Raw genomic sequence first — 144,179 nt, forward strand, 5'->3', positions numbered from 1 at the left:
AGCTAGTGTCTTACTGAATGGGAGAGACATGGAATTTAAGCTGTCCCAATGGGCATCTCGTACTGGGGAAGACTGGAAGCCCAGAGCTCCACCAGCATGCTTCTAAAAACATAAACTGTTCTGCCTGACAAGCTGAACCTGGTGGTGGTGGCTGAGCCTTAAGGAGGAGGCCTAGTTCATTGCCATTGTCAATGCCATTGTGAAAAATTCCAGATTGCCACATCAAATGAGCCACAGAAGTATCAAAGACATAAGCACATTTGAGCTCCCTGGCATTCCAACATGGTGGGTTCTGCAGATGTTTGGACAGAGGACAGAGAACATGAGTCAGGATCTGTGTGTGAGTGAAGCGGTCAAGGTGTAAAGTTGAATAGTATAAAGGGAACAAGAACAGAAGTACCCAATCTACGCTTGATGTTGGTGAGGCCAGAACTAATTTATGCACATAAATGTGGAAGTCACTTTTGACAACGTGTTCATCAGCAAGCGAACAGTAGCAGCTTCTCTATGCATTTTAAATAAACACCTGGAATTAGTGGTGGCTTGGAATACAGTTTGAAAAGCTGTCTTTGAGGATCAATCACTACAGATGGTCTGGAAAATACATAGGGTAACATGGGAAGCTAAGTATAGACACAGGCCAATGATGGGGATTGTTCTTGATAAGTGAACAGACTTATTAAATAGCCCTTCTGTCTTCTCCTTGGATAAAGGGGAGGAGTCTCCTCAGGTACCAACCTACCCTGGTATCTCCAGTCTCTGCAGGACTAGGTGACTCTTCTCCCACTGAGGCCAGAAGGCATTCATTCAAACAAGTGAATTTAAGATAATTCTGTTTTCATTCTTGATTGCTTGGTTAATTTTGTGTTGTTGTTAATCAAATAAATACTTAAAGATGGGCAAGTAAAATGAGGGATGTGAAGTGTTAGAAAGAGCAAGAGGCCTTTAAGAACACATACTCTGTCTGGACAGGGCTGGTGACTTAGCAGTTAAGAGTTCCTCCAGAGGACCCGAGTTTAGTTCCAGTGCCTATACTCACTCGCAAGCAAACTTCAGACTAATAAACTTAAGAATGAAACACAGAGACAAAATGTGGAGCAGAGACTGAAAGGTCCTCCAGAGACTGTCCCACCTTGGGGTCCATCCCATATACAGTCACCAAAACCAGACAATATTGTGGATGCCAAGAGGTTTATGTTGACAGGAGCCTGATAAAGCTGTCACCTGAGATGTTCTGCTGGAGACTGACAAATACAGAGGTGACAAATACTAGCAGCCCATCACTGGACTGAGAATGGGGTCCCCAATGAAGGAGTTAGAGAAAGGACTGGAGGAGATGAAGGGATTTGCAACCCCAGAGGAAGAACAACAATATCAACCAACCAGACCCGCCCCCACCTCAGAGCTCCGAAAGACTAAATTACCAACAAAAGAGTACACATGGAGGGACCTATGGCTCCAGCCGCACATGTAGCAGAGGATGGCCTTACCTAGCATCAATGTTAGGGGAGTCCCTTTGTCCTGTGAAGGCTCTTTTCTCCAGTGTAGGGGAATGGCAGTGCGGGGAGGCAGGAGGGAAGGGATGGATGGGTGGTTGAGCACCCTCATAGAAGCAGGATAAGGGAGGATGGAATAGGGGGTTGCCAGAGGGGAAACTGGGAAAGGGGATAACATTTGAAATGTAAATAAAGAAAATACCAATAAAAGAAAAAAGAAAATAAAAATAAACTTTAAAAAAACTACTTAAAATTAACAAATTAGACAGCTATAACCATTTGCAAAATCCACTGGCCATCTGTTGGATGCCTTTCCAACCCTGATTTTGTATGCACAAGCATGTTCTTCTGAAGGTTTAAATAATTAAATTTCTCCAATTAAATTAGCTCCTCCTAACATGCTAATAGGATAGTGCATTCTCACTCTTCTAGACTGAAATCTTGAATTTATGAACACCCTTTCTCTACACTTAAAAGATGTTCATTATTTAAATGTTATCAGTATAAATGTAATTTTTATTACTTTTGAGAGAGCACAAATTTATTTCCAGTATGACTATTATCATAAATTTCTTTTATTAAGCAGACATTTATATGAAATTTGTTTTTAATATGCAGAGAGCAATGGTGGGTAAATTTTAGAGAATTTTTATTTTATTTACTTCTAAATTGTCTTGAAAGTTGAGATTTTGTGGGCCTTTGTGGCAGAGGATGGCCTTATCTGGCATCAATAGGAGGGCCCTTGGCACAGTGAAGGCTTGATGCCTCAATATAGGGTAAGGCTAGAGAAGTGAGACAGGAATGGGTGGGTGGGTGGAGGAGCACCCTCTTAGAGGCAAAAGGGAGGAGGGATGGGTTGGAGAGTTTGTAGAGGAGAGACCAGGAAGGGGGACTACATTTAAAATGTAAATAAATAAAAAAAACAAGGTAAGGGGCTACAAAGATGGCTCAGTGGTTAAGAACACTGACTGGTTTCTCAAAAGGCATGGTTTTCATTTCTGTTATCTATATGGAAGTTCACAACTGTCTCTAATTTCAGTTCCCATATTTGATACCCTCTTCCAGCCTCCATGGGTACCAGACATTCACATACATTTAGGCATGGTTGGCATATACGTAGTAAAAAAAAAGCCTTCACATATAAATAAATAAATAAATAAATAAATAAATAAATAAATAAATGAATGTTACAAAATAATATATAAACAACCTGAATTGTTTTTCTAGAAAATTTCATCTAAATAATGTAATTTTAAAAAGCATATACAATAGCCAAATTTAAATATCTCTTAATTTTTCTCTTCTGATTTCTCATTTTGACCTGCTGAAAATCAGTTCTGATCAATGCAAATATAAACCATGTTCATATTAGTGTAAAAATGTTATTTGACTTATTCTCATCCAATATGAATTTATTAAATGCTTTCTCATGGTCATCTCAGTGTTGAGTCATTAAAAGATAATTTAGTCAGTCCCAACCCGATCAGAACTGAACAACCTACAGAAATACACTCTGTGACACAGAAGAGAGATCTGGGAACAGATCTGTTCTGAGCTTTGGCTATAAGCTGAGGACTCTCCCTAGTTCTGCTTGTTAATTTTAGCTATTGATTCCTTCATTAACCATTGACAGTTACCACTAGTCAAGCCTGTTCTTGGAACTTGCTTATAAAATAGTTTTGTGATGAATTGTTTTAATGGGAATGACATGTAAACAAACTAATTAAGCTTAAATGTCTTGGGGGGATCTATAATATGTCATTTTAAAATTTTGGGAAAAGTCACAGAGATCTAGCTTCATTCAGTAGGATTTTTCTCAATAAAGTCCTAGTATCTAAGCCAAGTTTTGAAGAATAAACAGCTAACCAGTCAGGCAGTGGGGAGAGAGGGATAACCTGTGCAAAAGAACAGAAATTAAGTGAGTTGTCCATGGTCGGGATGTGGAGGCAAGCCAGTGTGGACGCAGTATAAAACTGAGAAGGGAAAGTGGTAAAAGCTGAGTTCTATGGTAAGTATGGCTAGGTCCAAAAGGAGCGTATTCCGAGCATAGGTGAAAGTGCTTGGTTGCAAGCATAAAAGACCTCGAATCCCAGGGAAGAGCCTCAAATAGGACGAGTGGAAATGTCTGAAAAATGATGCTGATGGAATGAGCAGACTAGGACCGCTGGGGCTGAGACGGATTTGCCAGCGGCTACAGCTCTGACTGATGGTTCTATGCCACCATGCTCTTCTGAAGGTGGTCCGCACATCAACACGGTCCAGGAGCTTGTTAGAAGGACCGGATTCCCAGCTCCTGAAGATTTATCAAGCCAGACACTTGGGAACAGGACCCGATAGCCCATGAGTTTTGAAGACTTAAGAAATTCTTAAGAATTATGGAATTCTGCTCTAGACTAACATTTGAGAAGCATAAACCTGGAACTTATGAAGGTTTGTTTGCTTGCATGTTTTTATTTGTTTGCTTTTCGGTTTGGTTTGGTTTGGTTTCTTGCTTGACTGACAGGTAGCATGTGATAGCATCCATCTGTCTGCCCTCTATAGTCCTGGAATCTAGGCACTTGTGAGACCACTTCCATTTCCTACATCGGTTTCGTGATATAAGTTCAGATTCTCTTGGGTGTTCAGCAAGAGCTCTGACCACTGAAGTCTCTTCCCATCCCCTGTGATAATTTTCCATAGCAAACTTGTTTCCCTGTTCTGTATTTTCTGTTATTTTGAGTTTTAACTTCAAAATGTTTTGTAAAAATATATCTGCAATTTATTTGAAAGATAAAGGATTAACGTGTCTGTAGTTGATATATTCTCCTCCCCTCAAAGCTAGTTCACAAACTACACGTCATGACTTTCTGGATGCTAATACCTCGATCATCTACTATTATAAACACTGCCTGCCCTTTACCGTAGTACATAGCCAATTGATATATTTTCCTCTATTCATTTGCATGTGTGTATATTATGGCAAGCATATTGTGTGTGTGTATGAGTATGTGTGTGTGTGTGTGTGTGTGTGTGTGTGTGTGTGTGTGTGTGTGTGTGTGTGTACACATCTAGGTGCATCTAGAGGTCTGAGGGAAAACAAAATAGACATCAGAGGTGGCCAGAGGATGGAGGGAGGGACCTGAATGGGAGATGGGTGAGAAGGGGAACAGGGATGGAGATGAGGTGTGGGGAGGTCGGGTGGGAAAGGGTTGGGAAAGACAATCGAAATCAGTTGGGGACATCTCTGGGACTAGCCTGAGACCAACTACAAAGGATCCGGGAAGTCTTTGGAGGTAACCCTACTTGAGACTCCAGAGTAGCTGGGGATATAAAGATTGAAGTGTCCACATCCTGTAGTCAAGCAGGCCTCCCAGTGAAGCAAGGAGAGAGCATCAACACACTCAGAAAACCTTCGAGTGCAAATGTGTCCTGTCTACAAGATGCGCAGGGATAAAGATGGAGCAGAGACAGAGGGAATTGAACCCATCCCATGGGAGACAGCTAACGCCTGACACTATTCGTGATATTCTGCTATGCTTTCACACAGGAACTGAGTAGAACTGTCTCCTGAGATGCTCCATCCAGTCGCAGATGGAAACAGACGCAGAGACACACAGCCAATCATCAGAGGGACTTATAGCTCCGGAGTTTGGTAGAAGCTCCAGAGTGAGTTGTAGAGGTCACAGACCACACACGAATTACAGAGTCAATGAACTCTGTCCTGTCGGGGTTCACAGAGACTAAACCACTAACCAAAGTGCATACAGGTGCTGGACTTAACCCCCTCAGCATTTGTAGCAGAAGCACAGATCGGTCTTTCTTGGGTCCCCTAACAATTGGAGTAGGGGATGTCTCTGACTCCGTTGCCTGCCTGTGGACCCTTTTCCTCTAGCTGAACTGCTTGGTCAGGCCTGTGTGGGAGAGAACGCAGTTATTTGCTGCTACTTGATGTTCCAAGGAGAGGTGGTACCCAACGGGGGTTTCCCCTTCTCTAAGGAGAAGGGAAGGATTTGTAAGAGTAGGATTTAAAGAAGAGGGGGCAGGCTGTGATCCATATGTAAAGCGAATAAATAAATTAATTAATAGAAAAGTGAATTAAGATCAGTTCAATAGAAAAAAAAGAAAAGAAAGGTCAATAGTAAAACTAAAAAACTGGGCTACAAGAGAAGTGTAAAACATCATGAAAAGATCTAAGGTTTAAATTTTAGGCAGACACTATTAGGAAAACACTATTGCAAAAGCATAGAAAATTCTTTCAATAAATTTATATACAAAAGGTGCTCTACAAAGGATGCTGGAGAAAATATTTCAGACTAAAGAGGATAAACATCTCCAAGGCAGACAAACATGATAAATATACAACACCAGCACAGTTCCAATAGGTCTAAGAAAATTGACAAAACAACAGGAATAATGATATAACTTTCAATAATAACCAAAGAATGGTTTCAATTTCCTTATGATAAAGAAGAGCAGATTTTATTAAAAATAGGATATTTCTTTTTGCTAACCTCAGGAAACACACCTCACTATTTTTAATGCACAACGCACTAGAAGAAATGGGTAAAAAGAGGTGTTCTAAGCAAATAGAATTAGGAAAAAGAAGACATAGCTGTTTACTATCTGACAAAGCAGAGTACAAACTATAACTTCTCAGAAGAAATCAAGCATTCTTAAATGCTTAAATTAAGCTTAAATAAAGGTCATGCCATACTCACTAAAGAAACAATCCACTTAAAAGATATTTCAGTTCTAAACTGATAGGCAAAACAAGTAGATCAAGTTTCATTTAAAAAAAAACGAAACACACATACAAAAAAGCCCATCTTATTATTCTATATGAAACCGCATAATAACAGAGAGAGAGTGATTCACTTCAGTTCTCGTCACTACTACAAAAGTCATCTGGACAGAAACTAACCAGGGAAATATCTGAATTAAATGACACCATAAATCTAATAGACCTAACAGAATAGCTTCATAACATGTCACCCAAACACTAAAAAATATACGTGATTTTCATCAAATTATGGGATTTTCTCTAAAATGGACCATGTATTAGAATAAAAAGCAAACCCCTTTCAAAAAATATAGAAAAATTGAAATAATGGCCTATATTCTCTGTGGTCACAGTGGAGTAGAACAGCTATAGCGGACAGAAAACATGCAAATCTCTAGTGACTATACAACATACTTTTCAAAGATAGTTGAGTCACTAAAGAAATAAAGGCGATATTTTCAAATCCTAGACTAGAATAAAACAGAAATATAACACACCAATACCTTAGGAAGGAAATGTACTAAGTCCCAATAGAAATTTTTATGGCACTTTGCTCCCACATCAAAAGAATTGAAAAAAAAATTCACATTAAGAATTCAACAATACATCTAAATATTTTGGCAAAATAAGAACAAATGGAAACCCAATGAAGTAGAGAGAAAGAAATAACCAAGACCAGGGTAGAAATTAACAGAATATTAGATAAATTCCAAATATAGTCTAAAATAGAGACAGTATACAATATGTAAACTTAATTTCAGAGTATATTCAATATCCACTTCAAGTCAATGATTCTCAAAACAGTGGCCTAAACCTCATCCATGCTGCCATAAGAAATCTGGACTCTTGCTGTCTATATTAGATCTTTAGGTAATTTTATTATTCACTAAAGTTTGGGACTACTGCTTGAAATGCTGTAAAATTGGGTTAATTTTGAGTTAAACTTATTTTGTAATTGGGTAATAAAGTTTGGCCTTCAGTGACCTCCATATATGCCATATTCTTTCCTAACTTTATGTATAAACAAACTGTTAACCAAGCATACACCCTTCTTCCCAAGCACCTGAATCCTAGCGAATCACAGCTGCTAACCCTGCCAAAATGGGACACGGGGTGCAAACTGTACCAAGAGATAATCTCTGCACATCACCTCTGTTTTCTGATTATAAACGTAGTTTACCATACTGGAGGTGGATATTGTGAGGCATCTACATTTTGAAATGCTTTATCATTTGAGACCCGTTTTTGCTCAAGTAAACTGTGTTAAATTTAACTAGCCTAGGGTTTCTTTTTCTCGATAGTGCTTCCAGATTTCAATTTATTTTAGTTCCTATAAACTCCTCCATGCAGTGGGCCCGGCAGGACCAGCATTCAGATGATTTAGAACCTATACATACACAGAAACATCATGTGTATCTTAGTTGTTGGGGACATAATAAAAGACATGATGATTTGGACTCAATTATCTACTGTACGCATAAAGTCGTTCTCTTCATGTTAATAACATCCCTAAGTTATGCTAATGATTTCCTACTATGAAATAACAAGCAATCAGATTCCAAAAAATTTAATAAGTGGCTTTCATTTACTTCTTGTGATTATGTTTTATAAAATAAATAATGTTCTGTTTGAAAACTTTGTAAAATTAAAATTGTTTTAGAGGCAGATTTGAAACTCTGTCCACACTGATACTGTACCTCAGTAGATTTCTATCAAATGTGTGCTTATTGCCAATATTTATTGTAAAATATGCACAAGATGTTTGATTTAAATGCATATTTATTTGCTAAATACTAGCATTTTCTTTGCATCTTTCAAAATTCTATGGGAGAATTATCAGTTGCTGTAAGTGGGCATTGGTTTGTCTTTGCGTGTACATGTAAGTATATGCTTATGTGTGAATATGTAAGTGTGCATGTGTTTATGTGTGTATATATATTTATATTTGAGGGGCGAATATATGTAATGTGTGCATACATGTGTGTATATGTTTATGTGTATGTATGTATGCATATATATTTGTGTGGGAGATAAAGCCGCAAATCTCCCATGTACTATTTAGCCACTCTACATTGCTAGCCCTGCAGAGAACTTTTAAACCACACATATTTGAAGGGAAAAATTAACTCATCTGTTTCTGATTTCTTTCCACAAACCTAATAAAAGTACCATTTTAAAGAGCCATTTAATAACCTCTGAAATCCTTTGAGAATTTTTAAATGAGAAAGTTAAAAAGACCTTTGAACCGAATATTGATGGTAAATAAAACATAAATATTAGGTTCTGTACTTTGGATCTTTAGAAACCAGGGTATCACGAACATCTAAGCACAAGCCAGGGACTTTAGTGGGGCTGGGGATGGAAAACACTTTTTGTCCAACTTCCAGAGAACGTCTAGGTATTGCCTCATCATTGTGTATGGCATCCACAGAAGATATTTTAAAACAAAGTTCACCACAGCATCGAGTTTATCATTGGTTTTCAATGGAAGCATTATTCTTCTTTTCTGACTTTTCTGGAAAAAATTCACAATAAGATCTCTGCAAAGTCACTCACTCACACACACACACACACACACACACACACGCACGCACGCACACACACACATACACACACACACACACACACACACACACACACACACACACACACACACACCCCTACGGTGTTTCTATTTTGAAACTTACGACAAAGAGATGGATATAAAAGGGTTGGGCTACTAGTATATGAAAGGCATATCTAAAATTCTTGAATTTAAAATGTTTTGGAGAATGTGGATTGAAAGGCAGATTAATACCTCGTGTTTCTGAAGTACTGCAGATGACTTTTGACATTAGAATGACTGGGATGATAACTAGGGATGTGACTTAATTGGGAGAGTGCTAAACCTGTCATTGAAGGATGTGCTGTTTCTTGACATGTCACCATAGTATTACATATTCAAGTTGCACAAGTAGCCCTGACACCTATCACCATGAACATCCACCTATCAGAATGAACATCCACCATGCCTTCAATAGCTCAGCCATGTTAGATGTTCATCTCCTTCACGGAAGCATCTCAGAAATCTGGGCAGTTTCATGGTGATGTTGGGCTGAAAGCATGGAATTAACTCATGGATCCCGGACTTAAGAAAGCCATTCTACAGTTGTATTCTTGCACTTTGTTTTTCTTAAGAAGTGAAAAGGAAGAAAATGGTTCTGCTTGTCCCCAGCATGAGTAGTGTGGTGCCAGCTTCTAGAGGGAGGATGGTGTGCAGACTCAACACACACTGTGGTGGAGAAGGTCTGATCAGAACTGGTACGTAGAGCACAAGAACTGTCACCACAACCAGGGCTACCAACGTGGGCATCCAGGGCTACCAACGTGGGCATCCAGGACCAGGGTTTCTTCCTCTACCAGAATGGACCGAAACACACAAGCAGCAGGAAAAGCAGAAATAGGCTGATGAAAATAGCTGGGGCAGGTTGCAATATGGCAGGATTATTTCCTTCCTCTCACAGCAGCTTGTCTATTGAGAGGATATAAAGTTGAGAATTTATTCAGTTTTACATATAATTTTTATTTTTATTAACTTGAGTATTTCTTACATATAATTTTTAAATTAGTGCACCAAACTATTTATACCACAAATTTATAGATATTTTACTCTGAATTCTAATTTTTCTGATTTGATAACTATTTAAACCAAACAGCCAATACATACTTGGGAAGAGTGGCCCTGTGTGCTCAGTGCCTATCAGCTTGAAAACACACACACACACACACACACACACACACACACACACACACACACACACTTACATATTTCCATCATTTTTACTTGTTATAAAACCACTGAGCTATTGGAAACAAGACTTAATTATTTGTGTGGATTTTTTTTAAAGAAAAATACATATGGAAAATATTCTCTTATAATGAAAATTTGGGGAATTCATACATGTTTGTTCAGCATTACTGTAACTTGAAGATGTGAAAAACATCAGCTTTGAAAACGTTTCATGAGAGTTTGTATTTTCTTGAGCAAACTGAAATATTACTGGGAGCAAAAACATTGCATAATTTCAGTGCAATCAACCAAACTGTTGAGTGAATTGGAATGTAACTTACTAAACCTCATGTATTTAAGAAATGTTTTCTTTGAAAGCCAAGTTCCCATTTTATATACAGCAGTTTATAAAGCATAATTTTTCCTGTTATCTGTTCCTCCAAGCATGTTTCACTGAAGGAAGAATTATATCTATCTAGATAAGCTTTTATCGGCTTAATTTGGTTTCAATGTAGAGCTAACTCACATTCACGGTGAACTGACGTGCCCAGCTAACAGGTTTCTTGGTTGGGTATGCAAATGGTTATTTCCTCTTTGTTGTTAATTGGACCAGCCTGTCAATTAGTAGCACTATTCCCAAGACTGGTGGTGTTCCATGAACAGTGTCACACCTAAGCAGAGCTTGACATCGTGCATTTAAACACAGAGGTTAAAGTTTAGCTGTGGTTTTGTGCGGCACCACAGTGATGTCAGTATCCTAAAGTATTCCATAGTTACATTTTCTTCAGTCCGTGAAGACTGGAAGGGAACGTCAGTGAATTGGTTTGAATGGTGTATGAGAATAGTCAGATCTCGCCAGATATCGAGAAAGGAGTTTAGGATATAATTTGCCTCTTGATGTTTGGCAGTCATTGTTTTTACTTTAAAAGTTGCATTTAAAGCCATTTGGGATTGTTGCCAGGAGAATCACGATATTTATGGAGGAATTAGCCACAAATGACTTGTAGAAAATGCTGTCGTATAGTCCTCTGTTTCAGGAAGCCACTCCGCCACAAAATGCTAAAATGCCAGTGGCACCCAGCACCTCTTGTATATAGTTATTGAAATGCCTAACTTCAAAATTACCTTTTTTAAAGTAAGTAAGTAGTTGTTTGAAATCTATTTTGCAAAGATGAAATGTACTGTAGAATTTCTGAAGTACAGATTAAACTCTTTGCACTAACACACATGATGTGCTTGATTTAATAAATTTAATAACCCTTTGCAAAAAGAAAAAGAAAGTCATTCTACATCAAGTCATCATTGTTGAATCAAAAGATCAGATTTTATTCAATTGAAAGAACATTTCATGGATGATGTGTACTGTTTTATTTTTAATTAGTTAGTTAATTAATTTTTAAAACTTTTATTGAAAATAAAACCTTCTTACATACCATACATTCTGACTGCAGTATCTACACCCTCCACTGCCTTCTCAACTCCCTTTCCCCAGGACTCACTCCCTTTCTGTTTTCTCTTCAGAGAAAGCAGGCCTCCATGAGATAACAGCCAAACATGACAAAATAACATACAGGAAGGCAAGGTAAAAGCCATCCTATCAAGGATGGACAAGGCAACCCAAGAAGAGGAAAAGGGTCTCAAGATTAGGCAAAAGAGTCAGAGAAACACCCGCACCCAGTCAGCAGTCCTACAAGCTAATAGCCATAACATAAACGCAGATGACTTGGTGTAGACCCATGCAGACCCTGTGCTTGCCACTTAAGGCTCTGTGAACCCATGTGTGCGCTACTTACTTGATTCAGCAGCCATGTGTCCTGGCTTACTCCATTCAACTCTGACTCCTATAATGTTTCTTCCCACCCTTCCATAGGGTTTCCTGATCTTCAACGATTGGCACCCGATGGAGACCTCCTCCAGTTTAGAGTCTTTATCTGCAAAATGTCTGGCTGTGGATCTCTGCACCCACTCCTGTAGGCTGCGGGAGGAAGCCTCTCTAATGACTACTAGACAAAGGCATCAATCATGAGAATGGCAAAATATCATTAAATCATCTCAATTCATTCAGTGATTATTTTTATACCAGCCGTGTTTTGTTCTGATTGGTACAATTTTAAACTGGACATCTGTTGACATCTATACATAAATTATACAGTGTATTAGAAAGTATCAATTCATATTTTATTTTTGAGAAAAATTTTGAGTTGTGCTCTGATGTGCTTTTAGTAAATTTGCTTTTTAGATCAAAATTCTTTCTTGGAGCTCTAATAATGGTCAACTCTCTAAAGCTCAGGGTGACTGTATTCACTATAGTCATTATCTTATTCTAAATGTTGCTTTGTGAATAAAATGTTTTGGTTGAAAGGGGTCATTGAAAATACTATCACTCTCTCATCATTATTCATTATATCTCATTACCAGAAAGACTACAACCACAAAATGACATATACACACAACTGAGTCACTGCTGAATCCAAGATATAAATCGGCCACTATAGCTGATGCATTATAATTTCTGGAAGTGTTTGATGGATTGACACATTCACCTCATAGTTTTCATTTGAGAATAAAGAATAATCTGAGAATGATTAATTCCTTTTTAATTAAAAAAATCTCCAGAAGCCTTTATTAGTAGTAGTTAGTGATTAACAAAGACACACAATTAGTTGTGGTACAGAGAATAAGAGATTGGGGAAGGCTCAGCCCTAAATGAAACATCTATTTCATATGTGCTCCTTTCAAGGTTCAGAAAGCACTGTGGAAGAGGAGGCATAAAGAGTGCAGTGCGAAGGCCAGAGGACGTGAATACCCACAAGGCATCAGTGGTTTTTGTACATTGAGGACTTCTGTACGTATGAATTGTCAACAGCTATGACAGCACACACAAGACCTGTGCAACTCAAGCCAGACAAAATTTCATCATGCAGAAAAAGGTGGGCATGGAGTGCCACTCCACCTTGGGGAAGTATTGGCAATGGACAGCTGCTACGGGAAGTAGAATCAATTTTCTCTAAGAAGGTAACCCTTGATATATGTTGACCAAGCTCCAGTAGAAAGGCACATGTCAACGAATGTCTGGGTAGCACAAATCGGACTTAATGGATCCAAAAAGGACACAGATATGGTTGGTTAGGGAAAGAGAAGGGGATATAATCAAAACACATGGAATTCTCAAAGGACTAATCAAAATTTACAAAATCACAATGATGAATTCAATCAAAATGAATGAAAGTGAGGGGCAAAGTTGCTGTCTCCATCCTGAAATTTGACATTTCCATAGAGTGATGATTGACTACCTAGCTTTCTAGTTTTTCCAACAGGAATATGAAATAGTCAAATCCAAACTTGAAATAATAAGCAACCTCCATGTCACGTCATGCAGCCAGCAGTGATCCCTAGTTCAAAGTTCTGTCTCAGTGTGACAGGCCTTTGGGTATTGGGGATATAGAACACACTGCAGGATGTTGAAGGTGTTGATGAAATACACAGCTGTGGCTATGAATTTAGTCGTTCAAGCCTGTCCTACAGTTTCTGTTATAGAATAAAGGAAGTAGTCATGATAGTAGGAGATTTTCTCTTCCTTTAAAGATCACAAATCTACTTCAAAAATAAAGTAAGACTATCCACTTTGAACTATATTTAAAATATTCAGACATTTATATCATTATGATATTAAAGTGGATGGTAACATTTTATTATTTACTTTTATGCTAGTACTTCTGTACCAGTTGTCAGTTACATGAATTTAAAGCATGCTGGTATTGTCTAAAATTTACAACTTCCTTTGTAAAATTATGTTTTGATTAAGGTTTTAATCACTTTGCCATTATAAATTTAGATGAAGATTATGCTGGAAGGGAAGTTTGATCTTTCAAAAACAGATGACATGAAAAGTCTAGTCCCTTATAAATAAGATTGTATGGGAAAATTGATAATTTAAATTTAAGATTGTGTGTGTGTGTGTGTGTGTGTGTGTGTTTGTGTGTGTGCGTGCATGTGCGCACCCATGCACACATGTGCCAAGATCCCACAGAGGTCAGAAGAGGCTTTTGATCTCCTGGAACTGGATGACAAGGGTTGCAAACCACTGTGTGGGTGGTGGGAACACAAACCCAGACTTCTGCAATGATTGTGAACTCCTTAAGCTCTAAGCCATGCTTGATAATTTGATTGAATGATTATATGTTCAACAATTATTTGAGCCAAAAAGCATTAACTTTAACCATACATGAGAAATGAATTCAATCAGTGTTGATTGGGTACCAAATACATGAGAAGTACAGTTCTGAATACAACACTTCTAAACAAACATCATTGAACTCCCCTGGTTGTAGTCCAAAAGGAGAGAAAGAGGAGACAGGACAAATAAGATAAGTACAGAAGATAAAACCTAGATGAGAAAAATTAGGTAGGCAGGGGCAATAGGTCCTTTGGAAGACAGACTATAATTTTAGATAGTGTGGTTGAGGAGAAGACTCAGAGAACACAGAGTGAGGAAGGTAGAGAGAAAACCTGTTCATATAGAAGCAAAAGCAACAAGGAAGGAGGTGGGGTGGGGGATGCAGGTCACGGTCGACCTGCGAGGACTTTGACTCTTACTCTGAGTGAATAAAACAACTTTTGGAAGAGTTTTAAAAGAAAGCTACTATTTTATTATTGATGATTTTAAGCAATTACTATAACTGCAGTGTTGAAATTGGACTGCAGGTAGATAGGAACAATAGAAATCAAAAGAGTTATGAAGCAACTGCCATTGACACTAATAGAAAGGAAAGTGGATGAGACTAGAAAAAAGGACCGGTCAAGGTTTCAATAGCAAATACGATGCTCATTAAAATTTTTGAGAACTGAAGGTTTTTTTTAATACAAAGTTAATTTCAAAGTGTGGGTGGAGTGGAGAGGAAGCTCAAGGAATGTTGGAGTAATCCGGGGTGAGTAACACTTGCTTACTTTCCTAAGAGTCAAAGGATTAGAGAAAACTATAGTTCCAGAACTTGACCGAAGGACAAAGTTATGTAGAGACATTCCCTTGATATTAGCAGGGACACAGCCATCTCAGATGACTTCACAGAGTGATCCCAAACACTTGACACTATGACTTCAGCAATTTCCTCCTCCCATCCTAACTCCCATCACAGTCAGACTCCCCACTGCCCAAACCCAACCAAGAGCCTAAAGCAAAAGAATCACAATTACCTCCTTTTCCTCCCCTTTATCCACTTCCTTTCGTCTGAGTGAAAACCTTGTATCTTCCACACCGGTACTTCAAGCACACTTCAGGGCAGGCTCCATGATCAAATACACTCCATGATTTTTACTGTAATTTCGTTTGTTTGTTTCGTGTTCTTTATGTTTTAAAGAAACTATTGGTTCTTTGTTTTAATTTTGTGTTTTTTTTTTGACAGAAAGAGATAATAGAAAGCTGGGTAGATAGGGAGATAGGAAGGGTATGGGAGGAGTTGGAGGAGGGGAAAACAAAATATTTCAATCAAACAGGAAAGGTATAGCTGTAAATACAGACCTGCGTCATACGGCACAGATACAGAAGTCTCCGCTTCTGTTTCTAATCGTGTACTGAGATCTATAACCAGAATTGCCTCTGCTTATTTCCCATACACTTGGCTAACACGGTAAGTTAGTGTTCTTTATGAAATAGAATGATACTAAACCTTATTTGTGATAGATGTGGACCTCAAATGGTTTTGTTTTCTGAAGGTTGTCACAGTTTTACACTGGTGAATGATGTTAGGTCAGAGATATATTAGCATGTACTCCAGTAGATACATTATTCTTAAGGCAATCCTATTATGTCCATTATATAGTAACATCTTATTTCCTTCCAGGCGATTAGGTATAGTTGATTACCCTGGATACTGCAGGGCTTCCCTTCTCTGCTTATTGGCTCACTGATGTAAACACTCAACTGACCAGGGCACAATTTCAGTTTGTAATTCATTGTATCCTTGATCCTGTCTTTCTTGGATGCACTGTCTAAACATCAGGACTTCTAAACATACTGAGCCTTAGGATGTTAGGAACGAGAAGAAAACTCTTCCAACTGAGTGTGTGTGTGTGTGTGTGTGTGTGTGTGTGTGTGTGTGTCAGATACACACACACACATATATATAATGTATATACATATACATATTAGAACTAAGTTTAAATAAAATGCAAAATGTTTTGTCCAAATGCCCAAGACATACTTCAACTATCAAGTTATCGATTTCAACTGATTTTGAAAAATTATAATTCTTTCAGCTGGCCAGCTCCTACTTTCATAAAGCCAGCTACCTCTGTGTGACAGGCCATATGTTGATTTCATGGAAGTGAATACATTTTCTTATTATCTTTGCTGCAAGATGAATGCCTCGTTGAAGGCAGTGTTTTTCACAGTGTCATGGATCAGATATGTCCCATAGCAATTCTGCAAATGCTAAGGGTTACAGTTCTGGAAGGCAGACAAAGCAAGTCAGCATCCCGAATATGTGTCCATTCCTTTGAGGTTGTATTTCTTGTGGCAGATACCAATGGAGCATGGTGGGTCGTTAGACTCTTAGCATCTGGTTTTGCTGTTGACCATGCTTATGGCAGTATACAGGTATGCTTTGGTGAGAGCATTTGGTGGTCTTCCAAATGTACTTATCTATAATCTAACAACATGTAAGTAGATGTTGATATCAGAAAAAGAATGCTTATCTCTACCCCAATACGCTTAGACTCAGCAACCCTTCCACAGACAAATCCATTTTTTTGCTGGAACATAGCCTCAGGTAGGAAAGAAGCTTTTCCAAAGCCTTAATTATTTTCATAATTTTTCTTGTGCTTTGAGTCCATCCATAATTGACTATATGAGTAAATGATATAGTGCAGCACGTTTAAATGTTCTATATTTTACCTCCAAAAGCCTAAGAAATGCCCCAATATTGTTTGTCTCATTGAAGTGAGTAGCCATCATTTGAAAAAAAATGGCCCTCATTTCAAAGTTTTCTTAGCCTTGGGACAAAGATTCCAACTTTGGTAGGAAAGGGAAGGAAATATTTACCTTGTTAAAACAATGTATCAGATACTAAATATCATGTCAAATGACTGCAATGGATACCCTATATTTAATGGTCTGATATTTTACATTGACACCCATTTGTTGCTATTATGACAATCCAGATATGAATCAAGCATTCATATTGGAATGCATCTCTGTATTTCATATAGTTTGATAGTTGCACACTTTTGTAGCATTTTCAGAAATGTTACAGATATTTTTGTTTACTCAGTTGCCTTTTTTGGTATGAAATTTGAATGGAATTAGGAATATCAATAGTCTTAGCCTTATCTATATCTAAAAAAAAATATCCTCACACTGTGCCTTAGGATTTTAATTCAATATTGTCCTTGTCTTAGCATAGATGACTTTGTTGGGTTAAACATTTACATGGCAAGGAAACACTTCAATCTTCATAACCTCAGCCACATCTGCTTTGTGACCAAGTAAGATAAGGAACTCCTTCATATCTACATAAGAGTGTTCAGATGCTTATGTGTTCTAGTTATATTTCGAACATAATTTATGTTTAAAAACAATCTTTTGAAAACAGAATTTTAAATCTATAATTATTACTTATAGCTAACATCACTGAGGTTGTCAATCAGCACACAGGTAACATATTCAGAGCAGAACAACTAAAGAAAGGGCCATATCCAAAGCAACTGTTTATAAAAGCGGAGATGGGAAATAGGAAAACTCTAAATGGCGGTTTAAAAAAAAAACCTATCCTATTTTATAGCCTATTGTTAAAATCAGCAGATTCATTTTCTAGGACTGAAGGACAGAGATTAAGATTTTTCTAGAATCTATAAAATATAATTTTTATAGATTCTGAAGTAAATGCTTTATAGGTGTTTGTCTGAACTGTGAGACAAACGTGCTACACTAGCTTAAGGAGACTGCATGGTGGGTATACATTAGACAACGGGACTGAAAGACTATTTGCACGCCTGCTGTGTTATATAATAATAGGACTGGAAAGGCAAAAGATATGTTTTCTTCACTTTAGTTTTATAATAATTGTAGGACAATTTTAAGCAGTCATTCTTTACCAAGTTACTGAAGAATTATATCTAATAAAAGGAACACAGTTCTGTCCCTTCTATTTTAGGCTATTAGATTTGCATGTTAGTGTTTATTACACAAAACTCAAAAGTTTCAGTTGAATATCACTCAAATGCAAAGGACGAAAAGATTTACATTTCCCCTAGTTTGCTTTTAGGAGTATCAAATCAGCTCTCTTACTAAGACACCTTCCAAATAGTTAAGTTTTCTGCCATTCTTCAGTATGTAGAACTGAGGCAGAACCTCCCAGAAGACACTAAATTTCGCATCTTTTACTCATAGGGGACAACCCACACCCTTTGGTCCTTGTCATTACTCTCTCCTGCTTTATTTTATATTAATATGAAAACATTTATCTTGAATCTCTGGCACATGAGTTTTGATTAAACAAAACCAACCAAACAAATAGAAACCGAAATGAACTTGCTTCCCACAGAAGGCTATGTTGAGATCTGTTTCCCAGAAGACATGGTTGTCTATGTTTCAGCTCTTACTCAAGAAAAAGTTTCCATGTAAAGACATGTGTGGGCAAGCAAAAGATGCTACCTATTGGCTTTCTATCTAAGAGCTGCTGTAGCTCTAGTGTCTGGTCTAAGGTAGTTTTCTAGAAGATATATTTTTTCCCTACCAAAATAGCTAATAAATAGTTCATTTTTTGCTTGCTGCATTGAGGCAGTAGGTGGCATTTCTGCATTTATTCTGGTTTTGGTTTTGATTTTTTTTTTAAAATCTTACAATCTCATTTGAAGTAAATGCTTTTAGATGAGGAAACCAAGTTCTAGAAAGTTTAAATAACTTACGGAAATCCATAAAACTAGTGAACCATCTAGACCTAAATTTAGAAAGTCATTCCCCTGACTATCACAAGGTTCATGAAAATAGTCATTTTCTTTATATCTTTGTGTTATTTTGAAGTACCTTGTACAGTTTATTCCATTAAAATGCATTTACTGCCCACGAATAAACTGAAGTTAAGAGAATTTCATTGCTGGGCTTCTGTGATTTGCCTGAGAAATACAAATGGAAACGGACCATTAAGATGCTTCACACAGTAAGACGCACCAGTGTTAACTAAGAACAAACTAAAACTCCATCATGTTTCCCTTCAGTGAGTCTGATGGCTTAGTCTAAATGCTTTCCTTCTGCCATCACACAGACTCCTTTCTTATCTCTTCTCCCCGTGCACGTTTTTCAGTTGTGTGGTCTTAAGAAGCATGCAGGTATGTTTCCACTGGTGACATCTTTGAAGAAAATTCTCTCCGTAAATTCCTTAATCTTTGTATTCTTCGAGGCAGCCATGTGAAAACTAGGGCCGTCCTAAGCAACATGAGGCATCTGGCTGCATTCTGATAAATATTTCCACTGTGAGAAATTCCAGCTGATGTGCCAACAACTGGAAACATCAGTTCAGGGTGGGAAAAGACTTTGTGGGTGAGAATATCTTTATTTAAGAATGTAAAGCAAGAAATGTTTGGTAGTTAAGTGTCAGGAGCATGGATCTGAAATACAATCATCTTTGCTGCAGAACTGACTAAAGACACTTTTGATAAATGGCTCTCTCCTTTTAATTTCTGCTCAATTCAAAGGGTTCTTTTTTTTTTAATCTATGGAAGGAAATTCATGCAGGAAAGAGGGTGGGGATGGAAAAAAAAGGTTCAGGCTTAACTCCCAGTCTATGGATAAGAAGGAATTTGAATATTAATTTGCAACCTTGAGAATGAACGGCTCTGACCAGCAACCTTAAGAGTTGGCAGCTGGCTGGGGACTGATAAGGAATGCTGGGGGGTGGGGGAGAGGTCCTGGGAGGGACTGTTCCCAGGCAGGCCTCTCATCTCTGGCTGGCATTAGAAAGAATTACAAAGCATGATTCAGAATCTAATTCTGTCAGCTGGTGATTGGCTCCCACGAGGCTCTGGCCTCACAATGTTCTATTAAGTAATGGGAATTGGGTTGTGTTCTCTTTCTCTGCTGCGCGGTTGCCACCCTGTTTTCCTTCTGCTCATGTCACCAGCATGCACATAGGTGTGTTGCTGCTGCTTACACTTGCATTCCAAAAGGCATCCGTAAATATCTCAGCAACGTCTGGATGCGGAGCGCCTGGGGTAATGACGTCACTATGATTTTCACACTTTTTTTTTTTTTTAATCTTAATTGTCTGACTCTGTTGTGTTGAGCATAACCTTACCTTATCAGGACTGGCAAATGCCAAATGGGATAAAGGAACATTTAAATTAAACCCATCCACTTACTTACTGTAAGGGATTTGATGGGCTTTCACACGCAGGCTTTTATCATGGGTAAACTTCTATATAGAGAGGCCAAGTAAATACAACGAGTGAGAAATCATTTGGTTTATGTTAACGTCCCAGAAAGAGGACTGAATAAAAATTGACTGTGTAACACACTTTGCTTGTGTGTCTGAAGGAAGGCCTGAAACCTGTCAAAACATCTGTTTATCCTGCATAAAATGATGGATGTCATCAGTGAGGAAACCTATTTGTTTAAAGGTAGTAATTTGCACACCTACAAAAGGTGGTGTTATGTGTTCAGAGGACCTAAAATATGGGTTTCATTATCCTATTACACAACTCAACAGGAGTTAATTTCTCAGAGAGTTATGAAACAGGACCATTTCCCCCCCTATTTTAAGACTTTTGGAAGTTTGTTATTCTCTCTGGACTCCAGAATGTACAAAAACTATAATTAATGAGCATAGGTGATGTGTTCACTGGGCAGACTTTTAGGCTAAAAATAAAACATTTCTAAGAATCTATATTTTTCTGTCAAAATTAAATCACAAGATTCATTTCTGTCCACTTAAACAATTTCCCTGAGAGAATTTTTGCAGACTCCCCAATAAAAACCTTTCTAATCTTATCTTTTAGCCTTTCTTTCCTGGTCTCCAAATGCTTCCTGTTTCAGGTAGGAAATACCAGGCTTTTGTTGAAGAAAATATCTCATATCGGCATCAGAAGACACTACTCTATTTCTGCTTTGGCGTGGATTAAGAAAGTTAATACAGAATGACTCTCTGGATCTCATTGTATACATGAGAGGACTGGGTGGTTCAGAAGGCAGGAAGCTTCCAGTGATGGTTCAAGTTGGACTTAGAGGTTCTTTGAGCTTATATTTGATTTATTTAAGATTTCCAAACTTTCTACAGTACCCAGCACTCTAGTTTTCTCTGAGTGTGCATGTGTGTGTGTATGTGCATGTGTATGTACACTTGCATATCAGTTCACATGAGAAATCAAATTAAATTTTATGCTTAATTGACTTAAATATAGGCCTAGTGAATATGAGATTAGCTCAACATAGTAAGGCCAGTAATTTGATGAACATAGTTGGACACACCTATTGATCTTGCTTGGGCTCACTTAGTTGTGGTCAACTGCCATTTAGTAAGGTAGCTGTATTTCCAGACCTGGACATCTGTCACCTAGGGCAACAGACATTTCTAAGCAAATAACGTTATCATCCTGTGAAAACCCCTGGCCTCTGTGCTACTGCTGTGATAATTGAGCTGTACTACTTTTGTTATATTCTCTTACCCAAGGCAACTGACAAAGATGAACTGAGAGTCAACATGTGGAAAGAGACTCCAAGTCAGGAAGGGACAATTAAATAATATTTTTAATTATTTCAATCTACTACCATCTCCTCATAAGTATTTATTCTTGAAGTCTTTTCCTATGTGACTTTAAATTCATTCCCAGATTTTTGAAAGGGAATCCAAGCCTACACAGAATAAACACATGGACACTTCTATACCAGGAGTGTGACTATGGAGCTTAGCAATGTGTCTCAATATATAATCCTTTTAAAGAAATACTGGCAAGCGAATGTCATACTGACCACAGTTCCCCAGACGTCTGGACACTTCTGCCCTCAGTGACTGAATCCTTGACCAATCAACATCTAGAATCTTCCAAATATAAATGATTTTCTTGTTATATGATGACCATTTTATGCAATGGTGGTCAGCATGAGGATGGGGATGTTGACCCATACAATGTAAGCCTACATGTTCTTACATGGCCCCAAAGACAAAACAAATCCCGAACCATTTTCAAAGTTTGAAAGTCATTTCTAGACTTCTTGGCTTTTTTTCTAACTGCTCATAGTCTGAAGTGATGATTCGGGAAAATTCCCTTTGGAAGGAAAGTTGACTGTTTTCTTTTTGCGCATATGTTAGTCCGAAGAAGCCATAGATGTTATGTGGGAAATAAACTCAGAAAAAATAAAGACTATGTAGTAAAATAAAGTAGAAAAAGAATGTGTGAAGAGACCCACAAATACCTGGAATGTTACTAGTAGCAGTTAACACCATTCAAATGAAAGCAACTGATAATTTTTCCCTCCTCCACTACCCACAATGAAAATTACATTATCACTGAATGGAGTTGAGCACATTAGAGCCTTCTAGAGATGAGATCGAGGAAGGCGTGTTTTAACATCCTCTCCGAGGTGTGAGGACATCATCCAAATGAGGACTTCTGCTTACTCAGAGGTCTGGGAGTTATTTCAAAGTTTTGTAAAAAGAGCTGACAAACAAAATGAAAAGGAGAATTTTATTTAAAATAGTATTACAGTATCTATGGCTTTGGGCTCTGTGGATTGCACACATAGGAAGGGAAATTACAGAGTAGAGGTAAGTGGCCAAGGGCCTTTATTGCAAGTTTGACCTAAACATAAAAAGTCCAAATAGAAGCCGAGCAGAATTTTTGAAAGAATACATTTATTACTGCAAACACTGATTTAAAATACCACCCGATTTTACCCTAAAGGGAAGTTCAATAATTATTTTCTGAGGAAAAAAATAAAGACAGACCAAGGTATGCAGAAATCTGTCAATATGATCCATTTCAGAAAAGGATTAATGAGAGCTGTGGCCTTTGTATACTTGAAAGTGGGAGAAGGAACATAGAAATACTATAGGAAATGTATCCAATTTGGAAGAGTGGTTAACATAGAAAACAAAAGTAAAATAAAATAATAAAAGAGAAGCTAAACAGAGGGGACTATGGGAGGAATCGTCGAAGGCTAAGTGTAGCAGTGAAGAGTTAATCCACTTTGAGCTCCTTCCTGATGGATGACCAAGCCTCTAGCCAACCACCCGGGCTGGCTGGATTCATGAATGAAAGGCACACATACGTCAACTTAATTTTTAATATGCATACCTAGCTCAAAGTTTGGGCACTTCCAAACCTCCCTGCAGCTAGCAAGCACTCTCCTCTGGTATTCCTGAATTAATATTTGCTAACTCTACATTTTCTCTCTGCTGCCAGACCCAGTCAGGGGAGTGGCCCCTGTGGCCACCTACTCTGATTCTTACACATTGTTGGGCCTTTTAGTTTGATTTTCTTTTTCCCCATCTTGGCGATTTTGTCTGTTCTTCCCCCTGGGTCCTTGGCCATGCATTCTGAAAGCCTGCCTTCATCTCCCTGCCCAGCCATGGATGTACGGCTATTCCTTATTACCAATCAACCAAAGCCAGCTCGAGGCAGGGACCCTCAGCATCTGGAAGTGTGGCTTTTGGGAGCTGAATTATGACAAAGCATTAGAGCCAATTCCCAACAGTTACATTGCCATAAAACGACAGAATTCTAGTGCAAAGACAATTTTTTTCACATCAAATTCATCTGTGTCTCCCTGATGTTACATGATTTCTTAATCCCATGTGATATCTTGGATGAGTGTGAATCCTCATCATGTTTTAAATGTGTTCCTATCACCTTATATTCCATAGTCGCTCATGAAACATGTCTGTTTGAAGAACAGAGAGGCCAAATGAGTGTAGGGCTGGGTCTACTCCTTTTATTTATAGCTAGGAAATCTTCAAAGTATTCATTCTGCTACTTCATTCAAATTCAAGTATCTCTGTGCAACTCTGAAAACTCCCAGATATTATTACAGCAGTAATCCGTGTGGACTCCCTCTTGTGTTTAGGGTTTCAGTCAGTCCAGCCAGTCCTGGGCTCACGAAGCATCTTTTTCAATGACCCCTTCATGTGTTTCATTAGAAGCTCCTCTCTCGTCTCCTCTTTGATCCTGCCTAGTCTTCAAACCTTGGTTTCATTTATTTTCTTCCCTCAACACTTTACTCTAAGCAACTGTAGTTCATGTTGCACTTGTATCTAGACTATCAAATGCTGCTGAGAAGCTCTAACCTCCTTTGTCCACTCCACAAAACCTTTTCTGATACTTTACACATAGCAGGAGTCTTTTATATGCTTGTCTGTGATTCAAGTTTTTGTTCTGTGTAAACAGGAATATTTACTACTTGTCATGTCAGCCTGCATGTTGCATGTTTTGATAGCATCTGAAGACCAGATGTTCTGAATGGAATTAATTAAATTCTCTCCATGATTCCATTTCTCCTGCTATATTTTCTGCCCTAGTAACTGACAATAATATTAATTTATGTCTAAATCCAAAATCTACTGAATATGATTCCCTATTATTTTTACCTCCAACATTTAATTGGCTACTTGAAGTTTAATTGATGCTTCCATAGCTACGCACAGCCAATGTCTGCATCCTATTCATCCTTTTTCACTGCCAAGATCATGCTTCTCATCCTTGTGCTCTGGGCCTTCCTACCGGCACTTCTTTTGTCTTACTCTCGGGGCACTCTTTCCTCCAAACAGTCTCCAGAGTTGACCTTAAGAAGTGTTGTTTCTTTATGTTTCTTTTTATCCTAAAACAATTGATAACAAGAATGCCCTTTGATAGCTGTTAAATCCATTTGCTTTTTTTCATTCCCAGACTTCCAAACACTCAGTTATGGACTTGCAAGTATTCTCCTATTATTCCGTGCTTTGCTTCAGTTTAAAATTCTTTTCCTTTATCACTCTTGTGATATCTGCTGATCTAAACGGTTTGTATCAGATATGATACATGACAACCTATTGTCACCATCATTGCTGTTAAAGGCTAAGATCAAATAGTATCTCTCTGCAACTCTGTCTTGATCTCCCTGTGGAAGATAACGAATAACTTCTCTATGTTTAATTTTGCTTCAAAATCACCTTTAAATAAATCTTAATGTTTTATATTACAGTTATCTGTCTACTTCTCTTTCTTTTGAATACATCGTCATATGTCACATGAAGCCCACACATGCTTTGCATGTCATCTACATAGTCTACATACAGGTAGACACATTTTTAAAAGATCAATAAAGATAAATATTTGTTTTGATGCCCTTGAGCAACATTGCCATTTTCAAATCCTTGAACTGATTATAATTCTCAAGTCCCACATTTTGAAATTTTATATATATATATATATATATACATACATATATATACATACATACATATATATAATATATATATATACATACATATATATCATATATATATAGGCATCTTTGCTGCCTAGAGGAGAAATAGTGTGAAGCAAGCAGAAGTTATGTATGTCCCAGGCATGTTCATTTAGTCAAAAGAAAGCAGTGAAAGGTTTGAAGATACTCTCAGAGATTCTTATCCAACATTGGCCAGGAGTGTGTAAAAAGAGATGGACCAAAGAAACCCAAAGCCGAAGGAGTCTAGTTCTAGGTGGTTCACCCTAAGAAAGAAGCATATACCTTTTAGGATTAAAACGCAGAGCCAGGTAATGCTTCCTATTATTAACAATGTTGCTGTCATCAGCAGCAGCATTATTGTGTCTGCACTATGTAGGTACAGCCTCGGTGTGACTCACAGTGAGATCAGTAGTGTGGGGCAGGGGGTGCTGGCAAAGACAAAGACTGAAGCCAGTCAGTTAAGTGCCAAGGTAAGTTGGCTTTTGAGTCAACTCTAATCTCTACAGGATCTGAACTGGGGAAAGGCCAGTCTGCATACGCTAAACAAGTCAAATATTAATGAACTTAAAAGCTTTTTAAAAATAAAAGCATTTCATCTGACATGTCTTTGTCTACTACTCTGAGCTGCTGAGCTGAAGAGAGGCAGACATTACTCAGAATGAGAGAGGAGACTGTTTCTAGCAACACATCTTTATTTCAAGTGTCTTTTTTGCCCCCAATTTTAAAATAATGATATAATTAAAAAAATAATCTTAAGGTATTCATCAGCGTACTACAAAGGTCTCACCCATCCAGAGAGAGATTTTTGAGTCCCTTTTGTTCTTATAAGAAGGACATGGGCTAGAAGGAGTCTCACAGCCCTGAAGGTGGCAAACAGTTGCCTAAATTTCTAACGCTTAGAGTTGAATATCTTCCTTTTAGGATTAAAACATATAAACTGCTTCAGATTATTGTTTACTATACAGATCTCATAAACAAAGCACTATCATTCTATGTCGGTTCATTTTATACAAAACACAACCAATGACAAGCTATTTTATTTCATATTTTAGTACTTGCAGTAATGCTTATGTTAGGTGATAATTCTGTAGTTAGCTAAAATAAATCAAATCCAGTTAATGTTAAATCACTCCCCGCACGTTTACATGGAAAAGAATAAAATACTCTGATGGGAAACTGCAGGCAAATTGTTACTTGCACCTGGAGTCTTACATGAATCATAGAAAATATTAATTTCACTCATTTATAAGGATTTCCTCTCCATTGAGTGGAAAATTACTTCTCTATACACTTCTCAATCCCGTTACTCTTGAGATCGATAGTTTATTTTTCCCTCTTGTCTTTCTCCAAATGAAGTTTTAAAGTGTATTCTGATATCGGGTATGATGTAATATGGAGGGTTGAAGCATGAATCAGGAAGCCAGTGTCCCTGATTTCGCTTGGACATGGATTTGCTATGTGGTGTTCATTCTAATCACATAATCTTCGTAGGCATCAGAATCTGCATCTAGAGGACTCTACAGGGAATTGACTATGGTGATGAATAACGCTCTCTTTGTCATGAACATTGGATAAAAGCCTTTAGTCCCTTTTGGTATGCATTTTACCTTGTCCGTCAGACATTTCTATGGGATTCATTTCAGAATAGTATGCATAAGAAAAGACTGCACGTTGCTTTCTCTTTCTCTAAGTAATCTGTTTTCAGATTCACTTGTAGTTGTAAAGGAAGAACTTACTCTACAGGAGAATATGTTTTCTGTTTGGAAAACCATGTATAGGACTATAAGGCCATCATTTAAATCAAGCCAATTCACCTTGCTTTGAATTTGACAGCACTGTAAACAAAACAATACCTCCCAACTATTCCAACTGACAGAATGAGCGGCCATCCTTGATATGCTAGTGTATGAATCTCTTTTTCTTTCTTCTTTTATTGGAAGTGACAAGTAGTATTTCTGCATTAAATTAAATCTGGCCCACAAGGAGCTCTTTTGCCCAGAAAATGCGAGAACATGGGTTGTTGGCAAATGTAAGGTAAATATAAAACCTCTGATGGTACTTGGGCGCTATGAAGCTTATTCAAAAGCCACAGACCAGCACTGACTACATCATTCACAAGTGGCAAGGCTATGATGGAGTAGTGCAAGCCATCCAAAAGACGTGGTATTGAAATTTATGCTAATCCTTCTATTGCCAATTTTATTCGTGTTCATGTATCTAATTGTGTTTTATGGACATTTCACATCTTTCCATTTCTCTTTTTTGGTTACTATGGAAAGAGCTGGCTCATGAGTCTGGGTGGAGAAAGAAATAATGGCAGTCAATCTTGAATTAAAAATGCATGTTGGCTCTGAAAAAAATCAGGGTTTGAAAGAATTCTCAACAGTTTAAATAAAACTATAGTAACCTATCTCATAAACTGGCAGACTATGAACTTCAAGATCAGTTAGCTCTTTGTGGGACAATATTATTATTACTCCTGGCAGGGAAAATGTGATCAGTTTTGTTTTGTTCAAGATTTGGTAAAATCTGTAATGATATTACATGTTGAAGCATAATTAAATTTTAGATTTATTGTTTTAAGTTCGCGCTGGCTGTCTTCAAGGCTGCTCAACTTAATGTTTTCTGCTCACTGATCGATGAGATTTACCCAGCAAGAAGTCAAGGCTCACTATGTGTTCAATACTTTGCCAGATCTTGGTAATATAAATTCAGCTCAAAGTTGATTGAAATTCTAGGAGATTGGTAAAGCAATGTGGTTTTATCAATATGTCAGTTTCCAGGGAATAATTGCAATTTCAATTCACAATGAAATCCAAGCCTGGATTTTAGGCGTTTCCTTGATCTAGGCTCTGCTTGCTATTCAACCTTAACTCATATGCAGCATATATTTTTTCTTTTAAATTTTTCTTCCTTTTGTTTGTTGGCTTTATTTTATTTCTTTCCGTGCTAAAGGGTGGACCTTGTGCTAACTGAAAACCCTGCCACCTAGCCTTAGACTTGTATTTGGGGCAGAATCTTCTTAATTTCCCAAGTAGGTTTCACACTTCTTATCATACTACCTTAGCCTTGGGAGTAGATGAGATTGCAAGCTTGTGCCACCAGTCCTGACCCTTTGTTGTTATTACTTTCTTTGTGTGCTTGTTTGCTTTGTTTTAGAGACAAGATCTTGCCCTGTAGCAAGGATTTAAACATTCTATGCTCTGGCTTTAACGTCACAGATGCTGGGATTGCAGGTACACACTTATTTGCTCCACTCTCCACCACCATGGCCATTTTAACTTTCTTAAATATGATTTCTTTCTTAATATTTTTTAAAGTAGATCCTCCTCACACATGACACATCAGAATATGTCTCTAGAAGCCATTCTTCTTTCTGCTCTTTTCTCCTGAGCCGAGTCATTTTTGCTTTTCTGGTAGTCACCTAAATAAGGCATTAATCAAGTTTTTCACATTGTGTTCTATTAATATCACAGCATAGGAATACAGAAGAAAAGTGAGAGAAATTAGTAGGCAGGCAGTACTTTGGGATGGGTAGGAGATGTACTGAAAGCAGCCCTGAATACAGTCCTGATTGTGCTGTGGGAGTGGCCAATACCTAACAAAGTGACAAATCATCTTGAGAGAGGGATGGTACAGTTAAGTTGTTAAGACACTAGGGAGGAGACAAGTGTTGAAATTTGACCTATAAATGGGGATAAGGAAGAGCAGCATGATAGAGGCACAGGCTAAAGTAGATTAGGTGTTAGTACGTGGGGTGGCCTTAAGGTTAGAATGAATGCTTGGATTCGTAAGGTCATCTTAGAGCCTGCTCTGTGATCCAGGTATGAGATGACCTGGTCTAGACTAGGGTGATGACAACCAGGACCCTGAAGGTGTGAGTTTCAGAGGCAGCTGGTCAGAAATCAGTGACAACAGGGTATAAAGGATTCAAAGGACAAATGAGTCAAGCATGTCCCTGAAGTATTATTCCTCAAACACTGGTAGGTGGGGAAGGGTAGACTCCAGACCTCTGCCACATTTACCTGTTGGCTTGTAAGGAGAAGCAACTTGGATCAGAGTAGAATTCACTGTAAGAAGTGGAAAATGGGGCAATTTGGACTTTAAAGATGATGCTGGAAATGTTATGATTGGTGCCACTATCCTGAGAGCTGAGAACTCCCCTGACCCTCCTCCCAACTCAACATGGAGACAGACCAAAACCACAATGTCTGGCCTTAGAATGTGTACCATGAAGACCAGCAGGCTCACAATGCTCATATATTTTTCTACTTCCTTTTTCTGTGAAAAGATAGCAAACCTTTTGCTGACCAGGAGAGAGATAAAGAGAGGTCACATTTTAGAATTGGTTTGTTACAGGTTTTTTTTTTCCTTAAACATATTGGGCTTATAAAACCCTAAGTGTGTTTTTTTCCCCAAGTACTTTTCTTGTGTTTTAAACTCATATGTATTTTGAAGTCAATTTAACCCATATGTTTCTGATTAATTTATGCTTAGCTCATCAAAATGTTGTTTTAAGAAGAAAAGCTTATAATAAAAACAGAGTCATGCTTCAGCAGCCACTGATGAAATCAACTCCAGAAGACTGCAGCTTAGTCAGAAACTCGGCTGGACTAAGGGCACCATGGTTTCCCAAGTCAGGACCTCACTCCGGTTGTTCTTTTAAAACTTAATGTGCTCAGTTCCACGAGAGAAACCCATTTCGGTTCTTTTATGTGTGTTATTTGCTTTCTGGAGGCGTTGGCTCGTTATTTTAGTCAACTGTCATCAGTTTATGTAGTCCTTTAGTTGTTCACTTAGCTTCCGGGGTTTTCATAGATCTAACTGGGAAAGAGACACCATCATGGCAGAGAAGGATGACTGTGTGTGGACAAGAGGCATGTGTAGTTAAATCTTTGCAGAAGAGAGTATGAGAATTTGAATTGGGTCCATATGTATCCATTGCTCTATGGTGATAGAAATAAGGAATAGATACGTATCACAAATATAAAAGTGTGGTGTCCATGTCTGTTATTGCAGTCAAGAATTAGAAACAAAATAATCTTTTAGAAAGACATGGTTAGAGGAAGGTAAAATAGCAATAAGGATGTTGAAAAAGACAAGGAATCCTACAGTTAAATGTTTTTTCTTAAAACCCTATAAAACACATAATTCTCCTCATTCAGATATACATAAATGTACATACATGTATAGCTTAAGATTCAGATATATATACCTATCTCTATCTATCTATCTATCTATCTATCTATCTATCTATCTATCTATCTATCTATCTATCTATCTATCTATCTATTTTTTAAGGAAAATCTTCTCATCTGAGATACAATGCTACCCCCAAGTGCTAAAGACCACTTAACAAAAACCCTGGAACCAGACTTGAGAGGCTTTTCTGAGTTGTTTGTCAGGGTTGCCTAAGAGACTCCTTAAATATACAGCTGATTGCTATTGGCTTTGGCTTCTTTTGAGAGGTGGAAAGCAAGTCTCTATTGCTGCCCCTTAACTGGAACTCACCTCCTGAATTCATCCTTCCTGAAGACCAGCTTTCATGGTACCAGAAGGCACCACGCAAACACCCAAGTGTCCTAATCAGCTCTGGTATCTAAGAACCACTACAATAACTAATATGGCACAGCAACTCTAAGGGTACAATCATGGCACACATTCCTTGGCAGAGTCCTACAGGTCTCTAGTTGGATGCAAAATCTCCTCAACAAGAGGAAAGCCATGCCTGTTACTGGAAACCTAGCCTACTACTCAGAACTAATGAAGTTGGGGATCTTGGAGGAGAACCCACAACCATCACTTTACCAGAACAGCAAAATTCCTAACAACAATCCACACTTTTGTCCCTATGCCCACAGATAAGGCCAGTCTTTACTCTTCATCAAGTGAGCTTCTCTTTGAAAAAGATAGATGTCATATAGAGAACTATGGCCAATCAAAATGTCAAGTTCTAGAGCTCCAGTTTCAATAGATATATCTATTAAACCTCTTCACATCTCAGACTTAGGAATCATCGTAGAAGAAAGAGTAGAAAGACTATGAGAGCTGGGGGATTCGGGAGTTTGCTGTGAGACTGTTATTTGTCTCCTAGTAATGTGGGAAGCTACACACACAACATTTCACCAATATGGCTGCCTAAGCATGAGCTGAACAAGTACATTAGCAAGAAATATGCCAATGTGAACAGGGGAAAGCTTATGAGGTCCCAACACTACACAAAGAACTATTGGCAACTTGGGAATTCTGAGAGTGAGAGAAATAGTCTTTTCCAGGGAAAAGCACACCAACTACTTATCTAAGACCAAATAATCAATCCTGAAGACATACAAGCAACGTTATTCAGATAAAGCAAGTTTTTCACCCATATATGCACATTTATGTATTTATATAAAATTCATAATATATTATACAAATACTATATATTTATATATACATATATAAACAAAGAAGCTGTGGATTTTAAAAAAGAGTGAGGAGGGTTATAAGAGAAACATAAAATAATGTAATTATATTTTAATATCACAAAATTTTAAAAAGTGGGAAATTGTATACACCAGTACATTACATACACAGCATATAGATCTACTTATAAGGCTAATTTTATAAAGCTAACATTTTAAAAGAGTAACATATTTTCTTCTTTAAAAAGGCAGTAAGATTATTTTCATCAAAAACTTCAGGAAAATCCTAAGAGATAGGAAATACTTTCTGAATCTCACAGACAGAATTTAGATAGTGGTTTCTTTTCAGTGTCACAACAGCTGCCTGGGAACTGAAACTCACTTTGATTATTATGTAATTTTATCTATCTCATTTGAGCAGCTCTATAATATCATCAATAAATTACCATCACTAATAATACATCTATGTGCATTTCTTCTTTCTAGACTTTATAATTTCTTCTTTCTGCTCCCTAAATGTTGACTTTGACTTCATGTTTATATTTAATTCTGTACAAGTTTGGATAGCATCCTGTCCATATTTCAAACCTTGCATTCAAATACTTTAAATGTTCAATGTATTTTAAAATACATTGTATTTTGTCATAATACAATGTATTATGCCAAAGAGAATGTGACTTCATTTTTTACTTTCTCCTATATCTTTCTCTTCTCTGCCCCTTAGTATTTCTGGACCTATTGGAACCTTCATCTACCTGATGTCTCAAGCTTAAGCACGTACTGTCAGCCAAGATTCTTCATTCTGCTTATAACCTACATCTAACTAGGCATAATACTTTCAATGCTGCCTCAAATGATTTCATGTCCTTCCTAATTTCTTTACTTCGGGAAGGCATGAGTTTTCCAAGTACTGTGATCTCATAATTTTGATTCTACCACATGAAATGTTATTGCTGCCACTGTTACCCTGAAAAATACAAAGATTTCCAGTTTGCTCAGCTGCTTAAAACTGTGACTATCTACTGCTACTTTCAGGATGAAGCTGAATGATTATACACTGTTCAGTATTGCTGACCATCATGGTACTTCGTGGACAGTTACTGCCCAAAGCCCATATTCTTCCTCTTTCATTCTTTGCCATTTCAAGGTGAATGTCTTCAAAGTCTCTCCTTTTTTACTGCCTTCCTGCTTTTATACATACAGATCATTTTGTCTGAGCACTCATTCTTTACTGCTTGTGGAAATCACATCTCCCTCACCCTGGACTTCGGTTTGGATATAACTTCTTCCCTGAGGATAGACTTACTCTCATACCCTGGGGAATCTTTTCTATTTTTCACGGTATCCAGAATATTTTACTTAATTTCAATTTCTTATTTAGTCACAGGCCTACCCTGCACAGAGAGAGAGAGAGAGAGAGAGAGAGAGAGAGAGAGAGAGAGAGAGAGAGAGAGACTTTTCAGAGGGAAGTTTATTCTCTTCCCTACTTACTTTTGAATTCCCAACTCAGAACACTAGGACTTGGGCACACAGAAATAGGCAATTAGTCTTTGTTGAACTAATTAATTTATAGGTTTTCACATCTCTGTTTCCATACACGCTATGCCTTCAATCTTGAAGTGCCTTTATAGTTTTCTTTGCTCTGATAACCTGACTCCTCAACATCTAACAGCTAATATCTGTGATGAGTGTCTCAGAAATGCTGGCCTAGTGCAGTTCTTTGCACAAGTGAACGGTAACCACAGAAATTGTTATTGAGGGTTAGACAGCTGACTATCATGGATAACGAGAGCGATGTTGCTCTAATACTCTAGCTATTTATAATGAACACCATCTAACCATTTTGCACTTGATTTCACTTGTAAAGTAAGAGGCTTGTCAGTTTTTCTGTGACTGAAAGTCATTTCTCCATTTCCTATATACTAACAAAGACACGTCTTGTTTGTCAGCTTTAGACTCACCAAAAGAAAAAGGAGATAGTGGAGGGTGAGAGCTCATATGCCATTTATAATGGGAGATGAGAACATTAACAAAAGGATGACGTGGGCCGTGCTGTCTGAGTACATTTTTTCCACAGTAATAAAATGATCTTGGGCTGCACATCATCAGAGTTCGGCCTTTCTTTGGGAATTCTGTGTTTATTTTAACCAACACTTAAAAAAATAGGTTGCTCCTCCCTAACAATGTAAAATCTCCCCATTTATTAAATTGTCTTGGCTGTGTTGAGTACTGTAGCATCCACATTCTCACATGTAAAATATTTCCTAATCATACTAAACATTTCACATCTGCTCTGAATAAATGGCTGGAATCCAAGAAATTGAAGCATTCTTAGAGGATCGTTGTTGGTCCTCAGCCAGCCCTGACACTGGAGAGGACTACAGGGAAAGGGCCTTCCTTCCCATCCTCCTTTTTTCCCAAGTTGTTTTATTATTATTATTATTATTATTATTATTATTATTATTATTATTATTGGAACTTGATGACACCCCTCTACCCTGCTTACACACCCCTCTATTTTAATAATTAGGAACTGGTCCAGAGTTCCAGTTGTGTTTTTAGTTCTGTCTTTTCTTTCCACATCCACTGGAAAGCCAAAAACAGCCCTGTGCGACTTCCAACTGCTCCTTGGCTACCCTAGACTCACTTTTACCACATGGAAATTCTTTGCACATTATAATCAAACTTAACTCCAACACTTAGTAAACACTCAAGGAGTGATTTGCAGAGATCCAGAAAATATTAATTTATTGTTCTACTCATGGATTGGAATTATTTTCTCTCGTAGTCTCAACCACAGAGTCTTTTTCTGTTGTGCCTTGGCTCACCCATCAGAGCAAATGAGAAGAGACTCTCGTCTGTCTCCAGAGTGAAGAGAAATGGAGTTGTCCCAGAGATTATTATTCACATTGGAAATGATTTTCATTGTGTTTTGATTGTGAGCCAACTCTCTGTACTTGTTGGAAGCTCAAATTCAAATAGCAGTGAATCCCTCGGGGTATAAACCGTTCTCATTACTATCACCTGGTTTCCAGGCAGACTTTTAAGCAACAGAGTGAGAACACTCTTGATAAAGACTGGCTGGAGGAATGCCTTGGCACAGAGCGAGAGCTTCTAAAACAGGATGAAGTTGGTGGCAAATGACAGGATATCTAGAGTGGGCAAATTGTGTAATTCAAAACGTTAAGTCAAGAAAGAGGATGTACCAGTTTAGAACTTAAAGGATCTAAGGAAGTTTGGCTCCAGGCATGGCTAGAGCTGAAGTCTGAAGCCAAGGCAGCAGGGTTCAGTCTCCCCCTGGCGCTTCAGTTGTCTTCCCTGGTGGTTCCATTCTCTCAAAGATTGGACTCTAGCACCCCTGCTTCTGCTATTTCATGCTTTAATCAAGATCATAGAGTACTTCCCTCACACCTCAGAAATTCTCAACAAAACAAGTGAGACTCACTTTAGTGCAACTGACCTCAGCCACATCTTCCTGAGCTAGTTAAGGGTGCTTTGTATGGAAGATGCTAGTTGTCCAGACATAAGACAATTTCTTCTCCAAGCTTTGCGGAGTAAGATAAGGACTGAGATTATTTTATAGAAAATTCTCAAAATTCTATTTCCTTAAATCAATAAGGAAAGCCGAGCCTGTTGGTAGAAGCCTGTGATTCTCAGGTGAATGAGACTGAGGAAGGAGAGTCACTAGTTCAAGGCAGCCTGGGAAACTTGATGATGCCTTGTCTTGAAATCAATAAAACAAATAAAAACAAGGTATTGGTTATATCTTGGTGAAGGAGAGCTTGTCTAGTGTACACTATGTCCTAGTTTCAATCCCCAGTACTATATAATGTGGGGACTATATACTTTACAGAAAAAAGAAATAATTATTATTCATTGAGGTCTTATAATTCTGTTGATACACACACACACACACACACACACATATAATTTAAAAACCTACAGGCCTTATTTTGAAAAAGGACATGAATAAGGGTGTTTTAAGGAAAAGACTAATAGTCTGTTTATATTACTGTTATTCGTCTCTGAAAATATGATAAGTCAGTCTCTGAATATAGTAAGACAGTGGGAATACTAGAGACATTTGATAGGGGTGCCTCAAGAAAGCAGTAATGGTTGACCCTGCTCACAGATTGGTTTGAGGGAGTTGGGCTGTATGTGTGGTCTGAGGTAGAGTTTGGTATAACCTGTGACAACAAAGCAAAACAATGACATTATTTATCATGAAATAAAATCATCTTGATTTCCTCTTTATATTTTTAGTTTTGCAAAAGGCATACCTGGGGATTTCCAGCGGGATTTGGTGTGAGCCAAGAGACTGTTAATGTGCTTCCTGAGACTCGGTGGAAATAGAACACGTGACATGCTTCTACCCAGGGCATCCGGAAATTGCATGCTGGCAACAGGAGGCTACTTTTAGGAGATACCTCGGAAGAGAGGAAGCTTAGTCATGAAATATATTTCACTTCCTTTTAACTCTCTCAATTTTGTATTAGTGGATGACATGAATAATACAGATTAGAAATTTAGAGTGGTATGATCTACAAAGGCCATATCTAACTTGAGTGAAAATGTCTTTAGATCATATTACAAATCATGTTGGTTGAGATTACAATGGTGCTCTAGAACTTGAAGCAGGTGATGAACTTAGTGTGTCTATGAATCCCAGGGCCTTTAGCTACAATCACAAAGTCAGCTTTTTCTTTGCTTCCTTGTTCACTTACAGCTTGTTCAGGGAGCTTTGGACAATTTTGCCATTTCTTTCCCCAAGCGCAAACTCATATCCAGGCAGCTAGAAGGTACTTCCTTCCTCAGTAAATTGAGTTTTGGAAAAGATCACCATAAGTAGTCTAATAGTAGCCCAGTCTGAATGGGCTGAAGAGGAATCTATAATCAGCGTTGGAAGTGCTCACTGCTAGGTGTAGCATAGTGTATAGGAAGACCCTTAATACCAAAAGTTTTATGAAGAAATGAGGGTGTTCCTTCATGCATTATGTCTTCGGATAATGTGAGGAACTACTGAGTTTCACCAAGGGGCCTTTTTTTTTCCTTGCTGTCTTTTTGGCTATGTCCAGGCTTGTCCCCAACTGCTTCCTTCATTACTTTTGCTTTTGTTATTTTGCTTTCTCCTTGGTTCTCTGAGTCAAGGACATGCTGCTATTTGCTGCTAAGGTATAGACTCTTTTGCTAGCCCATTCTAGGTAGTTAATCCTAGAAGACCTTCAGCTTCCTTTCATGTGGTATTGGGTACAGGCACAAATTGTTGGGTAGGGGCTTGTATATATGGTCATGCCAGTGAAAAGCAGAAAGGACAGCCTCCAGTATTGTTCTTTATGACACCATGCATCTCTGCATTTGAAACAGAGTTTCCTCCTAGGTTAGACCAACTGACAGGGAGCAAATCCCCAGGAATCTGATTGTCTCTTCTTTCCTAGGTCTGATAGCAAGGCGAAGGCATTAATATCTCTCTTCTCGCTGTCTCTTGCTGTCTCTCTTTCTCACTTCTCTCTCTCTCTCTCTCTCTCTCTCTCTCTCTCTCTTCATGTTTGAGAAGTTTTTACTAAATGTTTTGATTCTCACCCTCTCCTCATCTCCTCCCAGATATAGCCCTCCTTCTATATCCACCTAACTGTGTATCCCATTTTGTTTTCTTTTAAACGCAATAAAGTATATATATTTTGTGCTTCCCATATATTGATAGATGGGTAGTTTGACCAATTAGGAGTGTGGTTGACTTATTGAGGCCTACAGTCTTAAAGAAAACTGACTCTTCCTGTCTAGTTCCTTCTGTCAACAGCTATCAGTTGCCAATATTTCCTCAACTAGATGTGATATTTTGTGCCCATCTCCCATTCATGATGATTTTGTCTATCTTGATCTTGCAATTGTTTTGCTCATACTGTTAAAACCAAAAATAGTTCATATGTGTAACTGCACTGATGTATGCAGAAGACCCTTTACATTAGCTATCCACCACCTTTAGCTTTCACAACAATTCAACATCCTTTCCTGCTATGATAGCTGATCATTGGGAGAAGAGGATTTGCTTGAAAGAATCCATTTAGGACTAAGAATTTTTAAATCCCTTTGGCCAATTCTGGATCTCCATGTTAATTATTACACACTGTATACAGACATTTCTCTGATGGAATTTGAGAAATGTACTAATCTATTCGGTTTAAAAAGAGTTCATTCAGAATCCATTTAATACAATGATTATAGCAGTTTCTCTGCTAAGATCTATGACACATATAGCCATTGGTTCCTGATTTAATAATAATGCCAGGTTTGGGATTCATCCTGTAGAGTGGGCCTCACATATAATAAAAAGAGTTGTTTGCTACTCTAATGATGTTTAACCACTACTAAACCAATGTGAGAGTGTCCTGTCACATCAATTCTTAACTGTATCTGATAGGGTTCACAGCTGGGTGAGATTTTTGATGATTCCTTTTCCTCTCCACAGTCTACATAGCAAAATTTCAACACTATGACAATTAGTCAGTAAGAATGAATCTTCCAGATAGCACTAGCTTGACTTCCCAATGTCCTGTAACTCTAGTGTGTTGTGTCTTTAGCAATATGATTTTGCTGTCAGGTTTAGGGGGTAACCAATAGCATTAGCAATAAAGGTTCTAATGTTTGTCTGTTTATTATACCTCACTCATCAAATGAGGTAACCCACTGCTAGTACTTTTATGTCTAGTGTCAGCATTTTTGCCTCATTATAAGATAACTCAATATTAATACATTATTTATCATCTATCTATCTATCTATCTATCTATCTATCTATCTATCTATCTATCTATCTATCTATCTATCTATCCATCCATCCACCTGTCTGTCTGTCTATCTCTCTATCTGTCAGTCTGTCTATCTGACTGTCTGTCTGTCTGTCTATCTGTCTATCTGTTTATCTGTCTATCTTTTGTCTATCATTTATAGTACTTTTATACTACTTTTATAGTATTAGGTTTCCATATAAATTTTCTTAACATATTTTTAAATTTATTCTTTGGGAACTTTTCAATTGCACTCATTTCCCAGTCCCTTCATATTTTCTCTCTACCCTCTAATCTCCCCACAAAAGAAAACAAAACATTTAAAAGAAAAAAAATATGTCACTGGCTCCTCTGGGCAAAAACTTGCTCCTCTATCCATCTTAACTTTCTCTTGTGCCAGTCATAGCTGTTGTCTTGCCGTACTTGTACCAATCCACATGTGGGTCTGTCCTGCTTCTACATCATATACTCATTTGCCATAGTGGCATTGAGAGCCACAAAGTATCACACAGTATGCCCCTTTGACCAAATAGCTGTACTTGCAAATGTTCATTGCAATGAGTCAATGTCTGGTTGAAGGCCTCTGGCTTCATCTACACCATCCCATACTATACCCTCAAAAAGACTCCTCTTGGATATCCTGCTGTTGCTATGAGTCATGGAGATCCTGTGGTCAGGGCTCCATATGACTTAAAAACAAAACAAAACAAAAACTTGAGTGTTATAGTGTTATTTTTTCCCTTCTAATAATCCCTGCTCTGCCTGGCCTTCACACCCAATTTAAGCCTTCCTGCCCCATTATACCCATTTAACTTTTATAATTCCGTGTGTCTCTCCCCTCCCTTGATTGCCCCCTTTACCATTGCCATAATTCCTTACTAATCTTGTGATCTCTGGGAACAATCCAAACAGAACACATATCTGAATATTCAAAGCTAATATCCACAAATGAGAGAAAACACATGGCAATTTTCTTTCTGGATCTGGGTTGCATCACTCAGAATGATTTATTTTTTTAACTCCATTCATATCCTTGTGAACTTTATAATACTGTTTTTATAGCTGAGTAATATTCAGTTGTTTAAATATATTACATTTTCGTTATCTATCAGTTGATGGACATCTAGGCAGTTCCTCTTTCTTGAATATTCTAGAGAGAGCAGAATGGGGGTTAACATTAATATGCAGGTATCTCTATCATAGGTTTTACAATTCTTTGGGTCTGTGCCCAACGGTGGAATAACTGGATAATGTGAATGATTTGTATCTAACTTGTTGAGAAACCTTCACACAGATTTGCATAGTGGTTATACTCTTACTACAAGTGAATAATTCTTCCTGTTCCCTTATATCCATGCCACCATTTTTTTAAATTTTAAAAATATCAGCTCTTGAAAATCTGCTCTTACAGTGTGCTCAGAGATCCAAGGAGGGGATGTGAGGTTGGAGACAATGTAAAGCAGGCATGCAATCACACGTGGATGAAGCAAGCTCAAACAACTTCATACATATGCATACTTACATACATACATACATACATACATATGTATATACATAAATACATATGTACAACATGTATTCATACATTGGGTGGATGGGTAAGGCTCCAATCAGTTTACATACATGCACATATGTGCATCTGGTGGATGGGGCAAAGCTGTAATGAGCAAGTTCTGATGATTTTATTTTTTTCCTCCCACAGCTTATATATCCCACCAAAATCTTTCAAGCCATACAAAAATTGTAATGTGATTACATTATATTTTTCTTTAAATGAATGAACACAATGAATATACATTAGAAAAACATGTTCTTCAATACTCTCACATGATCAAATGCTTTAATTATAAATCAGAAAATTATTCCCAAAAACTCACATGCATTTGTAACTAAGCAACTTGTTATAGATTAAGAAAGTGTAAGCACACAAGGTAGATTTCTCAGCCAGTTTCTCTTACAGGCAGGCTGAAATTTGTGGTTACCAAAGAGTATCAATTATTTTATGATTTGTCTTTAAAAATCTTAAAAGAATCACTAATCTAAATTTTACATAAAAATAATGAGTCATTTCTACTATAAATCCTTGGTATATATATCTACTCATTAAAGGTTTTTATTAGGTCATATCAGAAATCACCAGTTCAACTTCAGCAAGAGAGGCACATGAGCTTGTGTTGGTGAGGCTACCAATGTTCTTGTTCCCTGACCTCAAAATAATCCCTAGCTCAAGTATTAAGAATGTGCCTTTCTGAACCTTAAATTGTTCCCTAAGATTTCCTATGTCATAGCTACTAGCAAAAATATCCTAGTCTAACTTTACTAACCATCTACATCTCCAAACTCTTTGTAAGGCTGGTGATCAGTACTAACAACGTACATCTCTAAGTCCTTTCCGAGGTTGGTGCATAAATCATTAATCTGATCCAGGAGGTAGGCATGAAAAAGATCAAGTACTATTATTGTGAGTGCCAATGATACTGTTCATTGGGGTGCTGGAGACCCCTAAAGAGTTTTCACAAAGCACATAGATTAGGAAGGACATGAGGACTGCAAGGAGAACAAGTAGACTGATGCTCCCTAAAAGCATGAAGCCCTCAGGCACTGCCTCTCCAAGGCACGACCAATGTGGTTGTGCTAACCGGTGGGCCGCATTCCATGAGTTCTAAAGCCATTTGCTGTTTCTCTTACACGGGCCTCAAAATTTAGCCATTCTGACAGATGTAACTTGAACTCTCAGAGGAATTTTAATTTGCATTTCCTTGATGACTAAGGATGTTGAAAAATTTTCCAAGCACTTCTAAGCCATTTGTATTTCATCTTTTGAGAAATTTCTATTTAATTCCATGCCCCGTTTCTAATGGGATTGTTTTCTTGATGTTTATGGATTTTACATTTTTGAGTTTTGCGTGTATTCCAGATATTGATCTTGTGCCAAATGTATAGCTACTCAATCTTTATCCAATCCTTTTGGCTGCCTCCTTACGTGAGCTGGGTTATCCTATGCTGTACCAAAATGTTTTGTTTCTTTTGTTAATTGTTCATCCCAATGTCTGTGCAACAGGGTGCTGCTCACAAAGTTATTTCCTATGTCAATGAGTTTAAATGTATTCTCCAATTTTTATTTATCATCTTTAAGCATTAGGTCTTATGTTAAAGTGCCTAACTCCTTTGGAGTTGAGGTTTGTTCAGAATGCGACATAGACACATTTCCTTCTTCTTTACACTCTTATCCAGTTTGACTAGTGTCTTTTGTTGAAGAGGTTCTTTTTTATCCAATATATGTTTTGAGCCTCTTTGTTGAAAATCAGGTGGCTCTAGGAGCTTATATGTGGCTCTTCAATTCTACTTCAAGGATACTGGCTGTTATGCTATTATCGCGCTATTTTATTACTGTAGCTCTGAAGTATAGTTCAACACTGAATGGCAATACCTCTAGCATGCTTTTATTCATTAGCGTTGTTTTTGGCTGTCCTAAACCTCCTGTGTTTCCATTTAAAATTTAAGATCTTTGTTCATGTTTCATGAGGAATTGATTTAGAGTTCACGGGGATTTCATTGCATCTGTAGATTGCTTTGGATGACCATTTTCAGGCTATTATTTCTACTAGTCCATGAGCACAGGAATCTTTCCATTTTGTTGTATCTTATTTAATTTAGTTTCTTTTATCAGTTTCTTAAAGTTTGCATTGTATTAGTCTTTCCCTTCCTTAGTGTTACACATACACACACACACACACACATATATATATCCTCTCTCATGTACATGTATGTGTATGTGTATATGTATAATATGTGTAGCAAGATGTTGGCTATGGGCTTGTATGTTTTACTTACTATGTTGGGATGTGTTTTCCATATTTCTAGATTCTTTGGAATTTTCACAATGACATAAACATGAAGTTTCTGTCCTTGAATATAAGTTACATTTATTGATATTTTATATTCTGCATTTCTTGGATATAGTCAAATTGATCGTGGTAAATAACATTTTTGATGTCTTCTTGAATTGTGTTTGCAGGTATTTTATTGAAAAATTTTCAGTCCGTGTTCATCAAAAGATAGGGCATATCTTATTTGACATCAAGTTAGTACAAAATTCACAAAAGGAATTTGGAAATGTAGCTTAGGTTTCTATTTTCAGAACAATTTGAGGAGTATTAGTATAATTTCTTATTTTAGAATTGAAAAACTATGTTGAAGGCTTAGCTCAGTGGATAAGGATATGAAAATTAAGTGTATTGTATTTTTGGCAGTATTCTTTAACCTGCAAGAAGGAGTATTCTAGGCGTTGGGGGTTTAGCTCAGTGGTAGAGCACTTGCCTAGCAAGTGCAAGGCCCTGGGTTCGGTCCCCAGCTCCGAAAAAAAGAAAAGAAAAAAAAAAAAGAAGGAGTACTCTAGGAAAACTAGTAAACCCTTTGTTTGTAGTATTTCATAACATTTTCCAGAACAATGAGCATGATCAGTGCCCAGCAATGATTATTAGTGGATTTGAAGGTTGATATCTTTTCTTTTTTTAATTTTCTTTTTTGTGGATATTTTATGTATTTATATCTCAAGTGTTATACCCTTTCCCTTCTCTCTCATATCCCCTACCCCTGTCCCCCTGCTTCTGTGAGGATGCTCCCACTCCCACTCACTCACTCCCACCTCAATACCCTGGCATTCCCTTACACTGGGGAGACAAACCTTCACAGGACCAAGGGCTTTTCCTCCTATTGATGCTGGACAATGCCCTCCTCTGCTACATATGTGGCTGGTGTCATGGGTCCCTCATTGGTTGATGGTTTTGTCCCTGGGAGCTCTGATGGGGTCTGGTTGGTTGATACTCTTGTTCTTCCTATGGTGTTGCAATGACTCAGCCATTAAAGGTTGATTTCTTTTATCTACAAAGTAATGAATTATGCATGCCGTACATTAGCTACTGTTAGGAGTGTCTGGACTTCAATGTAAACTGGACAATTCAATTGGTGCCGCCTCTGCCACTGTCAAACATTTACAAGTCATCTATAAAATGGATCAGCAAATAGCAGCAAAAGGTAAATATGAAATGACAATAAAAATATAAGAAATTCTATACTGGCAACATCATTTACAATTTTTCACAATCTAAAAGTCCATGAAGAATGAAAGAACCTAAGGAACACTACTGCTTTGCTGACATATGAGATGAGTAAAGGCTTAATGTAGTTCTGTGTTGTCCAAAATCAAATGTTCACAAAGGAAGGCAAAGAGAAAAAAGTACGTTAATCCAGACAGCCAAAGAATTCTAATTTATACAGTTGTCCCTTGACAGATAACTTTGGGACCTTTGAAAAGGATAATGATGCCACAGTGGAATTATTGGAGATAATGGAATCATTCCCACCTCTGTATGATTTTTATTATCTTTGTATTGGAAGTTGGACCTGAGAGACAATGAGTATGGATATGTTTTCTGGTTGAATAAGTGATCTGATTTGAAAAAATAGAAACCACAGTAAGAAAATGAAGATAGAAGAGGAGACAATGGTAGAAAGAAGGTAGGAAAAGGAAGGAATGGGTTATTATTAATAAAGAAATACCATTTTGTATTTTGGTGTTCTTCGATACAATTTTCAGAATTCTTGATTTTTTTTAAAAAATGTGATGAATTCCATTTTTTAAAATGACTTTAGTTCTTTGGCAATATTATATATGCATAAAAAGCATCCTAGTTACTCTTTCCATAAGCTCTTTAACTTCCTACTTCTTGGACTCTGCCTCCTCCCTACGAGTCTATTTTCCATATTGATGAATTTTTTTTTTTTTGGTTTAGTTGTGTGAACCTACTTAACAGGACCAACTGCTTGAATGTTGAATAGTACTACCCACTGAAATCTGATAAAGTTACCAGGGCACAAAACTTAAGCCAGTGACAGCTCCCCTTTTCCAACTTTTCCTGGTCACAAAACGTAGATCAGCAGTAAAGGGTAAGGGTCCACAACTCCTTCTTCCGTCCTTACCTGAACGTCAGTGGGTTTATTTGGGCACAGCCAGTACAGTTATCCAGTTGTTGTGGGTTGATTTTTACAGTGGCTGTGTATTGCCCAGAAAAAAAAATGACATTTTCTGGCCCTCCTCCATCATTTCCACTTGTTAAAATCTTGTCATTACCTCTTGTGTGTTGTTCTATAAGCTTTAGAGATATCTCATAGCTGAACACTCCACTACCACCTATTCTCAAAATTGTGAACAACCATAACTGTCTGCCATTATTATTTATTTTTATTTATTTTGTTATCTTTATTAACTTAAGTATTTCTTATTTACATTTCGATTGTTATTCCCTTTCCCGGTTTCTGGGCCAAGATCCCCCTAACCCCTCCCGCTCCCCTTCTATATGGGTGTTCCCCTCCCATCCTCCCCCCATTACCGCCCTCCCCCCAACAATCATGTTCACTGGGGGTTCAGTCTTGGCAGGACCAAGGGCTTCCCCTTCCACTGGTGCTCTTACTAGGCTATTCATTGCTACCTATGAGGTTGGAGCCCAGGGTCAGTCTATATTGTTGACAAAAAGATTCTCTGATTAAGGCTGAGACTGGTAATTAACTATGGGTATAAATATATATTTAGAAGGAAGGTTAATATTATTTCAGTTTATCAAACAACAGAAGTAAGTTTCCCTGAAGAGACTGTGACTCGTCCCACTATGGGATTTTGAATTGGTTAACTTTACCGAGGTCTTGGTTTCCTCCCTGTGGACCTCAAAGTAATCATAGAGAAGTTGGATACTCCCCCTCAAAGTCACACTGCACTGAAGAAGTAGACTTATCATCCCAGCAGCTTAGTAGCATAATTTGTAAGATTTTTATTGCTGGATAAAACCACAAATACCTTTTTTTCTCTTTCAGATGCCTGTGTCACAGCTTCCACCATAATGCGAGATGGCAGATGAGAAGGAGCCTTCCAGTTCAGTTCCAGATAATTTCTCTATATCATGCAATGACGTTTTGTGGTGTCTTGAGCAGCAGCTCTTATCATTTACTTCTGCTACCAAGAAGAATGCCAAGAGTCTGGGTTGGGGATTTAGCTCAGTGGTAGAGCAGTTGCCTAGCAAGTGCAAGGCCCTGGGTTTGGTCCCCAGCTCCGAAAAAAAGAAAAAAAAATGCCAAGAGTCTACATTATTTACAGTCTTCCAGTACTCCTGATTAACAGTTCATTAGAGGGGTACCCATATTGGACGCTAGAGTTTTAGTTTAATAAACTATGGTTTCAAGAAGAAATTTTTCCAGTCATATAAAGCAGCTCCCTCCCAACTTAAAACAAATTTTTTTACATGATTGGTGCTTGCCATGGGGTTTCTCCATGTCATCATCATGTTGGTTAACCCTCCCAGAATCTTTTCACCTTTCTCTCCTATTTCCCCTACTTAAACTTCCTCCTACAGTGTCCATTCTTTCTATGTTCAAATTACCTGAGATCTCTTCACCCTCCTAATGGCTGGTTCCTAGATTTATAAACTCCATAGAGACTCTAAGCTGAACACACAATATTAAAAGCCACATAAGAAGGACGACATTTGATACAAGTTTTTTTTTTTTTTGTGCCTGCAAAACCTCACTCCATACAATGTTTTCAAGTTACATTCATTTTCCTATAAACTTTATGTTTCTTTAGAGCTCAATAAATTCCATTGTTGAATAACATTCATGCTGAGACTATTTCTTAATTATTGTGGATATAGTACAAATAAACATGAATAGGCAAATGTCTTTGAGTGAGATAGAGTGATTCCCAGGAAGTGGAATAGCTTGAACATACAAAATTCTAGTTTGACCTTTTGGGGAAGCTTCACACTGATTTCCATAATAACTATACCATTTTTCACTCCATCAGCAGAAACTAGGGGTTCACCTACCCCCACGTTCATGTTCGCATTTTTGTCATTTGAGCTCTTGGCAGTGTGGACTTTAAAAATACTTTTATTGTCCATTTATATTTCTTCGTTTTAGAACTATTCATATCAGTAGCCCTTTTTGTATTAATTTTCTGTTTTATTTTTATGTTTGAGGGTGTTTTGTTTTGTCCCTTCCATAATCTAGATATTAATCTTTTGGATGTATACTTGTAAAATACTTTTTCTATTATTTAGATTACCTTTTTATGTATTGAATGGTTCTTCTGCTAGACAGAAACTTTTTAGTTTCATAAATGCACATTTGTCAATTATTTGTTTTGTTTCCTGCGCTACCAGAATCCACTTAATAAACTGCTTAGTTGTGGTTATATATTATAGCATATTTCCTCCCTTCCCTTATAGCAGTTTCAGCATCCCATGTTTTATATTGAGGCCTGGTCTCTTTCCTAATATGCAGAAGTAAAAGGTAAAGTAAGTGACAGGACTAGAGGAACATCCCTATGTGTTTCCCAAAAGATTATTCTACTGATCCTATTAAATGAATAAGTAATTACACTGGTAAGTGACAGTCACACTCAATCTATTGTAATTTTATATATGCAATACCTCTATGCCTAGTTTTCATGGGGGAAAACTAGGAACTTTCATTGTAGAAACAATACACTTAGGTCTTATCAATAGAGCTAAGTTTCTCTCTTTGTATCAATGCCTTAAGTTCAACAGCTAATATCATTATATTTGTCCTCCTAACATTGAAAACTCTTCCATGGGATGTTACTAATGTTTGTCCAGTCAGAAGCATCAACGATGAGGATCACAGTAGGAAATTTACCTACCTTCTCTTTCTCAACTGATACAAAGGACATCTTGACAAAAAAATAAGTCATTCCCAATGACATATTGGCTTTTGCAGTATTATCTAAAGGTATTGATTGTCACTTCTGAAATGAGTTGTAATCATATTCCTTTGAATTACTGAGCAATGTCAGGCTACATACAAGAATATAGTTTCAAAAAGATGCAAGCATCTTCAAACTATTCATCTTCTTTGTTGAATGTGGTTCCTGCTAGTACTCCTGAATGTGTTGGAAAGAAGGAGCTTTAAACTGTCCTTTGAATACTGATTCAGTGTGATCTGCCCAGAATCTTAAAGTGCCCTGTGATAGAAGATACTATAACTCTTTCCTGTGGTGAGCAGATGCTGTCATTCAATGAGAAGATGTTTTATTTCCTGTCATCTCACATAAGTTGTATAAAATATCTTGAAAATTGTATAATATTTGTGACTATTGTGAAGGGTGTTGTTTCCCCAATTTCTTTCTCAGCCTGTTTATCCTTTGAGTAGAGGAAGGCTACAGATTTTTTTTAGTTAATTTTATATCCAGTCACTTTGTTGAAGTTGCCCAGATGTCCTTCAACAGAGGAATGGATACAGAAAATGTTTTACATTTACACAATGGAGTACTACTCAGCTATTAAAAACGATGAACTCTTCGGCAAATGGATGGAACTAGAAAATATCATCCTGAGTGAGCTAAAAACCACTCACAAAAGAACACACATGCTATGGACGCACTGATAAGTGGACATTAGTTCCAAAGCTCAGAATACCCAAGATATAATTCACAGAGCACATGAAGCTCAAGAAGAAGGAAGACCAAAGTGGGGATGCTTCAGTCCTTCTTAGGGGGAACAAAATACTCAAAGGAGGAAATATGGAGACAAAGTGTAGAGCAGAGACTGAAGGAAAGGCCATCCAGAGACTGCCCCACCTGGGGATCCATCACATATATAGTCATCAAACCCAGAAACTATAGAGGAGGCCAAGAAGTGTACGCTGACAGGAGCCTGATATAGCTGTCTCCTGAAAGGCTCTGACAGAACCTGACAAATACAGAGGCAAATGGTCACAGCCAGCCATTGGACAGAGCATGGTGTTCCCAACTGAGGAGTTAGAGAGAGGACTGAAGGAGCTGAAAGGGTTTACAACCACATAGGAAGAACAACAATATCAACCAAAAAGACCCCAGAGCTCCCAGGGACTAAGCCACCAACCAAAGAGTACACATGGAACAACTCATGACTCCAGCCACATATGTAGCAGAGGATGGCCTTGTCAGGCATGACAATGGCAAGAGAGGCCCTTGGTCCTGTGAAGGCTTAATTCCCCAGTGTAGGCTAATGCCAGCATGAGGAGGCAGGAGGGAGTGGGTGAGTGGGGTTGCATTGTCATAGAAGCAGGAGAAAGGGGGATGAGATAAGGGGTTTCTGGAGGGGAAATCAGCAAAGGGGATAACATTTGAAATGTAAATTAAAAGGCAATAATAAAAAAGAAAAGTAAAGATTAGAGTTGAAAAATGCCTTAAAATGCTCAAGTTTATAAATTCTAAGATATAAAGTTACACAAGTTGAGTTAAATCGTAGTTATGTCAGCACACTACCTTTTCATCACCATTTAAACTACTAGCACTTTTATGTCTTAATCCCCTCTCAGCAAAACAGAGAAAGTAGTATTTTCTTGGCAAAAATTGTTAAAGCTTCAACTCCACTATGTCCTTGGAAGCCTAGTGGTGTATTTGCAGTGTTGAGACAGTCTCAGGAAAAAGCCAAGGAAAACCTTCTTAGATATTTTTCTGATGATGCAGTCTATTGTCCCCAAACTTACGTATGTTTTTATAGTGGCATTGGTGACAAGTCATGGATGTTAGTCATCAGATTAAGCTCGAGTTCACAAGTATCTATTAACACTTCCAGTGTTGTCCATCATTCTGACAGATGGAGAGAGGTTTCAGGTATTAAATAAATAGGAGTTCTTCTCCACTACTTAAAATTTTCAAACTTTAAGTAGTATAGAGCCAGGAAGGGAAGGACTAAGAGATGTTGCAATTTTCTTTTTTTTCTTTCTTTCTTTCTTCCTTCCTTTCTTTCTTTCTTTCCTTCTTTCTGTTTTTTACGTTTTTAGTTTAGTTTTTTTTTGTTTTTGTTTTTGAATAACAGGCATGGCATATTCACATTCCAGCAGCAGATAAGTCATCTGCTACTAGAACGCAGAAGGGGACACATGTTCACTGTGATCCAGTCTACTGGCATTAGTAGTTGCCAAGAGTGGAAGCTTTTAAGCCAACACAGGCAATATGACTATCACTCAGTTTTGCAAGAGTGACAATACTAGTTTTAAATATCTTGAAACAATTTTGCTCACTGCTTTTTATTTCCATTAACATATTTTCTAGGGAATTTTGGCCCATGAATCATGTATCTCACTTTGTTCTAGGAGATGAAAACTTGTGTTATTTAAAAGAAAAATTTTGTCAGATAATAAAAATCTTTTAGTCCAAAAACTAACATAAAAGAATTAGCCAACATTCTAGGTGTAGATGGCCATCAAATTTCTTGGCCAATGTTTGCAGCCTCGTACAATCGACTATCATCTGTTTGATATATCCACTAGTCTACATGGGATACAGTCTTGGTGGTTAAGTATTTTCAGATAAGTTCAAAATAGATTCATATTTAGTTGGCTGACTGATGTGCTTTCTGCTCTCATATAAAAAGGGATTTTTTTCAAATTCTTTAAAGTCATCTTCTCATATTTACTAAATAGTAAAGTCAAAGGTCATTGTGGATAGATGCTTGTAGATTATTGCATGACTAAGGAGACCAAACACAGCTTTGGGATCCAAATTCCTCAGGAAGGGTCACACTCATTTCCACTTCAGGAATAAGCAACTCTCTTTTACACATAGTTCCCCTTGGACGGTCTGAGATCAGTCAGTTTTCATGCTTCTTTCCTTTATTCCTTCGTTCCTTTGCTTCTTCCTTTGTTCCTTCCTTCTTTCCTTCTTTCCTTCTTTCCTTCTTTCCTTCCTTCCTTCCTTCCTTCCTTCCTTCCTTCCTTCCTTCCTTTCTTTCTTTCTTCTTTCTTTTCTCTCTTTTGCTCAATGTATAAAAGTCCTTGAGATTAAAGAGTCTCCTCCACCTCATTGTTTGGAATGTTCTCTAAGACCCACTAAACACCCCATACTTTCAAATTTGGATGGGAGGAACAGAGGGCTCCTTCAAGGGCAATGGTCTTCTGTGTAAACCATTTCTTTGAGGATCAGTGTGTTTTCTTAGATGGGGTTAAGAATTCAAGAAGCTAAGTGTCTCACCACTAAAGCAGACCTGGACTGAGAAGTCCTTTGGACATAACTTTGAACCTGAGTCTCTGATTTTGAAATATTGTATTACCCTATTAATTCAGTTTCCCACCTGTGAAATGGGTAGTAAGAGGCCTGGTCCAGTGTTTCCTAGAGGAATCCACTTGAATGATACAAACATTCAGTCAGGTCTGACACACAGTAGACCGCTGTATCTCTTAAGGGAGGGCTCCTTTCAGAAATATTAAATGAATTCTGTGATGTTTGCCTTGTGTGAACACAAAATGAAAAACAGAAAAGATTTCTTCTCGCCCTGTGGGTGGGGTGTTGCTCCTCTATATTCAAATTCTTTTTTATAACAGAAGGGTGTGTTGAATGTGGTGGGAAAGGCCAGCCCACATGGCAGAAAGTCATGGAGCACAAGATACGCTTTATTACATGGCTTGTTTCTGCACCACAGATGTGCACACAGATGTGGTCATCACCAGAGATAACTTAGTTTACAAGCCCTCCCTGGAAACTGCTCAGAGTTCTTAGGAGAAAAGTAATTTTTCAGCCAACTCCAGCAATGAGGCTCAGCCCATGATTAAAACATTTCCAACTGTTCCACACTGAAAAAAGTTAGAAAGGAAAAATGACCAGCCAGTGTGCAGAACTAGAGGTCACCTAGAAGGCTAAATCCTATTAAAACCAAAATCTATTGTGACCTTTTTGTTCTGACTCCCCCTGCCCCATTATGATTCTTTCATACTCCCTCCTAATTCTTCTTCCTGTTTCTCCTTCCTCTTATTGTTTCCCTCTATTTATTTAATCTCAATAGAAAACTGCACTTTATGTTAAGAACACACTGTAGCAAATCTTCTTTATAACTGATTTATTATCATGACCAGTGACATGTGTTGAAGGTATTATGCAAATGAGCAACTTTCTTTGGCCCAATGGGAGAAATTTGCCCATTAGTTCATATTTTTACCCTACTCCAGGCAGATTACTGTCAAGGACTGATCAGAAAAATATAAAATTTATGGAACCATTTCCAAGGTAAGGAAGTAGTTTTGGATAGTATTCTACAGGTAAAAGTAATTTAAATAAAAACCATAGGTTTAATTCAACTCTCTGCTACTTATAATTTTATGGCTTTCCCAAATGGGGTAGTTCTTTCTATTAATGATATATACTGTGTGTGTTTGTGTGTGTGTGTTTCTAAAACATATAGTACTTGGCCCTAGGAGTCGGGCCTGACAAAGAGATCCATGTGAATGAGATTTATGGGGATTGAGATCTCAAGAAACATAAGAGTGAAGCAAATAGAGGGAGCAGGGTATGGCTAGGATGCTCCCTTTCTGTGGAAGTAATTTTGCTCAATCCCATGAAAAGATCTAGAGAGTGAGTTACACTCCAGAGTTATTCTTACCCTGAGATGGATACTTCTCTATATTCTACCAACCAGTCCTTCACAGTCATCTGCCTTGGAGTAGAGTGAGACTATTTCTTACTAGGCAAATATACTCCATTGATCCAATGAATGCTCTCCGGAGAAGGAAGCATTCTTTTCTGTTCCTTTGTATGGCAGAAACATCTTTCCCAACTCTGATGGAATTGTACCATTATACTTATTTTCTCTTTAGCATACCTATGATGTAGCTATCCCATTCTTTATGCTGCTACTTAGATCGGAATATGTACTCTGTGAATTAACACCACAGGGTTCCCTTTGCTGAAGATTATCTTTCATGGAACCAGAAGCAATCATTCAAGGTTCTTAAGAAGGAGGAGACAGTCTTCCCTAGCTATGACACCTGTGAACCACATCAATGACCAACATGATATAATAACTGTTAGGGTTCAGTAGCAGGACATGTACCTTGGTGGTAACCAACAGCTTCTAATTAGGCTTAAGATGTACTCAACAAGAGGGAGAAAACCATGGTGCTGGAAACCTGGCTAACTACTTAATGCTGGTGAAATCATGGTTATTGGAGGAGAATCTATAACCAGTAATTTACTAAACCAGCATAATTTCTAACAACAATCTTTAAAAATGTAAACTCTTATACTTACACCCACAAATAAGTATAGTTTTTATCCCTTATAAAGGAAACTTTCCTTTGAAACAGATGGAGACCATTATAGAAATCCGCAGCCAATCAAAACACTGAGCTGTGGAGCCGTTTCCCAGTGGATAATCTACAAAACATTCCCACATATAAGGATTGGAGAATACTGTGGAAGAAGGGGTATAAAAAGTTTTAAGAGCCAGGGAATAGGGAATCAGGGAGTTTGCTGTGATACTGTGTATCCTGGTAATTCCGGAAGTTACAACCATAACATTTCACCAACTTGACTGCCCAAAGGTGAGATGAGCATGGAGGACAGCAGTGAACATGAAAAACTGGATGGGGAAAAGCCCACAAGGCCTCAACTCTCTCCAAGGTGTTATAGGCTTTCGAGGAAATTTGAGAACAGGAAAAGAGACCTACTGCAGGGAAGAACATTCCAATTTGTTTCCCAGTACAAAATGGTCAACCTTAAAAACATGCACACACATAACATTATATGGAGGAAACCGATTATATTTGAGAACACATATGCATACATTGGCAATTAATTTTTTAAAAGGCCATGAATTTGATGAAGGGACAGACAAGGTATGTGGGAGAGTTTGGAGGAAGGAAAAGAAAGAGAAAAATGCCATCATTAAAACATAACCTCAAAAATAAATAGATTAAAATGAAAACTATACCATGTGAATCTCATTAATATTTATTTGTACAAGTTTAGAGGGATACATTTTTTATCTTGTGGAAAGCCATGGTGGTTGTGTGGGTAATTAACACTTAATATTGTGATTAATTATTGTTCTTCATCCCAGTTAATTCTGGTATGCCTTTTTCATTTGTAAATAGTGTATCTTCTTTTTTCTAGGTGATAGGTGATAGTTGAGCCTTAAAATTACCAAAATGTTAGGTTAAAGAATGGTTTGATTTGGCTTAGTATATACATGTATGCACAGAAAAGATAAGTTTGATAACTCATCAAATAATACTTTGATTCAGAATTACGTTGGCAACGTGGTCATTGTCTTCTGGACATTGGTTAGTTGCAATGCTAGTTTTTATATTGTTGTTATTCCTGAACAAGAGACACCCTTAACTATCTCTGCCTTGTTCTTACATAAGTGAAATGAGTTAATGCTAAAGCAATGTTCAAGAAATCAAAATGATGACAAAGCCAAGAGCACGAAATGACTAAGGCTTTGTTGCTTGTGGCTTGAGGGGGTGGGAGGTGCCGCCCTCTGAGGTGTCTGAGTGGGTCACCCAACAGACTTGCCAAGGGCTGGGAGGGAGGGAAAAAAATAAGTTGGATAACTTTCCTCTTGGGATGAAGCCCAGAGTTACATGGTCTGGAGTGATGAGAACTGGGTGGGCATACAATTAACAGGAAAAAGATGGATTGAAGTAGAAAAGACATAGAGGAGATCTAAGCTAAATGTGATGGCTCTTTGATGGCCCCAGCAATGCACACTCCTCACTTTTATAGAGATGGCAAATTTCCTTTTCAATTTGACTTCCCTATAAGATGCCTATACCGTAGCAAGAAGTAAATACAGAATAATATCTATGTTAATTTTTATGTATAAACATATTCTTAGAAAGAAAGTTGAATAATAATTCCCTTTGAAGATGAATTTCTCTCAACACTTAGATATTTCTCTCTCCTTCTTGCTCTCTACTCTGAATATTATAAGATACAGGGAATGGGGAGGGCACATGTTTCTAAATTAGACAAGAGCTAATCTTATTTTGGGTCTTTCCTACAGTATTACTTGATTCTAACATGCACCATAGTATCAATGAGACAAAAGTGACATCCTCAACCCCATGGAGCAAACTGCGGCTGGAGAATCAACAGAGCCAGGTTTTGATTCTTGACAATGCATGTGAGCTACTGCATTCATTGGTATTGTCCTGACCCTTCGACGAGCCAATAGGTTTCTTTCTCTTCATTCTTTATTCTTTCAGTATTTTCTCCAGCTTTGAGCCAAAACACTTTATCCATAGTCAAAGGCTAATTTATGTCTTTTACCTACTTAAAAATCATTGGCTACTCTTATGATTGAACTATGTTTCCCAAATTCCTATGTTAAAATACTTTATCCTCAGCAACTTACTTCGCAATTAGGTCATTGCAGATAAGTTTAATGAGAGGAGATCATTAATACAGGCCTTAATCCAATAGGATTGATCTAATAAAAAGAAAGTTTCAAACACAGAGACACATTTAAGGAGATTGCCATGTGAAAATAAAGAAGGCAAGCCTTCTTTACTCTCCTAAGAGTAACATATCATTCTTTCCTGTCTCTTAGAAGCAATGAGTCTTACAAGTACCTTGATTTCAGACTTCTGGTCCCTAAATTATGACACAATTTCTGTTGCTTAAACTACTCAAATATGTTACCTTTTATTGAAGCAAACTAACAAATTAATACAAATTATTTTCTTATTAGGATGATGTTGTACACTTCCTATATTCTGGAAAAGGGGTAGAATATGAAAGAAGGAAGACATATAACCTAATCTAAACACAAGACTTTGGAATTGTGAATGAGCTTAGAAACAACTATTGAGTAACTATTGTCATCTTACATGTTGGGAATTGTTGCATTTGCACAATACAGGAAGGAATCTTACCAGGTGCCAGGAATTGCTGAGTATTTAGAAGGGAATGAAATTGACATAGTGCCTGTTCTCAGGGAGCTTACACTGAAGCAGGACTAATTATCCAAGCAATTAACTACAGTAGAAGCTAAGAATGTGAGTTGATGTCTTAAATAGGAAGCAAGAGAGTTTATTCTTTAGTTTGAGGGACAAAAACCATCATGGAAATCTTCCTTGAGAAAATTACACTAAGCTTCCTTCTAAAAGATGAGACAATAATAAAGCGAGGCATGTACTAGGAAGAGGTAGCGTTGATGTAAAATAGATAGAAGATATTAAGATCCTAAGGCTGAAGGATTATGACACTTTCCAGAACCAGTAAGAGCGAAGCACAGGCAGAGTTGAGAAAGTCAGTCAGAGTCGTGTTGATGACGTAGAAGCCAAGAAGAGACGAGTGTTGCAGGAGGTGATATCCTTAGAGTTCATTGTAAATAATGGAGAAAACTCATATAAGGAGATCATATGGGAAAATGGGGACAATGGAAAGGAATCTCGGCTTAAAAAATAGTCTATTGTTGGGACACAATTGATAAAATTCAATTAAGATAGTGAGTAAGGAGCTGGGAGATAAGGATATGATGTCAAGGTTGACCACAGCTTTTTAGTGTGTCTGAATGGAATGTGATATTTTTAATAGAGATATGAAACATTAAGTCACTTTTAATTCTATGAGAATAAATTCATATTTAGCTCTATTGTGTGATAACCGGTGTCACATGAGCCATCAACCTCACTTGTTAAGAGTTCTGGGCCATTGGAGACGCAAGTTTGTACATGGTTTGATATAGTTAGAAAGTAACTTGAGCTGTAACAACAGATGAGCTCATCTAGCAAGGGCTCTGTACAATGGAGGATTCAAACTTTCTGAGGTTGGCTTCAGGAAGATGCACCAGCACAATGATAAGGAGTGGCAAGCAGAAAAAGGAGTAGGCCCAAAGGATTTATTGCCATCAAAGTCTGTGAGAGAAGAGTTCATGTAGGAGGCAAGTCATGGCTAATAGCCGTCAAACAATCAAAGTAAGGCAATTTCTGGAGAAGAGTAAATGTTGGCCGTATCAGTGCCCAGTAGGAGCTCCTTTGGGGTCTGAATTGGTGAATTAAAACAGAGATGGAGAAGATACTATGGATCTCTTGTTTTATCCCTTTGACTGCTATGTCCATATCCCAAAGACTAATCATTATGAGCAACTGTACCTAAAAAGGATTTTGTAGTTTTGGTGTGTGTGTGTGTGTGTGTGTGTGTGTGTGTGTGTGTGTGTATTTGTGCGCGCGCGTGTGTATATATGTATTTATCACATTTAGTCTAAGCACAGTTCAAGCCACACAATAAGAAAGAATACCCAGAGCTAGCCCACAAGTAATGACTGTCAGAGATTTAGTAACTGGAATACTGCAGACGCTTGGCTCTCAACAGATAGAATAAAATCTAAGATCTTGGGATTGGCTTGCTTGCTAACAGAATTCTCATGAGTTTTCTGCTCTTCCCTAGTAGAAGTACTCAGCACTTCCCAGAGTCACAGAGTGGACACAGTCACTCGCCTTTGTATCCTTGCCTCAGAGGCTGCTTCTGGGTAACAATAAATACATGAAAACTTAGGTAATATGACGCAATGAATGTGCATCTAAAGGGGATAGCTAGAGAGGTATGGCAGGACTACAGCAGCATTATGAAACTATGAAATATACTGGGACTCTGCATGCTGATAAAAGATTTTAGGAGAGTGAAAAGAAAAGGATTTTTGTAGGAGTCCTGCTGCATAAATACATATAATTTTCAGAGCTGTTGGTTAAAAGGAATGGAAATTAAATAAAAAAGAAGGAATTATAGAATGGTTTCCAATAGAATAGGCAGAAAGTTACTTTCTGGATGTAACAAAAAGACCAAACGTTTTTTTCTTAAAAAAATAAATCAGGCTCCATAATTCTTGGACTTTAGTACACAGAGGAATTCCCAACATCTCTAGAATCCACTTAGTTACTGCATGACATATTTTCCCTCCAGATGTACAGGCGGGAGAGTCGGCTGTCAGTCGAATACACTTGTATTCTTTTCTCAGCAATTATTTTAAGGAATGCATTTGAATAAAATGCACTTTTGGCATCATTTTTCAGAATGGGTGATGATTTATGCTTTTCTTGCAGGGACAAGATGGCTCTGGGCATGAGTCATGACTGGATGCTGGGAAGGTTCCGATGGGAACCTTGTTCCTGCGGGCTGATCCCTACCTTACATGGACTTGAGGCTGTGCATGGCTTTTATTAACTTGAGGATTTCGCTTTTAAAGGGTTGGGATTCATCTTTTCCTTCACAACATAAGCTCCGTTCGTGGTTCACACGCACCTGATTCAGAATCTGTGCTCGGGACTCTGAGTGGCTTGGGAATAGTAATTTGAAGTCTCTGATTCTTTGTCAGCTAAAATGGGATGATGCATTCCCTGGTGGAGCTGGGAAACAGGCTGGCTTTCTGCGGGGGAGTCAATTAAAATGGAAGACAAAGTTCTGATTCTGTGGGACAGATTTAGTATAAATAAAATTTGTTCATAGGTAAAAAATGCTACAAAATATAGCACTGATCTATGCTTCTTTCTTTTGCAAAAAAGTACTGTTTTATACCCTGTCTTCAGATGTGAGTTTTCCTTGAGAAAAACTCCGGGCCCAGAGCAGATGTTGGGGGGAGGGGCACTGAAGTCTTTCATGGGCCAAGGTGATTGAACTGTAAAACTTATGCTCAGAATTTTCCAGGTTAAAGTTATTCCTGTCACTGTCCTTGGCTCTGGTTTTCAAAATGTTTTCTACAGTATTGCTTGTAGGATGTTACCATGTACATGAATCACCCGGGGGATTTGTTAAACTGCATGCAGACTCCTCTTCAGGAGTTTGAGACTGGACTTGATCATATTTTTTTTTCTTTGTGTTGTACTCTCAGGAGATTGAAGATTCTGGTCAATCTTGATCACTGAATATTTTAGACCAAGAGATGCAGAAACTTGTCTTCTAAGATGCTAAGACAGATTCTCTGGGCCTTTACATTTAAGGAAATCATAATTTAAAACTACATCTGCATTTTCTCTTCCCATTCAAAATTCTACTTGTGAAAAAGTCGACAATCCTGGGAGGCTTTGTATCGATGGAGGCGGGTTTAATATGAAAAAGTTGTACAATATGCCGTCCCTTAACAGCCTGGGAATTTTGATTTCTCGTGAGAGAACAGGACAATGTGTTGTGTCCTGACAGAAATCTATTCACATATTTAAGCAAATGCAAGAAGTATTTTGGGAACATGTTTGACCCTCTTTATTTATGTGATTCTGGTAACTGAAAATGTTGCATATTTTCCAAATGATCAAGGTTCTAAGTGAAATGCTCAACACTCCTGTTAGAACAGTAGCTCTGCCAGGTGCTTCTGTTTCCCAAACATACTATGAACATCAGTCGGATCTAAACTTTCTTAGTGCTTTAGCCACAAATGGGCTTCTATTAAAAGGCTTCTTTTTAAAGTGGCATGCATAGAAAGACTGCAGGTGAATATGATCTAAATACTTTGTGTGAAATTCTCAAAGAATTAATATAATTGCTCTTCATAGGGATGCTGTATAGTAATGCAGACTCCCCAACCTTCCTAAATTATTTGCCACATTCTCTATGCTGACATGTCTATGTCACAATTCTTTAATGAGTTTTCATGAAGACCCCGTTTCAGAAGTGATCACTCTTTGACTGGTAGGCAAGGGTCTTTAATTTTATAAGCATTCGCAAGACTTATCAAGGCAGGAGTTCTGAGGTCCCTATCTGAGAATGAATTTTGTTTCAGTGTAATGTAATAGCCAACAACTTGGCTTTATAAATATGTATTTTTAAGTCCTATTTTAGTATTCTATTCCAGTCTTGAATGAAGGACATATATGGTTGCATGGGAAAGTCAGTATTTTCGCTTCCAATGTTATTGAAAATATTGTCATTAGTCAGAACAGAAAACACTCTGCAGCACCTTATTGGCAGAGAAGTATAATTTTGCTCCTGTAACTCCCGGTTTAGGCTTATCAGAATAGAATATTTCTTAGCATGGTTTAGATAAGAGTAAATGAACATTTAATATTTCATAAGACATGTGTTGGCATCACTATAAACATGTACACTTATGTAAAAATTTCCAGAAATTGTTACCTTGATCTTCTAAGTCATTCATGGCTTATGTCCATGTTGGCTTATTCTCATTCTCCTGGGGATATTTATTCTATGGTTTGAGAAACATATAATTATATCTTGATTATGATCTTCCAAATAAAGAGTAAATTCCCTTTATAACTTTTTACAGAAACAAAAATATTTTACAGACTTTTTATATTGAGATATTTTATAATAAAATTACATTATTTTACTATTAAAATTGTAACACGATTTTTAAGGTTAGAGCAAAATTTAATGTTGAATTATAGTGACTTCTATTAGTCTAGTTGTTTAGTTCATATACTAAGATTTCTACATTTTCTATATACATTTAATTTCAGTTTTCAGATTAATTTTCTTATGTACGTCATTTAAAACAAAAAACCTTATATTATTGAAATCAATAGATTATACATTGCTACTTTTCATCATTGATGTAAATTCTTTTGACCATTGTTGCCCTCTTAGAATTGTTTTTAATTAGAAGTACACTCCAACATTATTGTGTTTGATTAACTCTGTTGGAGAATTCATCTTCTTGAGACTCTCGTGAAATTCTACCCACATCATGGTCTCTGAGACACCTTATATAAGTATTCTGGTATCTTGATATAGTGATTATCTTGCAATGCATATTTGGTGTTTCCACCTTCCTCAGGCTAATCTAAAGTCCAAACTGCCTTTACCTTAAAGATTGAAAACTGAGGCTAAAGACACCTAATAGCTTGCCCAGTGTGAATCAAGGAAGAAGCAAATTTGGTTTTAAAAATTGGTCTTGAGATGACCAAATCTACAATGGCTCTCCCTGAAATCTGGTCCTCATCTTTTGATCACTGGAAGCTATAAAAGAGGTATGAAGTTTATCACAGCTTGTGGCTGTGCTGTCTGTTCAAATGGAAAAGTACTTGTTCAAATAAAGCTGACTGAAAGGAAGGCATAAGAAAGCAAAGGAAAACTTGCTTGTTTTAAGAAAACAACATGTCAGAGTTTGCCAAGTGCTGACTGAATGCTTCTCTTTTGTTCTAAGATATTTGGGTTGGTCTTAACATGAGATACAAGGATGTGTTTAGTGCAAAGGAATTTTTTTTAAATTCCAGATTGTTGGATAAATAAAGCATTGCTTTAATAGGAATGAAGTCCATATGAGTATTACATACAGATAAGTTTTTCATCAACAAAACACATTCTTCCCATGCCTAAGTGACGTGCTGGACTGAAAAGTAAGTGACATAGACTATTATGGCAACCCAGTTAACAATGGAAAATAACACAGTGGAACCACCAGCAGCAGCAAACAGTCCATTAACCTGATCTTTCTATCATATCATATCAGACATCTACTTTGATTTTTAACCTCTTAATTGTCCTCTTATTTTGTTGAATAAATGCCAAGTTGTGTGCCATTTTAGAGTGACATTACAGTGGAGCTATTTAAGTTAAAGTGACAATATAGTCTACAGTCTGTCTCTATCTCTCTGTCTGTCTCTGTGTGTCTGTCTGTCTTTATCTGTCTGCTTCTCTCTCTCCCTCTCTCTCTCTCTCTTTCTCTCTCTCTCTCACACACATACACATACACACATACATATTCAACAAAAATTGCTATAAGCATAGTCATACAATAAATGCTTGTTAAATGACTCTTGAAGAAAAGGAAGAGTAGCCCTTCCTCTGGAGCAGCTTCACTGCCATCACTAGTGACATACACTAACTACTGACAATTGTTCAGTAGAAGGTTTTCTTCTTTTTCCAAATGTTTAAAACCACGGAAAAGCCATTATGTATGCCTGATCTGTGGACTGTCATTTGATGAAGGCTTTGTAAATACCCTTTATTGTCCACTTTCCACATCCTAGTGGAGAACTTCTGGAAGATACACAGAAAGAGTCTCTGATGGGGCATGTGTGAGAGAAGGTTAACATAAATTTCTATCATTGGCCTGACGATTTATGAGCAAGCAATGGTAGCAAGATTGTATGATAGAATTTCATGAATAAACAGAAACCATGAAAATAAATGATTTTTTCTCTTCTTTTTAGTGAGTTTTCCTATATTGCATATTAATATATATGACTGACCCTGAATATCTTAACATTATTTTGATTTATTACTATTTTTTCATAACATTATGTTGTGAATGAAAAGTAATTCCTAAAATATTCACAAGACATATTTGTTTCACTTGTACATATGCATTATCAAATTAGAAATAAACATCTAAGAGAGAAACTACATGAAATGCAGCATGGTACTCATTTAAAAGACAAATTGTAACATGGGTTTTCTCCTCCTTCACAGGCAACTTCTTCTCTGTTCCTAGTGCAAGTAGAAACTTTGACCTAAAGAAAATGGTAAAACAAACCCCACTCGTATCCAGCTGGTTGCCAACAAGAAGGCCCACAGCCTGAACACAGGAACTTAACATAGGAAATTCAATATTTGTTTTGCATTGTAAGGATATTAGAACCATAAAGAGTTTTAAAATTTTTTGATTATTAGAGACTCGAACAATGTTTATATACAAGATACCAGTGTATATGCCACTGCACGCTGGCCGAGTGCCTGCCTGTGCACATACAGCCCTCTTTGGGTGCAGCAGACAGTGGCCATCGCGCTTTGACTTTTATAAATTGAATTAACAAACGTTTAATGTGAACCATCTTTAACAAATAGCTTGGCCAGATTTAAGAGGAAATGTTTTTGTTGCTAATGCTTTGCTTTTTTTTTTAAACTTCATTCTTACTGAGAGCTGCCGACAGAACCATCCAAACATTAACTCTTTACCTTGTCTACAATTCAACCTACAAAAAATTGTTCATATCTATTTTACTTATTAGTTGCTTTTATATAGTTTTGAATTATACTCACAATTAGTGCACCCATCCATCCATCCATCTATACATTCATTCATTTATTCATTTTGCCTTTTAATAACACACTCAGATATAGTAGTCCTCGACTTCTTGGTTAGAGATCCTAGAAAGTGCACCAAACTGAATTCACTCAGTTATCATTTTCTTGCCAGTAGGACATTTTAAAAGAGTTGAGAAGAAATGGTTGGAACCCCAAATCTGTATGTTTCTGTCACACATAGAATATAGAGCAGCTCTTCTCCGAGAGCTGTGAGAAACTGAGTTTTAATCCCATGTTCACTTTCCAATTGTATGGATGCTCGCAAAAGTTGCAGAATTGGAGTTACTCCATTGACATTTACAAATTCAAATTCTAATAACTGATTTCATTAATTATATACATATCTTATATGCATATCAAGAAAAATCCTACTGTATTTTTATTTTTACAAAATTCTGTGGAAAAGGTTTTATTAAGGTATGGATATACTTACTATTTATATCAGAACCAATAACTTTTTTCTTAATATAGCCATTCTCTGGAACCCATCATTTGATGAATTCTTGTTATTATTATTATTATTTACATGTATTTACACAGGTCATTCTTAGTAATAATTTGGGAGCATCTTAAATATCCTTGCAGATTTAGGGTTGCCAGATTAGATGAAGGATGCACTTAAATTTTGACACATCATGACACATTGTATAAATGCATTCCCCCAAAGGCACAGGGCATATTTACATTAACAATTTAGTCTTTGGTTTTAAAATTCAGATATACTTGAATAACTTATGTTTTTATTTGCTAAATCTGGCAATGTTAACTGCCTCGATAGCAGTATATGCCTCTCTCCTACCTGACCTTGCCTGGCCTGCATTAGACTCTTTTATACCATAAAATCTTAACTCTTAAAACATCAGAAGAAAATCAAGTTTTTCATGTTAGGTTCAAAGCTGTCCAAATATATTTTATATAGTATTCTTGGACCCTGCTTTATAGAATACAGGTTATATTTTGCAATCCCAAATAGGCCTTTGACTAACTTATCAGCCATTTCATTAGTCTTCAGTCAAATATATGCCGCAGATCTTGTGCAAAGGAATTAAGCTATGTGTCTGGAGACCTGTGGTCTTGTGTTATCTTCAGTGTTATCTGTGACTGTGGGTACATCTGTGAATCCTCCTGTTCTGGACAGGTATGCTGCAGTGCTACTGTACTCTTAAAGTCATCGTTTCTGTTTAGAATATGCTCTGTTAAGTTTATAATATAATACTCATTTTTCTACAAATAAGTGAAATCACTAGGAGGAGAGTAATCTGACTCCTTACTTGGTAATGATTGGACTGTCTCTTACTACCTAAATTTCCCTGAGCCAACGTTCTATGAAAAAGACAGGTGGACCTCCTTATGTTAGCAGAAGTCATCTTGAACACTCCAAGGCTTCTTGAGACACTATGTAAAATGTTTAGCTGATCGCCTTGTCTCCAGCAGGCACAGTCCCAGCCTGGGCTGTTTGAGCCAATTTATAGCTGATTTTTTTCCCTATCACAAGCCTGGATGCCCGTGTCTTCTTGGCTAGAAAGGGGATTATTATTCTTTTCATTATCATGGAACTACTATGACTAGTGCTAAGGGTCACAGGTATGATTGGTTCCCAAAAGATATGTAATGGTTGTGATTGGTGCTAAAGGTAAGGGATGTGAGTGACTGACTTAACCAAATGGTGTGATTATACAAACCAAATGACTCTGATTGCTTCAGATAATGGCTGAGTGTTCCAAGACTGCTTCAGCTTATACACACAGGCTTCTTAGACTACATGAGGGAGTCAGGTAGGGCATACTCTCTTGTATTACCTATCCTGGTGTAATAGTTAGTCAAAGGAAAACTTCTCTCAAAGACGACATCTACTGCTTACTTCTAGCACTGGAGACTTAGCAGGCAACAGAAGGATCCCAAAGACAGGAAAGCTTGACAATTAATAAGTGAAAGTTCTGAGGTGAAACTTGACATGTGAAGTTATGGTGGGCATTATGTGGGTCAAATATTGCCCAGCACTGTCTGAGTCAGATGTCTGATCCTGGATTTCCAAGCAATCATTGATCACTTCTTAACAGCTAAGAGGTTGAGTTGCCCAACTTCTAGTAATCCTATTTTCCTGGTGTGCCAACCTGCAGCAAACACCTGTGTGTGAATGATCCTGGCGTACCACTGACCAGCTGAAACAGAGCAGTTCTGGGCAGGCAAGAGCAAAACAAAGGCAATTAGAAAGCAGAGAGGTGATTGAAAATATAAGAAACCAAATAGGTGATGCCCAAGGCCCAAGGCCAAATGCCTCGTTACATAAGACCTACACCGAGACAAAAAGTCTGGTAAAGCCAAGATCCTCATATCCAAGGCCTACGTGAGGACTATAATACTTCACAGGTCGGCTGCTACTACTAGCAGCTGCCAAGGAAACAAGAAACTACCCCAATTCACAATTTGATGAATTTCTTGCCGACATATAATTTCTATCCAGATAGAGCAAAATGGCTTTCAGCAAACTGATTAATAGCAAATAAATGACCCTAAATGTTTGCCTTTTCTGTTTCTATATCCTTTGACATGTAAGGTAATGGAGCTGATTATTTGTTTCTTGATTCTGATTATAGTCATTCAGACTAACATTGGCCAATGAGATGCTTAAAACCAACTCTACCTGTGTGTTTCCATTTCTAATGATACAACACTGCCTCTGCTTGGAGAGCATGCCCTGGCTGGCCTGGAATGAGAGAATGAGGTGGAGAAGAACACCTCTGTGCATTCCTGTCTCTCACGTAGGAGAAGAACTAATCAGATTGACAGGTTTTTATTTCCCTCCAAGAATCCTTACTCATTATTTATGTATGGATATTGGCAAGGGCTCAAGAAAACATATTTATACGTGTATGTGGCAGTCTTAACAAAAATCGGATCTGGCTTTAGAATTCTAAGCAATCCAAAGACCTATAGGTAGGTCTTATTTTTTATGTTGCCTTGTTCCTTAAAAATTCGGAGAAAATAAAGAGAAATGGTGCTATAGAAAGGAGAAAAAAAATGAAGGGTCTATGTTGAAGGCTACTTTGTTCACAGGGAAAGAGTTCTATGAGCAGTAAGCTTGAGTATGTGAGAGTGTCAAGGTGTTTGGTATGTGGGCATGGTCTTGGCCAAGGCTTGGAATGGGTATTACACTCTTACATTCCCTTACTGTTATTTGTTCTATGTGGTGATCGATGAACAGAACACAAGAATGTCTCTGTGCCATGATTGACAGAATACAGAATCATTACTTCAGGTCCTATGTTACCAAATGGACATTAATTGACCCTAATTTGGAATTAAGTTGCCTGATTTCCTTTTGTTCATTCAAGATTAAAATTTTAAAAATACATTATTGTAGATAAAAATATAGCTGGTGTCAGATTGCTCCTTTGTCCCTGTGTAGCTAAGCTCTGTAAGGAAGAGGAAGAAACGGAAGAGTTACACATATTTCATTTCAGGTCTAAAGATTTCTGACTTCTTCACATACTTTAAAACAATCAATACTCTCCATTGTTATTGACCACTGTAAATGCCCTCAAATATAATCTGCAGCATCTGGCAGATCATACTTTTTACCCACCTTTGACAACGGCCCAAACACTTTGGCAAATAAAAGGGATATAATAATTTCCCATGGATAAACATTCCTAGTTTCAGTGCTACCAGGAGTCTGTAATGAAAGCAAATAAAAGCGATGTGAATTTTCTTTAGTTTCTAACTTGGGAACGAATTCTTAGATATAATAGGTATGTGGGAAAAAATTATGTTGACAGCACAACAATCCATCCACTTCCTAACATGACGAGTCATGTACTGCACTTCAGTGCAAACAATGGGGTTATTGTGCACATGGGAAAACAAGTAATCAGTGGAAGGCAAAAAAGCGAAAATGTTCTATAACCTGACTTTGCTTTGCTATTTTCTCATCATCTTAAAAGGTGTACTTAATAGGCACACATCGGAAAATTTGGCTATTTAGAAAAGTGAAGATTTCTTTTAGGTTTCTCACCTTTTGAAAAATGACTTGATTAGATTTTATTGCTCTGCTCTCTTATGAAGTGAGGGGAGGGGGAGTGCCCATTTCACCACTGGATTTTTCTCTCTAAGCTGAAAGAATTGGAGGGTAACAACTAGACATCCTTCAAAGATTACAAGCCAGGCTTGGAATGAATGAAGCTACTGAGAACTTCACTTCATGGTTCCAAAATGAGAGTTTTAACACTCTGGATTTTTTTGTATTCACCCCTTCTTTTACTGGATATCTCCATTTGTTTTTACCTGCTCTTCTCTAGATAGGTTTAGAGTGGGGAAGAAAGAGGAGGAAAATCAATACTTTAAGAGAGAAGCAAGACAAATGGATGGCTCTGTCACTCCTATTCTCATGTTTCTGAAATCTACATCTTTATTTCTATAATTAGTGTTTGGATATTTGTCACCTGGAGTCTGAGCTAGTCTTTGATCTTCCAATAGATACTAGTTATGCAATATTTATAATTTTGGTTTAACTAATTTTAGACAGTGCTATCCTACCCAAATTGGTATTGACCTGGATATTCTTCTGCCTCAGTGTCCCCAGTGTTGTAATTACGGGCCTGCAGTAGCACATGCAGTTTAGAAATATTTGTTAAAGCCATGTTGTGGCCTGAGAAAACACCTCAGTTTATAAAATGCTTACTTCACAAACATGAGGACTTAGTTTTAATTCCTAGTATGCATATAAAAACCTGGGTGTGGTAGAGCACATCTTTAATCCTAGCACAGGGGACATCGAAACAAGAGAGTTCTTGGGGTTGTCTGGCCAGCTAGTCTAGATGAACTGGTGAGCTACAGATCAATGAATAACACTGTTTGAAAAAATAAGATGGAAAGAAATTGAGTAAGACATTCAACATTGACTTCTAGTCTCCTTGGGCGCATGCACAAGTGTTCTGCTCCTACACACATGTGAATATACATAAACACACACACACACACACACACACACTTCCTTTCTTGTTTACAATATACTTTAAGTTGGGTTGATAGTTTCCTGAAACCTCTAAACTAAGGCCCTATTTTCCCTTCTTTTCTGCTTGATCTTTAAAGTAGAAAAATTAATTAAATGATAACTTGTCATTTCTCTAAGCATAATGTCAGGCAATGAGTTGCATAGACTCCAGAAAGGTAACCTCTTAGACATGTACTATTTAGGCAAACACTGCTAATAAACTCTTCTCAAATCTCCTGTTCTGGGTGTCCATCCTCCTATTCCAGGAGAATATAGTAAAGCAGCTAAAGAAAGATTTAGACAAGTTCTCAAGTAGTAGGGATCCGATTCCCATCCCCTTCTATTCTGTCTCAGAAGCTCTTGTGGGCGCCATGGTCAGACTGGATACTTCTTCCTGCATTTGTTTATGGGTTCCTCCCAAGTATTTGGATTTCTCTGGTTTCCACTGAATGTCTGCGGCTGAGAACAACCATTTGAGCAAAAATAGTCCTGGGGCAAACTCAGACAGGCTGTAGTGAGCAAAGGGCTGCAGCCGGGAATATCTGCATCGTCATCAGTCAGTGTTAAAAGGAGGTCAGGGGATGTTTCTGGATTTGAGGCCTAAGCAGGATATGGAATTTTGGAAGGCTCCATTCTATTGACATCCATGTGATTTGGAGGTTTTGCTCATAGTTCTTGCTGCTAATTCTTAGTGCCAGAGTAAATAATCATGGTCAGGGGGGAAAAAGCCCTCTGGAGCTCATTTAAAGGAAACTGAAAGGAGAAATTTTTCTTGCCAACCTGGGCTTCGTCTCTGAACCCACAATTGAGAGAGGTGGAGACAGAATCAGATGAACTGCAGTCTGGTCGACAATTTACAAAAGAGGAGTTGCCGTTCTGAATTTCACTTCTTGGTCTCAGTCACCTATCTGATTGTTGTCTTATTGTTGGGTGTTTACTATGTGTTCCTCATGGAATGCTATTACTCCCTTCTCCCACACATAAGCACCTGCTGTTGCTGACATTGGTTTATAGTGGGGAAGCCGATGTATAGTAGGGACAGTAGTTGATTATCTTGACTCCATTTGAAATCACATAGAGAACACACACCTGGGTTTGCCTGTAAGGATGTTGGCAGACAGGTTGCCTGAGGAGAAAGTCATCCTGAGTGTAGGGTGTACCATTCCATGAACTGGGGTCTCAGACTAAATAAAAAGAAAAAAGGTAAGAGAATCAGTATTCACCTCTCTGCTTCATGACTATGGACCAACCAAATGTGACGAGGAGCCTCAAAACGTTCTTGCTGACACACTTTTCCCCTGAAGATGTATTATCCCCTTGTGCTGACTAGTCTTGTCAACTATACAAGGCACAATCATTTTGGAAGAGATTTTCAATTGGGAAAATGTCCCCACCAGATTGCCGTGTGGACAAGCCTGTGCTGCATTTTCTTGAACATCACTAGGTGTAGGTGGACTCAGCTCACTGTGAGTGCTATCCCTGGGATGGTGGGCTTGGGTACTATGAGAAAACAAAATGAGCAAGCGTAAGGTACAAGCCAGTAAGAAGCATTCCTCCACAACCTCCATATCAGCTCTGACTCCAGGTTCCTGCCCTGTCTGAGTTTCTACCTTGACTTCCCTTATCAACGGAGCTGCAAGTCATAAGCTGAAATAAGCCATGTATCCATAAGTTATTATTTGTGGTAATGGTGCCTATCACAGCAAAAGACAACCCTTAAACTGTGGCACAAAACAACTCCTTCCTTTCTTATGCTGTTTTTGTCAGACATTTCATCACAACCATGAGGGGAAAAGGGGTAAGAAGAAATAGAAGCTAATTATGATGTTGACTAACTACTAAACCTAGATTACATCCTTCCATGTTGGGATTCATCTTCTTTATCCTCACCTCCTAGTTGTTTATTGAAAGCAAATTTCTCACCCATTGTATTAGTTACTTTCCTTGTAGAAGTAATTATCAAAAATCCCTGAATCTATATTAGAGGAGCAGTCAATGGGATGGTTCATGATAATAAAACCTTTAAAGGTTTTTAGAGGATGCCAATCTTCTCTGTTAAGACTATTACTTATTAATACAGAAAACCAAGACCCAGCTTTATATCAATGTATACTACCCTGTTGCTATTTCCAATTAATAATTTCTTTTAATTATTTTTACTCCTAAAAATAATTTCTGGGATTCGAGATAGCCCAGTGATTTGCAAAGGTGCTCGTCACCAAGCATTATGAGAAAAATTCCCTACCTGGAACCCACAGGATGAAAGGAGCAAACTGACTCCTAAAGGTTGTCCACTGAGTTCCACAGAAACATTTTGGTACACGAACCCTGTGCCCTGAAATAAATTATATTCAAAATTGTAAAAACTTATTTTTAATAATGATAGTAATTTCTGAATTAGAAACATAGCCAGAGGAAACTAAATAATCTTGTATGTCACATTTTGTATGTATAAAAACTAGGCATATATTCAAATTTAATAATAAGTTGTGTGGGAGACAGTTGAATGAAGATGTGGGTAGAGACAAGGTGTACAGCCCAGTTATGTTTTTTGACTCTGTCATCATTAAACAGAAGCAAATCTTGGTGTTGGGATTGGCTTCTCCCTCGGTGGAGTTTAATTGCTTATACACGATTCAGTATCATTACTGTAAAGAGGGGATAATAGAAGCCTATTTCATCCAATTTTGAAGTTCATAATAGTCATTTTAGAAATGTTAAATCTTTTCTTCTTTACATTAATAGGTCTTTAATAAAACCTTTACTTATTCTTAAAGTTATGGCACTCAAGAGATTAAAATCAGCAGTTGTAGCTTGGGCACACTTTCTGAAGAAAGTAGTCTAGTGTTTCACTTGTCAGCAATGTGAGGTTAGCTAAGGTCTGTGCACTTAACTTGTTACACACTTGAACCCTCTTACAGCTCTTTCAAGGTTTACAAACGAAGATGCAGTTTTAACATCTCTGTTCTTTTTCAGTACACAAAGCTTTTCACCCAGATGACTACATTCTTCCCCCATCATGCCTCCTTGACAAATTGCCTTCTTTTCCATTAATTAATCAACTAATCTCACATCCCAACTGCAACTTCCCCTCTTTTTCTTCAGTCTCTCCATCTTGCCTCCCCTCCATGTACCTCACTCTCTCTCCCCAGAAAAAGGGAGATGTTACTTTCTTGTTATACCACAAATTGATAACTACTTGGCACCAAGCACAAGTATTCCCTCCTAAGACTGTACCCCCTGTCTCTGGTGGACTCACTTTACACTAACACTGTTACTCACAGCTACTCTATAGCTGCATTTTCTCTGCAAGCCTTCGGGAGAGCTCAGATTCTCTAACTCAACTATAATCCGGGCGCACTCATATAGTACTGACACATTCTTGTCTTCTACCCCTCTAAGCTTGTATTTGAAGTGTTCCCTGGTCTCAGAGTTTCTCTCTATCTCATATGCTAGTTTTAGATTTCCTTTGCTCTTTGCCCAAAGCATTGGGATAGTTGCAGCTCTTTGAGATCCAGCCTCCCTGAGGTCCGTGGTCCCCCACCTTGCTGAGAAGTAGACATGCAACGTTTTCATTTCAGTCTGAGGATTGTGTTTGAATCTGCTGGGAATCTCACTAAAGCGAAACATTCTAAGTTAGTGGGTCTGGAAGGGTCCTGAAATTCTGTAGTTTCAGCAAGCTAGTGTTGCCGGGTGCTGCTTTGAATAAAAAGCCTGCAGATGTCTTCAAGAGTCTCCCAGCTCTCCTCTTTGCCTTTTATCTTCATTTCCACACCTACTACCATAGCTGTTCTTAGAAACAACCCTGGTTGTTTACCATTAATGGCTCCCCAAAGCTTTTAGAAAAACTTCAAATATGTGTACCCAGTGCTTAAGTCACCTTGTTTAAAATCCTACTAGATATTTTCCCAAACCCTCTTGGGCTTCTTGTCAGCATTAACTCCCCATCTCTGTGTAGAGTACCAGATTGTACCTCTGATGAACCCTTTTGCTTTCATGACTGTTGGGTGTTTGAGTTCCCCTTGCTCTGAGGAATACAACTCCATTGGTTCAGCCTAAAAACAGACATCGGTATTTATTGTCAACCCTCAGTAAATGCTAGAACATGTGACCTGTGTAAGACATGCTTTGCTGTTTAATCCAGTGTTGTGTTAGCATAGAAATGTAATATGTAGCTTATTTGGGTGGGGTGAGAAGGTGGATATAAATAATTGAACTATGTATTTATATTCAGAGTTGAGAGGAAAAAGAATTAAGCTTCTTTATTAACCTTTAAGATGTAAGCAACAACTTAAGGACTATTGTCAGTCTTTCTTATAAGCAGGCAATGTCGCATCAAACTGTTTGTGAGGAACAACTTGTGCTCACAGCACCAATCTAAGAGAAATAAATGATAATGTCTAAGTGTTAGTGCTTGGAGGCTGATAGGACATTGGTTGGTGTCGTTTTATCTGTGTGACATTGTTTACACAAGGGTTTTAAGTCCGTCCTCTTTATCTTTGATGACTGGTTAGAAAGAATATGTAAAAACAGAACATTATAAGGATGAGTCCACCTTCCCACTACAGTCAGAATTATTGACTTAATTATGTTTATAAAAATTGAAACCCATAATTGTACTAAAGCATCAGTTATTTGCACTGGACATAGTTATTATATTAACAATTCTGAATCATTGAGTCCTTGGTTTATAACTTCTTAGAGTGAATTCATAAATACACTATCTAGATTAGGAAAATTTTGTTGCAGTGTCCAGTTCCATCACTAAATAGTGTGTAATCTTGACTGCTCATTTTATCTTTCTGGATTAGGGTTTCTTCAGTCATGATATGATAGAACTAGAAAAAATGTGTCCAACCAGAAATATATATAAGAACCTACCAATTAGTGGACAATGGGATACAGAGATGTGTGTGTGTATGTGTGTGTGTGTGTGTGCATTTTTGTTGTTGTTGACATAAATACTATATGATTATTAGGCACAAAGGAAGATGTCACAATAGAATTAACTCTACTCTGTAATCCAGACTCAAGAAAGAAGAGCTTGGATTTTTGTGTTATAGATATAACTTCTCCAGTCTCTCACAGTATCCTCAATTTTTCTTATCTAGAGCATTGACAAAATAGTTAATTCTTATGTGACCTTTTTCATATTCTACTTTTGATTTTCTTTCCTTTTATTGGTTTAAGTATATTTACCAAATTTGGCACTGTATCCTAAAAATATGTAGTTGAATGGGTTTCTTAGCACAACAAAACACCCATAAGTAAGAAAGTGTTTCCTGGCTGGTTGTAGCATTCAAGTGGGCAGTGTACCAACCTGTGTTGGGCAATAGTGATGCTTTGGATAAAACTGGACAGTTTTGATGGTTATAGTTGTTTGCCACTTATTTTTTAGTTGATAAATATTGGTATGGGCAGGATCAATGAATGAGTCTTTCGATACCGGGTTTATGTCAGAATCATCTATAAACTTTAAAAACAGATATCAGGATTTTATGGCCAGTTTTTCTGAACTTGTGAAGATGTGGGTTAGAGCCACAACAGTGTGGTACTGAAAAGCCTTCCACAGAGTGAAAGAAGCTGAGCTTGGAAATATCAATACCTGGCACAAGACAATTAGGAAATACTTATCCCAAAACTTTGCCATTCTTTTAAGAGGTTAATTTTTTGAACATTCACCCTTCAGCCTTAATTGTCTTAGTTCTCGAGAATATTTCTTGATTTTAGGCCTGTTTGCATAAGCTAATAGGTTTGAGGTCACATAGAAAAATGTGTTAATTAAAATCAACCATTAAATTGAAGCAGAAATGCCAACAGTCTATTTGTTGATTGTTGATAGATTGGAGTAAAGGAATCTGTGCCAGTTCATATACTGTATTTTGGACCAACAGAGAGCAAATGAGTTGATCATTAAAAATTCCACCGCAGGCAGATGTATTCATGGAGTTTCTCAGAGGTCTGGAAAACAAGGAGGCTGTGTGGTCTAGAAAAGGAGGTATCAAGACCTTGGATCTCCTCCCAGAACTTCGCTAACCACATGTGTGACCTTGGGCCAATTATTTAACCTTCTGAGACCAGTTTTCTTATCTGCAAGTTCGTGGCTATGTTAATCATTCTCAGAGTTCACTCTTAACTGAAAACTTTATAGTTTAACATATGCAATTTCTTTATAATTCTAACATATCTAAGGAGGCAATGTGAGGGAGGTGAGGTGTGTCTCTGCTGTTATATTGTAAATCTCATGGTTCAAGGTAGATCAGCTGTGTAGATTCTCAGTTGCTTCCCATCATCATCCTCAGGAGTCTTCCTGCTAACACCAAATACTGAATTTAGGTACTCAGTACTTGATTACCAGCGTTCGGATGAGAAAGGAACTTGCAAATGTCTTGAAATAATGGATTGTCCAGTTCAGTCGTACAAACTGTTCTTTTTGTTACTATTTAAAGAATAATATATGGAGGGGCCCAGGCATTTGACAAGCATCATAATGATTTTTTTCAAAGTGAACACATCCATGGAACTAGGGCCAGAACATTATGGTGGCTTGAGTTCTGTCTTAGCACATTTACTTCAGTTCGAACCTCTTCCCTTAATGATGAATGACTGTCTACACTCGTGATGCTATAGACTTTGTTTTCCTGTTCATATCTATTCATTTTACCAACATTACATTTGAAACACCATATTACCATATGGCAATATTAGTGAAAATTGTTCAATCTTATCTCTGTACAGTAATCCACTGTATGTATGTATATATATATATATATATATATATATATATATATATATATATATAATGCTGACTACCGTTTGGATAGCTTCCAGTTTGGTACATTTAAAAAAATAATTTATTTTAATTTTATGTGTATTAGTGTTTGGTCTGTATGTCTGTGTGAGAGTGTCAGATCTTAGAGTCACAGGCAGTAATTAGCCACCATATGGATGCTGGGAATTGAACCTGCATCCTATGGAAGGGCAGTCCATGCTTTAGCGGCTGAAGTACCTCTCCAGCCCCAGTTTGGGACTTTTACAAATAACACTTCTATGAACACCCTGATCTGCACCTTCTGCTGATATGTATTTGTATATTGGGGCATGTATTACAAAGACAGCAATTGAAGGGTCCGTGGGGTACAGCACACCATTCTGAGTGCTTTAAACTCTGACCTCTTATCTAGTGGTGGGATCTTCAGGGGACATAACCTTGCTTCTTGGGTTAGAATTTTCTTAAAGACTCATACATGTATGCCTGAATACAGATGCATTTTCTTCCCTTGTCAGCTTCAGCTGATGTTGAAACACATTTGTTCACTGAACACTAATTGTTTTGTGAGAAGGGTTGGGAGAAAGGAAAAGAGAGAAAGGAGAGGAGAGGAGAGGACAGGACAGGAGAGGACAGGAGAGGACAGGAGAGGTCAGGAGAGAGAGAGACAGACAGAGACAGGTAGACAGACAGACATGGCAAGAGAAACAGAACTGGAGAGAGAGAGGATCCTCATTATCCTAAGTAGAAGCAACAGAATCTCAAATGTCACCAGGAGTTTGAAATGGAATGCTTCATAGAACATAAAAAGTAAAGTACAAGAACACCATGTTCTGTAAATGGTCCCATGTGAAGTTGTCTGGTATTTGGCACTGTGCGGCTGTGCTTCCTGTGAATTTAAGCTTTGATGCAGATGAGTACTCAGAACCTGGAGTAAGAGCCTCTCTGATGCTAATAGCTACCATTAATCCTGAGACTCAGTGTATAAACAGTTCTATGGTCCTTTTCTTCCCAAGCCTTCCTGAGGAGCCATTTTTAGGCCTCTCAGAAAGTCACCTGCTCATTATTTCCACTTCATTTGGGTGGGGAAGTTTGGCCCAAAGGGCAGTTCCGATCTCTTTGTGCTACTATTATTGGAGGTTTGTTTCTGCCAGAGGTCACGTCGTCCACCCTATTAGTCAGTAGCTTGCCAACTCTTCAGTGGATAGAGCCACTTTAGGCTGTATATTTAGGCTTAGATTAATAGAAGAGTCTGACAAAGTCTGGTGGGGAATAAGTGGACTTCTTGAAGAAAATGGAAAATCCTTACTTGATATTCAGAGTTATATATGGTCAGGATAAGACTATGAGGGGCATCATGTCTTTTTGTGGAGACTTATGAAAATATTACATTTCCTTTATACATACATGGTCTTGGGTAGATACTCTGACCCAAGATTTGAGGGCCTGTGTCTTACTGAAGTTACATTTCCATGAGGAAGTGAAAGGAAGGCAAGTTGTTAGAAGACACTAAAGTTGAGCTTTACCTGACTCTGTGGAAATTCTGAAATAGAGTTGTTCTGTTCTTGGGAACCCTTGAATTTTGTACCCATTTTTCCTTCATGTCATTTAGACACTAGTTGTCCACTAGAGTCTGACATTCAGATAAATGTACTTATTCCAAGGGATGAAGATCTGAGAGCCAATAGTGGCAAATAGGAGGTAGTGATGGCAGTGATGCTTTGACGAACATTAATAGTGATGATACAACAAAAACTGCTGCTGCTGCTGCTGCTGCTGCTGCTGCTGGTGGTGGTACTGGTGCTGGTGCTGGTGCTGGTGCTGGTGCTGGTGCTGGTGCTGGTATGGTGATGATGGTGATGATGATAGTAATAATAATGATGATGTTGGTTATTTCCTTTTGGATACTCTGGTACTCTGTCCAGGTGTGAGAAATTGGATTCTCTATATACAAACTGAGATTTATTGATTTACTTCAGAGGATGGGGGTAGAAGGATCATTTATCAACCACTCAGAAATTAACAGAAGATACTGTATAGTGGACCCAGTACATTTAAAGACAACCATTCTCCAGACCTTGTAAGCAATCTGCTCCTCCTTCTAGTACAGATTATTTTTGTGTTCTTTCCTGACAGCTAACATCTCTCCTCTCCCATGTCATAAGGGAGCTAGAAACACACCCTTCCTTTCTAAAATACAAAATAAAACTGTCATATTTGGCCATGTTTACACTTCTTTCCTGTTTGTCATTTAGCATCTGCCATCTTGGTCTAGTTTTAAGTGAAAGGCAGATTGTGCGTGTAAGTGCATGTGTCTCTGAGTTGGTGTGCATTTGTGTAGTATAGATGCATATGATGGTGTGTATGTGTACTTTAAGGGGCAAGAGGAGGGCACTGGGAACCCTGCTTTATCTCTCTTTGCTTTATTCCTTTAAGACAACATCTTCCACTTAACCTGGCACTGTGCTAAGATAAGAAAGCCTCAGCAGTCCCTCCTGTCTCTACTCCTGTGGCTACAGGTGGGAAGGTGACAGTAACCTACTTCTTGCATTGATTCTTGTATCCAACCCTGATGCTTACACAGAAAGTACTCTCATCCACTGAGCTACCTCTCCAGCCTCCCGAGATATTCTGTTGTCCTGTTAAGTAGAGTAAGTACATTTGTGTTAAATTAGGATTATCTACACAACTTGAATTGAAATACCAATGCAAGAAGCACTATGGTATGAGACAGGAAAAGGGGGTAGAAACTTAAGCACTAGGAGGTCATCATTACTGATGGCAGGGCATAATTTAGCTTATAGTCACTAAGATAATCTCTGACTTGTATCATGGCTCCCAACTAGTAAGAAAATGGAGCATTATTCTTTAATTCTTGTTCGACATTGATGAGAAGGTTGTCCTAGGTAGGGTTTCCATTGCTGTGAAGAGAAACCATGACCAATGCAAGTCTTATAAAGGACATTTAATTGGGGCTATCTTGTAGGTTCAGAAGTTCAGTCCATTATCATCATGGCAGGAATCATGGCAGCAAGCCAGCAGGCATAGCACCTGAGAAGCTGAGAGTTCTACCTCTTCATCTTAAGGCCACTAGGAGAAGACTGGCTCCCATGTGGTTAGGAAGAGGGTCTCATTACCCATTCCCACAGTGAAATACTTTCTCCCCCAAGGCTCCACTTACTCCAATGAGGCCACACCTCCTAATAGTGCCACTCCCTGGGCCAAACATATCTAAACTACCACAGAGGTCATCTATGGATTGCTCACTCTCTGCCCTTGTGACAGATGAAAACTGGGTTCATTCTCTCCACCAATGCATGTGTACAATCAGAAACATGGGTGCTAGACCAAGAACTCTTTTGATATAGGGACCGTAAAAGTTGAGAAGGAATATATAGGGCTCTCACCATCTTTGCTCTGAGCTTCATGAAGTTCAAGATCACAAAAGCATCAGTTTACTGTTACAGACCACAGTGAGAAGACACTAGCATCTGTACATGTTTCAATGATGTATTGGTTGATGCTGACTGAGCAGTGGTATAAATGAGAGTATGACACACATGTTATTGCATTTGTGATAAAGCAATTGATGAAAATTGCTGTATGCACTAGATGCCATCTAGAAGTTTCATGACATTAATGAGTCCATGTCATGTGCTAAATTCTCAAGCATAATGTATTTGGAAGATTTGAGAATTTGGCATAGTGTAGAGCACTAATCACAAACATGGATTCTAGTCTCACTCTCTAATTGTCATAGAGACTGGCAGCCCTCATACACTTCTCCCTATCAAATGGATTTTCCAGTTATTTCTCTAATGATAAAGAATTTCCTATAAAATGGGTTGATATCCAAAAGAGAAGTATGTCTGGGCTCCTTTCCTAAATATAGTAATGTCAAATGTGCTTATTTTACAATGGAGAGATCCCACAGTTCAAGTATTGCATGTGCATGCCATTCTTTGAATATAATCTTTCTATTCTTAACTGTATTTAATGAATGTGTTTGAGTGCCCATGTTTCAGCAGTTCTAGATGTTCATAATAAATCTTTGAGTGAACACATGTCAGCCCTTTTTGGCTTATAGTTTATCTAGGAGAATAATTCCACTCAAGAAATGAAATAAACAAGAAATCAATACAGTGCATTTAGAGCCTCATACGTGCTAAACAAGAATCGCACCACTGATACATAATCCCAGCCTCCAACATGGCATAGTAGAGCACATCATGAATGAACTCAGGTCAGGACAAGGAGATAATGGCTGCAACTGGCAGTAAGTGACAATTTTATAGAATGGGTTTGAATGGCAGCTTCAAAAAGGCAACACCTGAGAAGTTAAAACAGGCTCCTCACGCAATATTCTGTTCCTCACTGATTGGAACACACACACACACACACACACACACACACACACACACACACACACACACACACAGAGAGAGAGAGAGAGAGAGAGAGAGAGAGAGAGACAGAGACAGAGACAGAGACAGAGAGACAGAGACAGACAGAAAAAGATAGAGAGGTACTTTATTTTGTGACATGCCTCATTTTTCAAAGTAAATGTCAACCACAAACCCCACAGCACCCCCCCACACACACAGTCTTGTGAGTACACTAAGCTCATTGCTCTCTGTTTCCTTTCACACAGAATAATTTTGACTTTTTATGACTTTCTTCCGGCTCCTTCTAACATATGTATCATTTCTCAGAAGCAAAACCAGGCCCCAAACACTGTCGCTCTTGTTTCTTGTCATGTATTGACTGTTTCGATGTGATGTGCTGCTTTGGATATTGGTTAGTGTTTTCAGTGTCTTCTTCTTGGAACAGAATTTTTTTCTTCACTGCCTATTCTCTTCTGTTATCTCCCAATAGAAAAAGACAAATGCAAGCAGTGTGTGTGGTGAAGAACAGTCATTATATTTCATATGCTTTATTTATCTGATTCTATATGCTTCAACACATAAGAACAAATAACCAATGACCCACTCATGATTTCTTTACTATCTCTTCAAAGAAAGATTTCTGAAACATAATCACAGCTTGTTCTCATTCTTACTGGGGAGGGCAGACTCTAATGAGTCTATGCAATGCAAAATTAAGATTTTTTTTCTAGAATCCAGACCATGGAATGACTTCTGCCTAATCTTGCTCTCCAATTGTGATGAGATACAGCAGATCTCAGTCCTTTCTTGTGGAATGTCTGCCCAGACTATAGTTTTATTCATTTTTGTATTTATCTACTCTCATCTTCAATAGATAGGCTGTACATTGATTAAAAACAATACAATGTTTATTGTTCAAGAAATAAACAAACACGGAGAAATATTCGCACAGTGGATAACAAGAGTTATTTTGCCTATGAAGACCTTTCCTTTCAATTTTTCAAATGTATCTGTAACTAGGAACAAGTTTTACTGCACTTGTAACTCCTAAGGGTACAATTTTATGCCTTAAGATGTAAAACATGTTACTTCTAGGATTCAGAAGAAATGTGTTAGAGATAGGTGTTTGCAAAAAAAAATGCATCTATGTCAGAACTGAAGAAGTCAAATCCTCTTTGCAATGTATAAAAATGGCTCGTTCACAGGAATTTTAACTTATCTAGAAATAATGCTTCTAACAGATAATTTTCAACTGGTATATTGTCATTTTAAAAACTAGATTTTTTGTTTTAGATTGAAATCAAATTGATAACCGAATGAGGAGATGAGATTACTAATAACACCCAACAATTTAGCATGCTTTACAACCCAATACTTAATTTATTCCGTCAAGTGATCAAAATGTGTAATTCTGAAAATTTTCTTTCTTGTTTGCCATCTAATTTTTCTGCGATTATTGGCATCTGACTTGCTGGATTTAGGGATTTTGCCAGGACAAAGTGGTAGAGTTAAACCAGTGAGGAGTCTCAAGCCACATGAACAATAGACAATCAGGCAAGCATTGCTACACAGTCATTCCTGTTGACAGAAAGATGGGTCCAGATTATGGGATGGCAGTATGTTAGATATCCCATCTTCTTCCTATTAACTTCTACAACAGTGGGAAGGATTAACAAGGAAAGCAAGAAAGTGCTTCCCTTTTTAAAGGAAGACCCAACAAATGCATTAACAACCTTTTTCCTGTTAGTATCCAGCAAAATCCAGAAGGAGCTATGAAAGGCCTGTATGCCAATTAAAACTACCCAAGGTTGATAGTTATAGATACATCAACTTTGGGGATCTATATTTTTGTCAATGTATTTAGGAAACCTCAACTCGTTTCATGGACATTAGTTATGTCATAGTGACATTTTGTGCACTAAACTGTATTGGCCAGACAAATAATGACTAAGCTTTATTTGTTTAATTTTAAAAATCAGAAGGGCTCCTAGATTTATCATCTGTGTCTGAGTCTCCAGACCTTTCAATGCAAACACTATAGCAGTTTCTCCTTAAATACCAAGAAATATTAAATGCTAAGATTATAGAAAATACAGTGGTAATTATTACTTCAGTCAAAATGTTTCCCTTAGTATGGCTGGGCCTGCTGCTTATGTTTTAGACATGACTATTTTAGTAAATAAAATTTATGCCATTAAATAATTTAGGGAGGTAAAGTTTCTCTATATTTCTCCTGTTGGTAAACTGATAAGTGTAAAATCTGGTTAATTCTTAATTTCCCCCATAGCTTGTCATTCTTTATCTGAAAAATGAGAGAAAGGAACACTTTGATTTTATTTCTAACACAGTAATCAAACAAAAGGAAAATTAATAGGTTCTTGTACAAAGGGTTTGTAACAGTATAATGTGCCTTTGTTAGCAGAGCTTGGTAGAAGGGGAAGACAGTGGAGTAGCCAGATGCTTGGGTCAGGTGCCTGATCCATTGCATGGCTTACAGTTTATGCATCCCCTGGCCAGGTGTCTTCTGGATAACAATGAGAGTAAAATCTACTCTTATCCCACAAGTGTGAGAATCAGATTAAAGAAATGAATGAGATCATGTACTGTAATTCAATGACTTAACTGTTCAAGTCATTTTATTTGTTGTTACTGTTGCTATTGTCGTTGTTGAGAAACAAAGTAGAGAAAGCACTCTGGATTTAGAGTTTAGAAGACAGCTAACATCCATTAAAGGAAGATACAGAAACAAGTAAGTCTGCTAAATGGAAGTAGGACTGTACGGGATCATTTCTCTAACTTTCCCTAAGAATTTCTCCTTCCTGGTTCTTTTAAAACCCTTTCTTTAATTATTGGATTATACTGATGTAGTGATCAAATAATTAATCAAATTGCATTCACATACTGATTAAATGTTTTTACTTTTTATTGGGTTAATGGTTTTGTCTGCATTTATTTACCGTGTTTGTAAAATACGTAATTTAATAACATGTCAAGCCACACAGAGTGCTGTTTGTTGCTACTTGAATACAACATGATGCAAATAATTTAGAAATGGGAAAATGTTTAGTGCAAATTAAATATACTTTTTATTGACTAGTTATTCTACTAGGATTGAATGTATTCTCAGAAATATATATGTGTATACATATATACATAATTTATATGTAAGTGTGTACATTATATGTGCATATTATAATATATACATACATGTGATGTGTATATTATATGTATATGTGTATGTATATGCATATTGCTGTCTGTAAGCAGGTAAAAGAGAAGGCTAGAGTCTGTGATTAGGCAGTGGAAAGGAAGGGAGGCTGAGAGTTTTAGAGTAAGGACCGAGAGAGACAGAGTGAGGTGGAGATGAGGGGACAGGATGGAACCTATAGGAGAGGAAGATGGACTGGGTCCACATGGCTTGAAATAGCCATAGGTAGCTATGGATGTCATAGAAGGACAATAGAGTAATGTAGGGTGCATTTGCCCCATTCAAGTGTGCGGCTTCTGTTTATATCAATTGAGTTTTGAGTTCTTTGAGTGGGGGCATTTTGTGGGTTGAGAATTTACTGTTATATATCTGACAGATAAATTATAAACTTCTAGAATTTTCTTTTTCTTTTCATTTTTCCCCATGAAGGAACAAATAAGTGGTTTTCTTTATTCTGTTTGTATGCATTTACATTATAAAGATATATGCTCAAGTAAGAAAAGTCTGCATCTTCTTAAATATTTTCACCAACATGGTGACCCTTGTGGAGGTGTCTTTTGAAGACTTTTTCACAAATCTGAAATATTTCAATCTTTTTTTGGGAGGGATTTTTTTTCTTTTTTTTTCTTTTTTATTTTTTTCTGGAGCTGGGGACCGAACCCAGGGCCTTGCGCTTGCTAGGCAAGTGCTCTACCACTGAGCTAAATCCCCAACCCCTGGAGGGATTTTTTAAAATTACGTTTCAGATGTTATTCCCTTTCCCAATTTCCTGTCCATAAGTCCCTTATCCCCTCCCCCCTCCTTCTTCTATAAGGTTGTTCCCCTCCCTATCCACTCCCTTTTCATTTTATTGTTTATTTTATTTATTCACATTTCAAGTGTTATGCACTTCCCAGTTTCCCCTCCTCCCTTTCCCCTGCCTCTATGAGGGTGCTCCCTCATGGGCTCTCCCACTCCTGCCTCAGTCTCCTAGCATTCTCCTATCCTGGGCTATCAAGCCTCTGTTGGACCAAGGGGTTTCCCTCCCAGTGATGCCAGATAAGGCCATCCTCTGATACATATCCAGCTGGAGCCATGGCTGTCCCTTGTGTACTCTGGTTGGTGGTTTAGTCCCTGGGAGCTTCGGGGACTCTGGTTGGTTGATATTGCTGTTAGTTTTCTTTATACAGAGCTGGGGTTTAGAGCAAGTCCTGGTAGACTAGCCTCAGGGGATGAATGACTGGGAATGCAAGGGATTAGGCAGCAAGTAAACCTCAGGGAAATTGGGCGGACCACAACTTGGGGATAGCTATGGAAACAGGGAGACTGCTGCAGCCAGAGAGTAGCTGATGATAGCTTAGATTGTGTTTTAATAATTACATTATATATATATATATATATATATGTGTGTGTGTGTGTGTGTGTGTGTGTGTGTGTGTGTGTGTGTGTGTGTGTGTGTTATACAAGAATGCATCCTTATTCTCAATGGCAAAAGCCGAGAGTATGATCTAGCCTTTAATAGTTCTACAGAATAAATGAATTTTGACACTTTTCACATAACAGAAAGCTATGCAGGGATGATGTTACCAAGGAGCTGGCTGGGTTCTTCTGCTCTATCAGAGAGGGTGCTCTCTGAGCTCTGACCTTGGGCAGGTTTTTCATACTTTGGCATTTGACAACCTGAGTGCTGGCAGGTGATATGATCGATAGTTCTTCACGTGGCACCTCTAGTGTTGGTCAAAGAAGTCAAGACTCTTTGCCTGCTGCTTCCAGTCAGACTTTTGTATTGATCTTTCTTAGCCCTTGATGGCAGCCAGTGCTACAGCTCATAAGCTTTGATATCTAAAACCCTTGGTTCTCTAGACCTGGAAGCTCTCTGGAAGTCCTCCAGTGATCAACACATACCATTTCCCTTCTCAGCCTCCTTCCATCATCCTCTGTTCTTCAACCTCTGTCCTTCTACAACATCACTCCCCTTGTTCTTTCCCTGTTGATTCTCTTGAACTGTGCAACTGTCTCTTTGTCACCCACTAAGAAGTTGGCCACCATGCTGTTTTTGCAGCTCAGCTTTCTGAGTTCTCAGCTGTGCTTCTCTTTCACATGTCCAGAGCTGGCTGCCCTGTTGCTTTTGTAGTTTAGCTTCTAAACTGCTTGGCTGCCATGAACACTGCTATCCTGTTGCCTCTTCCATTACATTTGCCCTGTTTCCTCTGCTGCTTCTTGCTGCACATTACCACCAGGTAAAAGTGTACAAGAAAAGCCTTCTCTTAGACTTACTGTTGCCACACCACAGGAGGAGGTATGGTCAGTTGTCCCAAATCAAGCCTAAATAGTATACTTTTATATCAAGAGAAGGGGTGTTTGCACAAATGGTAGAATACCTGGTAGGCAAGCAAAGATTTTTCTCACACCAGTCTTCAGACTGTCATTCGAGTCTGCTAGACCCTAGAGGAAATAATTGGAATGTGATTACTTTTAACCAAGGTTTGCGACAGCAAATTGTCTGATACAAATTGTTTTGAATGGCACTATCTAAGGCTGGAATTTTCAGGAGCTGAAACAGCAGTGAACCTTGTACAGTTTTCTCAAGGTGTCTGTGGTGTGATGAAAGCATGAAGGTAATCCAGCTGGTTACTTATGGCATCCAGACCAGAAAGGCAGGTACAACAGCATCCAAGAAGGGTGACAAATTGCCCTATCCCTGAACATATTTGCTTTGGACAAGAAAATAAAAGAAGGTGAAGTGTGTCAATAAGAACCCAAAGAACTTAGTATTAACACTAGTGATTTGAAGCAAATCTTAATAATGTTTAATTCTTACCTGCTATTCACAGAAAATGGATTTGCTTCATCTGTCTTGATAAGATGAAATTAACTACAGATGTAAACAGCATTGGTGAATGACCTAAGTGAATTGAGCATAAGTAGTTAAGTTCACATGAATACCCTATATTCTTAGTTTAATAATCTTTAGTATCAACAAAAGGTGTAAGCCCCTATGTAAATGCTGATTACTATATCCATACGTCACAACAGAGCACATATGAATTTCTTCAGACTGAGAATCTTGCAAAAAGTGGTGGGCTGATTCAAGGGCAACTGTACAGTCAGGGCTGGTAGTTTAGGCTTACAACCCTAGCTACTGGAGAAACAGGATGATTGGAAGGCCTGTAAAAATAAAACTTAGCATGACCCATTCTCAAAATAAAAAGGAAAAAAATAAACTATTGATACAGTTTAGTGGTAGAGTTCTTGCCTACCACGTTGTTGGTCCTCTGTTCAAGTTCTAGTAAACCTGCCCAGCCCCCAAAAAGATAGATCATTTATTCCCTGTGATAGGTGTTTGATGTGAACATGTCAAAATAGAAATAATGTCTCTGTTACTTAGGTTGGAGCAGATGAGCTCGTTGACTCCAGTCTTGGAGACAAGATCTACAAAAGAAAATCCTCTTGGACAAACGGATCTTGGCTACCAGCAAATGAAAATGGATGAAGGCATTACACTGCCCTGTAATCCTAGCACTGAACTTCAGCCCAATCTGGAGATGGAGCCAGAATAGAGACGCTGCTGCACCTTTCCTGGAGTCACTGCCAGGACTGCACACACTGCCCTTGTCCCTTCTTGCTATATAGACTTAGCACCGCATGACAAGATGAGGATGTTACTCAGCAAATTCCACTTGGAGCTCGACATTATCACTAGTTCTAAGCTGGGTGAAGTGTCCACTGATGTGATCCATGAAACTTCTAGAAGAGATAGCTCTTAAGTAGCCTAGAGTCTCTTTCTTTCACTTATGATTTTCCTGAAAAGATTGAATGGTTTGATAGGTTGATTTGTGCATCAGAAAAAAAATTCTAAGAAACTGAAAAATAGTTTGTGCTGACAGGTAATTTTACAAAGATCCATTTTAATCCAAAGATATGAGAGATATTCTTTGGCGAACAGCAGCTAATGCCAAATTCTCTGTTAAAACCCCAAAACTAATTCTTTAAATTACATGAATCCTTAGAGACCATTTCCCCAGTACCATCATTTTATATAAAAAATAAAAATTAATAATTATCCTCCTTCCCTTCCTGCCTCCTTCTCTCCCTCTCTCCTCTCTCTTCTCTCCCTCCCCCTTTCCTTTCCTTTCCTTTCCTTTCCTTTCCTTCATCTACATTTTATTCATTGTCGTTTTTATTGTTCTTGAAATTTATGGGCTATGACACATGTATGCAACATATGATAATCAAATCAGTGTAACTAGCATCTCCTTAAATATTTCTCTTCTAGCTTTACGTTGTCTTTAGTATTTTCTATCTTGTTCTCTCTATATATTTTGGTCGTCTCAATCTGTGTAGCCAAATGCACATAGAGAGTGCAGAGATAGAATATGGAAGCTAGACACAGCGTTCTACTATCATGTTTTTAATCAGTGTCTTTCTTAATTCATTCTCTCCCCACTTAGCTTATCATCTCATATTTATAACTTGGACACTTTTAACATGGTTTTATCTTTAAGAGACATAAATGTCTCTGTAGTTAGTGGTTTTGGCTTTTCAGTCTTAAAAAGAAACAATCCTGAAAGTTCCCAAATCAACAGAAGATGTCTGAGTTTCAAAAGTGTTCTCATTTTCAAATGGCAGATTTGGCAGCCCGACTCCTTTTACGTCAGAAAGTATGTTCTAACAATAGATTTTAATGAGAGTAGATTCCATTAGATGTGATAGAGACCACAGTTTTGATAAAATTAAGAAATCGACACTAAACTTAGAATATCTTTTCATATTATATCATTGTTAAACTAATAGCAGTAAGTTTATTAACTTTCATTAAGTTTTACTTTTAGAAAACATTCACTGACAAGACTGTAAACAGGGCCCCGTTTTGCAATTTATAAATATTGCATGATGGCAAAAAGTGGAAGTAGAAATAAATTTAATTTAAAGGTACAGCTAAAACATGCTATGGTATTGCCTTGAACGTGAGTCTGTGTGTGTCAAATATCAAAGTAGCTTGCTCTGTTCCACAAAGCACACACAAGGAAGTCCTCTGCATTTTTTTTTTAAAAAAACTGATTTGAGGTGAAATGAAATCTGAATCTGGCTGTCTACATTTTTATGCTGTCTCCATCTGATGAGTTTGCAAATATCCAGTAAAAAGATCAGCGTGTGATTCTATTCCTATAGCTTTGGGGCATCAAACCCACATGCCCTGTAATAGCTTGACCTACATGAATGGAGGGGTGGTTTTAATTCTTTCCAAAGCTATAGTTTGTGCAGCTGTGGACACTCCTTCAATAGTTTAAGACAAGGAACTGAGTGTATTTAAAATAACATCAAATTCCTATTCACTTTGTCAAACAAATGCGACTGTTTTCCCATGTGCTATATGAAGCGGTATGAAATGTCTCTTGATATGCTAAAATAATTGACATTTGAACGATGTTTCTTGATTTATCATGTTTTATTTTATGAAATATTTCAATGAACTTTATGAAATTTTAAGAGTCAGGAGTCTGGAGTGACGGTCCAGCCATAAAGTACGTTTAACCCTGGGGCAGGAGAGACTAGCTTAGTGGTTGGGAGCATTGACTTCTCTTCCAGAAGACTCAGGTTCAATTACCACAAGGCAGCTTGAAACTGTCTGTAACTCCCGGATACAACCTCTTCATGCAGACATACATGCATGTATATGTATGTGTATATATATGTGTGTGTGTGTGTGTGTGTGTGTGTGTGTGTGTATGTATGATTAAAAAAAAGAACCGTCTTGTAGTTGGCCTAGGTTTGATTACCATCACCTATATCAGGCAGCTCAAAACTGCTATATCTGCAGTTCAGGAAGACCCAGTAACCTCTTTTGATCTCCTCAGGAACTTTCACACATATAGTTCCCATACATATCAATCATATACCCATACATGTAAAATGCTAATATTTTTAGATGTTAATAGTGAGAAATTAATATTTTTTTTACTCATTTTTAGAGATGAACTAGTTAAGAGTATATATCAAACCACTTGTAACTAGAAAATAAATGCTTGAAGGGTGGCAGTTTTAAAGATTACTGCTCCATGTAATTCAGTTTTAGAATTTCTAGTCTGACCTGTCTCTGGTAGCACTTGAGAATTTGAGCATGAAATCTTTACTTGGAACAGAGCCCTTCAACACAGCTCAGTCATGTAAATAAGTGCCAGTAACATTTCTACAGAAAATGTTCTTAACTTTGGGGACTAAGAAAGATTGCATTTTATGGTTATGGAAAGATTTTCAAATAAGTTCCTAAGTAAAGTAGTGCAAATAAAACAGATTACAGGAACTAGTGAAACTTTCATATGGATTATTATTTAGGAAACCCAGTCAGTCCTGTACTATACCTTTCTACCTGTCTTATTTTTCTACAGAAAGAGGCATTTTGATAAAACAAGATAGAATTTTTGCCCGGCCAGAGTTCACCACGGTCTTTTATACTATACAGACTTACTGGCTTTAAGAACTTATTTTTCAAATTCCTTTAGCTGATAGTTTTGTCTCATTCTTAGCTGCAGATACCTGATTTGCTCATCCAGGAGGTAGGATGTAATTGTCAGGCGCATTCTTTCCATTGGCTCACTCTTCAACCTCTGACTGAGAGACAAAGTGTTTGAACAGCTCAGCTCCATGGATCACCTTTGAGCATGCATTCTGCAGTTGTCCAGAGCTAGCTCTAAGGACTCAGTCCCAGTCATCCAAAGTACCCTACATGATTGAAAACAGCCATGCTATTTATTGGGGTTGGTTGATTCATTTGTTTGTTGTTTGTTTTTTTTTTCTTGCCAGTCATTCTGTTCTCTGTTGCTCTACCCACGTTCTCTAAATCACTTCTAAAACCATTTACTCTTGAATCTGTATTTCAGGTTATACTTCCAAAACTATATCTGGGGAAATTCCAAAGAATCTGGTATAGAAACACTCAGAAAACTGATTGCTCTCCCTAAGAAGAACTAACAAAGCCCTTCCCCCTCCCTAGGGGCAAGTCTTCAAATTGGGGTATATTTTCTCCAGCTTGTGTGTATTTGTTTTTAGCATCTCATCGCCATGGAAAATGTCCCAGAGTGTATAGAATTATATGTATCCCCTTTCTGTTATAAGTAATGAGCACTTGCTTAGGTCCCAAGCTAGCTACACTCAGCAGACAGCCAAAGTCTGGATCACACAGCAGCTCTGATGAATGCAGATCAATCTGGAAGGCAAAATGGTAGAAGGAGAATGGTCGGCTGACATGCGGCATTTCAGCTAATTGGCTCTAATAGAAACATTCATTTTCTTTACATTTTTTCTTTCACTCTAAACCACTTAAGGATAAGTTTACTGTAGTTTTTAAAATATTACAATGCTGTTTTCCTCTATGAAAAGGAAAAAATGTTGATACTTGCTTAAAATAGAGCTTTCTGAATTCCAGTTTGAGACTGCTAAATCAGAATTTCTGGGATACAGAAATTCTCATGACTCAGTTCCTCAAATGAGTTGTGGGTTTTTTTTCCTCTCCTGCTTCTCTTACTCTGCTCTTCATAGATTCTTTTTTAACTTTTCCTTTCTTCTAATCTCATAGATAAGTCAAATCAGATTGTCCATTCTTTTAACAATCTAAAGGAAACATATTTGCATGTCCACCCTTTAGAACTCTATTTACTTAAGCCCACGCTTAGCAGAAAATAATAAGCTTAATAAGATGCCCGGATTCCTATAATAAAAATGAAACAATAAAAGCATAGAAATATGAGGAAGAAATTACACCCATTAAATGCATCAAGCCATCAAGCCCGATGAGTGATAGGATAGCTGCCTATTCAAGTTGGAAATTTTACACATGATCGAAGCTTTATTTAGTCTACTGGAATGCGCTTCCTGAATTTGGCTTCTAGCTAAGCCAGAGTACAATAGCAAGTATTATGTGATCGGACTGACCTCTTCCCATCTCTAAGTCATTGTGATTCTGGCTTACTCTGCCTCTTTTTCCCAGGTAGCCATCACCACACTGTTCTCTCTCTGGTTTAGATATTGATTCAGGCTGCTCTAGGAGCCTGGTTGACTATAAATACCACAGGTTTCTCTTCAGCTTCTCTAAACCCTTGTAAATTCATTGATTACAATCAATTCTCTCTTGTGTTTAAGAGGTACAAACTCAATGATTTGGGAAAATAAAAGTCATAGAAAATGTCACTAGTAGGCAAGATTTATAGCAATCTCACTGCTAGGTAATGGCATAGGTGAACTAAGACTATGATCTGTGTAGTAGCATAGTAAACATAATCTCCAGATGGTTTTGTAAGAAGAATGTAACAGTTTCCTAGAAGAAAAAGCAACGCGATCCAAAATACCATGTATTCCCTTAACCTTTATTCAGGCATATAAAAGTGGGGCTATGGATGGGCAGGTTAGTTATAATTTAGCTTCCAAATATCCTTAATTTAATCTTGTTTTGCTTTCAGGCATTGCTTACCCACTGAGTATAAACTATTAAGTGACATAAACAGAAAATCATTGAGAAAAATTCCCCAATACCATAACTGTCCTATTCCCATCAATTGACCTGGATTGACCTTGCAATCATTAGGTTGATATTCAAATATCAAAATGTTCAACATATTTGAACTGAGCAAAGCTACATTACTATTAGGAGATATGCATTCAGACAGGTTCTAAGGAAGCTGTAACAGCCCATTAAATTAGGAGTAGTCAGAGTGGTCCTCAAAGTAGTGTATCTACTGTAGCCCTACAGACGTTTTGGGTAACACTCAAGTCCTGCTTTTCACGAAATTTTCAAATATTTCAACAGATCTTGCCTTTCAAAGCTTTCTCTTTAGACATTTTGTCTCCGAATCTCTCCCCACCTAACAGGGAAATTCCAGGGTCTTAACATCAATGGAAGAAATCCTGTGTTTTGCTCAAGTCAGCTCTCTATCTCTGTTTCTGTCTCTCTGTTCCTTTGTCTCTGTGTCTCTGCATCTCTGTCTCTCTTTCTCCTTCTCCCTGGCTCTCTCCTCTCTCTCTCCCTCCCTCCCTCTCTCTCTCTCTCTCTCTCTCTCTCTCTCTCTCTCTCTCTCTGCTTTTAATGTGTGCTAATTCTGGGCCACTGGCCTGATTCTGAATTCTAGGAAGTGTGCTATTATCAGATAATAATCTAGAATTCATACTAATCTACAAAAGACATTGTTTATAATAACTTACACCATATCTGAAGATCTAAAGCTTCCCCTGCCTTGGAACCAAGAGTGAGCACCATCAGTCAATTCCAAAGAGGACCATGGGATGCTGACTTAGAACTCAGCAAAACCTTAGAACTCAAGGGTATCATCTTTGCTGATGGTGTTTCTCAAAGTGTAGACCTTGTAGAGCTTACAAAGATGGGCTGAGCTGCCTTCCACTCATTTCCCAGTTATGGCCCTTGACCTGCTCTCTCTCTCTCTCTCTCTCTCTCTCTCTCTCTCTCTCTCTCTCTCTCTGTCTCTGTCTCTGTCTCTCTCTCTCTCTCTCTCTCTCTCTCTCTCTCTCTCTCTCTCTGTGTGTGTGTGTGTGTGTGCGCGCGCGCTCGCGCGCGCATGCACAAGCACATGTGTCTCCTCTCCTCTCCCTCCAAATTTCTCTACCTTCAAGAATAAAGGTATAATCTTATTTATTATGTCCCTAATATAAAGTAGGATGATTTGGTTTGCCACCATTATTTTTAGTGTGACCACTGATGACAAACTAAAGTCTCTCTAGCACACTCTAATGATAGAGGTTAGTTGCCTTTTCAGGTTGTTCTGAAGATGGCATGAATATATGTTTCTGTCCACATCGGACAACTTCCTAGTGCATGAAAATTCCTGAACTAAGTTCTACCTCTCTCGAATCAACACATTTTCTGTCTAGGACAAGAAAGACCAAGCAGGATATTTAGTCTCAGAAATTTATGTCACTAGAAGAAACAGCTCACCAAACAATAGATGTGCTGAAAGCTGATACAGTTGCCATTTTCTTTATGAGTGTTGATCAGCCAGGAAACTTAAAACGAGTTATTCATGAATATCAATTAAATCAAAGCAATTTAATTGATGATTGTTTTTTTAATTTCTGTAACGTAGAATGCTGAACCCAGAGATTTTCACATGCTAGACCAATGCTCTGCAGCTGAACTCTGTACTCAGTCTGAAACATCACTTGACATGATGTGGATGTTGGGACTCAAATCTGCATCTCCGATAAGAGTAGCCAGGGCTCTTAACTGTTGAGCTGCCTCTTCAGCCCTAGATGGGCTTTTATCCCCTAGCAATGTGCTCTCAAGAACAGTGGTAGCACTCCCCATGGGTTTATATTGCCTAGAATGTACAACAGCATACTCATCCTCTCACCTACTGAAGGACTTCTTAGCTGATCTCCATATGGGATGAATAAAACAAAAGCTACTATAAATACGTACCTGCAGGTTTCATAAGGGTATGTTTTCAATTCAGTTAAATAAATATAGATGAGAAAGTGTACTAGTAAGAAATTGTCCACCTATATCTTCCAAAAGTAGTCATAATTTTCATGAAACTTACCAATAAATATGAGATTCTACTGCTCCACAGAAATCGACATTGTCAGTTTTTAGAACTATCTATCTATTATTAATTAATATGTTTGTAGGTACGTGCATGTACATGTGAAGGTCAGAGGACTTGAGGAAATTCATTCTTTACTTTCATGATGTGGATTGGAAAAATCAAACTCAGGTCATAGGGCTTGATGGCAAATGCCTTTCAGCATGGCTCATTGTCAAATTTAGAAAGAAACTATGTCAACTCATTCAAGTAAATGTATCCTGTATCTCATCATTTGTACTTTTATTTCTCCATTTTTTTAAAGATTTATTCATTTATTATATATAAGTCCACTGCAGCTGTCTTCAGACACCAGAAGAAGGTTTCGGATCCCATTACAGATGGTTGTGAGCCACCATGTGGTTGCTGGGAATTGAACTCATGACCTCTGGAGGAGCAGTCGGGTGCTCTTAACCGCTGAGCCATCTCTCCAGCCCCTATTTCTCCATTTTATACTTTATTATAAACAGTCTACTGCATTTCATTTCTATAAAAAGTATTTTTGTAGAAATATAAGTGAAGGGCTTTTCTATAGATCATTTTCCAATATTGATTTCAGAAAATTAATTATTTTTGTTTGTTAGGATGCAATTTTTATTACTTTCACATTTTCTGTACCACATGCACACCAGACATTCAATACAAGTTTAGATTCATCGTTGGTCACCTCAGAGATATGCCCTTTGAAAGCTTTTCCTGTCTTGTCTTACACTGAACTTTTCAACTGAAAAGTGAACTTCATCTATGGAAACCAACAAGTTACCCTACCTGAAGCTTTGGAAGAATATTTGAAAACTAAAACTATTATGCTTGAATTCTGTCAAGAGGCCCAGACTACATGAAATACTTGGTGACACTTTTCTTTCCAAAGGTTTCCCCTTCTTCTTTATGTCCCTGTCTTTTACTGCCTTTTAGAATAACCTTAAAGCATATCTACTGACCATTCCCTTTCAGCACCATTTGCTGCTATAGCAGCATTACCTCCATGAGATGTGAGGAACTCCAGCACGAAAGCAGAGTGGCAGGAGATGGAGAAATCTAGCTTTTGTGTATACTATTTGATATTGTTTGTATTCTTTCTTTGTGTATAATTTGCACGCTGAGCACAATGCAAGCTTATTCAAAGACAAATAAGTATTCCCATGAGCTTTTGTGCTTTTCAAGTTTTTCAGACAGGAACATGGGTGTCTCCATGGAAAATTTATCTCACCACTTTTTTTTAAATCTCATCCTGATTTTCATCAGATACACACAGTTGTTTTGAACATTTTCATTGAAATGAATCATTCATTTGCCCAGAAGACTATTAAATTTTATTAAGTCCCAGTCACGTCTCAATCATCTACTTCAATAATTGCCCGTTTCAAGTAGAGGTTTGAAACTAGTTTGGCCTCACTTGGTTGCATTGTTCATACCAAAAGAAGTGCTTTAAAATACAAACAAAACAAACCTTGATAACAATGGGACAATAGTGTTCAGGTTACAGGGAGGAAATACTTGGATTAGTACTCCTACGTGTGAAATATGTTACTTTGCAATAAAAAAATTGTTTAGCTTTTGGTCACAGTCACCAAAACTCCAGCCAGCACACTCTTGCTCTTGTTTTCAAAAGGAAGCTTGGTCTGTATTCACATGCACCACATAGCATGTCAGGGACGCATGATGAGACCCCTCTCTCTCAGTTTCTGTTCCTTTATTTAAAAATGTAATTAAAAAATAACCAATTCACTTTTCCTCAGCCTCAGCTTTACAAAGGTAGAATCGAATAGAAATTGTGCATATTTGTGTTACAATATTGTAGTTGATATTTGTAGTGTTGTGAATGAGTTCAGTTAGCCTGATTGACAAGTTAGTCTGTTCATATTTCGATCAGTGTTCAATGTGGATAGTACTTAAAGTCTCGGCATTTTCAAGTGTAGAATATGATATTACCTACCCTACTGACCAGGATGTGACTACATCTCCAGAGCTTTTCTAATTCAAACTTTCTGTGGCCTTTGATGGTTTCTATGGTTTTCGTTTAAACTCTAATACTGACCAAGGAAACAGGTGGTATTTTAGAGCTAAATACACTATTTAAACTTGATGATGATGAAATGAGTAATATTTGGAGCAATGGGAATTTCTATGATTTTTTGATAACTGAATGTATTCAAAGATGCATCCGGGCATTAAGGCAAAGAGCTAGGGGTAGCCAAATATAATATACTATAGGCAAGTATCTAATTTCTATATTGTGGTTTTATTAGAGGAGACTAAGAATCTCTTAGCCTGGGGCTCAGAGCAATCATGCTGATCACAGAACAGAGGCTGGCTTTCTGTTACAGCAGAATGAGAATGGTTGTTTCCTAAACCCATCTGTCTAACACTAACTCTGCCTTTGTGACCAGCTCTCTTAAAATCATATCAGTCATTGAAACTCTATTCCCAAACTGTGCTGTTTAATTTGCTACTTCAAAAAAAAAGCATTTTTCATTAATCTAAGTATCTGAATTCATTAATTCTGCAAAGCAATGTTTTTTCTTTAAATATTAATTGTTTTATGGCAAGTACTCAGGCCTTGTGACTCTAATGAACATTTTTCATACACCAGGGCTTATCTCAGTATCTCTGACTTACACATCCATAGCTTCTCTCTGTAACTCACCAGATCCAGCCCAGGTTCCATATCAATGCTCAGCCTGGGACCACTCCTACCTGCATCACATTTAATATCTAGGTTTTCACCAAGACCTCCTTATCTGTCATCATCCACAGGTCCCTTCTGAGTCACATGGAATCTTTCTATCCATTCATACCTTCCACTTTCCTATGTCTAGCCCAGTGAGTCTCTATATCCTCCCCACCCATTGTCTCAATAAATAACCACATCTAACCCAGATCCTACAGACCTACTATCTCCCCAACCCCTGAACCCTTTGCCTGTTCCAGAAGCAATCCCTAGGCTTCTGCCAAGACACTTACTACCTATTCTCAAACTCAAAGACCCCCCCTCATAGGCCAAATACAACCTTTCCAACCAGCCATGTCTACTCTCATACTCTGGCCTTGGATTAGAAATCATCCTTCCCACTGGACCAGTCTTTTCTCACTACTTAAATTCTTTCCAGTAAAGTCATTTCCAACCTCTGGTCCAATCTGCCCAAACAACCTCTCTCCTGCAGCAACCTGTTATGCCCATATTAGACATAAAGAAGGCACCATACCCAAATTTCCTCCCCAAATACCAACTATAAGAAAGATCAAGCTAATATTTTTTCTTGACAATCCACAATTTTTATAGATATTTTCGATGAGAATTCTGAAAAACTCTAAGACACAGAATTTTAAAAATACAGTCATAAACTTTGTCACAATATTCAAGAGTTTCAGGAACACATACATACTCACACACAAACACTCACACACACACTCACACACACATACACACACACAGAGAGAAAGAGAGAGAGAGAGAGAGAGAGAGAGAGAGAGAGAGAGCTTGAGAATAAATACCCACATGGTGTTTAAGAAAACACAAACACAAGAATGATGGAAATCATGAAGATAATACAGAACTACAGAATATAATTCAATAAGGCCTCAAACTGAAGAGAAGATGAACTTGAATTGTCCAATAATTCAGCTAGAAAACTCAAAGGAAAGCCTTACAAATAGAATCAATCAAATAGAGGAACTAGAACAAATATGCATCAATATGAAAAATAAAAATAAAAGGGAGATGTAAGACATCATTAGAAAAAACAACTTTGAGTTACAGGTATAGATAAGGGAGAAGAATTCCAAATTGATAGCATATATCAGATATTCAATAAGAACCTAGACAAAAACTTCTCCAAATTCAGGAAAGATACACTCATACAAAAGCCCACACAGGACATCAGTTAAACAAGACCAAAAAGGATATACCCAAAGCATATCATCACTAAACCATTAAATGTATGTAAACAAAGTATACTGAAAGCTGCAGGAGGAAAAAACAACCATAAAAACCCTCAAATCATATAAAAAATGAAAACCCATCAGAATAAAATCTGTTTTCTCTATGGGAACTTAAAAGTTATAAGAACCAGTTTCTAAAAGACTGCTACAGCCAGCCTAGGATGGGCACCACCATAGAGTGAAAGGATGAACAGAAATACCCATCAAACAAGACCAGGAAGTAAGCAGCACTGTAGTCCTAGAATCTAACTAAGGAGACACTAGTATTCCTCAACAAATACCCACCAAACTCTGGAGTACTAGCATCATTAAATAAATATACTGCTGGATTTAAAGACACAGACTGGCATCAATCCATTAGTAGTAGGTGTTATCAGTATTCTATCTACTCTCTCCAATAGATGGGTATTCTAAACACACACACACACACACACACACACACACACACACACACACACACACACACACACACGCACACACACACGCTGAACAGAGAAACATTAAAATTAACTGACATCGTACATCAAGTCAACTTACCTAGCAAATATTTACAAAATATTCCACCCCACCTCTAAGGAATACATATTCTCCTCTGTAGCATGAAGACACTTTTCTAAAACAGAATGTATTTTGAAACACAAAACAAATCTTTCCAAATTCAAAACAGGAAATAACACGTTGCAATCTCTCTGACCACAGCGTACTCCATCTTCTAATTGACTGAAAACAATGTGCTAGTGAAGGCAGAAGCTCACAGAGAATAAACAGCTCATCACAGAATGATGACTGGGTCAAAGGAAAGAAGTCAAGTAAGATGTAAACAATATCCTGGAACTAAATAAAAATGCAAGCACATGGAAAGCAGTCCTGCAAGGGAAATTGCAGCTCTCACTGCATGCATTAGTGAAGCAGAAAATGCACGAACAAATGACTTAACAATGCAACTCAAAAACTGGGAGAAACGCGAACAAAGCCAAATCCATGCCCAGCCAATGGCAAGGAAAAATAAAAGCCAGAATAGGAATCAATGATATAGAAACAAGAAACTAATGCAACATAGAATCAACAAATCTAAAGGCTATTTGGAGGGGTGGGGAGAGAAACAAGCAGACCCTTGAACCAACTGACCCAAAGAGTGGACCCAAATTAACAGAATAAGAAATGAACAAGTAAAACACTACAACAGATTACAGCATAGAAATCCAGAATACTGTAAGTAACATTCTTTTTAAAAATAAGCTATATGCCATTAGCCATAACACCTTAAATAACAAAATAAAAAGGATGAATTTCTTGATTCAGTCATACCACCAAAATTAAAACAAGTCTGCAATCTGCAGGACGTCAACAAACCCTTTACAAATGAGGAAACCAAAGTAGTAATAAAAAGCCTTTTAGCCAAAAACCAATCCAGGACCAGATGGATTCACAGAAGATTTCTTCCCAAATTTTAAAGAAAGTGTTATAACCAATCCTTCTTAAACTATTCAAAAGATACACACATATACATATATACATGTGGTAGTAATAAATTTAAAAGAGGCCACAAATTTGAAAAGACTAAAGAGGAGTATATGGAAGGATTTGAAGGGAAAGAAGAAAATTAAGAAATTATAAACTTATATTAAATCTCTAAAATAAAAGAAAATAACATTTCGTATTAATCTTTCTTTTAATTTTGGTTAAAAGTTTGTGATGGTTTCTTGTTTTAATTTGTCTCTTGTTCCCTCCTCCTCTTCCTCCTCATCCTCCCCTATTCCTCTCCCTCCTCAGGATCTTTCAGATAGACAGGTCTTGCTTCTTAAATCACTGCTTCTCTCAAATTCTAGATCTTCCTGTCTCACCCCCACCCCCACCCCCCAGTGATGGATTTACAAGGATGTGCCACTAGGTTCAACTTAAGTTCTTGACTGTAAGAAAACTTACTTGATGAATTATTTATTTTCTTAAATGTAGTTTGTGTTATATACTATAACACATTCTAATAAGAATTGTCACAGTTTTTTTTATAATACTCTAAGGAGAAATTTTGGGGGGATCTATTTCAAATAGAAAAAGATTGGGTCCCTGAAGTTACCATTCCAAAAGCTACAGAGACCCATCTAAGATTTTAGTCCATGCCAAAACCCCTATCCACATATGTAATATGTAATGTGAGCTCTGCTGCTCAATTATCCTTCAAATTATATTTTGTTTTAGAGAAAAATTAGGGTCTGAAGACTTGTAACTCAGCAGAGAAGATATACCTTTTTAGTCAACTTCCCCAGGCCTTCCTCAGAGCTTCATTTGAGGAATGAATGCATGTGAGGCAGCTTTTCTTTTTTTCTTTCTTTCTTTTTTTGTTTTTGTACCAGCAGCCTGGTGGTTTATTAACCTATCTGTTTACCTTAGATATTGAAGAGAATTTCCATGTTCCAGTATAATCATGCAGAATGCATGGACAGGGTTTAGAAAACTATAGAAAAAAATTGCAGGATACAATTTATTTTTTATTAATATTTTACTTTCTCTTGTTTTTCTAGTTAGGAAAATAGTTGTGAGGTCTTTTACTTGTGGGAAAATGTAAAAAAAAATCTTTTAAGAATAAAATAAGTGCTATGCTATGACTGCTGTGTTCCTCTGGGTATCATTTGCGTATCAGTCGATTGGTTTAAGATTTTAATTGATAGGTTTGCATATTAGGTCATCTATTTTACATACTTACTCAGTACTAAAAGGTAGGCTGTCTTCTGCACAGAGTAAGTCCAAAAGACAATTTTCCACCCTCCATATTTCTTTATGTTGCCTGTGGAAAATAAAGAACCTATTTTTTTTCAATGGCAACCATAACTGCTAGAAGCTGGAATAAAGTCTGTAAAAGGAATCATCAGGATGAAGAGTGGCTAAGTGGCAGTCAGAGTTGTAATTCAAATGACAAGAAAAAGTCAGTCATGCAAGGACCAAGGGAACGATCACACTCAGAGAGAATGGGCTAGCTATTGTGCCAGCAAAGATTCTTTGTGCTGGAGCCGGAAATAGGGCTGTTGTCCCCAGAACAAGCAGTGCTGAGAGCATCAGAGGTGATGAGAGAGTGACCGTGAGGATGGTAATGACTTTTGTCTCATGTTGCTATATAAGTTCTAAGTAATGTTCACTTTATGGTTCTGCAGACGGAGATACCCAGTGTCAGAGTGATGGATTTTGGTAAAATGCTTCACGATCACAGCATCATGGGATGTGGGGATCATATGTAAATACCAAGAAAGCACAAAAACACAGAAAACAGCCCCCTCCTTTTTTCTTAGAAAGTCACTATTCCAAATGTGGGCTCCCTCGCTCATAACTCCATCTAGCCTGTCCTTGGTTTCTACCTCTCTGTACGACAACAATGAGAGGCAGCCAAGGCACAACAGGAAGAGAGGCAAATAGACTGAGACAAGATTTGAAAATCCAGTCCTCAGAATTTGCTTATGTGTTATACTAGAGAGGGTAATAAAAAGAGCACTCAAGAGTCATTAGCTGTCTTTTAACTATAGACTCCAAGGTTGCCATAGAAAGGCATGTTGTTAGTTTTTAGGATGGGGAGACTGATAGACATATAACTTCTATATACTATTTGAAGGTTTTATTGGCTAAATTAGTAGAAAAATCAACAAGCAATTATGAGTTTCAAGCCTTAAGAATTGTCTGGGGACATAAATTTGAAGAAGTGAGCATTGAGACTCAAAGTTAGTAAACTCTGCCATACAGACCAAGTGTCGTCACTGTCTGACTTTTATGTGTCTAAAAGCTATGAGTGCTTTCTCATGTTTAAATGGTTGAGAAAATTCAAAACAAAAGGAATATTTCACGACACATGAAAATGATATGAAATGCAAGTTTTCATGTCCATAAATAAAGCTCCTTTGGAAGCTAGCCACAGTCACTCATTTATGTGCTACATTCGGCTACTCTCTTACAGCAACGGCAATGCCGAAGAGCTGTGATAGAGACCATATGGCCTGCAAAGTCAAAACTATTTACTACATGGCTATTTATAGAAAATGTTTGCCTACCACTAATTTAGATGATATTGAACCTATGGGACTAGATGGTAGATCTTTGCTTGTGTCTGGCTGCCCAGATGTCCTAGAAGAATGTGGGAACCTAGGAAGAGGGCTCTCCATTCATTCGCCTGCTGTGAGCCCCACTTGTGGACTCTCCAAGGAAGGAACAACATCAGAAGAGAATGATGGATTAGGGAAGCCACACGGGGCTCCTGCATTGCAAGCTCCAAATTAACTGTACAGTGAGCAGACTTGCAAACTTAAAAAAAAAAAGCACATGGGAAAAGACCTTCTGTTTATTTTTCCCCTTATTAATTTACCACAGCCACCACTGAGTATCCCATTTTCTGTCTGGGAAGAGTGGCTGGCAGGGCCAGCCATCAGAAAGCAGCTGGAAAACCCCAAGAAATTATGGAACCCTCATAAAACAATGCAAGGACAATGTTTTTCAAACCACTTGAAAAACTGAAGAGTCCATTCTGGTCATGTTATTGTGTTTTTCGTGATGTGTTAACAACCGTAATGAAGGACCTGGATAGTGTGGACTCGGGAGGGATGTTTCTAATGAAATTCATACTCCTAGAAGAAGGATTCACGGAAGGCCCTATTAGTGAGGCCTGTGCTTTAGCATGCAAACAGTGCCCAGGAACAATCTAGACTAAAAACCCAGAAAACCAATTTCTCAGCAGAACTTCAAATGCATGAATGTTTTCAATAGAGCACCAAACACTGCATATTAATTATACTTACACACCCACTGGATCTATACAAGTTTTCAGTCCTGAAGAACCTGTTGAAAAATAATCCTTTTTCAATAATTTAGCTAACAGAGGAGAGGGAATTCAGAGCTTTGATTTATATACTTCAGAATTGTAAGACAATCACTCAGTCTTTATAATGTTTTAAAATATTTATGTTGAGTGTTCCATGAGGCATTTGAGTACATAGGTGGCCTTTGATTTGGTGTTTTGAAATATTGACCTTGACACCAAGAAGAAAAGAAACTACTATATCCACTCATATAGTGTTTTCTAGGAATGCTAAAGGTTCTAATTGTGGCAAAGCAGAGCCATTCTGCCTGCCATGTACACTTACGCTGACTGGCCAGCCTTGCTATTTCCTGGTCACTTTGATGACTATTTACTTATCTCTAAGGCTGCCAGTCAGAGGAAAAAGATTTTCCAAGCCGTTCTTTGTTGAACTGTTATTATTGTTGGCATTTGTGGATAAAGGGTTCCAGGTGTAAAAGTAAGTTCCATACATAAAAGTTTCTACAATTACCATTTTCCAAACTTCCTCATTTGTTAAAACGGCTTATAAAATCATTTTCTCACAAGGTAGTAGTATGTTCTGGCTTACCTACATTTGGATATATTCATATGCATACATTATTAGATCATATGCACATATTGAATTTTGATCTGAATAATTCATGCATGTATTTATGTATAGATTATAGTTTAAGAATCCCATCCTTGAATATTTTATACAAGTTCCACTCCGTCCTTTTTGCCCTCCAACTCTTCCCATGGATCCTCTTACTTTCTCTCAAATCAATGACTACTTCTTACATAAAAACACCCTGATGAGTTTTTCTTGCATGTGGATAGGTTTAGAGCTGACTTTCTGTGTTTGGACAACATAAAGTGGGGTTTGGGGATTAGGGCCTTGCAAAAGTTTCCCATCTACAATGGCATGTCATTTCTGTTGTTATTGTCCAAGTCTTAACTTTGGAGAAATTTGTTGAAATTTGTTTTCATATTGTTGAAATTTCCTAGGCACAGCTTCATCTTTATATGTAGAAGACAGTATGTCACAGCAATGTCCTGGACTTCTGTCTCTTATCATCTTTCTGATTCTCCTTCTATACTGTTCGATCAAGTTTGCATGTAAGAACTTTGTTTTAAATGTGTCTATTGAATTTAAGAACCTCACAATCAGTGATTCTCTGCATTTTAACAACTTGAGAGTTTCTATAACAGTCTCAATCTACTGAAAACGGAAGGTTATTTGATGAAGGGCGGAAGCTACACTGGTCTATGTGTACAGGATCTCTAGAATGCAATTATAAATAATGCAGGTTTAGGAGCATTCAATAGAAGGTTCTTTTTTAGGGTCATGACCTCATCATTCATAGACAATCAGCTGGGTTTACAGTAGCAAGCAGGAATTCCTTCCTATTGATCAGGACATTTCCCCATGATATAAGCTTCACGATTGCGCCTTTAGGGTATCTTGCCACACTGGTTATTGTTATGATTGAGCAGTGAAGCTGGATAGGATTATTAATTACTTTTCTCCCTTAGCAGCTTGCCTGGTACCTTGAGTTATTGTGAAAAAGAGAGCTAGTCCTCAGGGAGGAAGCTTCCATGTCAGTTTCAGCTGAATTCCTCCAGGGCTTATGTTTGAAATATGGGGCACCTCTAGCAAAAGGGTCTAACCTTTCAGTTCTTGAAAACAAGAAAGGGCAAAACTAATACCTGAAAGTCATTTGAACTCCCCTGGTACTGAAGCTTTGGTAGATATTCTATGATTTTGGGGTGATCATTATCTTAACACACACACATTTATACACATAAGCACTTCATACTTGGTATCTAACTCTATCCCATTTCTCCTTGTTCTTTGTAGTCTGTAATGACTACTCTTCTATCATTTATGAGCTCAATCCTGAGCTTCTACTAGGAGCAGATTATGGAGTATTTACCATTCTGTGTCTGCCTTATTTCATTTACCATCTTTCGGTTTCATTTATGTTCCCCCGAATGGCAGGATTTTATTCATTTTTACAAGATAATAATATTTTATTGTACATCCACACCACCACATTTTCCTTACCCAGTCTTCCATCAGTACTAACATTCTCTTGCCAAGCCTTAAGTACACGACACAATTTCAATAAACAGGTTATTATAGTGGAGAATAATAGCACTTTATTGTTTAAAACCTATATCGATATCCAGGTTATCCTTTTCACTTGTTCTCTACTGCATTCACACAGACTGTTTTTTATCTACATGCTTAGAAAGAAAGAAAAAAGAAACAATAACAACAACAAAACCAAAGCAAACCAACTAAGGTGAGAAAAATTGAAAGCTTCCTTCAGCACCTTGAACAAACCAATTCCAAGGGAAAAAAACAACTCAAATCTTGCCTTTTTTGCTTAGTTCACTTTCCATGTATGACTGGTAGTCCTAGTGCTCATCTCTCACTAGTACTTGTATTAAAACTGCACTCATAGGTGTGGAACATAAGACCCTCAGTAGACAATGCGTATTGTCCTTTGATAAACCCACAGTGCCATGTTTGTCTTATGAAGTTGCCTTTGTATTTTCTTCTTTTAAAACAAGTTTATTTTTAATTTATGAGCATGAGTGGTTAGTCTGTGTGTATATTTGTGTACTGTATATGCACAGTGCTTTTGGACAAAAGGAGGGTATCGGGAATCCGAGAAGTTGGGTTGTAAATCGTCCTGAACTGCTATGTGCATGTGGGGGACATGTCTGGAGTTCTCCATAAAAGCAACAAATGCTCTTAAGTGCTGAGCCATCTCTCCAGCCCCATCTCGGTTTTTTATTTTGCTATTGTTTTCTTTGTTTGCTTTTCTTTAAATGTAGAACACATCCCTTGAGAAAATTAACTGAAAATATAGCTTGTCTCTCACTTGCTTGCTTTCACCATGTGTGTTAGATTTCTTTGTTGATATATATGTGTGTGTGTGTGTGTGTGTGTGTGTGTGTGTGTGTGTTAAGGTTTTTTTTTCTTTTCTTTTTTTTTCTTTTTTTTTTTTCAGAGCTGGGGACCGAACCCAGGGCCTTGCGCTTGCTAGGCAAGTGCTCTACCACTGAGCTAAACCCCCAACCCCATATGTTAAGTTTTAATGTAAGTTCTCTAAAGGATTAAGCAGAAAGCCATGCTTTTAAAATAGCAGTAATAATTCATGCTTCCTAAGTTACAATGAAGAAAAACACCTTTGGAAAGGAAGAAGATAAAGATCTTTCAAAATGAAGATTGGACATTTGGGGGCTTTGGAAGTGAACTATGGCATTATTTTTTTCTGATTCCCTTTGGCCAAGGTCAAGGCATCACTTAGCCTGATTCAGCATTGGTTACTTCATTCTAGACAGAAAGCAGGATACTGGCTGCTTTCTTGATAGCTCGAAGAGGATGGATAAGCAGGATCTAAAATCTGGAACACTTTCCAACTGCCAGGCAACATAACTCACTCCAACACAAAAATAGGTCATTAAATGTCATCAAAGGGTAACGTACATGATCAGGAATCAGCTTCCTCCTCTGTTGTGTCGACAAAGGCTCTTTGTCCCTTTAAGAGTTTTCAGCCACATCTCCAGTCACATCCTAAAAGCTTTCCTCATGTGTTGGGTAGGTGTATCCGGTCGCACAGTCCTGTTCAGAACTTCCTGGCAGATGTCATAATTTACTGTCACCCTCTTGCAGGAATGCAGAACAAGGGGCCCCCATGCCAGCACTGTGATCCATTGCCTGACAAGTCCTGGGTGTCAACCTTCAGCAGGCCCAGCGGAGGTGAAACACCATTTACCTGATAGTGCCTTTGATAAAGTGGGCAATTAGATGCACTTGGGAAATCCTGGCTGGAAACTAGTTTAGGAAATATTACAGCCACATCAGGTTTCTTAAAAGTTAATAGAAAAGATGGAGCGCTCCAGTATTTGCTTTGCTCTCTGCAGAAGGCAGGACTACAGGGTCATATATGAAGTTTTATCTCTTTGGGTGTCTGTCCTGCCTTCTTACTCTTATTTCCTCCAGACACAGTAATAAATCCCCCAGCAGAGATGGGAGTGAGATGAAAGGGATCAAGCGACACGGTTTACAGTTTAGGATCATAGAGCCACATTGTTTTTTTAGGCCCCAAGCTCTTCCTCTCTGTTGTTTTGTTTGTCTGTTTTTGTTTTTGAGACAGGGTCTCATGTTGTTGCCCAGGCTTCCCTGGAACTCATAGTAATGGTCCTGTCGCATGCTCTTGAGTGTTGAGATTACAAGCCTGCACCCTAATGCTTAGCTCTCTTCCTGTCTTTATTTTTCTACTTTTTCTTTGGTTGCTGCTTGTCTCTGTTCTCCCCCAGCCCCTCTTTTGCATACACTCTCTCTCTCTCTCTCTCTCTCTCTCTCTCTCTCTCTCTCTCACACACACACACACACACACACACACACACACACACACACACAGACACATGCACACATATACACACAGATTCACTCAGAGCAAAGAGGACTTAACATTTCATCTCACTGGAGCGTTCTATCTTTGATGTCAGCACAAGGGCATGATTTGTTTGGCATATATTCCACACCCTCCTCTTTGCTTCCTCCTTACTAGATGGCTTCATGAAGCTTGCCAGCGATTAATGAATCTGGAAGGTGAGCGACAGTTATCTTAAGGGCTCTCAAACATTTGTTTCCACAGCCTAGCCAAACTGTCCTGCTGCATTAGCTCTAGTTAGATTTCCTGTGGATAACGACCTGTGGAAAATAAACCCCATCTTTACCCCAAAGTTGCCATCAGCATGGAGCCCTGTTTGTATGCCAACAGTGCAGAAGTTCTCCCTCCGTCAACCATGCAATTTCCATTCTTCTTTAGGCTGACAAGCATTTTACCTTTGAGAAGGAGTTAAGTCTGTTGTGAGGTTAGACCAACCCTACATCTCCTTTGGATGCGGAAGCCTTATGAAATTGAAAAGTCGTGACTGATCTGGAAAATGTGCTTACAAATGGTGGAACAGGGAAATGACTTCTTCCCGTAGGCTTGTTCCTTCTGTGTGGGGTGGAAAAGGTGGGAGGCAGGGACAGGGTGTTCTCTGTCATTGGAATTCCCCTGTAGAGTCACAGGAGGTGAGCAAGCCTTTGGTTTTCCTTTTGTGTGTGTGTGTGTTTTATTTTGCACCTAGACCAATAGACATGAGGAAAGTTGGCAAAGATACCCACATGAGGTTTGTTGTCGCTGATGATCAGGTCTACAGAGGTTACCAAGGCATGCTGACCACTGGAATATGGGGCCAATTAGGCCTTGGCTTCCTTCCAAGGTAGCCATAGAATCATTTGGAACCACAGTCTATGTCATAATGCCAGTCACTGTGGGGAAGTGAATGACTGAGTCTTCCTTCCCATGTTTGCTTCTGGACCCATGTAGTCATGGTCTCTTTAGCAAATAAAGAGGCTACTTGGAATTGGCAGAGACTGAAGTGGGATAAACTAAAACAGAAAAGCAATGCTTTAGTACCACAGAGAAAATCTAAGAATTGAGAAAAGAGGTGAGATGGTCCTTATTCCTGTGCCTAACAGCTACACTATGTCTTCCTGGTGATGATTCTGAATGAACCCAAGTTACGTTTTCCTTATGATCTCATTTACTGGGCTTGAAGCCCACCTCAATCATCATGTTTGGAGTCTAATGAGCTGTTTGCAGGACAGTGTTGAAAGGTACATAAGATAAAAAGAGAGTAAAATGTGTACATGTAGGTACAGAGCCTCAAAGTCCAGGCTCCTCAGCAGAATATTGCCTTCATTCTAGAAGAAACACTGGAGGAGTTTCCAATGATTCTTCTGCTCTTTTGCATAGTATCTGTGGTACTGAAGTCCCTCCAACCAAGATGCAGGGTCCATGCTGTTCTTGGAGTGGAATGCAGAATCATTGGAAGGATACTGGACCGTTCTGCCTAAACCCTGCAGTGCACTTCACATTCCTGCTTGCTCGCACCACGCTGTTTTCCCCAGCCAGGACAATATGCCCTGAAAAACCTTCTAGATAATGAAACAGGAGAAACTGTTTTATGTCTCTCCAGCTGTCTTAGAAGAGCCCATCCTAAATTGGCCAGAGATTACTGTCCCTGGAGAACATGAACAGGCCAAAGTCAGTGTAGCCTAAGTTCCTAACCCAAAGACATAAGAGAACAGTAAATCATACTGCTTGGAACCAGCGTCCAGTGAGAGACTGTTATATGACATTATTACAACAATACAAAACAAAACAATACAATACAATAAAAACGATGACCCTTTGCCTATTGGATTGTTTCTGGGTCTCTGTTCACTTCTTATTTTTGTTTTTATTGTAAGCCAGTGTAATGTCTTTCATGTAAATTTTCTGGCCTTTGTTTTATCTATTATCACACAAATCCTTTCTCCCCATAGATCATTTTGTTCCAATGCAACACAGGACTCTAAGGTCATCACAGGACAAAGAGCATTAATAGGGAAATGCTCATTTCTTCTCAAAAGTGATCCTCACTTTGGGTTGTTTCTGACATCTGCAGAAAAAGAAATTACAAAATATACATGTGTGTAGTACATTGAGGATGTTTTGTATTTGGAGGAAAAATAGCAAGCAAATCTTAACATATTCCTGTTGAGTTAAGCAAAAAATAGAATGAGATTTTTGAGCACATTGTAGATGAGGTTATTATTATTTATCTGGACAATAATGATGTGGGGGAGAGACACCTAACTATGACATCCCAAGTCACTCATCTAACTCACTGTAAAGCCACTAGGGAGATTTATGAAGAATCAGCAGGGTTTACTCAATGAAATGCATTTCCTGGAAAGGCACTTCTGGACCTTTGAATTCTTAATCCTCCTGTTGTCAGACTTCTCGCAAATATCTGCTGGACTAGGAATCTAGAGAGCTGGAGTCTTATGTCTCTATAGCCACAAGAAGACATAGCCTTGACAAAGTCATTTGTTTTCGTTGGGTTGGATGTTACTGTCAAGCAAAGGCTTGAGTCTGATTCATTCTCAGGAAACTTCCAGGAGTGGGTTTTAGTGGTTTAGTGAGATTGTGGTGCTGGTGCTTTCCTGGGCCTTATAGGAAATAGAAAGGAAGAAGTGTTGACAAAATTGTGCTACCTGTGATCTCTTCATAGCTTCTCAGGAAAAATGAAAGAGAAATTAAGCACCCTATAGGCTGTTAGAAAGCAATGAGACTTTCATCTCCTGCCTTCTACCTAGAAACTAGAAAGGCCTAATCTGTATTATTAGAGGCTATCTTTAATGAAGAGAGCATTAATGGTCTATGCATCTTCTAGGCCCCAGTATGAAAGAATGGCATAAGAACTGGACATACCCCTATGTGGAAACTCTTAAATGTCCCCTGTGGCAACTAGATGAAATGTGACCACCAGAAGCTTCCATTCTCTCTTCAGCCATGGCCTCAGAAAATCTCATTGAAAACCTTGGAACATGCAGCAAAATGATGAGCTGAGGTTAGAAAAGAACAGTAAGTGTCCCATCTTAAAATTTTCCTAGCCTTTCAGACTCCATATAAATGATGATTATGCATCCAATAAGAAAGATCATAAGTTTAGTGAATGAGTCAAATAACATGGAAAAGAGGGGGACTGCTTGACAAGGTTGTTGGAGACTAGGCTTGGGAAAGAATGCCTAAAGAGTAAGTGACATACACACTATGGGAAACACATAACACACACACACACACACACACACACACACATACACTCACACTCACACTCACACACACACTCACACTCACACACACAAATCATACACACATACACATCACCCACACATACACACCACACACTCAAATACTCACCCAAATATACATACGACATACACATACACACCACCCCCCCAACACACACACACACCACACACTCCATTCTTTTGATATAGCACACAGGACTTATTTATCATCTTACCAATAGTGTATCCTGAAGATATTTTTAAGGTAGTTCTTGATCAGTTTTGACATCTTTAAATAGTACCATGCTTTAGAAGGAAGCTCTGGAACTGGATAGGTTATTTCATTTTACTTTTTAAACTTATTGATTTTCATTTTATGTATATGGATTTTTTTCTTGCATGTATGTTTGTGTGCTGCATGCATGCAGTAACAATGGAAAACAGAAGAGGACATTGGATTCTCTGGACCTGGAGTTACAGGTAGAGTTCCCTGTAAGTGATGGGAATCAAGCCTGTTTATTGGAAGAACAGCCAGATGAACAGCTCTGGAAGAGCTAAATGTCTCTTAACTTCTGAGTTATCTATTCAGCTTCTGGAGACAGCCAATTGAAATTCTAGCTCCTAATTTCCATTTGGAAATTTTACCAATAATCTTCAGTTTCATTATATGCAAAAAGATAAAACTGATAATGTATAGTTCATATGGTATTACAAGGACTATGAAGAATAGTAGACATAATTGAATTAATGTCTTCATTGATTATGATAGATGCTTTAAATGCGAACCAAATGCATTACATCCTGAGGTTACAAGACAAATAAGCAAAGAGAACAGAGTTGGTGATTTGTTTAAAAAGTTAGCTATACAGTCATTCCTCACAACAAAAAAAGTTGAAGATGAAGAAATAAAGGATAAAAATTAAATAAGATAGGTATTGAAGACAAAGTATATAATAAATAAAATCAAAGAGTAGCATTGACTAATAGAAATATAGCATCTAGATCCCATTTTGAGATGTTTGAGGAATAAACACAACTCATCAACTTGCTACATTCTTGGAGTTGGACAGCACTTAGTAGTCACTTAATTTAATCTTAGCTCCCTGAATGCTGTTTCTATTTATTCTGAGTTCTTTGGTCAAGGACTGAAAGTTTCATGTTTCATATTTCATCCATCTAATGAAATAGTATTATATTTTTAAATAATTATAAAGGGAAAAATAGCAAAATTGAATCATATATCTATGATAAAGTGATCAAAGTGTTAGTACCATCAATTTATAGCTGTAATTAAGCATTCTAATAGGTGAAGAGTACAAATAGAATTTATTAGCAAATTCTAATAGATGATATTGGGATATAATGAGAGAAAGAATGTTTTAATAATCTTACTTTCTAACGGGCTACTGAATTATTGATCTAATTCATACTTTAATAATTATTATTATTTTCATTGCTGGAGTCTATTTCCAAAGTACTATAGGAGGATTCAAGTAAATGTTAATCAAACTGAAAGTGTGCAAGAAGAACCCAAGAAGGTAGGAGGACAAAATTTTGAGAAACATAGGTTAAATGTACATATATTTCTTAAATATAAGTAGATTGAATCAATAAAATTAAGAAATATCAGCTTGGAATAAAAGAAAATTTTAATGAAATCTGATATTTAATTCCTGGAGAAGTGTTACTCATCTTAATCTTTTGACAAAATACCTGACAATGGCTGATTAGGAAGGAATGTTTTATTTTGGATCACAGTCCAAGGGTCCTCCATGGTGGTGAAGTCATGGAGACAGAAGTTTGAGGCAGCTGGCTTCATTATGTCCAGGAAATAGAGAAAGATACTTTCTCCATTTCATCCAGACCAGGACCCAACCAGTGGAATGGTGCCACCCACAGTGTAGTTCTTCTTATCTCAGTTAACCTAATGGATATCTCTCACAGCAATGCCCAGAAACTTGTGCCCTAGGTGACTGTAGACTCTAAAGATATGACAATATTAGCCATCATTAGGTATATTTATATATACCTTTTGACTTTTTATAAGAATGGCATCTTCTGAGGTTGTATACTTGATATGATCCAATTCTAGAAACTATCAAAAATGTGTAGCTTTCTGTACATGTACAATACAAAAGAAAAGAAAGTTGAGTATTAAAGTTTAAAATATCCTTTGTAGGATTATAATTTTCAAAACATACGGTAAAAGGTCTACTTAAACACCTTAAACCTCCTTCTAGCCCACAACCCACCAGAGACAGTAGAAAGGAAAGGTTAATAGGAGGATGTAGACCTGTTTAGAAATAGTTCTTTAGAGCAGATCCAATCTATATTGTAAGGATATCAGCAGTTCAGTTTACATGAATCTTCTCCAGTAGCTCAACCCACTCACAAACACCATTCACGAATCACCAATGGCAGTCTAATTCAGAAGAAACCTCTAGGCTCTGCCAAGTGGCCCAAGTTAGGAGAGGTAGCAAAAAACCACAACCAGAAGTTCTTTGTTGCATTTCTGTCTACAAAGTCACAGCAAATGATGATCAGCAAAGAGTGGCAAGGCAAACCAATACCACACAGCATCATCAGTGATAACCAGCATCAGCAAATTCTAATGAAGACCAGCAAATAGTGGCAAGGCATACCAATACCACACAGCCTTGTCCCCTGTCTGTTGAATTATATTGCTATCCTTTCCAAACATCATGTGTTCTTTTAAGCATCTGCTCTAGCAAAACATCACGTGACTTTTTCCAAAAAAACACCATGTGCCTCTTCTCAGCAAACCATCCTCTCATAAGACAGCTTGTAGACAAACATTACATGATGCAACTGAGTCTCCAAAGAAACCAGAAAATTTCACCTCAATCTCTCATGTGTATGTGCCTGAGCATGTGGTTCCAATGTGGAGGATGTGGAACCTGCAGGGGTAAAGCAGACAAAGTGTGTCACTAGGAGAAGGTACTGAAAGTCATCATCTTGGCACTGCCTCTTCATCATGCACTGAGGTTTCAGAAGTTCTACTGAGATCAAGGCACCATTCGCAGAGCTCCAGTCGCCATGCCCTTTCCATAATTATAGACAGTCTCCACTTAAACCATGAGCCAAAAGAAATCCTTTCTCCTATAAATTGTTCCTGTCTGGTATTTGGTAGCAATGACAAGAGTAATCAATGTCTTGGGTAAAAGATATCACAGGGATATTAAACAGAACAGATATAAGAATGAGGACATGAGCAAGTCAGTATAAAAATAATAATAACTTCAATTCACAGGAAGATTTGATTTCAATAGCTATGCACCTAATTGTATGCTCAAACCATAGGAAACAGCTAGTAATACAAATCCAGGAAGATATTAGTAATAGGAGATTCTAATAAAGAAAAGACAGAAGACACTGGCAAAGTACACTAGTGCAGGGAAGTTTGCAAAGGACACTGGTGCAGGAAAGTTAGCACGCTTCCCTCAAAACCTGAAAAGATAAGTCACCCAAAATATCTTAGTCTTTTAGCATATTTCTCTATACAGTTGGTGGAATTTCAGGAGAAAATTAGCAAAGACAAGAATAGAGGCTAAAAATGCATAAGGAAGTCACGCATTATAATAGTTTAATACAAATTCACAAAGCATAAAATAATAATAAATGGCAACAAGATAGAAATCGAGGTTGACAAAATTTGAAAAGATGAAAAGTTAGATTTCTAAAAATCTGACTAATAATGCAGGAATAAAAAATGCAGAAATAAAAAAAAACAAAAATAACACTAGGAAAGAAAAGATGACCACCACACACTAAGTCATTGTTGAAGATATTTTCAATAAAATAATGGTTTTAGATCTAGTTTTAAGACTCTTGAAGAGACAGTTATAGTGAGGGATGCTTGTAAGCAAAGTGCTAATGCGTTAGACGTGATTTTGCCAGTGTTCTAGAATGACCATTTTTAACCCTTAATATTTTTGAAACTATAGGGAATTTTATAATCCATAGATAAACATTATAGTTCCATTTTCTAAAACTTATGATGTCTTAGACTCATGAAAACCACGTGTTGGTAAAGGCAAGAGAATGAGTTGGAAGACTTCAGGTCACTGAAGGGAAAAGGAGGTCAGGACTGAAATTATACAGCATATAACACAATCAAGCACCAAGGACAGGTGCTCCTAGATCTCCAAAGCTATGCTCTGCTGTGAAAGACAGGCAAATAGTGACACACCTGAGAACAGACCTGGAAACCTTCTAGGTCATAGGACCACTTTTCCAGGTGCTTAGGCCCTCTGTTGATGGCGGGGCACAAGTTTATCGTTTTCAATGGCCACAGTTTTATGTGTGTCTTTACACTGAAAGACCAGGAATTATAGAATTTCACTGTCAAACTCTGTGGCATAGAGTTCGATGTTTACAAACTAAAAAGTACAGTTATAGTGACAGATGCTTGTACAGGAGAGGTTAGTCAGTGAGTACTTGTGATTGAAGCATTTCAATAAAGAATAAGGAAGGCTTTTCTGGAGAAAGGACAGGAAAGTTCCCTTTGGAGTGCTTGCAGACTCAGATCAGAAAGCCCCACCCCCTTTTTTTATTGGTTAAACTAGAGTTGATTTGCATTAAGACGAATCTACTTGCATATGTTTGAAATGGCTCCTCTTTCCCCAGCAAAATTAGTGTGAAAGTCATTCAGCTTTTCCCAATCAAAGCTGGAGCTTCGTGCCAACATATCTTAACCATGGAAGGCCTGTCCTCATCTTGCCAAACTCAAGCCAGAAAAGAACGCCTACTGCCAACTCGAAGCTCTTTTGGCACAAATACCCTTCTGCATGTTCAGAACATGAGAAAAACAGAGACAAACACTTCTCCCTCCAAATGCTCACCCGCATGGGGAGGAGGCTCTGTGGCCATTCCCCTCAGGGAAGAATCCCACACACCAAGTATAATTTCCAGGCATGTTGAGTAATCGGGCAAAATAAAGTTGGATTCTCCTACCTTAAATCTAATTAATCCTCTTCTATTTTACATTAATTCTATTGAAATATGGCAACAAAGTTCGTTCACTTGGGTTTGCATTTTCCAGCTATGTTTTATAAGCAAAGGTACTGTGTAAAATCCTAATGTAGAATGATTTAGAAAAGCAACAGAATCGATTCTTAGCAAAAGAGCAAAAATTCATACTCTTAAATTTCTGTAGATCCAAACAGTAGAAAAGCAGTGCCCCAGAGTTACAATAATTATTATTATTTGCTAATAGTAATTATTATGTTTTGCACACAGTCTAATCATCCACTGTGTTAGCTGTTAGGTGACTAACATGTGCCATGACTACACGCCTTGGTAATGAATTGTGGGAAAAGCACTGCTTAAGGTAATCTGTAACTTTAAGTAATGCATACTTAATTCTTATTTCTTCTGAGTTCTGCTTTTCAAACATGTAGATGACAGATTTGCCTACTATGTAGGGAAAATGCTTACTGCAGATCAGAATCGGCTATATTCCAATGGCAATGAATATCACAGCATTAAGACATGCAGCTCGAATAAAATTCATCAAATAAGATCACATGTGAAAACTTTAAAAACTAAATTGCCATTTGAATTTTCCCCTGTTACTCCCAAGCAGAAATCTCCAGCCAGAAAATTAAATTGTGTTTATTTATTTTGTCTCCACCAAGACTATGAACATAAATAACATTTTCAGTCAGTAGTTGTTTTAACAGGAAAAAATTATAAAAATAACCTATAAATCTACTATAAATATTTATGTATTAGGTTGTTTAAATGTACACACACACACACACACACACACACACACACAAACACACACATATATGAATCTGATAGTTGAAGAATTTCATACTTTGAAATTCGGTTTATTAAAAGCTCTGGTTTTACAGTACTCACAGGAGAGGATCGGCTAGAAATAGTGGTCCCTGTTGGTTTGAGGTTGACTAGATCTATAATTTATGTGTATCTGAGCGGTTGAGTAAGGTGAAGACCATGAGGAGGTCATTTACACATGTCTCCTTTCTTCCTGAAGGCCCCATGCAACGTATGTGTAGGAGGGAAGCTTCCAATCGTTCTGAAGATGAGTGACAGCAAGACGACTACTGATCCTCAGGAATGTTTTCACAGAACAGGCGGTTATTTTGTTTCTTTGTATTTCTCACAATATTCATTTCATCGCTTTGATAACTGGCTAGATGTGAGTTGATTAAGAACAAGATGACGAGTAAGAAAGGAAAGGTGGAAAGAAGGAAGGTAAGAGGCAGGGAAGAAAAAGCCAATTCTTAGAAAGGTGCTTATGTCAACCTGTTTAGTTGTAAATACATTACGCTCCTCATTTCAAAATCTGTTATGTCTCATCAGCACTGTGTTTTAGTGAGGAGACTTCTGTAGACAGATGGCGGAGTTGTAGCCAACAAAACGTTACTAACAAAAACAGTCTGCAGGGTAAAATTACTTCATGACCTATTGGTAGACGATGTAAAACATCTTAAGTAGTTTTTCCTTTTCTGAAGAAGCATTTTAGAGATCTGCAAGACTGCATTAGTAATTCAGCTTCAACAAAGCACAACTCTTTAAATTACACTATTCAGCCGCCATGACTCCAGGGTCAGTGCTCAGGAACCTCTGCATATTAATAGTACCTGCCCTCAACAGGCAATTCTTTTTGCTTATGCTGCATTTTATGTGCTATCCGTAGGCCCAAGCTAACATGAGCAAAACAGGATAGATGGCATAAGAAGACATTAACTGGGACTGTAAGCTGCCCAAATATTCTCTGGGTTAGTCATTTCTGGTATCCAGTGGAGTGAATGCAGCATTCATTAAGGCCCAGAGACTGTTCAGGCATGGTCCAGACAGTCTGCTGGCAGAAAGAAAGCTGAAGGCAAGGAAGGCCTGTGTTGATTGTCGTCTATAGTTATGAGTCTGAGAAATAGTAGCTATGAATCAGTCTGTCTGAGGCTTTGTTGTCTATATTCACAACAGCAAGGAAGACAATATTTTACAAAGCTTTAGGAGTAAAATGAGTCTTAACCACTAGAGAGAAGAATCATAGTCTGCAGCTACATTGCCTGGAGGCTTAATGATGATTCAGTGTAAAATTAGACCAATTAAGCATCCCCCCCATAGCGCTGTCTTGAGTGAGCAAGATAAGATCATCAGTTCCCTTTGACTCATGGAATCTTAAAATTAGATCAGATCTTAGAGAAGTTTCTGGCCATGGGGTCGTAGAATTTGAGCATACAAGGCATCTCACTGGAGATCTGGTAAACCAGTTTTCACAGATGGGGAAACTGAGCCCTGGCAAGGTTAGTGATGAACAGTGATTCAGGAGAGTGGGTGGTGGGGATTGATCTACCCCAGCAGGTTGATAGATTGATAGACTCGTTCATTAAGACTATCGCTGTTCATTCAGCAAATGTGATTTACCTGTTCGTTCTCAATGCAATGTTATCAAAGAACCCAATCTGATGTCTCACAAGGATCAGAGAAGGCCAGAGTTCTCCAGAACCTGCTGCAGAAAGCTGGTGACCATCTTATACCTCCAAGGGCTTTCAACCCTAGCAACACATGCATAGGTAAAGAAAACGAGATGCAAATAGTTTATGTGGATTGCTTCAAGCCTGTGCACGTACTGGGTGACCGTAATCTTTCTCAGCATTCTGAGACCAGGCCACATTTAGGCCAACACATCATAACCTTAAGAGATGGGACCTAGATGTTGAAATGCTCCGAAATGTCTTAGGTGATTTTGAAATGCAGCCAAATTCTTGGAACCACTGGGCTAAGTGAACTCTTTTTATTTCATTTCATATAGAAAAACTTTTCCATCATGGGGGAAATAATTTGGAGACATCAGAAAAGAAAAGAAAATTTCTAGAGGGAAGCCTTGCTACACACACACACACACACACACACACACACACACACACACACACATGCACACGCTCATGCACGCACGCACACCTCTAAATGATTATCAAGAACTTACACATTCACACAGGGGAACATATTATAGAAACGAAAGATCTACATGTTGCTGGTTTTTTTAAAAACTCTAAGTCAAGTGTATGATGTTTAACCTATTTTTGCGTTGCTCACCAAATTAGACATAAATATTCCCAAACGTTTACATTTTGAAAGTAGGCCTAAAAATCAGTGGGTGGTTTCTCCTTCCTAGTATCACCAATACTGTAAGATTTTACGATGATATATCGACAGGATTCTATCTCCTGTGAGACCTAATGCAGCTGCCTGGCTGCTTTTTCTCAGAAAGCTTTAGTGTAAATGTTTGAAAATGGCGGCAGGTGTTTGGGTTCAATTATCCATTGTATAATTCCATCTCCTGGGCTGAGGGCTGAATGCATGTGCGTGCTGGGCAAGTGTTCTACTGCTACAATAAACCCACAGCTCACAGACCTTTACTTGAGCTTGTGTATATGTATATACAGTATATGTTTATATGTAATATATAGAAATCTCTATTGTATATTTAAATTCATATTGGTATATACAATCAAAACAGTACAGATTATATCATATTTGAGCAATCCACTTTACCAAATGCCTTCATATAAAATGTTCGTCATTTAATTTCTCTTAAAAAATATTACATTTCTCTTTTTGGTCTGCTCTTCCTCTATTCACAGTTGGCCAGCAGTTGACTCTGTACTAAGATAGAAGGCTATTCTTCCCCTTGAAGTGTGTGCATTAGAATCAAAGACCATATATTTCTGATTGCTGTTTCCAGAATGCAGCTCCTATGAGGAGCTTGCTGATTCGCGGAGGACATGATGAGCCCTCCCATTGTTTATCTGGTCCAGCTTAACTTTCATTATTTGTATCCCCATGTTCAGCTGTGTACTGAAGCTGAGTCTTTATCCCCTCAAGAAGTAAGTCAGAGGCAGGAGACTCCCATACCCCACCCCTGGTCCTCACCCCCCACCCTCCACCCCAAGTACTTTACCTAAAATCCATTGCAAGTGATTTTCTCAACATGCATTAAAAGCATTCTTGTTCACAGGGATTTAAAGCTGCAATTACATTCCGAATAACTTTCTAGCCTAGATTGTATTTAATCAGCACGACTTTAAGAGATTAGGAGATTGTGGGAAGAGTTTAGAATAGTCTTTCCTACAGAAGTCTGACATTCAGACCAAAATAAATCATCATTCTGTCATTCTGTCCTTGTTCTTATGCTCGTCTTTAAAATTCTTGATTTCTATAGGAAATTGTTCTGTGAGTTTTACAAAAGGAAAGGGTTGGGAAATGCATGTACTGAACACCAAAGAACTGGAATCTGTAATAAAGAGCAGGGTTCTTACTGAGAAAATGCCCAGCACTGACAATCTCTTTTATGGCCCTACTGACAGATTTATCAAAATAAATAGACCACCATGCTCTTTGGAGTTCCTGGGAAAGTGACCATAGCAGGAAACTTTTAGAAGAGTCACTCAAATCAGCAGATAGGAGAGGAGGGGGAACGACCTGTCCATCAAACGTAGGAGAAAAGACAAATGACATTTCCATCTTTTTTCTGTTCTAGTCTCCCTTTCTGAGACAGTGCCAAACTGCACACCACATCTCCACAGTAATCAACAGACAGGCCATGTCTGTCCTGAGCACTTCTGTGTGTGCAAACCTAACGGCTAGGGTATCCACCAGGCATGTAGTCTGATGATGATGTTTGAGTTGGTTGGCCACAGCTGCTTATTTCATTCCTAGTCCCAAGTTAAGAAGAAGAAAGCCACTGTATTCTCATAGGGGAGGGTAGGAAGTGCAGAGGGATGGCAGAAACATTCAGATGTCTCATCCTGAGAAGACAGTAGTAAAAAAAAAGTCTAAGAGTTATTTGTGCCAAATCAATGGGCAGACCCAGCCTGTTTATCTGTTTATTTCCATAGGTTATCATTTGGACAAGAAGAGTCATCTTTAATGCCTGAGGGCTTTCTTTTTTGAAACACTATCTTTTCTCCCTTTTATTCCCAGTCTCTTGCTTTACAAAGAAAGAACTTTTTGGCTTTTTTGGTATTTTTGCTTCCTGCCCCCAATTCTATTTGTGTAACAAGCAGAAACTAAAGGTATAGATATGCGTGTGAACAGCTGTACAGGAGAAGACAACTTCATGATTTTTGAATTTTTATTCAAATGACAATAAATTTTTATTTCACAAGCTTCAAATACTCAGGCTTAGGATACTCATACTACTTATAAAATGATGTCAAGATTTGTTTAAAGACACTTGATTCCACATAAATATTTTTGAGCCTTTTTAAGTATAGGAAAAATGTTGCCAAGGTCATGAGGCAATGGAAATTCTGTGACGTGCTAAGTCAAATGCTGCCTGAACCTTCTGACTCGTTATTCTCTCTGTGTTTTCTGTTGCTCTCATGTGCTTGTTTAATATGATCATGGACACGTATGTTCATGGATGTGTAGTTTCCTTGCTTATTTGCTCATCAGGTGTGTTTCTTCTTACCACCTAGGACAATGACATCAACTGTTAGAGATTCCAAAGAAACTAATAAAAGAGTCAACAGAAGGTGGTACTTTCACAAGTTACAGAAGACATACTCCATACCATGTTTTCTGACACCCCCCCCTGCATGTGTGTGAGTGTGTGCGCGTGTGTGTGTGCATGTGTGTATTAAAGCACCTAACTCACATTGCCTTGGCTCATATTTTGGGTTTCTTCCTACAGGAACTAATTTTCACCCACATCTCCTTCATTCTCTGCTTTGTTTCAAGGGAATGTATTTAAAACTCATAAAATGTCACAACACCAGAGAACTGGCATCGTTGGAGGTTCTTTTTAGCTGACTTGACTGTTTTGGAAGAAACCAAGTTTCTGAACTTTTGAAGATGTACATCACCAAAAGTGTTCTGAAAGAAGACGGGAAAGACTAAGGCATGTGTCTTGACCAGAAATTCCCACGCACACCACATTGGCAGTACACGTACCTCTGTGGCACAGCACTTTTGGCTTTTAGCTAGAGCCCATGGATTTTGGTGGTATGAATATGATCTTTCATTTATGCAACAATTCATCACAGGGGTTCATTTCTTTATGCAACAATTCCTTCCAGGCACAATTTCAAAGACCTGACCTGCCTGCAAATTAGCATAGAATCTTCAGCCTGGGAAACAGTTCCATTATTTCAGGAATCAGAGAGCTGAGTTCACATTCCCAAGCTGTGCTCTTTAGTTAAGACAGAACCACCACGAGAATGGTTCTAACTTCTCTAGATCTTGCTTATTCTCACTGAGAATGTAAGAAAGTTGTGGAACAAGAGAATGGCTCAGTAGAACTTTGTTTCTATTCTTTGCACGTGGTTAAGAGTTTGTATTTCCTAATTGGTAGAAGTCTTTGCAGAATCCTTAACCCAATCTTATTTCACTGGTGACAGCCAGGAAGAGAAACTGAATCTCCAGGTAGTAAGAGCTTCCCTGGGCTTCTCCCCACAGATGCTACAAGTCTTAAGAGTTCATTACTTTATGCAAAACAAGGCAGTGCCACATCGAACTGGCCTGATTTACTACTGCCTCCTCCCTGTAATTTAAAGGGTTAATTTGCTTTCATGTTGCTCCCACTGAGAGGCACTGTTATTATGGGATGCAGATTCCCACAAAAATAAAGAGAGGTGCTTTTCTCCAAGCACAGACTGGCAAGATCATAGTTAATTTCCATGAGAGCGGAGAGCAGAAGCACAGGGCCAGTCTTTGAAATCCACTTGGGACATGTTATGTGAGAGAGACCGGTGCTTGAAAGACAGGAATCCCATACCTTGAATTCACTTTCCCATGAAAGGCGACAGGAAACAAAAAGCAATTCACCTTCCCTCCCTCCCCATCCTCTCCAGCCCACTTGTTTTCCCGGGGTATCAGGCAGCAACCTAAAAATTTCTAACTTGGGAACTACACCACCCTGCAGAATTAATGTGCATCTTCACAAGATCACCTAGGATTTACATGAAGCCTGGAGACATCATCCCTTTACTTGACCAACTCTGCTTATTACAAGTCTATGCTCTTTTTTTTTTCTTTCAATTTTTTTGGAAAGGACATTAAAACAAAACAAAACACTGAGTGCTCTCATGTGAAAAAGGGTCACGTCAGTATTTTGAAAGTGTGCTTTGTCACAAGATTTGCAGGATATTGAGAAAACCAAGAGCCTGTATGGGTATGAAATGGCATCTGTGGCTTTCCAATGTCATTATCTAATGAGATCGTATAGTCTTACTTTGCAAGCTATATGTGACTTTGTTTTCCTGTAACTGTGGCATTCTGCAGACACTCAGCGGCTGATCTCAAACACAGAAAGTTCAAGGGCAAACCCAAAATTTAGCCCCAGAAGTTAGGAATACCTTAGAAAATGCCTGGAGTTGTTTTGCTTGCTAAGTCATTTGATGTTTTGTTGTTGTGGAAGGCAGAGGCTTGAATTAATAATATGCAGATGGGTATGCAAAATATGCACTTGATGTGTAAGTATAATTATGACACGAGGTTTAATTACACCATGTCACAAATTTCTGACTCATTTGTAAACATCTTTATTAGCAAACAAGTATTGAACTTTACCATATGTAAATTCAGATTTAGTTAGACTGTCTGGAAAAAAAATAGGGAGTACAGACATTTGTGGCTCAATTAGCTTCTTATAACTAGAAGGGGAATTGTGTTTATATCTTAGTATTGTCTGACATTTAGAAGAGAAAGCCATAGAGCAATACATATTAATTAATTGGTTATCATCTTAATCAGTTAATTAGTTAATTGTTTGAAAAAGAAGTAATCAGGAGAGCTAAATTCTGCTTCAATTCACCTAATTGGCAAGCAGAGTTATAATCCAGAAATGTGGCCCATTGTCCTGCTCCCTATACTTGTAAAACCACATCTCATAAACTCTCCACACTCCCAGACACTCGGCAGGGAGGAAGCGAGGAAATGAGCCTTCAGTGAGGTGGGAGGGAAACCGATCTATTCCTGGAGAAGGGAGGCATGAGCTGTACCTCTCTGACAGGTAGTCCCCTTACACTGCAGGGTAATGTGCCTGGTATGCTTTGAAGACTTCCTATGGTGGTGGGCTTGACAAGTCTTTCAGTAGACACTGATTCTTATCACCAATCCCTAACAGTCTGTTTTGTCCACAGAAGGAAAAGGAGGGAGGGGAAGGGAGAGGGAATGGGAAACTGATAACACTCTACATTTAGAAAGAGTTTAAACAGAGGCTTCGGGGACCTAACTGGATTGCTAGCTGAATGGGTCTGGATTTTGCCTGGCACAAAAAGGGGTACTGGAGCCAGGCACTGTGTGTCTGAGCCACAGGTCTCTAAAAACCACTTGCACCTATCCTGACTACGCCCAGTGTTTCTAGCAATAGCTACACGTGCGGTGTGAATATTTATGAGCTCGGTTCCAGACACGTGCATTTTACTGTTTATAGATTATTCCTCAAGAAGAATGGATATATCACTTTGAATAACTTAGCTGGTTAGGGGTAATGAGGGAGAGAAAGAGAGCTACTTGGGGCATGGGTGTTCTTGCGATCCACAGCTGGCATGGATTTGAAGGGCCATTTATCACCCTTTCGTGACACAAAATGGTAGGGACTGCTGTTTGCTTAGTTGCTTACTTTTTAATCAACAAAAAACAAAAACTCATCAAAACAACAACAACAACAACAACAAAAACCAATTTTTCCTTCCCAGAGAAGTGGGTAATGACGTTTAGAGGGTCCACAAGAGGAGCTAACAGGCTTCTGCTTGCTTTGGATCAAGGATGTCTCCACGGTGGCTTACTTTTGCTACAAACCACTGAGCTACATATCCTGTTCTTTAGATATAGGCTCCATTGCACAGTAAATGTTTTTCAACCTTCTGTACCACACAAGACACCTTAAAATATACATATAAAAGCACATGCTTACATATTAACTGAGAGATAATACATTGCAAGCATTCCTACATAGTGATTTGTGCATAAATTAGAACATACCAGAAGTCGATGAGCAAACATCACTCACCCCAACTTTCTGCCTTGCTGGTTGTCCCTAGGAGAGTCCCTGAAGTCCAGCCGTCACTGAGCAAGTGAGGAGAACCTAATTAAAAAGACCTTGCATCTTGCAGTACTTTTGGGTCTGTTGCCTGCTTATTATGCAAGAGACAAGTCATTTCTCAATTGATTTGAAGCAAACCTGGCATGGCTCAGGGTATTAGCACTAGCTGTGGGCTCTGCTTGGCATCTGGCTCTTGTGCTAACCTGGAAAGCTGGCTTTATCCCCTATCCCAGAGCCTGACTACCACACTTTCTCAGAGCTAAAAATCAAAAGCTCCTACCATATCTAGCTTGGTTTTTTTTTAAGTACTTTCTTGGCTTTAAATCTTCTTTGGAGTTACAACGTGTACTGTGTCTTCTCTTTCTCTTTTCTTCTTTCTGTTTATCTGTCATTCTCTTCATGGTATGTAAAAAATGTTGGTCATTTTTGGTTACAGCACCCATAGGAGTAAAATGGTGTCTAGTAAATAGTAGGTGCTTGCTAACAGAAAGTACAACGTTTGTATAGCCGTACAGCAATTGGGAGCCAATCCATCTATAAACGAGACTCAGCCCTTTGTGTAATAAGCTTACTGTTTGCAAAAGGCTTTATAACTAAAGAATGTAGTGTATCCCAGCCTGTCATATGTTCATTGTTTATTATGTAACTTCTACAGGTAAAAGACATTACATATTTGGGGCTGGGAGGCTTAACCTAGAACCTTTGTTTATCCCATGCATTTAATCAGAACTCAGGCCCTGAATTCAAAACACCATGTGAACCAGCCCTTGAAATATGACCTCTTTATTTGAGAGAGCAGTATCTCCAGGTCAAATGGAGTGTCCCATGAGCACTCCCCTGACCTTATTGCCAACAATTATTACACTAGATGAAGAACTTATTTTCTCACTGATATCCTGCTGCTGTTGTGAGGGGAATTGATTCTAATTGCCAGCTTCCTGCATTTTCTTTAACATTTCGATTTTGCAAGGGGAAAAAAAAATCTCAGTGATGAAAATTCCACACGTTACTGGGATTACTTCACAAACAGAACATTCTTGGCTTTGGAATTCCCCCTCAGACTCCAAATGGAGCTTACCCAATACAGAAAGCTTGAATCCATTCTGAAATGGACTAAAGACAAGGCAAAATGTTATCTTTGAGCTATGACACTTGGCTTCCAGTGGTCACAAGGAGTGAACTCACATCCAATACCAAACAGGCTGATAACAGACAGGAAACTTCATCATGTAAGAAATGGCCTTCACGGAAGGTATAACTCTGTACACCACATTATTGCCCTAAGCCCAGATCTCCCCAGCATGAACACAGCTAGGCTTCAGGGGGTAGGAGGATCCAGAGCTTCAACATTAAAGGTCAGCTCACAGATCATTAGACTGAAGTCTAGCCAACAGGGGTAGGGGATTGGGGGTGGGGAAGTTGAAGATATTTATCTATTGTGAGGAGATGAGCGAGGAGGAAAATGAGCTCCAGTTCCAAGTCTTCCCTGGCTCTACTCACAGGAAAGCAGGACAATATAATTCAGAAATAAAATTCAGAAACTTCCTCTTTACCAGCGGTCTGATGCTGTCCTGGCACCAATTTGCACTGACATCAGCTCACAGCAGGCTGAACATGAAATTTATCATCACGGAAAAATGACCCTTGGCTGTGAGTAATCTAAAAAAAAATTATAGCCAAAAATTGGGCAAATAAAGATAAAGACATTTGTGCAGGACAAATGTTGCATTTCCTACACACAGCTTTGTAATTCTTCTGTCTCAGGAAATGAATAGAAAAGCAATGGAGGCAGACTGCCTGGGGATTTCTGGTGTTATCTCCACATGGCTTATGTCGATAAAGCTGAGAGGCAGGTAGTGTAGAGTGTCCAAGTTGACGAACTTGGATTGCTATCAGTCAATGGCATACAATAGAGATGAGCTAACAGAAAAGCTTCTCGGAAAAAAATGTTTTGTTGAACTTATAGCTTTACGCATCATAGAGTTTTTCTATTTTCATGTTTAGGCAGCTTAAAGTTGTAGGTTCAGAAGTGTTTATGTTGCATGAGTGTGTGTGTGTGTGTGTGTGTGTGTGTGTGTGTGTGTGTGTGTACTATGCTTATGTGTGAGAAGTTTGAGATTTTTAAAGGGATGGACTCACAGTCTTTTTGGTCAGTGAGATTCTTAATCACATGGGTTTGGAACTCTGCATGTGTGTGTACTTTAGTTTGATATTTATAAGTTATGTTTTCAAATTGTTGATCTTAACTTTGCTGTGATTCATGTTTTAGTTTTTCCTATTAATTATTATTTTTTTTTTTTGGAGCTGAGGACCGAACCCAGGACCTTGTGCTTGCTAGGCAAGCGCTCTACCACTGAACTAAACACCAACCCCTTAATTTCTTGAATTTATACAGCTGGTTTTTTTTCAAATGCAGGATAATAATAAAAAAAATCTTCCAAAAAGTTAGAAATTTAGTATGAGCAATATAGAGTAAGAAGGTAAAAAAGAAACATTCTTCTATGGAATTCTGTTAGTATATTGAAGATATACCAGGAAATCAGCTAAGCTAAGCAAACACAGACATTTTATACTCAAAAACAGTGCTCTCTCTCTCTCTCTCTCTCTCTCTCTCTCTCTCTCTCTCTCTCTCTCTCATCAATAAATCACTGTCATAATTGTCCCAAAGTGGTTTGAGAAACAGCCTTTGGGGGAAGTCCTTCTTCCCAAAATATCCACCTTATCTGGTTTTTCCTGATAGCTCAAATTCCACTGTTTGAGAGGGCTGCTATAGAGCTAAGGGGTGCAAATGTCTCTGTGAAAGGAGGAGCCAGGAGCTATTTACACTTCAGGGTGAGGTGTTTAATCAAATGTGATAACTAACTGAGATGTGTTTTTCTTGTGAAGCCACCGATTTCCAAGAAGGAAGGGTGTCAAGATAGCAGTCGGAAGCCCTGACAGGGAAGGTGTTGAAGACAGAGCTCAACATCTACCTATGCTGATGGGTGTTTTTCACTCCCTGGAGGTTCTTGCACGACATATTGCATATTACAATTACCCTAGCTTTCTCTTCAGACTAGAAAATTTAAAGCCAACTTCTACTATTAAGACTATGATCCTGATGGAGTTTTTGTTTGCTCCTTTGATTTGTCTTGTTTTGTTTTGTTTTGTCCAAGTAAACAAGGAAGAACCAGAAACTTTTGAGAATCATTAAAGTAGTTTGAATCCCAGTGGCTGCTTTTAAAGACTGGGCAAAGTATCCCTTAGACCTGCCCCTTGTCTTTAAGGGGCAAAGGAACATTTTAACAGCCATTTCTAAAGATGATCTTTATCTTCGTGTAGGCATTTCTGGTTCCCTCTACCCTACTTGTCCCTTTCTACTGTCATGTACATGGTACCACGTGGCTAAGGAGATGGCACAGCTATTAGTGGACATGGTAGAAGCACTGATTTTGTCTTAGACAAGGCAACTCTCTCTGTATGGTGGACAGGTCAGATTATAAGGATCTTGAAGGGATATCACCTTCTGTGGTCTGTTGTAATCCATCTGTAAGAGAAGATGTCCATCTACTTCAAATTACAGCCACTCACGTGTCACCTTAATTAGATCCAGATTGATAGAGGCAATTTGGAAATAACAGAAAGCAGGATAGCATCTCCAGAAGTAGATCTATTTATTTATGTATTTATTTATTTATTATAATCAGAACAGCTGAAAGGCCACAGTCTCTCTCCAGGAGAGGATACAGTATGCACATGGTATGAAGGGCTTTGGGGGTTCTTTTAGCATGGAATGGAGGACAAAATGGAAATGAAAGAGTAGAGTAGTTCCCCTGCATTCTGGAGGCAGTACATTTGGGGTGTGGATCTTTATAGGAGAAGCTTCCACAGGTATCATCAGTCAAGTCATTTCCCGTACAGAACTTCTCGGTCCACCTGAGGGTTCTTGGTCACTAACCCTTCAATCGTCCAGTTCCCCAGCGTCTATATACTCATTCACCACCTGCCTTCCATCCCCTTGACTCTAAAATAAGAAATGATCTTCCATTACTTTCAATCTATTCCTATAAAGTCTTTAACTCTGTTTATCTGTGAACCTGGTACACTGGATGTGATCAAGAAACATTTTCCACGTTTTATTGGTTAGATGTTGCCAATGAATAAGCTCAAAAAAATTCAAAACATGGCTTGCCTATAAATACAGAATAGGGTATTTCAAAATGAGGTACCTTCAAAATGAGGGTGCCAATGCCATAGACAATGAGTTCCACCAAGGAACAGAATCAGGGGATTGATACACTAACACTTGGCAAAGACTTTTACAGGAAAATGTCTTAGTTAGATACAAACTGGCTAGTATCCCATAGGGCAATCAAATAGTCCCTTTGGAGATTATGTTCTTAACCAGACAGAAAACTCTTGTATCTGTACTTCATAAAAATCAAGAAAGCCTACTTGTGCCTTTTGCTAGTGAGTCTAATGACAGTGGGGATCATGCCTTTTAATTTGTGATAATTAATTTGACAAGCAAACATTATGCTCTACCTATAAATATACAAATGAGAAGCACTATATCTGTGGTTGTCACAACAGGCTGCATAGAAGGACACAGATATGTGGTAAGTGGTCTTTAGTGTTGGTGATGCAGACATTTTACTAAGTTCCTATTTGCAAACAAGGAAATAGAAAGGCACACTTTCCTACCCACTGAGAGTAAACAGGTGTCCCCACTGCTAAAGGCATCTGGATAGGATGACACTCCTATTAGGTATTTACTAGGTATGTTTAAGCAACATGATTTGCATTGTTTTGTGTTAATTTCCCCCGGTCCCTTTCTACATATGCAGGAGGTTTTCATTGGCACAGGCCTACTCAGTAGATTCACTTAGCAGGAAATAATGCCTTTGTGGGACACTAATATTTCTCCCTAGCTACATCCCCCGCATATGCAAATGTGTATTGTATGAGTGTTTGTCAGCCTGAGGTCAACTTCGAGCATTGTTCTCTGGGAACTAAGCACCCTGTTTTTGAGACTGGGTTATCACAATTTGGCTAGACTGGCTGGCCAGTGAGCCTCAGGGATCTATCTTGTCTCCTCAGTGCTAGGACCACAGGAAAACCATACCTGGTTTTCTCATAGGTACCAGGGTTTGAACTCGGGTCTCCATGCTTATGTGATAAATACTTACTGACTGAATTATCTTCCCAATCCCTAATTCTTTCTTTTTTCTCAGTTGTACTTAATATATTTTTCCATGTATTTATGTATTCATTTTACATCGCAATTGCTGTCCCCCTCCCAGTACCCCCTCCTATGGTCCTTCTTCAAATCTCCCCTCCCCTTCTCCTCTGAGAGGATGGGAGTCTCCTGGGTACCCTCTATCCCCTAATCCCTGCTGTACCAAGACTGTGTAGAGTTAGGTGCAACCTCTCCCATTGAGGTCACACAAGTGAGCTCAGTTATGGGAATGGATTACACAGATAACAGATTCAGGAACAACTCCATTTATAGGGTCACCCACATGAGAATAAGCTGCGCATGTGCTACATATGTGCAGGAGGTTTAGGTCCAGTCCATACTTGTTCTTTGGTTGGTGGTTCAGTCTCTGGAAGCCCCCAAAAGTCAGGGTTGGTTGACTCAGGGTTGGTTTTTTTGTGGAGTTGATATCCCCTTGGGATCTCTCCAATCCTTCTTTAAACTCATTCACAAGACTCCAGGAGTTCTGCCTAATGTTTTACTGTGGGTCTCTGGATTTCTTTCTATTGACTTCTGGGTGGAGCCTCTCAGAGGACAGTTATCCTAGGATCCTATCTGCAAGTATAGCAGAGTATCATTAACAGTGTCAGCAATTAGTGCTTGTCCGTGGGATAGTTCTCAAGATGGGCTAGTGTGTCCTTCCCTAAGTCTGTGCTCCATCTTTGTCCCTGCATTTCCTTTAGACAGGACAAATTTATGGTCAAAAGTTTTGTGGGTGGGATGGTGTCCTTATCCTTCTGCTGGAGATCCTACCCGCCTACAGGAGATGGCCTCTTCAGTTCCATATCCCCACAGCTATGTGTCTCAGTTAAGGTCACCTGCATTGACTCCTGGGAGCCTCTACTATTCCAGGCTTGTAACACATCCCAGAAAAGTCCCTGTCCCCCACTCCTGAGAGCTACAGATTTCCATTCATTCTTCTGGCCTCTGATCCTCTCTTCTGTCTTTCCCCATACCTGATCCTGACCCTCCATTCCCTCCCCAACCCTATCCCATCCAGTTCCCTACCTCCATTCTCCTCATATGATCAATTTTATCTCCCTTCTAAGTGAGATTTAACCATCCTTACTAGGGCCTTTCTTCTAAAGGTTAGCTTCTTTGAGACTGTGGTGTGTCTCAGGGATATTCTGTACTTTATGGCTAATATCTACTTGTCAGTGAGTACATGCCATGCACGTCCTTTTGGATCTAGGTTACCTCACTCAGAATGTTGTTTTTTAGTTCCATCTATTTGCCTGCAAAATTCATGATATCCTTGGTTTCAATAGCTGAATAGTATTTTATTGTGTAAATGAACCATATTTTTTTGTATGGAACTTCTGGTTTGTTTCAAGTTTCTAAGTATTACAAACATAGTGAAACATGTGTCCTTATGATCTGGTACATTTTTGGGTATGTGGGTATGATATATCTTTTGGGTATATGCCCAAGAATGGTATAGCTGAGTCTTCAGGTAAAAGAATTTCTAATTTTCCGAGAAACTGCCATATTGACTTTCAAAATGGTTCAAGTTTGCACTCCCTCCAGCAATGGAGGAGCGTTCCCCTTGTTCCACATCCTCATCAGCATCTGCTGTTGCTTGAATTTTTTATCTTAATCATTCTGATTAGTGTACAATCAAATCTCAGCATCATTTTGATTTGCATTTCTCTGATGACTAAGAATGTTGAACATTTCTTTAGGTGCTTCTCAACCATTTGAGATTCCCCCACTAAGAATTCTCTGTTTAGCTCTTAGCTCTTTATTCCGTTTTTTTAAATTGAGTTATTTGATTTGTTGGTACCTCCCTTCTTGAGTTTTTTTTTAATATATATTTTGAATATTAGCCCTTTTTCAGAAATAGGGTTAGTGGAGATCTTTTTTCAATCTGTAACCTGACATTTTATCCTACTGACAGTGTCCTTTGTTTTATAGAAGATTTTCAGGTTCTCTTTATCAGTTATTGAATTTAGAGCCTGAGCCATTGCTGTTCTGTTCAGGAAACTCTCTCCTGTACTAATACACTCAAGACTGTTACCTGCCTTCTCTTCTATTAGATTTAATGTATCTGGTTTATGTTGAGGTGGCCATTTGTACACTTGGAATGAGTTTCGTGCAGGGTAATAAATATGGATCTATTTGCATTCTTCTCCGTGCAGACATCCAGTCAGACGAGCACCATTTGCTGAACATGCTTTCTTTTTTCTGCTGTATGGTTTTTGGCTTCTTTATCAAAAATCAAATCTTCATTGATGTGTAGGTAAATTTCTGGGTCTTCAATTTGATACAATCGATCAATCTTGCTATTTCTGTACAAATACCATGCAATTTTTATTACTGCTGTTCTGTAATTCAGGTGGAGTTCAGGGAAAATGATTCCACCTGAAGTTCTTTTATTGCTTAGCATTGTTTTGGCTATTCTGTTTTTTGTTGTTTGTTTGTCTGTTTGCTTTTCCATATCAAATTGAGAATTGATCTTTCAAGGTCTGTAAAACAGCATTTTGATGGGAACGCGTTGAACCTCTAAGTTCCTTTTGGTAAGATGGCCATTTTCACTGTTAATCCTACCCATCCATGAGCATGGACGATCTCTCCATCTTCTGATATCTTCTTCAATTTCTTTCTTCAGGGACTTGAAGTTCTTGTCATATAGGTCTTTCACTTGTTTGGTTAGAGTTACAGCAAGGTATTTTGAAGTTCTAGTGGCTATTGTGAAGGGTGTTTTTTCTCTAATTTCTTTCTTAGCCTGTTTATTATTTGTATCAAAGAGTGCTACTGATTGGAACAGGAACGGCAGTGGGCACTTCTATGTAAACTTCAGGGGCATCCTCAAAGGCATCTCCTGCAGGAGGACCTAACTGAGGACTGTCTGACAGACCAAGGAGTTCTGGCACAGCCAATACAGCCAATCAGGAACTGCTGTTTAGAAGAGATGCTTTCTTAGGACCAATAGGGAGCAGGTGGAGGGTATTAAAGGAAAGTATAGCAGTGTTCAGAGGAACTTCCTGCGACATTTCTCACCTTCTCCCAGAGTCTTTGTGGTTGATTCTGTGCCAACTCACCTCCAACCCCAAAGGGCAGGTAGGGTCATGCAATGAGTAGTCCAGGACATAGACAACAACTGATTTCTTTGAGTTAATTCTGTATCGAGTCACTTTCCTGAAGTTCTCTGGAAGAATTGGGGGGGGGGTGCTTACGTATACTATTATACTATTATCATCTGTAAATAGGATATTGACTTCTTCCTTTCCGATTTGAATTCCTTTGATCTCCTTTTGTTCTCTTACTGCTCTAGGTAGAACTTCAAGTACTATATTGAATAGATAAAGCTGACACCCTTGTCTTGCCGCTGATTTTAGTGGACCCGCGTTAAGTTTCTCTCCATTTAATTTGATCTTGGCTTACTGGATTGCTGTATATTGCTTTTGTTATGTTTAGGTATGTTCCTGGTCTCTCCAAGACTTTTAACCGACAGGGGTGCTGGATTTTGTCAAAGGCTTTTTTAAGCATCTAATGAGATGATCGTGTGATTTTTTTTTTATTTCAGTTTGTGTTTATGGTGGAGTACTTTGATGGATTTTTGTGTAACAAATTAACTTTTCATCACTGGGGTAAACCTATTTGGTCATGGAGAATGTTTTTGGTGTGTTCTTGGATTCAGTTTGTGAGTATTTTATTCAGTATTTTTGCATTAATATTCATAAAAAATGATCTGAAATTTTTTCTTTGTTGAGTCTTTTTGTGCTTTAGGTGTCAGGATGACTGTGGCCTCATAGAATGAGTTTGGTAGTAGTCCTGTTTCTATTTTGTGGAATAGTTTGAGGAGTATTGGTATTAGCTCTTCTTTGAAAGACTGGTAGAATTCTATGCTAAAACCAGCTGGCACTTGACTTTTTGGGGGAGGGGAGATTTACATTTCAAATGGTATTCCCTTTCCCCATTTCCTGTCCATAAGCCCCCTATCCCCTTCTTCTCCCCTTCTTCTATAAGGATGTTCCACTCTTCACCCACCCCTCCATACCACCCTCCCCCACATTCCTTTGCACTGTGGGTCCAACCTAGGCAGAACCAAGGGCTTGGGAGGGGAGATTTTAATGAGTGCTTCTATTTCCTTAAGTCGTATAGGACTGTTTAGATAGCTTACCTGATGTTAATTTAAATTTGGTAAATGGTATCTCTCTAGAGAATCCTCCATTTCATTTACATTTCCTGATTTTCTGGAATACAGGCTTTTGATGTAAGACTTAATGATTTTTGAATTTCCTCAATTTTTGTTGTTATGTTTTCATTTTGATTTTTGATTTTGTTAATCTGGATATTTTCTCTCTGACTTTTAATTAGTTTGGCTAATGGTTTGTCTATCTTGTTGATTTTTCTCAAAGAACAAGCTCTTGGTTTTGTTGATTCTTTGTATTGTTCTCTGTTACGAATTGATTGATTTCAGCTTGGAGTTTGATTATTTCCTGCTGTCCACTCGTTTTGGGTGTGTTTGCTTCTTTTCATTTTAAAGCTTTTAGGTATGTTATTAAGTTGCTAGTATGAAATCTTTCCAAATTCTTTATGAAGGCACTTCATTCTACAAATGCTTTGTTAGCACTACTTTTATTGTGTCCCATAAGTTTGGGTAAGTTGTGCCTTCATTTTCATTGAATTCTGGAAAGTTTTAATTTCTTTATTTCTTTCCTGACAAAGGGATTATTGAATAGAGACTTGTTCGGTTGTTTCCATGAGTAAGTGGGTTTTTCTTTTGGTTCTGTTGCTGTGGAAGTCCATGGTGATCTGATAATATGCAAGGGGTTATTCAATATTCTTGTTTGTATCTGTTGAGGCTTGCTTTGTGATGGATAATATGATCAATTTTGGAGAACGTTCCATGAAGGACTGAGAAGAAAGTATATGCTGCTGTGTTTGGGTGAAAGACTCTCTAGATATCTGTTAGATCCATTTGTTTCATAAAACCTGTTAGTTTTATTATTTTCCTGTTTAATTTATGTTTTGATAATGTGGCCATTGGGGAAAGTGGGGTATTTAAATCCCCTACTATCATTTTGTGCTGTCTAATGTGTGATTTAAAATTTAGTATTGTGTGTTTTACAAATATGGTTGCCCTTATATTTGACGTATAGACGTTCAGAATTGAGACATCATCTTGATGGATTTTTTCCTTTGGTAAGTATGAAGTGTGTCCTTCCCCATTTCTTTTGATTATTATTTTTTTGTAGATATTAGAGTGGCTATTCCAGCTGGTATTTTGGTTCCTTTTGCATGGAAAACCTGTTTTTAGTCCTTTACTCTGACGTAGTCTATAACTTTGTTGCTGAGTTATGTTTCCTGTATGCAGCAGAATGATATATCCTGTTTAATCATCCACTCTGTTAGCCTCTCTTTTTATTGGTGAATTGAGTCTACTGATGTTGAAAGATATTAATGATCAGTTATTTTGATGTTAGTGATGGTACTGGTGTGTGTGTGTGTGTGTGTGTGTGTGTGTGTGTTTCTTTTTTGGTTTTGCTGTAAGATGATTAATTTCTTGTGCTTTCTTCAGTGTAGTTATCCTCCTTATGTTGGAGTTTTCCTTCTAGTATACTTTGTAGACTGGACTAATAGAAAGATACTGTTTAAATTTGATTTGGTTATAGAATATTTCGGTCTCTCCATGTATGATGATTGAATGTTTTGCTGGTTATAGTAGTCTTGACTGACATCTGTGGTCTCTTTGGGTCTACAAGACATCTATTCAGGACCCTATATGGCTGTTGAGAAATCAGGTATCATTCTGGTAGGTCTGCCATTATATGTTACTTGGCCTCTACCTTGTATCTTTCAATATTCTTTTTTTGTTCTGTACATTTAGTGTTTTGCTTATTATGTAGCAAAAAGATTTTCTTTTCTGTCCCAATCTATTTGATGTTCTGTAAGCTTCTTTTATATTATATCCATCTCTTTCTTTAGGCTAGGAAAGTTTTATTCTAAAATTTTGTGGAAGATATTTTCTGCGTATTTGAACTGAGAATCTTCTCCTGCTTCTATTCCTAGGTTTTGTCTTTTCATTGTGTCCCTTATTTCCTAGATGTTTATGTTATAAATTTTTTAGATTTGACATTTTGACTGAAGTATCTCTTCTATTGTATCTCCTAATCCTGAGATTCTTTCTTCCTTCTGCTGTATTCTGTCAGTGAGCTTGCATCTGTTGTCCCTGTCCTCTTTCCTAGCTTTTCCATCTCTAATGTTGCCTCTCTTTGTGTTTTCTTTATTGCTTCTATTTTCATTTTTTAGGTATTATTATTATTACTTCACAGGTTTATTCATTTTCTTCACCTGTATTTTTCTTTATTTCTTTAAGGGATTTTTTTTTTGATTTCCTCTTTAAAGGCCTCTATCATCTTCACAAGACGAAATTTAAGGTCATAGTCTTGTTCTTCAGGTGTGCTAGGGTATCTCGGCTTGCTGTAGTAAGAGAGTTAGGTTCTGATGGTACCATATTGTGCTGACTTTTGTTGATTGTATTTTTTTTAGTTCCCTTTAGCTATCTGGTTCTTTCTGGTGCTGGCTGCCCAGGAAGTCCCTGAGAGTAGCAAGCCTCTGAGACTGTTTGCCACAGGTGGCAGCAGGCCTATGGGGAGCACTGTGCCCCTTGGGAGTGGAGTAGAGATCCAAGATTGTGGACAGAGGTATGTGTGGAACAGAAGATGAACACAAGGATAGGGCAGACCTTGCGGCTCCTGGACTTGCCAGGAGTCCAACAGGTAGGGTCACTCTCTTGTTCTTATTTTATATTTTCAAGTAGATGGTTTAGGGCCTGCCTGAGCTTATTCTATTAGAATGAATAGGACTGTTGGCAAAAGGCTCTCAGTATGAAGTCTGTTTTCCTATTGTTTTAAGAGACAGATTAGCAACTGATCAAGAATTATTCAAGGTATTCTAACACCATTGTGGGACTTTCCTTATAGCAGTGTCAGGGTGGTTGGTCAAGAACAAATAGTGAGGCAAATTCTCACTATGCAGTTAGTCTTTTGAAACCAGAAGTATTTTTCCTATTCTAAAGTACATAGCTAGAAAAGGTTGCTAAGGATCCTTTTAGACACTAATGTTTTTGCTCTTGTTGTTATAAAAAATAACATTTAGCAGATGAAAGATTCTAATTGAAGGCTTTGGAAAAAAGACTTGGGTGGCATAGGGACAAGTGTTGTGTTTATAAAAGAAAAAGGAGAGGGGAAGGATATGTTCTATGGAGGTCTCATGCTGAGACATCCCTTCCCCCTGAGGGACCAGCCACAAGCGTAGTATAGAATAGAGTTTATTCAGGGCATGAGGAAGGGAGTTAAGACAGTAGTAGGAGCAGAGAAAGAAGGAGAGTAGAGAAGCAGGAGAGTAAAGGCTGCCCAAGGCTGCCCATGAGCACATGGAGAGAAGGGACAAAGGGGGAAGTAGGTAAGAGCAAGAGAGGGGCATGGGGGAGCAGGAGAGAAGAGGAAGGAAGAAAAAGAGTGAGGAGAGGGCAAGCAGTCCCTTTTATAGTGTCAGGCATGCCTGGCTGTTGACAAGTAACTGTGGGGGTGGAGCTTAGACAGAATGCTAACAACAGGCATTGCAACTCATGACTGCTAAACACTGCTAAGCCAACATCACTATGGCTTTCCAGGAGAAGGCTTATAAAGGGCTCCCTCACATGGAGGTTTCCTTCTGAGTTTAGTGAATGAGAGCGCATTTATCAACAGGACAAGATAGGTTTTGAGAATGCTGGGAAGGATCTCAGCAGGTATCAAGGTAGCCTTATTTAGAAGCACAACTGGGAATAGTAGCACACAACTGGGAATCCAAAGGCAGGAAGACCACAAGTTCCAGCCAAATTATGGTGGTATAATATAATAACTCGAAATATAACTTGGGCTACAGAGCAAATTCTATGACTGTTCTACAAAGAGGGATTTTATCTATATTAAATATATAAATATATATTTTTCCTATGAAAAAAATGAAAACACAGCCTCTCCCATTACAGACACTAGAAAATTGCCTCCTACCTTCACCCACTATTATTTGTGCACCTAGAGGAAGCCAATGGATTTATTTTACCTCGATTTTACACCTGTAAAATATCAGACTACGCAGGCTTCTGTCATGAGTCAGGGAGACTGGGTGAGTAAAGGCAAACGGTATGAGCCTGAATGAAAGACACTTTACTGTCTGCTCTCCTCTTAGACAGACCAGTACCTCTGTTCCTCCTCACTAAATTTCTGTTAGGTTAAGATTTACATATCACACAAAGTAATGTTCATTTCAACAAGTTTCCAGAGAACAAAGCCCAAGTGAACTGTGAAATCTGAAGAGGCAAGATGAAAATATCAATAAGCAGACACACAAAACATCTTTCTTGGGGACGACAGGACGTGAACAAGCAAAACTTCATTTTGTTTTGTTTTTTCCCTCACAGTTATCGTAGAGAATGTAGCCAAAGGGCAAATGGAAGAAGTATGCTGAAGGAAATGAGATTTTAATTTAATTGAAATATAAAGGAATTTAAAAATTATACTTGATTAAAAAATCTTTAGAGATTATTACCTTGTTACTTGAGTTCCCATTGTTGGATGCTCTTGGTGGTCCTGATGTGATTGCATATTCAGGATGTGATCTCCTGAATGGTATCTGCTGATTTTTAATGGTGGATTCAATCAAACTTCTGGTGCAAATAAAAAGCCTTTCTCTATTTCAAAAATGGTTTTTGACTAAGATTTTACAATATGGCTGCTGTGTGCAACACTCTGGTAGGAACATAATCAAACTTATAGTCAAATGAATGACATTCACAACACATGTATGAGCAATGGGACTATTAATGGCTTTTTCTTAGGTAGCCTCACTATTAGCTTAAGATGTTTTCCATCTCTTGGATTTTCTAGCTCCCCTTCTCAAGTTTGGGGATTTCAGTCATGTGTCATTGTTCTGGATAAGAATGTCAGGTTTTTCTGGGAGAGATGAACCTAGGGTGTTTTGGTTCCTTATTTTCAGACTGTCGCCCAGGCATAAGAGAAGTGTCCAGATCACAGAAAGGAAAGGTCTTCTAGAGCTCTGTGATGGTTCTGGGATTTCTGTCTCCAGTGGGATGGCTGAAGATAAGATCGGTAGCTGCGATCAAAGAAAGACACCGTTGATTCTGAGGCAGGTAAACGAGGGGGAACTGGGACGGTACCATGAGGAATATCACTGGAGGAGATGATTCCTTATCTGTTGTTCTTCCAGAAGGACTGGCAGTGATGAGGAACCAGCCTGGGGGATATTATACTAGTATACTAATTTAGATAAATTACAAAAATGGGATATGTTGCATTTTGGGGCAATGAGCTTTTGACCAACCTAAGATATTCAACTAATTTCTTTAAAACTAAGGTATAATACTTACTAACCAAGTGCCCCTTACATAAAGAATGCATGACAGTTGTTTCTTTACTAAAACAAATGGGAGAAAAATGAATTGAACATTAGAAATTTTTAGAGGAGATTTTTTTCTAAAATAAAGTTGTTTTGTTTGTTTGTTTTCCAACAACCATCTGCCTGACAGGTTCTCATGTTAGTTTCTTACTAGACAAATGTAAATGGGATATAAATATTTTCTCAACTAGTCTACATTTAAACTATATTGTAATTTCATTTTCCTTAAATTAATTACCTTCCCCTTTTCAGAAATGTCACAATTTGTAATTTTATCACTTATACGTACTTGAAGCTCATAATAGTATGTGCAAAGTTTTGACTTGTTTATTAGAACCTGGGATAATTAAGCAATATATGAACATGTTAAAGGAATTCACAGTTATAAGAATGAGTTAAAATATGAACTTTAGCACTTTGTTTCTGAGATTTTGTGCAAACTAGAGACAAAGATGTTTGCTTTTAGAGGCTTATTTTTTCAGGGAATGTGTTTGTATATGTGTGCATCTAAAACTGCAAATGTGTGATATCATACATATGCATATGTATGTTTTATATATGCATATATTCATGCAGACCATATATTTGCAACATATCTGGAATTCAGTTCTGTATGTGTGACTTATAGGAAGTAAACCACAACAAGAAATTTATTACTGCTTTGTTATTATATCTACCCCCACCAGCCACAAACATGAATATTGAAGATCTAAGCATATTATAGAAAGTAGAAGTGGAAATGTGTGCTCCTGGCACAATAGGGAAGACTCTGCACATTCAGTTGACAATTGAAGCCCTGCAGAAAAGGTACAAATGAAGATGCTGAGATTAATTTGTTCCCCACAATGTGTTGAGCATGAAGGATGCTAGCATGAATTTTCAGAGTCTGCTTCTACACTTCACGGAGTCAATATAATGCACGGGCAAGAGCAAGCACTTTGAATCAATCCAGGGAAACCAATGTGAATGTCACAAGAATTTAACACTCTATAGATGTGTATAGGATGAGATTGTTAACCACAAGATAGGGCCATATTCAAACTTCTGAACACTCATGTCTACATCCTTTCTGCAGTTTTACACATCCATGCTATTAGATGGCAGGCATTATCAAGGTCTTTTTCCAACATTCTATCTCCCTGCCCATACCAGTTTCTATAATCAGCCCTATCTTAGAAGACCATTGCCGAGACCAGTGACCCAGAATGACTTCCTAGAGTAGTAGAAGGGAACTTTGAGGAAATATATCTTTATCAGTTTTTTATTGTTGTTGTTGTTTTGTTTTGTTTTGTTTTGTTTTTGTCTGTTTTTAACTTTAATTCCACGGCGAGCTACATCACATGGTAGCATCTTCGATGAGATAACATGGATCTCAGTTGTGAAGGCAACTCTTCCTTAAAACCCAGTAATTAATCATTTCAGTGTACTTGATCCCATTTGTATGCGTCAGGCAGATTGAATATTGACGGAGACTTTCACTTCTACTAATATATGTATCACATCGAACTCTCAGACAATCATGACAGCATCTGTGGAGAAGCTATGCTCTAAGTGCATGCACCCATCCTCTTTGGATTAAAGTTAATCTAAAATGTGATCAAATCCCTGTCTCAGTCCACTATAATTTATTTAGTAGTGGGAGAGAAATTACACTTTACCATTAAGCTTGCTCACATTGGCTTTCTTATCTCTTTACTTCCATATTTTCTATTCTATTCCATGTTATTAGCTAGAATAAAGGGCTATCTCTTTTCAAGTGGGAAGAAAGGGGCCCTGCACTGCACACACAACCAGTGGTAGCAATGAGTAGCAGTGTTAGCTCAGTGATATAGCCACAGATTTTAAAACCCATAAGAAATAATACTCTTAGCTATGTGACACTTACAACATATAAGGAGCTACTGTGTAAGGATTTGGTATGTAGAAAGAATTAAGTAGTAAGAACTAATCATGAAGTAAAGTTAGAATAGGCATCTAGTAGGCTACATCAAAGAAAAGGTATCAAGCTTAGTAGGATTATTAAAAAAAAGTAAAGTTAATACCTTTAGGAGATACTGTCAGATTTTATGGAAAGAGTATATACCTATAATATCAACGACAGATCGAACAGAGCATTTGTTCAACTACAATTGTAAAAGTAGCCAAGAATACTCTAAGAACCTGAGCAAAAAGAATGAAGGGCTTACCTATGTGCTCTTTCACTGAGGCAATAGCTGGAGAACGAGAAGAGCTTATGAAAATGAAGCAGCCATCAGAGATGCAGGCATCAGAGATGCAGGAAACGACGCCCCCTCCCCCCAACCACCACCACCAAAACATCTTCCAAGGAACAGTTCTCTTCAGCAGTCATTGTTTTCTACTCTGGTGTGAATCTTTTACCCATCTAAGGTGGCTTCTAACTCACCAGCATATGAACACCTTTGTGGTTTTGCTACAGAGGAACTATGTGATTTAATATTGAACTCAGCTAATTTATAAATTAGCCTAGAATCATATTTAAAGGAAACTTAAGAGTGTTTCAGTATAGAATATACATTGGTTTTGGCATGTAAGTATTTGAAAACAAAATTCTGGAGTAGCAATTAAGTAACCCAAATCCTTTGCTATTTTGATTGAGATTCTGTTCCTACTAAATGCTTTGTTGTTGTTGGAGATGGTGGTCGTGGTGGTGGTGGTGATGGTGGTGGTGGTGGTGGTCGTGGTGGTGGTGGTGGTGGTGGTGGTGGTGGTGGTGGTGGTCATGGTCGTGGTAGTGATTGGCTGCTTGGTTGGTTGGTTGGTTGGTTGGATTTTTGGTTGGTTTTTGGTTGTTTTGTGTGTGTTTGTGTGTGTGTGTGTGTGTGTTGTTGTTGTTGTTGTTGTTGTTTTGTCTGATTAAAGGTTTTACTTCTGTAGGAATCACATGCATTGTATGTGATGCCTGATAACCTCAACATAAAGTGAGCCCAGGGATGGTGGTGCCATCCAGAGAAAGAAGAATTGAAGGTTTTGACTTTATTTTTATAGGTTTTCAGGGGGAAAGAAGAGATTATAGCTCACATAGAGACAATTGTAATTAGTTACCATTTTTTATACAATACTTCCTTTGTTGTAAGCAGTAGACACACAGGGAATAATTTATCTCTTCTAACAACACTGTAAAATAGCTACAATAACCCATTGGGAAAACCGGGAAACTCAATCAGTTTAGTGGGATGATCAATATTATACAATTAGTAAAAAATGGGTCAAGAGTTTGAAACAAGGAATTTGTGGTCAGTTTAATAGTTATAAGATTACACTGAGAACATATACTTATGACTATCTTTCTACAAAAATATGTGTACACAGAGAAATTTTTCATATCAGCTCTCATATGCTAGGGCTATTTAATTATTATTTAGATTCTAAAAAGACACTGGGGAAAATCTAGTTTCTGATTAATCTAAGAGTTGGCACTGTGTGGGAAATTAATGAAAAGAATTCTGGTAAGTTCCATTTCAGATTTTCCGATCTTGTAAGTGCATTGGCATGGCGAGTACTAACAGCCAAAGCTGTTTTTAGAAATCAATACCCTACATTTGGTCCTGCTTTTAACCTTAACAAGCATTGTTTTTCAGAGAGTTCCCTTTGAGAAGAGGTAGACATGGAGGGCAGGGGTTTATGGTAAAGTGACTTACTAAAGTCCAATATGAATGATCTCAGAGAAAGACTAAACTTCTAATTTTTCTGAATTCCAGACCAAGAGTTTCACATGACATTGGTTTTAATCTTTCTTTGCCTTGCCTTGCTGTTGTTATCAGGGCTTTATTCATCTCCCTAGTGTTTGAGCATCTATATAATTCAGGGTACCCATGAAATAATGATGCATATGAGAAGACACTGCCTAGTAATGAACACGTATCCCATAGATTCTTTTCCTATTTCCTCCCATTTGACTCCTTGCACCTCAATGTAACAATCTGTATCTTGACTTATGATTTTCATGAATTTGTCTCTAGACTGCTATCTCAAAATTTACCTACATCTACTCTTCTTTTTTACATTCATTTTGTGTCCCAAACACAGCCCCTCTCCCTTCTCTCTTCCTAGTCCTACCCTTATAATACCTACTCCCATTGCTGCTTATCTTATGAGAAGGAGACTCCCAACTTGGGTACCACTCCACCCTGGGGCACCTAGTCTCAATTAGGCACATCCTCTCCTACTGAGGCCCAACCAGGCAGTGCACATAAGGGAAGGGGATCCAACAGCAGAGAACAGAGACAGACATCCCTTGTCCCCCTTGTTAGGGAGTGCCACATGAACACCAAGCTGCGTATTTGCCGCAAGTGTGTGTGTGTGTGTGTATGTGTGTGTGTGTGTGTGTGTGTGTGTGTGTGTGTGTGTGTGTAGTCTAAGTCCAGTTCCTGTATATTCTCTGGTTGATGGCCCAGGCTCTGTGATCCCTCATTGTCCCAGGTTAGTTGATTCTGTAGGTGTTCTTATGGTGTCCTTGACCCCTCTGACATGCTCACTTCTTTTATTCTGGAGTCTTCCACAAGACTCCCTGGGCTCCACCTGATAATTGGCTCTAGTTCCCTACATCTGTCTCCATCCACTGCTGGATGAAGCCTCTCAGGAGACAGTTATGGTAGGTTCCTGTGTGCAAGCATAGACTAGTGTCATTAATAGTGTGGGTGGTTAATTCTCTAACATGGAATGAGTCTCAAGGTAGGGTACTCATTGGTTGATTGTTCTCTGTCTTGGCTCCATCATTATCCCTGAACATCTTGTAGGCAAAACCAATTTGGGGTTAATGATTTTGTGTGTAGATTGATGTCCGCACCGTTCTTTACAAATCCTGCCTACAGTAGCTACAGTAGGTGGCCATTTCAGACTCTAAATCTGCTTCTGGTAGGAATCTAAGCTAGGGTCACCCCCATAAGCTCCTCACATCCTTTTCCATCCCAGGCCGAGCTAGTCACCAGAGATGCCCCCATTTCCATTCTCACTCCCTTAACCCCCCACACCTGATTGCCATCCCTATTCCCCTCTTTACATCCTTTGTTCCCCAATTTCCTCTATTCATCCACCTCAGATGACTATTAGTTTCCTCTTCTGAGTAAGATTTATACATCCTCACTTGGGTCCTCCTTATTACCCAGATTCTTTAGGTCTGTTAATTTAGTGTGGTTATCCTGCACTTTACGGCTACTCTCCACTTGCAAGTAAGTACATACCATACTCATCTTAAAGCTTTGTTACCTCACTTAGGACGATATTCTCAAGTTCCATCCATTTACCTGCAAAATTCATGATGCCCTTGTTTTTAATGACTGAATAGTATTTCGTCAGGTAAATGAACCATATTTCAGAAAAAAAAATCCTTCAGTTGAAGGACATCTGGGATATTTCCCGTTTCCATTATAAATAAAGCTGCTTTAACATAGTTGAGCAGGTGTCCCTGTGCTATAGTGGGGTATCATTTGGGTATATGCCCAGGAGTGGTATAGCTGGAATTTGAGGTAGAGTTATTCCCAGTTTTCTGAGAAACTGCCAAATTAATTTCCAAAGTGGTTGTACAAATTTTGCACTCCTACCAGGAATGGAGGAGTGTTCCTTTTGTTCCACATCCTCACCAACATGTGTTATCACTTGAGTTTTTTACCTTAACCATCCTGATTTGTGTAAGGTGGAATCTAAGGGTTGTTTTGATTTGCATTTTTCTGATGACTAAGGATGTTGAACCTATCTTCAAGTGTTTCTAGGCCATTCGAGATGCCTCTGTTGGGAATTCTCTGTTTAGCTCTTATTGGTTTATTTTGTTTGTTGCTATCTGCCTTCCTGAGTTCCTTATGTATTTTATAATCGCCCTCTGTCAGATGTTACCTGCATTCATTATTTCTTTTGATGAATCTATGTATTGTTGCTTAAAGTTTTATCTTAACAAGACTACCAAATGCTCATTTTTTTTCAAAACCTTCATGGATTCCTGTCACTAAATCTTTGGTATGTAGAGGGATTTTCTATTTATAGTCATGGCAAATTTGTGCCTTCACTTCCCTGTATGCCAGAATCAAACCATTGGTACAATCAATATTATGAGGAATCACATGTGCTCTAAAGAAGTCAGTAAGTTTTCATTTGTGAGGACACAATTTTAGAATGTAATAACCAGGTTTCACACCTCACTTTATTCTACTAGACTGGAAAATCTGAAGGGTGGATTGGAACCTTAAATGGTGTAGAGTGCTGGTTTTAAATTTGTGGGTTGGTGACCCCTTTGGGGGTTACATATCAGTTATTCTGCATATTACATATTTTCATTAAGATTTATAACAGTAACAAAATTACAGTTACAAAATGGTAAGAAAATAATTTTAGGGCTGTGGGTGACCACAACATGAGAAACAGTATTAAAGGGTTGTATCATTAGGAGGCTGAGAATCGTTGATCTATGGTAACTACTGGTTGATAAATGAATATTCAAAGGCTGGCTGATTCTTAGCTGGTTTATGTTAGATCTATCCCATGTGTCCTCCCACTTTTTAAAAAGATAGCTTTGCATTGTGCATGGTAGTTGTAGGGTCTGAAGAGTAAAGCAGAGTGAGCACCTCTTGACTCTTCATAGACAGGTTTTGATCCTCCATTCCCTTCCAACACCCCATGGATCCAATTAAACCACATAGATGATTCAAGATAAAACTAACTTAATCGTGTAGTGGGTGTGGAGGAATATTTACCA

At 38.1% G+C, this 144,179-nt stretch overlaps 2 long non-coding RNA genes across 6 annotated transcripts; one reads left to right on the forward strand and one right to left on the reverse strand.

Annotated features, from left to right (window-relative positions):
• Positions 1-59,430: 59,430 nt before the first annotated feature.
• On the reverse strand, positions 59,431-106,375 carry LOC102547911 (uncharacterized). 3 transcript variants are annotated; one of them, XR_591702.4, is made up of 10 exons: positions 106,290-106,375; positions 101,076-101,115; positions 99,005-99,085; positions 88,307-88,492; positions 84,591-84,674; positions 84,151-84,214; positions 69,674-69,763; positions 68,518-68,612; positions 66,022-66,111; positions 59,431-59,592 (listed from the first exon to the last, which is right to left on the reverse strand). It is a non-coding gene; the product is annotated as an uncharacterized LOC102547911 (long non-coding RNA). The 3 variants fall into 3 exon arrangements; XR_005502495.2 differs by lacking the exon at positions 106,290-106,375 and adding an exon at positions 104,598-106,281; XR_010065402.1 differs by lacking the exons at positions 59,431-59,592; positions 66,022-66,111; positions 68,518-68,612; positions 106,290-106,375 and adding exons at positions 68,670-68,928; positions 104,598-106,281.
• A 2,792-nt stretch (positions 106,376-109,167) lies between these two features.
• LOC120101692 (uncharacterized) lies at positions 109,168-119,440 on the forward strand. Of its 3 annotated transcripts, none has more exons than XR_005502498.2 (4): positions 109,168-109,277; positions 114,808-115,028; positions 116,258-116,353; positions 119,261-119,440. It is a non-coding gene; the product is annotated as an uncharacterized LOC120101692 (long non-coding RNA). The 3 variants fall into 3 exon arrangements; XR_005502499.2 differs by having other exon boundaries at positions 109,187-109,265; positions 116,235-116,353; XR_005502497.2 differs by having other exon boundaries at positions 109,187-109,265.
• Positions 119,441-144,179: the final 24,739 nt, after the last annotated feature.

Source organism: Rattus norvegicus, chromosome 3 (genome assembly GCF_036323735.1).
Source record: "Rattus norvegicus strain BN/NHsdMcwi chromosome 3, GRCr8, whole genome shotgun sequence".
Classification (NCBI taxonomy): Eukaryota; Metazoa; Chordata; class Mammalia; order Rodentia; family Muridae; genus Rattus; species Rattus norvegicus.